The sequence below is a fragment of the Parambassis ranga genome, chromosome 24 (assembly GCF_900634625.1).
Source record: "Parambassis ranga chromosome 24, fParRan2.1, whole genome shotgun sequence".
Classification (NCBI taxonomy): domain Eukaryota; kingdom Metazoa; phylum Chordata; class Actinopteri; family Ambassidae; genus Parambassis; species Parambassis ranga.
Genome location: NC_041043.1, coordinates 5,050,588 through 5,194,766, shown reverse-complemented (window position 1 = coordinate 5,194,766; position 144,179 = coordinate 5,050,588). Strand labels below are relative to the sequence as shown.

Sequence of the window (144,179 nt, the reverse complement as noted above, 5' to 3'; positions counted from 1 at the left end):
CAATTTCTTAAAACGGATCTGCAATGCCTGGAATTTCTACCATTTTTTGTGTTTAAATATTATATTTATGCTGTGACTTTAAGAATGTAATATCTTCATAGTCTACTGTTTGAATCTAATGTAGTTATGTCACATTGTTTTCCCTCATTTCAGGAAAAAAACATGTCAAAACAAAACATGAGCTACTCCTCAAGCGCCTATAACAACGGGCCGGACAACACCCGTGATAAAAAAAGAGAGGCAGAGGGTGATATTGCAGATTCTGGACCCAAAAGAAGAAAAAGTTGCGACCCCAACACCACCACCAAACAAAGTCAGGAACGCAGCCCAGAATCAGACCAAAACAAGTGTCAGCAATTTGAAAAAAGGAAGGCTGAAAGCCACAAAGAGGAGAGACCGGCAAAAAAAAGAAGAAGTAGAAGCCCTGAACGACCTGTCATACCTGCACAAGAGATTATTGTTACCAGCAGCAGAGTCAGTTCAAATTCCGGCTTTATATTTTCAAATGCTGTGAAGTCTGAGGAGGTGGAGGACAACAACGAATTAGATTGCGTCGATAATCTGTCGCCAGAGGAGGAGAAAATTTACCAGATGTCTTCTACAGCAAACACAAAGCGAGGTAAGTGTGAAACAATAACACAGGGACGTGTTTTCACATGTTGCCTAATTGAAAGATCTGAAAAACAAAAAAAGCATTTCTGTAATGAGCAGTAGTAGAGACATCTTAACAAAACACATCTCTCTGTGTGTATTTTCAGATCATTTTAAGAACACTTATAGTCGGCTTAGAGTAATCGGCAGAGGAGGATTTGGTTCTGTGTTTGCAGGCATCCGTAAAGAAGACAACCGAGAGGTAAGTCTTCAAAACACATCTTCACACACATTGCAATATACACTGATGTACAGTGGGAACAACAAAGCATTTTTTTTGTCTTGAGCAGGTGGCAATCAAGTACATTCCCCGGGATATGATTAGATTTGGAAAAGTGGTGAGGAAAAAGTTTCTTCCCTGACAACCATTCCTCAGCTGTGTGTGTAGGAGCTCATTTATAAGGTGTGTTTATTTTCTGTAGCACTGCAACGGAGAAACCTACTTTATCGCCTTGGAAGTGGCCTACATGTTAAAAACAGGAGGTTTACCAGGAGAAGTCAGGAAGTCAGCCACAGTGTCCCTTCTAGACTGGTACTATCTGGATGATAGCCTAATTCTTGTGATGGAACGACCGCCGTGTGCCATGAACTTCTATAGATACTGCACAATTGAAAAAGGTGGATACCTGCAGGAACACGAAGCAATGGTATGAAACATACTGTGTATGATTCTGTGTTGATATGACGAGAAATATTCAGCTTCAACCTTTTACCGCATCACTTCATGACATTAGTCCTTTATAAATGATGTGTTTACAAGAGAAGATGAGAAAGGTCACTACTACTGCAGTAAAGCTGTTAGAATGGTGCTGTGGTGAAATCATGTTCATTTTTTGCTTTATGTTGCCTGTTGTTTAAAATGCTGGTTTGATTTTTTTAATGAGTCCAGATTCATTTTTTCAACACAAGACATACTGAGTCACTGTAGGATATATATAACACATTCTCCTGTCACACCTAATCAGACAGTGCCTTTATACTTTATCTGTGTTTCAGTCGGTCCTGAAGCAGCTGGTGGACGCATCCATCGACATACACTCAAAAGGGATCTTTCACCGGGACCTCAAGCCTGAAAACCTGCTAATGGACATTGAGCGTAATGAACATACAGTGCTCGTCATCGATTTTGGCTGTGCAACGTTCTCAACTGAAAAAACCTTCAAGAGCTTCATTGGTTTGTTACCCGTCTGCTATCCATTGCTCATTTGTGAACTCTAAAAGTAAGGGTCTTCACATGTAATCAAAACTCCACCTGATCTTTGTTCTTTCTTTTATCTCTTTTTTTCTCTGCTACTACTGTGTGTAACAGGAACCCTAGAATACGCACCTCCAGAATGGTTTAAAAAAGGAGAGTATCGGGCCCTTCCCACCACAGTCTGGCAGATAGGAGCCATTTTCTACTCAATGTTAAAAGGACATCGAGTCTTCAAAACGCAGAAATTCACCAGTGGCAGGATCAAGATCAATCCCGAACTGTCAAAACGTATGAAACAGTTCTCCATTTAAATGATTATTTTCCTGAAAGGTAGCAAATCTGTTTAGGAAGCTGATTCCTTAAACATTGGGTCTCCTCTTTCTCTCTCTTATTTTACAGACTGCAAACAGCTGTTACAAATGTGTCTGGTTAAAAGGCCAAAGAAACGTGCAACTCTGGAAGAACTAAAGCTCTGCCTCAATAATCTGCAACCCCAGCCATCTGTGTAGAGGGGCGACTAAAGTTGTCGTATTGTTTTAAATTGTGCTGTATAATTGTGAATTGCGTGTAAAAACTGTAAATATGTGTATATATCGTTAATGCTGTCTGAGCAGTGTGTTAAAATAAACTGTTCATTTTTCTACTATAAAAAAGTAGCAATGTAATTCTTTTGTGTTTTGTTCTTCTGTGTTTTTAAAATAAAACAGTATTTATGATCCCACCTGGGCATTTCTTTTTTCCTTACAATGTAAATTTGCATTAAGGTGACTAACGTGCTATAACAGAAGTACAGTATGTCTTGCTTATCTGCACATGTGAGGCTGAATTTTTAACTCAACTTTATTATAATCCCAAAGGCAATATGATCTGCAGCAGACATTAGCTATCAGGGTCCATCAAGATAGAAAAGACAAACAAAAATTCCACAACACTGAGAAAACAAAGGTGCTCCCAACACATTGGATCAGAAACTAAGATGTTAAAAAACAGCGAAGTAAGTGTCAAGTCAAGCCAAAAAGTGCTATGTACTAGCAACAGATCAATTTAAAAAGACACATAGCCAAAATATGCTACATCTGAAAACACATCTTGCAAGTAAATACATAAAAAACACATTAGCTGAGTAAACTGAGCTACTCAATGCCCAAAGAAATAAAAGTCCTATTAGCTGTTTATGAGGTAGACATTTTATACTGGGAACAATTTCAATATCCTTCCCCTGGATGACTTGTATGCATAGCGCTGGACTGTAATGCACAAAAATCAATTATCATGTCTTTAGTCTTGGACATTTATCAATAGAAATCTTTGCACTAAACAGACTGTGATCAACCTCATCATTTTTAGAAGCCACATCACTTTAATGAGAAGCCTCTGATCATAAGTACTCCTACAGTCACTAGTGTTTATAAATAAAAATTAAAGGTAAGAGGACACAGCTCTGTGGTAAACCAGTTAACATGCTGAGACCTGTCTGATGTGAAATCCACAATCCAGCCAATCAGATTTGACTTCAAAATAAAAATGAAGATTCTCAGTTAATTTGTAGGGCTCATGGTAGGACAGAAGCCTACCATGAGTTTTTGAGGCCTCTAGATTAGAGGTCGACCGATGAATCAAACCAGTTATTGGTCATTTTTAAAAATAATTTGCATTGGTCAACGCCAAAGAATATTCAACTGATTAATATACAGACTCATCTGCAGGCAGTACAGCATTCTTGCTGTGGAACCTGTGTGACACAGCCCCTTATGTCAATCAACCATTCTACAGGCAGACTCAAAATCATGTTAACAAGTGTCACTAATTCAGAAGAATGAGAATGAGTAATACATTACTTCTTAGGAGACAACTGTAAATTCTTATATTTCAAAGCCCTGTTTTGAAGCCCATATGAAGTGTTACTAGCACTATAAGACAGCGAGCATTCAACCAGCTGTGCTCACAGGTGAGGTAGCTACTGAAACCCAGTCACAAGTCCCATTAAATCCTTAAAGGCCGCAGTATTGTTTGGCTTTGACTTTATTGATAGCAGAGAATTTGCTCTCCTATGAAGGCTGTGTGTGGCATGGAGCAGCTCTGTCTCTCTCTCACACACACACACACACACACACACACACACACGCTGAAGCAGGAGCGAGTGTGTGATGAAAGGCAGATGTTAGCGAAAATTAAATGTACAAAAGTATAAATTACACGGAGTTGGAGCCAACAATGCTCGTCATCAGTGCAACACGTCGTCTGCATGTGAACAAGTAATATATCAAAATATCAAACCATGTAGCAGTAAAGTCTACATGGCCTCCTCTATGTGCACATGTTTAAGTCACCAATGCCTGTGTAGTCCTCAGTGCAGCAACAATGACAAGCAGACAACGTAAAGGATTTATTTTTGTGATCACAAAGATTCTGACCACTTGGCTTGTAAAAAAAACACGCTTCAGAGTTCGAGAAGTTGTGCATAAGGTTTTGAGTCCTGGAGGAGGCCTCTTACATTACATACATAGAGTTGAACCATCGTGTGATTACGCCAATTAAAATAGTTTTTTTTTCAAAATGTATGTGTACTGAATAACTGCATTACATACACGAGTGATAATAAAAAGCTAAAAATAAAGTACTAACCTGATCTGTTAATAACAGTAGTGCAGTGTGATGACTAGAAACATAATGCTTTTGACAGCATTTTACTGAGATGACACCAGGAAAGGTCAAGTACAGTGGAATGCCACCAGCAAGTGTCACCACCTCCAGACATAGTGCAAACCAAATGCAGATTGGAGACACATATGTTTGATATAATCTGTGTCGGATTTGTAATTATTAGACTGTTATATTTGATCATATGCAGATCAAAATGAGACAAAAACATAGGAAAACCCGTATTAGTTGACCTCCAATCTGTAGTGAAATATCTCGCGGTATGACACATGTAACTGTATACAGTTCATGCATATGTGATATAAATCCCAGTTTCCATATTAAAAGATACTCTGTAGATCAAAGGAGCAGGAATGACTAACGCTGTAAGAGAAGAAAAGAAATCGAGCATATTTGCCTACCTCATCGTAAGTGTAGCGATAGTCTGCCTTCTTTGATTTCAGATCCCACAGGACCACGATCCCAGACTCAAATCCAATTATAAGCTGGAAAGGAAGAGCGACAGGCAGTCAGTGAGATAGGTAAGAGAGATGGCAGACAGGGGGAGAGAATAGACCCCATGATGGGCAGAAGAAGTAGTAATACATTTGACATTCAGACACAGCATGAAAGGAAGTCAGGTGTAAGCTGACTACAGTGGCTTAGGGAGAAACCTGCCCACCCCGGTTCACAAGAGATGATAATGGGAAATGCAAAAGGAGAAGCTTTATTTTCTTTTTAACTCTGACGACTTATTTATAGTAACAATACCACTCAGCCTGAGTACTTTCAAATTCAAACGTGTGTCACATTCGTGTACAGAAATAAACAAATCTTTACAGATGAGGCTGCATTTAAGCACGGTTCTAATCACACACTGTCAAAGTCAAAATGTTCTCATCTTGGCCAACAGTCTGATAAGTCTACACAACACGAGTGATGGAGAAAGCAATCAAGATTTGTAATTTGTACCAATTTTGTTTGGTATTTTGTTTATATTTGCCAACAGAATCCTCTAATCTTCAAGAGACATTTTACTAAATAGACCTGGCTGTCACCACAATACCAACATCTTGCATTTGAGCTCAGAGTTCACACAACAAGAGTCTGTGCAACAAACCTGTGCTACAGCTGTGCCTAACATCTAAGATAAAAACACACTAACCTTGTTTGAATTTAAAAAAATTACTGGGTTGTTCTGTTGTAATTGTTGATAAGCAGATTACAGGCAGTCTGGGAAGTAAAGAAGTAAGTAAGTAAGTGCAGTGGTATGCTTCTTTACTCCCTTAGTTGGTTTGTTGCTGCCACTAGTGGAGAAGCATGAGAATGATGCAGGAATGCGTTTCACCCTTGTAATGCATAGTAGTACTGCAGATAAATGTGCTGCTCATGGTTAAAATTGGCTGATGTAGATATTCTTATCTCAGAACAGCAAATGCTCTAAAATGTGTTTCATTTGCATGTTTTTGTGTGTGTATCTGCAGTAAAAAATGTTGTTCTTTACCTTTCCCTCGTCCATGGGGTTATCACTTATGTGGACAACTGGTCCGGGGTGAGCCTTGGAGGACCTTGTGAGAGAGACAAAGAAAAAGACAAAGTGTTTTCTCTTGCAGTACTTGAACACCACACAATGTCATAGTATAGCTCACTAACATCACACACAGTGATGTATGGAGAAGGTTACAGTTGGGAGCAAGTTTGTGTGAACCTGTGAACCTGCCAATCATTTCAAGGCTCCAAAAGGCTGCTGAAAGACACAAACTCAGAGAAGGTTGTGATTGATGGCTCTGTCAGGCTAGGCAGACCCGGTGTGTATGTGCATACATGTGTGTTCATTTGCATGTCAGTATAGAAGATGGCACAAAATGCCCCATTCCACACTCCCTCCTCCTCTTCCTCTCGTTCCTGCCTGTGCTCTACCCTCCAGACAGCCTTATGTCAAATCTCTCCCTGCGTGCCATGTGGCAGCAAAATTTACCTAACCTACCCTGCCTTAAAGAGACAACGTGGGCCAATGAATTGCCAGGGAAGGTCAGTGCTGCCAAAGAGTGACTGTTAGACCCTGAAACATAACCAATGGAACCATGGAGCAAGGGCAGGGATGCCTGACAAGGAGAGGAGGAGGAGGAAAGAAATGCAACCGAATGTAAGTAATGCAAAAATGAGGCGAGGCAAATTCCTTGTTTTGCGCCTTAGCAGCACAAGGTTTTTATATTCATCCTATAGTCTGACAGTGAAGGGCAGGACAATATTCAATTATAAAACAATGCACATATTCCAGTGAGATCACATTTTGGATGGTAACCAATTTAAAAGGGATAAATTTACTACTGTAAATCCATGGATCTATCAGTGCAAAGGAAGGGAAGAATAGAAAACAATGTGTATGAGTTTGTGTGTGTGTGTTAGAAGGTGGCAGTTAGTGGGCAGGCAGGCAGTCAGTCAGTTGTCTCTATATTTAGCCTGTTAGTGCTGGAGCCTTATTACCTAAGCTCTGCTGCAGCCCGAGCTGTTGATTTATCTAATCCCCCCTTCGCTGCCTGTCTCTCAACGAACAGCCGTCCACACCAGCAGACGTATACTCACATTTGCATGTCAGCACAATTACAACACATCTTCACACTTGTAAACAATACCCCACATACCACAACAAACTATTAATCTCTTGCTCGTTGTTTTCGGACACACCTGCCTTACAAGTTTTATTTGATCTTGTTTTATGGATTTATGTTGTCCACTTATGTTCACTCCCTCCTGTGAGACTTGGTAAGATATCTGTTTTGTTAAAAACCTGTTGTTATATGGTAAATAAATCAGACGAGAACATATTTATAAAGTCCACAAATACACATTCAGGTTTTGAGATAAAGGAATCACCATGGCAACAGAGGCAGGATGGGCAGAGCACAGACAGGCTCCCAAAAATCATCCATACTCCGCCACAAACCTATCCACACAACAGACACACACAGTTTATTGTGCACACATTTTACAGTTTGTTACCTTGTTTTAGTGTGAACATCCCATCCTTGTCTTTCAGATTGAAGGTCTTTTATGACATGACTTAGCTCTAAACACCTCATGTCAAACATAGCCCTGGTTCAGAACATCATAAAATCCTGAAATTCTTCACCCCTTGGTAACTTCAGTTCAAACACTCATCAACAGTTATAAACCTTTACTGCACCAAACCCTTCTTCTTCCGTCAACTATCATGTGACCACTGATGCTTTCAGAACATTAAAGCAATTATCAACACCATAAAGCAATTATCTTCGAGTGTAGACCAACAATCACCTCTTCAGCACACACAGATTTCTTCTGATTGCAAATATCTTCGTTCAGTTAGATGCCTTATCTACAAATGCAGACAAACCTAACACAGAAACACATGCAGTCAAGTCCTGAACATCTGGTGTCATCATGGGTGACAATCTCTGAGGCAGCAGACGTGCAGTCACCGTGACAGTGTTTCCGCGGCAACATGGCTCAAACAGCCTGTCTGCTGCCCACCCATACCGTATGCGGCCTCATCTCACCTCAATAGACTATGTCAGTGTGTGTCATAATCATTATTGCGTATGCTGTATCTTCATGTAATCGTACATGATTTGCTTTGTGTAATACACTCAACAAAAATATAAACGCAACACTTTTGTTTTTGCTCCCATGTTTCATGAGATGGACTTGAAGATCTAAACTTCATTCCAGATACACAATATTACCATTCCTCTCAAACATTGTTCACAAGTCTGTCTAAATGTGTGATAGTGAGCACTTCTGCTTTGCTGAGATAATCCATCCCACCTCACAGGTGTGCCACATCAAGATGCTGATCTGACATCATGATTAGTGCACAGGTGTACCTTAAACTGCCCACAATAAAAGGCCACCCTGAAATGTGCATTTTGTTTCTGCTTTATTGGTGGTCTGGGGACTCAGAACCAGTCAGTATCTGGTGTGACCACCATTTGCCTCATGCAGTGCAACACATCTTCTTCGCATAGAGTTTATCAGATTGTCTATTGTGGCCTGTGGAATGTTGGTCCACTCCTCTTCAATGGCTGTGCGAAGTTGCTGGATATTAGTGGGAACTGGTGCACGCTGTCGTATACGCCGGTCAAGCACATCCCAAACATGTTCAATGGGTGACATGTCCGGTGAGTATGCTGGCCATGCAAGAACTGGGACATTTTCAGCTTCCAAGAATTGTGTACAGATCCTTGCAACATGGGGCCGTGCATTATCTTGCTGAAACATGAGGTGATGTTCATGGAAGTATGGCACAACAATGGGCCTCAGGATCTCATCACGATCTCTGTGCATTCAAAATGCCATCAATAAAATGCACCTGTGTTCTTCGTCCATAACAGATGCCTGCCCATACCATGACCCCACCACCACCATGGGCCACTCGATCCACAACATTGACATCAGCAAAGCGCTCACCCACACGACGCCACACACGCTGTCTGCCATCTGCCCTAACAATGTAAACCGAGATTCATCCGTGAAGAGAACACCTCTCCAACATGCTAGACGCCATCGAATGTGAGCATTTGCCCACTCAAGTCTGTTACGGCGACGATCTGGATCAGGTTAAGACCCCGATGAGGACGACGAGCATGCAGTTGAGCTTCCCTGAGACGGTTTCTGACAGTTTGTGCAGAAATTGTTTGGTTATGCAAACCAATTGTTTCAGCAGCTGTCTGAGTGGCTGGTCTCAGACGATCTCGGAGGTGAACCTGCTGGATGTGGAGGTCCTGGGCTGTTGTGGTTACTCGTGGTCTGCAGTTGTGAGGCCGGTTGGATGTACTGCCATATTCTCTGAAACGCCTTTGGAGACGGCTTATGGTGGAGAAATGAACATTCAATGCACGAGCAACAGATCTGGTTGACATTCCTGCTGTCAGCATGCCAATTGCACGCTCCCTCAATGCTTGTGGCATCTGTGGCATTTTGCTGTGAGACAAAACTGCACATTTCAGGGTGGCCTTTTATTGTGGGCAGTTTGAGGTACACCTGTGCACTAATCATGATGTCAGATCAGCATCTTGATGTGGCACACCTGTGAGGTGGGATGGATTATCTCAGCAAAGCAGAAGTGCTCACTATCACACATTTAGACAGATTTGTGAACAATGTTTGAGAGGAATGGTAATATTGTGTATCTGGAATGAAGTTTAGATCTTCAAGTCCATCTCATGAAACATGGGAGCAAAAACAAAAGTGTTGCGTTTATATTTTTGTTGAGTGTATTTCCAGACGACGGTGCAGGCCTAGCCACACTAAACCGGCACACTGTGAGAACAGGCAGATGGAAGGTTAGATGTTATGATTTTTATATATCAGGAACATTCAACGCAAGCCACCAATATGGATTGTGAATATCATCAGAGTGAATATGCCACATTTCAACTCCATTTTTAAGACTAAGGCTGCAGTCTAACTGTAAACAATGGCCAGCCCATAGAACAGGCAGTCCTCACACAAATATCTGCTATCCAGATATCCACAGGCTACACAGGAAGCCCTGAATTATTGGCTGCTGCCCTTGAAGGCTGAGTCATTAGATGATAGCCCATGGGTACCCAACTGGCTCTGCAATAACTTGCCCAGAATTTAACTGTGTATGCTCTGTTTTTTTAGAACAGAGTGTCGTGTAGTAGTACTACAAGCAGGTGAATTTTTTTTCCTTTGCCTTTGAATTTTTCCATGTATGAACTCTGCCACCTATGTTGGGCTATCATGAAGCTAACTTCATTACCATTAGCGATGCTAACATTAGGATTACTCACCAAACGCGTGCACCGTTGTCAGGCTTTTACATTTGTGTTGCAGATTTTTGCATTCATTTTGTGGATTTTACATTTGTCTTGCGTCTGCTTGCATTATTGTTGTGGATATTGCATTAAAGAGAATGCTGGGTCCCACAGGTATGAGGCCTACACGTGGGTTCCCGGAGTCTGTGATGCTTCCTTAGTACCAGCTGAGCTGACCTCACACGTGTATAAAACACAGCATGCAGGAAGGAGATGCATAAAAAATTCAACCCCGTCTTTACAATAGCTGCAGGGTCCTGAGTGGAGGAGCGGGAGAAAATGAAAGTGGACGGAACAGGAGACGCCTCAGGTCAACATGTTCATGTGAACTATGTGTCATAGTAAGCTGTTAACATTTGCCACTCCTGTCCCACTTCTGCTTGGCTTTCTGTGACCATTTATCCGAACATAATGAAACACATACACACACACGGACACACAAAGACACTGCCACATACATATATGAAAATATTCTTTCATATTCTGCACAGCACATTAATGCAGAAAAGAATGAGCATCACAAGAACAAACACAGATTCCCATGAGGTCTTAAAGCAAAGGCCTCCATGCCTTTAGCACTGACTGAACTCTAGTGCCAAGCAGTTGGTGCAGCATAGGTGTTTGTATAATAGTCCAGTACAGTAGCTTAGGAACAGAGGTGTGAGTCATACAAATATACAGAGCACTGGGCCAGGCCATGCCTGAGGCTACTGGCGCAGCAAGCTACAGCTTGTCTGCAAATAGCAGGGCCCAGGGGATAATGACCCCAGTACATACTACATCCTAGCCTCATTACAGTAGTCACAGTACAGCAGAGGTGTACTCTGCAGAGCTTGAAATAAAATGTACGAGTAAGTCTTTTAACAATAACAGTTTAAAACCTGAAAAACACAAAAAAGCCGCAAATTCTCTCATCTTCTCAGTACGGCAGTCATAAAAATAAATCTGTTCCTCATAACTCAACTGACACCATCACAGGAGATGTACAGAAGCTTTTGTATCTGGACGACAACCTTATTGACATCACAGCTGGCTGAGAGACACAGAACAAGAGAGTCGCCCCACACCTCTTATCTGCATCAAACAGACTAAGCACAGACCCACACTCAAACAGCTATGCAAATGCAGTGCGTCTGTAAGATGTCCCAGAAGCAATTCCCTGCACTACTGTTTTCTTGTAAGACATAACATTACCCAGAATGGCTGTGTGAAATAAAAGGTCTCTTCGTTTGATCAAACTCATTCAGTTTTGAGGATGTTGGGATTGGCAGGACCTTGGCATGCAGATGCCAAGGTCATATTTTGACATGACAAGTTTTGGGCTGGCTTTATTTTGCAGCACACAGAGCCGGTCAGACACTAATCACAGGTTTAATCCCTGCTGCCTCCTGTCTATATGTCAGAGTGTCCTTGAAGCCACTGCTCCCGCCCTCCTTTCATTAATGGTTCTGCCCACTGGTAACTTACTGCAAACTAGGAATAAGACATGCTTTGGATGATGGCACAATTCCAATGCAGTCCAATCATATATATTAATCCATCAAAGCAGATGCATTTTACAAAGAAACAGTTTTTTTACACAGCTTTTAAAGGTGGGGAGGAAAGTTACTGCTTGTCCTTTAGGTGAGAGACACCACAGTACTCACCTCGCTATCATCTACATCTACGTCCTATCTCATCATTATCACGTCTTACCTTCCTTTTTGCCCTTTTATCTTTAATTGGAAACCTTTCCCATCTCCCTCTATATTCCCAGTTATCTGTTCTGCTTCCTTTTTGTGCTCAGCCCTCCTTTACCTGCATTTATCCCTCTGTCACCACTCCATCCCTCTCCTCCGCATGTCCTTTCTCCCCCCCTCAGGCAAAAACCCTGTCTCATCCATTCCACTCCTCTCCCCTCTCTGTCATACGCTCTCCTCTCTCCCACCACTCACTCTAGCCTTTTCTTCCCTGCAGCCCTGTCGACGAGACGAGACGTCTGTGTGTACCATACACTGATCTCTGCAGACACCTGTTCCACCCCCACCCTTCCCTCCATCTCCACACACACACACATGCACAGAAGGGGATGAGGGGAAAGCGTGAAGCAAAACGCTCCAGTGAATAATTTAAGTCTCTACAGCAGGGAACCAAAATGGAGTCTGTCAAGCTGACAGATCCATTGAAACAGCAAAGAGACAGGTTGCTCACTACCTGGAATCCGATACTGCGTCTGGCAATGATATACTGACTGATGACTCTTTCTTATCTTATTACATTTAAACTAAAATAACCTTTTCAAAGGTGAAATGCTGACTGCAGAGGATTCCTCAAGTGTGTGTCAATAGACCCTGAGATCAGCAGTGCTGGATATATGAATTCAGCAGGGTTCAAATATTGATTTACTTATCAGTGATCCACTTTGGATAAGAAACTTCTTAGTATGGCACAAAACCTGTATAGCAGCACACTAAATTATGCAGCATTTGAAGAATCAGATTCGAGACGAAGAACTTTGGAGACAAAAAGTGGGCGGAAGCATCAGAGGGTGAAAAAGCAGGCAGGGCCACTCACAGTTCAATGGCTTTGTTCCACATGATGACGTAGCCTGAGAGCATGAAGGACTCCACGTTGACAATGTGGATGTTCCCTCGTTCTGTGCCGATGTACAACCATTTACTCTGGAAGGGCAGGTGGCAGAAAGTTATCCTGCAAAGAGAAAGAAAGTATTAGAAGAGCAGAAAATTAAAAAGAGAGAGAGGAAAAGAATGACGGACAAGCCAAGGAGAAAGACAGAGGCTTCTTGAAAATCACTCAACATCCTATTATAACCACAGACAAATTATGCAAAACTTTGAGAAGATTATTTACCACTCCACCAGGTCGAAGCAGTCAAGATGAGAGTGGCAAACCAGAGAGACTTTTGAGTCGTTCAATCAGCCCTTTTCTTTACACCCAGAGGATACAAGGGGACAAGGAGGCACCCGTAATTCTCCTGTTTTTATTATCACCCCTTCATCTCCTCCTTTCATCCATCCATCAGGCTTAAGTTTAATGAGAGGTGATAAACCCTTCCCTCCTTAACTGTGTCTATCCATTCATCTTCTCATCCATTTTTCATCATTTTCTTCTTTCATCCATCCTCCAACTTCAACCTCCAATCTGTCAGTGGAATAATAATGTACAACCTTGGTAATCTGGCTTGCTAATATTTCAAGGTCGTTCGGCTCCTCCAGTGATCCTTTTTGATTCTGTATGGTGGCCACACCTGTGGACCTGAGTGGCATTTGACTACTAAGCCCACAAGATTCAGCAGCCAGTGTGAAAATAGAAATTAGCATGTCCGCACATATAGCAATAGTTTAGTCATATTATGGCGTAATACTTATGACTTTATTGTGAGCGCGTACGAACAAAAACTGCGAGCAGCCAAAAACATATTGCTTTAGCTCAATTAAAGTGTTATCTACACGCAAAATAACATATTTCCCTCAGTTTCAGGTTTTTCTCCTCACCTTGCACTCTCTCTCTGCACGCTCAGTTCAGCCTTCCTGCTCGCACAAGTTGGCACAGCGTTACAAATACACCAGAATTCTGATTGGCTACTTATTGCCCAATTAAATCGCACCCCACCAGACTATCTGGCGCGCACGATGATGACATATTTTGTTTTAGTGCCAGCTCCAGCTGCTACCGAAGTTAGCGTTTTAGCAAGTGTTCTTTTTAAATCCTGGATATTTCGGTGAGTATTTTGTTTATAATTACTACATGGCATTAGAGAAATAACATTTTTCGTTTAGTGTGCTATTTGGCTGTCACCATATTTTAAAGCTAGCGTATAGCTCCACCAAACACAAAAGCAGAATGCATTTAGCCTACCTATCGCTCTCTGGCTCTGTAGCATGTACACTTCGTTTATCACGTACAGACTACTTCTTCTCTATTGGTGCCAGCTTCTGAGGGTTTCAGTCTAGTGTCAAGTTTAGAGCGCCCTCTACTGACAAGAATGGGTTGGTAACTACAATGACGTTGCTAACTTAAAACACAGTCTTTCAGAATATCATTGGCGGGCTTTTGTTTTAATCACATAGCACCACATAAGCAGATGGATATAATGTCGGTGTCCATCTGCACATATGAGGCTTTGGGCATCATGTTAGCATGCGTTGATTCCCAGATGAGAAAATCAAACTCTGTGTGTGCAATGGTTAATTGTCTCTGTACTTATGTGCCTGTGCGTGCTTTTCTGTCTCCAAGTTAAGTGGATATGAATTATGTCATGTACATATGTTCTATATGTTGTGTACCTGATCTGTGTGCATACATCTAAGCAAAGCGTTCTGAGAGCAAGTACAAGAGGGCCAACTGAGCGGCGGTGTCAGAAGCATAATTATACAAATTTGCTCCTCGTTTGTTCGTGTGTGTGTGTTCATCTGTGTGTGTGTGTGCAAATACAGTATGCATTGTTTTGCGTAATATGCGTGCGTCATTGTGTTCACACTTGTTGTGCGTGCACGTGTCTCCTGGTGAAATCTCCAGCTTCAAGTGGTCACGACACACAAAGGCAGCTGCCAGCTTGCAGGCTCAGGGCCAAACACATTGCCTCAGAAAAGACAGACGCATGCAACGCAGCACAACTCCGAGCCCAGGGTATGAGTGCACAGTTCACTGCAGATAAACGTGTAACAGACAGATTTATGTGATGTTCCTATCAATGAGGATCAAACTTACAAAGGGAGTAATCTGTTCCTGCCTGTAATTAGAAATCACCAGCATGAATACTTTGATCTAAACTTCTTGATCTAGCCTTCCTTTTGATCAAACTACCTTTAAGCGCTGACCACTACCTGCTGAAGGGCAAACAGATGTGAGTTAGGACGAGGACGCATACTTTTTACAATTTCTGCAAACACGTTAAAAAAGAAGACTAATGATGATTTGCCCTGTAATATAAACACACAGAAAATGAGGCAACATCAGAACTTTGTGTGGATCAGTTTAGTATTGGAGAATTGGAGAGTTCTCATATTATTAATGCACTTTTCTTTTTTTTGGAGGGTTCAGATCTTTCCTGTGACCCTGTACTACAGGACAAGCAGGTTCAGATGATGGATGGATGGATGGATGGTTAGGATCTTGTCTTGGATGCTTTTTTAGTTTCTTTTTTATTTTTGGCTACCATATCCTCGGTTGCTGTAGCCTACCTCGCTAAAGCTGCTCCCATCTTTAGATCTGACACACCAGTAACACTGATAAACAGTGAAATATAGGGAGATGTACCTCACACAAACATGGCCGTGTTGTTCACATATTTATCATCAGACACTCTAATAAAGACGATGCAGGTAGGCCGGTGCAGCCAGTGACAGCTGATTAACTATGAATATCGGCTTTGAGATTCCAAAGACCTCGGTCTACTCCAGGGTCTCCATTAGGAGGAAACTAATCTAGATTCCAGCCTGCAAACACATGCAGTACACTTAAAGCTTCTACAGTTTATCACAACTGAGGCAAGACCTTAATGAAATATCTCTGCTGTATAGAATCATTTCATTTGTTAGCAGTCATTTAATTGAAACTACAAAATAAGGCTTTATAGGTTTTTTTCTCATTTAAACCTGAAGTCAGGGCTATCTGACAGAAAATGTCCTTAATCTTACCAAAGAGCAAATCTAGTTCATGTTTGAAGCACACAGCCTTCCCATCACCCACTGTTATCTCCCATCATATTTTTTTTTTTGACGGCAGCATCCACAGCTGCAGTGCATTCCTGCGAGGCCATGAGGTGACGAGAGCATCCTACGCCAGAATGACTCGGCAGGATTTCTTCTGCTCTCCCTCCATCCCCACACTCCTTCCCACAGACTGACTCACTGCTCTCTGGCTGTGGCCCAGTCTGTCTCAACTCCTCCCCCTCTCCACTCCTTTCTCTCCTCTCCTCTCTCCTATAGTGCCTGTGATCTGATGTGAATGGATGCTGATGCTAGAAGGCTTTCTGCAACACTGCTTTCACCCATCAACCTAAATTCTGATCAGAGGAAGGAGGCAGAGAATGAAACAAGGTGGAATAGGAGGAGCAGGTGATGGTTGAGAGCTTGCAGAATTTAAAAGTTAATCAGAAAAGAGGAAAAACACACCTAGATTATCATCTGAAATCAACAGTGTATAGTTTATTACAGTACAGTGGTACAGTTTTTTGTAGCTGTGATGTCTGGATCCAGCGTGGCTGACAGTCAGCAGGCACACCACACCAGCACACCAGCTCCTGGATATCACCTGTTTAGTAGCCCCCAGTGAGTGTTTGTGTATTGTTTTTAATATAGCTTTGGTGCTCTCCCCTGACTCTCCTTCTCCTCTCCTTTATCCTTCTCCTCCAGCTGTCACTCACCATTAGCCCGGCCAGTCCCATTTACTGTGTGAAAATGACCTTAGTAAAATGGGTCTTAAGTTCGCCCTCACAGCTAGTTCCACTTGGCATAAACCCCTATCGTACCGACCATAACCGCCGCTGCTCGCCTTGTTCAAAAATATTGGTGCTAATAACAGCAAAACTGAACAATAAATGACAATAACTTACTAGTTGCATGTTATTTGAGTGTCTTGGGTTGATACTGGTCTGGTTGTGGCTCTGTCTATGTGACATGCTTTGTGTCTCTGATTGTTTGTATGTCTATCTAATTGCATCCAGAGGCATCCATTGCTACTGCCCCCTGAATTATCCCACTCCAATCCACAGAGACCAGACAGGATTAGGACAGCAAGCCAGACAAACTCACCACCAGCAACCAGCCATTCACTCCCACTGCAAGTGTCACCACAACCTTACACTCCTTCCTCTCTAGTTTGCAAGCATTGGTCTCTACATACTTTTAAGAAACTGCACTTCTTTGTTAACTTTATTTTTCAGGCCTGCAGTTCACCACTTGGTCTATTCACATTACCAGTAAAACAATGTAAAAATGTTGATGGTATAAAGTTGTTTGGACCCACTAGAAGCCACCCAAAGAACATTAAACATGTTTTTTTGTCCACAGGAAACTGTTTGTGCCATCTGCATCAATTTACTCATGATCCAACATTAAAGAGTTATAATAATCAATATTTGAAAACAAGCTCTGGAAATTAGGTCACAGGCAAAAAACATCTCATTAATTAACACATTGTACCTTATTCTATCACTTTTTAGTACACAGTGTCTAATCTGATGACTCATCGCCTGATGCACATGAAAGTAAAATTAGGAGTGTCCTGAAAATAAAGCCTTCCCTGTGATCAGCGATAAACCTTGACATATGTGGAGGAGTTAACACAATGTTTTTCTGATTCTGCTGCCGCGGATCGTTTTTGTTTGGGTGACTGTGCTTTTTGTTGATGGAGGAAATGGCTGCATCGTCCTCTCCACGCTGATGAGCTAAAGTCAAGCATCGAACAAACAACTCAGAGAGGTGAAAAAGACAAAGCAAAGGTAAAAGGATGGGACACAGAGGCTGTGGGTGACCAAGACTTTTACAGATCTGTCTGCTCCAATCCTGCAACGTGTGACCTTAAAATCTGCAGACATTGTTTTCGTGGCTTCAGTTTAACAAGCAGCCTCGACTTGAGGTGACACTTCTAACTGTGATCATTTTATTTCCTTTGACACTTTTTATATATATATATCTTAGTAAATATGGGGTGCACACCACATTTCCATAAAAATAAACAAAGCATAGATGTTTGCAGGCTTGAGTGCCAGACGAGAGCAACGTCAGGAAAGAAGAAACAAAATGGATCCAACAAAATACTAATGGTCCCATTAACTCTGGAAACTGCTATTGTAGTGGAGGACTGCAGAGTTCTATGTCAGTGTGCAGAGCGGGAGAATGGAGATCTGCAAACACTTGACCATAATTTGATACAAATGTAAGAAGCAATTACCTGTCACATAAAACCTTTCATGTAGGTTACTGCTTGAATAAAGATGTGAAGACTAAAAAAAATGTGTTCTTGGCTGCATTAAATCTGCACTCACAGAAGCTGTTATAGCACAAATAACTGCTTTAAAAGGACGACGCACATCTTGTTTTAAACCAAGTAAAAGATGAGCAGTCAAAGACGACACAGCAGTGTTTATATTTCCTTTCATCAACATCTCTGGATGACTTCATTCAGTACCTGAATGCATCATATCCTCTGTGTATGGGTGTCAGCTGATGCACATTAAATGATGCGATATAATGCAGCTGGTGCTTGTTGAAGCTAACACATCACTGACACGTACAGGCAATTATCATTCTAGTTCACCTGAGTGGTGTAAAAAATCAAAAACACAACCTGAGAAATATCTCATGTGTTTCTACTGTTAAACTCTGTGAGACATTGAAGGACAGCCAGTCTGATCGTCCATCACTCAGATCAACTATTAAGAGTTAAGTCCACTACTTTAGTTTGACTTCCTTCTCTCCTCTTCCTTTTCTAAATGTGTCAAGTGACTTTACAGCTTTGCCATCCTGACATCTCTCAAGATGCAGTAACGCGCTCCTTCCTGATGGTGTGTCTCGAGGTCATTGCGTCGGACGGCAATGCTTACTAAATGTCAGAGGCGGTCAAGCGCCTCCGCGAGAACACAACCCGCCCTAAAACCCGCTGCTGGCCACCTGTCCATCACATCAGCGCTGCCTCAGATCACCGGTTCTGACATTTAACCCGTTCACCATTTTTCACAGTGACAGATCAGCGACTAATGATATGATTGGCTGTGATGGGTAATCACTGCGTTTGTGATTGGAGCAGACAGTGGACAACAACTAACCTTCAGGTGAGGTGAATCTGCACTTGTACCTCATACAAAAAATCATGTGATTTTTTTCTGTTTCATTTAATGGTAGAAGGAATAGGGATGGTGGCCCGGGCTGTAGCCATAATGCTCTATTATCATATGTTAATAATTGACAGTACTTTTTAAAAATGAACAAAAAATACAAAGCTTTGTCCAGTGAAAAAAGCTGCATTTGTGCATTTGACTGCCAGTGTGTGTGTGTATTTACTGTCTGTTTATGTGTGCTTGTGTAAACCTTCAGGTGTTTGGGTACTTTCACACCTGTGCCCCAGTGAAGGGAAATCCTCAAAGGCAGAGTAAGTGACCCAAATAAAGAGTGTTTAGTTAGAGACCAGCAGAGAGAGAGAGAGAGAGAGAGAGCATCAGCCTCTCTGTCACCTCCTTTGCCCTGTGCACAGTTTTGCAGACACATTTGCTAAATGAAATGCTGCCTGTTTGCATACAGTGTGACAGCAAAACCTAACAGTTGACACAGGCAGCAAACTGTGGCTCCGAATGCCACAGTTCATGTTGCACCAGATCAAGTGTTGGAGGGGGGTCTAATTGAGCGTGGATAACTGAGAGGAAAAGAAGGTCGGACACATTGGCTTGGCCTTGCTTACCTCTCTCTGTTGAACTTGAGGGAGTGGAGGATGGCTGGTCTCTTCTGCCTCAGGTTCCACAGGTGGACACTGTCATCAGACAAAGCACTCACCAGCGCCCCCTGTTAGAACAGAGAGCTTACATGTCATTCATTTGGGGCACACCAGCAGAGGTTTCCATCCACATTCACAGAAAGCATAGACTGTCCCTGTGACATGTGCTGGTCAGACTGTATTCTCCAGAGACTGGGGCTGAATTTAAATCAGGCAGCTTTCTCCCAGGTAACCACGATGATTCATAAGATGTATAAGAGTGCATGTGTGCGTGTAGGAGGCACTAAAATCATCTCCAGCTCCCTAAGGGTTTGTTTGAGCTGCTGAGTCACAGTCACAGACGCTAACACAAACACTAAGTATGAAGTACTGAAGGAGACGAACATTCTTTCAATTTAATTGAATCAGAAAGGCTGCATGTATTCTATGATGCTAGCACGTCTATCAAGTAATTTAGTGTTTTCAGTGAGGCCTTAAGCCTGTCATGACAGCGGAGCAATTAGTTAATAGGGTGCATTGTGTCCAGACACAATACATCATTGATGCTGTTTAATCTCTGATCAAAAAATACTCACTGATTTGGTTAGAAAGCAGAGGGGAGGATGGGATATGAGGAGCAGAATTATGACAGCCAGAAGTGACACATGACAAGCATTCATATTTTAACGCCTAAGTTTGCTTGTTATACTATATTACTGACTAAAGCTGGATGTCTCACATATCCTGTGTGAATTTAGAGTGTTGACTGTCCACATCCTCACTACATATATATAAGCAATAGGTGCAGTATGATGGTATAGAGAGACTGTTATAGTGACCCACATCTGTGCCTCTTTGTCACCATAGTAACATGCAAGCATAACTGGAAACAAGCCTGACTTTAGCTGGGTCAGTGCAAGTGATGGGTTCTACCAGTCATTAGGCATACAAGCAGCAATTTTCTCTCTCGCAAGTCTGTCTCTACACAAGTTCTGTATGGTCTGAGTTCTACCAGAGGGGCACCGAAGGTCACACTGTGTAGGGATTAGTCTGCTCTGAGGTTGTATAAATTAGATTTGCACATGTATTCTCTTCATAATCTTTAGCTTAATTCAAAGTAGCTGAACTTAGAAAAACGGAAAAATAAAAAGCTACATTTACAGTTTAGTGTGATGTTTAAACAAACACCTGATTAAAGTGAGTACATCTCTGTCTCTGCTTCATACTGCAGCGCTGGTCTCTGTTGTTGTTACTCACCTCATTGATAAGAAACTGTAGCTGGATGACGGCTGCTCCACTCTCATGCTGGCAGTAACACTCCACCCCGGGACGACCAAACCTGAAAGGTTCTCAGTCAAGGAACATTACACCAGGAGTGTGTGTTTATAAAGGAAGTGTGCAGTGTGTCTGCATCAGACAAGAAGGTCACTACACCTTATGTTACATTCACTTTTCTGATTCATCGTTAAATGCCTTACAGCTTTAACAGTTTAAACAGGTTACATTTATTTTCACAGAATAATCGCACTTAGGTGCCGGTTAACCAAATAATAAATGTATTTCAGGTGTTCATTATGACCTGAAACACACAGATGGCTGCGGCTGCACGGAAATAGATAGGTTTGGACGAGGCTGCTTGGGAGGAATAAATACTGAATATAGAAATGTAACAAGCAATGAGAAGGAGAAAAAGGAAAGGCTGAGGTCAGATATTCAAATATATATCAAATGAATCAGCAGAGAGGAGGTGGATGTTATGTGAGCAGACCAGAGAATAATAGCAGAGAAGGAAAAGGAGGGAGAGCATACAGTTAAACAGAGATAAACCGCCCTTGTAAGAGATGCAGGAGGAGGAGGAGAGAGAAGAGAGGAAAAAGAGAGAGAAGGAAGGAAAAGGTGGCGGCTGACAGAGAGTAACGAGTTTCCCTTCTTGAGGAGAGTGAATGGGTGAGCTTACTGATTATATCCATTCATTGCTCCCATGAGCATTGGGGCTCAAGGGGGGGTTGCAATTTGTCATACCGGGGGCACATGGAGGTGTAACACCCAGGGGACGACACTATTGCTCATCATTAATGTGTAAAGGTGCATGTGGCCAGCTACTGTAAAGTACCTGCAGAGGGATCCAGCTAAAACAGTCTGACACATAAATACACATTTACCATCAATTATAGGAGAATACGTCCTGCATCTACAGCACACACACAAAACAGCACAAGTGACGCTAAGAAAGATGCTGATTTAAGTCGAAAAACATCACAATCCCTCAGTGCGCATTCAGCCCCCCAGTCAGGCGTCAGTGTAATTTATTAAGCTGTAATACATGTTATCATTCCTGCAGTGTGTTGTGACCTTCCCACTTAATAAACCCACCAACACATACAGCCAAAGCCATCCCTTTGATTCAACCTATACAGTCACTGTTTTACCTTTGTATCAATATTTTTTATATATTTCATATGTGTAGTTCATAAGCTTGCAGGAAAATTCTTTGTTTTTGTGGCCTTTTGTTTTCAGACACAGCAGGCATTTCTACGTGTAAAAAGCATATATTACATTACATCTGTGTGAGTTATATTTTACATATACAAATAGGTTTAGATGGCAGACTACAAATAGATATATATATATATATATCCAAAGACTGTCCCTGATCAGAAAGAAATCCATCAGTTCCACTAGATTTTAGCCAATAAGCCCCCAGGGGGATTGAGCAGTCTTGTACACGGCTTAGCCTCAAAACCTTGAAACTTGTTATGGCCACCAGCCACTCTTAACTCCATGAGAGCTTAAAATCTGCCAGTGTTAGACGGAACCTGTAAATAAATCAGGAAGCAGAGCTGGCAGCTTGATGTTGTTGAATCTTGAATATTAGATGTTTTTAACCACATCGCTACAACAGAGATGTGAAAATCTCAATAAAAGTGAAAGATGCAGAGTGACAGAAGGTCACTGCTGCACTGAGCATTCAAAAGTTTAAAACTTCTAGAAATTTAAAAACAAAAAACAAACACCATTAGAGAAAGGGAAAAAGCTCATCAGCACGCACCAAATCACCGTCACACTCACTGGACGGGGACACACAACCCCAGTGCGTTCTCCACTTGACCTAGTATGCCCGCCTTCCTCCAGAAAACTGCTGGCTAATGGTCACAGGCTCTGAGAAGGGCATGTGAGCCAAATGTGCAAGTAAGGCAGAGCAAGTTTAAATCAACTTATCTAACAAGGATCATCATGCATTATATGCTAAAGGCATGTTATTAGTAAGGTTTCTGAGACCACACAGGATGGATTAAGGTGCTTGTTGGAACACACACACACACAAAAACGAACAAATTGATACAATCAATACAAGAATTGATTAAGCTAGGACACAATCATCGTCCTTTATTAGCCTCGTCCCAACTCTATCCAGCAGATCAGACTCTCCACACTGCTTATCTTCTCTGCACAGAAACCTGCTGAGCTTACATGCAGCGGGGCCAGTTAGGCGTTAGTCAGGATGGTTTGGATCCAGCAGCAGCACAGACCATCTAACTCAAAGTAACTTAATTGAAAACTCTGTCCTAATGTTGCCTGGCAACCAAACCTTCCAGGGCCAAGTGAAGGAGGAAGAGGACAGAATTTAAGGTGGTCATTTTAAACTGCTCATGTTGCCTCCTCTTTGAGTCGAGGCGGTGATCCCACGTGCACATAAACATGAGGTGTGCACACACACAGAGGGAAGTGCCAGCTTTTGTTCTGAATTTCAAGTGAATATCGCCATAATTAATAATAATAATAATAATTAAAATGCAGCGGTCCACCACAAGGCTAAGCTTCAATGTGGGTCCCCCACACATAATTAGTATAGTACAAGTAAAGCAAATATTTAGATGTATAAAAACACCAAGGTTACTTTTTGCCATATGCTGACATTTCCAATACATAAAGGAATTCATCATAAAAGATCACTCCATCCTGAAAGTCTGTCTGTGTTATGTATTTGAATGGCTTCCTCTTGCTCTCTGTATCTGATGGTAATTCAATCTTTATCCAGCACATGAAAGCTTTTACATTTGTTTTTTGTAAAAACCTCGGGCACTGGGCTGCTGTTTACTTATGCTGTGTCAAACTGCGTTTCCTATAAAATACATGTTTTCCTCTGGCAGTGTGTTTCTTGCCTCGATTTCACGCCAGGGTAGGGAAATAACATAATTTCAATTTCTGTGGGCTGTTTTCACATCGCTGGCTTGTGACACGGTTTAACAACGTTTAGAAAATATTTCACTGGATTATAGGAAAAAAAAGATAGTAGACCACTTAGAGTCCCTACTGTATAATGAACAGGATCATCCTTTTTGCAGTGATTCTTTAAGAAAAATGAAGGTGCGTTATTTTATTGTCATTCTCCGAGTGCATTTTACTGACACAACTTGCCAGAAGGGAAAACACTCAGCACTTAAAGAACAAATAATAATAATAATAACAGCAAAATGGCAAAAAAATGTCCTTAACATCTCAGTTGGCCATTTTATTTCTAGTATTTTAACAAACTTGACTCCAAAATGCTTCGTCTCCATCCACATGGGACAGGCTCAGTAGAAGACGTGTCACAGTTGACATGACACGTCTGACATGAGCATTCCTCATATCTTTTTTAGCCAAGAGAGGACTCTATCTCAGCCTGCATCCCTCTCAACCACACTGCACCAACTCCAAAAGTGGACGGACTGACCGCAGGCAGCGATAGCAGCAAGACAAGACGACAGGAAGACAGAGAGCCCAAGCAGAAAGTGGGTCAGCGTCACGTCTTGTCAAGTCCGATGAAATTTTCCCCAGCTATTCTAGAAGTCAAAGTTGAATGATAATTCCCTTTTTATACTGCTCTTCTTATATTTATTTTTGTCAAAGCCACGGGCAACTTTCCTGACAGATAAAGGTGAGTCACCAGGCATCTGGAAAAGCAGAGATGTCACAGAGAGAACTGGCTACTGGAAGCATGCTGCAGGTTTTTTTTTTTTTTATGAGAGCATCCAGGAATAGGGTTGATCTTGATAAGTGTAACTGAATAAAGATGAGCCTATGTGCAGGAGAGAAGATTTAGCTTTCTGCTTGTCTGCTTGTAAGAGGAATAGAAATAAGGAAGGAGAGAACGCAGCGTTTGCCGCGAAAGTTCTCAAAGAGAGGCAAGATTATGTTTTAGCATGAGTGATAAAGAGAAGGAGAAACAGGCAAGCGGACCAGACATCACAGACAGGGGAAGAGGCGGTTAATGGAGGATGCAACGACGGAGGAATAAGGGAGAGGCTGTGTGAGAAAGCAACAGAAAAAAAAGCAAGCCTGGGAGCACTGAGCCGTTATGACGTTGTGCCTCAAGTGACGTCAAAGCTAGCCACTCATACATCACCCTGCCAAGGAAGGGGGGGGCGGGGCCACAGGGTGCAGCCTGCTCTGCACTGGACCGATAGACAGGGATGAGGATAGAGGTTGGAAGGCAGAAAAGAGAAACAGAAGAGGTGGAGCTGCAAAAACATGAAAGAACTGAAGGTGATAAAAGGGGATGTTAGAATAGCTCTGCAACAATAAACTGTGCAAACAACGAGGGAATAATAATGTCACAAAGACCCTCGCCACAGAGGATTCAGCTCTCATTAGGAGGCTAAACCTGACAAATTATCCATGATGCTGCAGCAGACCTTGACCTAAGCCTGCACGAAGGACCTCATCACCTTCCTCCTGCTCCCCCCCTGGCTGCCTGTGGCTGTTTACATCAAATTCAAAGGCTGCTTTGGGAGCTTTGTCTCCATTTCTCCAGGCCATGATCCGACCCCGCACTGTGCCCAACGATCCACTAAACTCTCCAGCCCCAACCTGCCGAATGACAACTGATGATATTTTTATAACAGCTAAAGGTTGCCACAAAGCCTAAGTTTGCAAATATACACTATTCTTATATCTTTGTAGCCTATTTTGTGTGTCAGCACCTTACAGCGCTGGCACGGTTGTGTTACCTGTGTAAAGCGGTCAGTAAAAATTGTCTCAACTTGAGCAAAAAACATGCTCAAAACAGGTTTTTAACCGTCGCTTAGCAACAGCAGGAACAATAACTAGCATCCGACCAAGGTGCTGCAACACACCGCAAGCTAAATTTAGCTCTCTAGACGCAGGTCTTCACCCCTTAGAGCTTTAGAGGCTCGTACATCGTAGCACTCGTAACCCTGCTATGAGACTTACTCGTGCTCATTTGTTTTCCTTCCACTCTTCCTCTGTTGGAGCATTCAGGCAGCACTTGATACATCAATGACAGAGAGTGCGCAAAAGAATGGCGCTCCCTCGTGGATTCCATCAAAAAAAAAGGTGTTGTCATGGAATCACAGGGAAACACACATAAAAATAAACACACAAATACAATCCTCAGGCACCATCACACACACACAGCAAGAAAAACCGTCGAGTTGAGCAAACTGGTGATTCATTTGTTTAACACAGTCCTTGTATAAATAATCCCCTCCTGACACATTTGATTTATTATGCAGGCAAACAATTAAACTGCGTTGGGGCCACTGAGTGTTTGTCGCTGCCTCAGCTTCCACACACTGCAGTGCAATACACACACAGAAACACACACATAGTATAGGGCCCCCTGCCCCGATAAGATTCATCCAGATGACATCCTTGACAATGGCCATTTGCTGAGGTGCACAGTTCAACATTGCAGTAATCACCATCGGGGTAAAAAATGGGGCTCGTTCCAAGAGTCTGCAGGTAGAAGCCCTGATGAGGGCCAGAGAGATGCAGCAGAATAAGTCCTGTACAGGCAGGGAGAGCTTAGATGCTTGAACATGTGGTTGGGTAGATTTACCAAAACTAACCAAACTAATGAAACCCCACATTGCTCTATAAAGAGAGGTAAAAACAATACAAAAATAAGAGAACATTTGGGAGTAGTGCATTGCAGGAAAAAAAAAATTACATACAACCACAGCCCTCGCTGTGTCCCTTGCTGACCTATTAAGATTACACTGAAGCACAATGCCGAGACAAAAACGGAAACATTAGTATGGGTTTGGGCCAGCGAGCACAGCAGCCACAGGGGTGGTACACAGTAAAAACTGCAACCTCCCCATGCTGCAGGGATAATGTGAATTGTTAGTTGTTGGAGCACGGCCAGTTCTACCCAATAGCAGGGTGTTAATAACCCAGGACATCATTTAATTTTAGCAAGACGACTCAACACAGAGGAAATATCTGTGAAGGGATGAGACAGAGGGAGGTGAAGGAAGCTTTTTGGAAATGTACTGGTTGTAGAGATCGAAGGCTGGAAAGAGTAAAGGAGGGTGGGAGACAGAACGGAGGAGGGATTAAAGGGGGGAAAACTATATGAGAATAAATGTTGAGTCAGCAAAACAGCTTCGGCCGCAAAGAAAATGAGAGATGCGGAAGAAACGGGAGGAAGAGGTGAGAGTGAAAGAGACAGGAGAAACGCTGAGGGAGAAAAAAGTGTGAAAGAAGAAAGAGAATGAAGTCAGCAGTGCCGCATGTCAGAGAGCTGGAAGGACAAAACCGGACCTTTATATAGTCAGAACATTTTTAATAGGATAGACAGTTATTTTTTAGATATGCTCTACCAATTGCCAAACTGTTTAATAGTCTCATTTACATGAGTGTGACAGTCAGCAGCTTAACAGAAATCATGAGTTCTGCTGTTGTGATAGCAATGCAAAGCCAGTTAAGGGATTATGTTCCAACAGGCAACGGGGCCAAACACAACAGGGAGCAGAGCTGGGTGCTGGCACTGATCTGGCACTCATTCCCAAAAAGAAAAAAACAAAGGGGGAGGGTGGGTGTTATTGGAGTTTTTTTTTTGGGTGGTGATTTTGAGCAGCTGCACATCTGTGAAGTGCGAAGGCTTTACTCCCTCCTTAATCTGGATCATAAATAAGGTGAGAATCACCAAACGTTCTCACATTTTAATAGAAGAGGTTGCAAACTTTTCTTTCGTGTTTCACGTTCTCACCAGAACCAAACTGAGTCTGGATCCACCAAGAATGAGATAGAAGCTTCCAATCACTGCAACTGGAGCCACACTGGTCCTGTGCTGGAAACCCCTAACAGATACCATCTATCATGTAACAAAGGGGAGCAAATTGGTCTAATCTGTCACTACTGAAAGCACCTGTTCACCTGTTGGCCTCGGATTAAATATCACCTGAACTTTCTCATCTTTTATTTCCCTCAGCTTTCTGTACATCATCCATCATCTGTCATGAAAAGAAGTGCAAAGTCAAAGGAAAAGTGAGCAAAGACTAAATATCCTCTGGAAGTCGGATGTTGAAGTAACTCAGGTAACGTGGTCACGCTGTAAGGTTAAAGCTCTTCCACACACACAGACAGTGTGTGTGTTCATTGTGTATCATACGTCTCATTTCCAGTGCAACAAAACACTCTATATAAATGTGACAAGACCACATCACTCCCACAGAGGCATATACAGTTCCTTCACTCACAGATTGCTTCCCTGCCTCATGCATTCACTGTTGTCATTGGATTGTACATACAGTACTAAACATGCTCACTATGAAAGCAGAGCGTTCAATCCATCAAAGCAGGTAGTCCAAACAATGGGGTATCTAATGCCAGCAGGAGAAGGACGAGGAGGCGCAGGTCTGATCAATTCTGCCATGTAAACATAATGCTTTACAATCATACACGCTCATTATTGAATGAGAGTGAGGCGGCATTTAAAGTGCAGATCCAGACAAAACTGTATAAAATATAAGAGCGATAATTTCCTCAGACCTGTAAGGCTTCCATCCTCCAACCAGTTCCGATCAATGTCTGCCTGACACAACTGAAAGGACCTAGAGGAGAGACACAGTCTGCAGGGAGGAGTGGTATAACAGTGTCACAGACTGAAAAAAACAAGCAGACATTTAAAAGAGACAAGAGTGAGAATAATGTAAGGAGAAACATGGTTTGGCTATATACAGAGAGAACAGAAGGGGGCAGGGAGGAAGACACGGGTCTAAAAGTCTAGTTTTCCTCCGGTCTGTGAATAATGGATGTGGAGAGTGGAAGCCAGCATATGCATTTAGATGGCTCTGTGCATTAGCCTTTCAGTGTAGCATGGAGGAGACTCTTTTATTAGAATGTAACTTAATGCCAAGTTAACCTTTAACAGATTCACAGCGCAAAACAATGAGCCCCTGTTTTAATACAGCTTCAAACAGCAATATAAGCCAGACGCCTCTGTTAATGGCAGGTAGTATGTGGTTTTGGTCTGTGTATTAGCTGCTGAGTGGTTCCTCTTCAGAACCATCCCAAATGAAATGAGTGTGTTCCTCCTCCCTCTTAACACACACACACAGTGTGTGTGTGTGTGTGTGTGTGTGTGTGTGTGTGTGTGTGTGCGTGTGTGTGTGTGTGTGTGTGTGCACCCTCTGGCACTGATATCAAACACATCTTTTCAAAGGGTAGAGCTGTGGGAGATTAGCCACTGTTGGCCGCTAATATGTTTGAATGTGCCAACCAACCCAGAGCCAGGTCAGCTACCTGAGGAAGCACAAATATCAGTGTATTATTGTATTATTATTTTCAGCACCTGACTTACACTTCAGAAACTGACCGGCTGTGGACACCATGGACAACTCCTCTCCATGTCTCTGCACATTTGGTTGTCTTCATTCACCATTCCCAACCCACCTCCCGACAGGGACTTTTGCGGCTATTCCAGTCAAATAACTAGATGATGTCAGGCAACATGTCCATATGCTCTGTTAGCATAAAGCTAACCGTGAGCACCACACACAGTCCCAAACAGTCCTTATTCTTGACTTCTACTGGACAAGTTCAAAATCAGTTTATCAATAAGTCAAATTGAATGTTTAGACCTGGTTTGATGATTTGATGACAGGTGCCTTAAGTGTTACTTAAGTGCACAAAAAACTAAAGAATAAAATAAGAAACGACAGCATCACATTGACACCGAGGTGACTACACAGGCTCACAGCACTTCATATAGATTTATTCAGGCTGATGGATGGAGTTATCTATACAGCACTCCCTGCTGGCCTGAGTTCTGTTGTGTCTGCTTTAGGACTAATTAGGCACCGTTGGTACATTGTATGGTTGTCACTATGCCAATAGCACCGTGGAGGAAGGCATCTTGCCAAGTGTCACGCAGCATATAAAATATTAATCTGAGTGCTGTCCTTTGGTCTTTTGATTAATGCCAAACAGAAGGATAAGTATTCACAGCAAACTATCATGCACACAAACATAAAGAGTTTGAAGCACTGCTGTGTTGTAAAGCACAGACGCACACCAAGGGCAGCATGGTGGCGTATTCACACGGGAAGATGTCCTTCACCTGGAGGACAAAGGTTTAGAGTGTCTAACTGTCTGTCACACAGACGCTTCATAGCAGGACCGCTGTGCCTTTATTCTGATTCGCTGTGCTGTGTGAAACGTATAGAGACAGAGCAGCATGGTAACACTGTTGCACCTTTAATCCTGCAGCGATGGTGGTCGCAGTGCTGATTATGGGATGCCGGCATACCTGCCTTTGTTCATGGTGCACAAGTAAGACTGGCAGGGATGACTCTAAATTTAGCCCTGCAGTAGACTGGCAACCTGTCCAGGCTGCACCCTGTGCTTCTCACACAGGCGATAAAGAGGTAAAATCCAGTGGGTGGACGGGCAACAGCTGACCAAAAAAACCTCCACTAAAAATATTAAAATCCGACCAGGACACGCCTTACAATGTATTGCAGGATTGGTTTAATACCTGGAAGCAGCAAAACAGAACAGCTGTGGATTAATTTAGGTGAAGCATTCAATTGGATTTAGCAATTCAGGACACCATAAGAGAGTAATTTTGTCTGAAAGACAGGATTAATAAAAAAAAAAAAACAAGAATGCACATAATGCACTTAATTAAAAAAACACTTTGATGACTCATGTATCCGTCGCTGCATTATAAAACCTACAACAGTGTATTACCTGTAGTGCCTGAGAAAGAGAAGAGGGGGTAGAGAAGAGACAGACCAACACATAATCACATCACACACTACACACAGGCTGTGGGGGAGGGGGTCTACAGTGAGTGCATACAGCAACAAAGACAGTTACATAAGTCAAAGAGGATTGTCCCTGTGTGTGTGTGTTTGTAGACATGTGTCATGCAGTGTGTGGTGGGTGCATTCTGTTCCATCACGCACTGTGTGTAAGGCAAAGTGTTATATAGTGTGCGGAGGACAGAAAAAAAGAGGAAAGGAGTGAGAGCACAGAAAAGAAAAGCGTGTCTTCCTCGCTCTGCTGCTAATCCCCTCTGTCACCTCTCTGCCTCTCCTGCTCGTACCATCTCTGTCATTTTTATCTCCATCGCCTCTCTGTCTGATCTGTCTCTCTTCTTATTCCCTCCCAGACGCCTGCTCGGATGCCTGACTGTGACATGCAAGTGTGTGCTGTGCCGATATTCAGCACATGCACACACACACATACAAACAGGCTGCATCCAGCGTGTGTGCTGTGTTGCTGGCCCATCATGTCTTTGACATTGTTCACTGTATGTAGGACAATACATGTGTACATGAGTGTGTTTGTTAGTGTAGGCTTTTCACTATACAGAGGCACCAGAGTGCAGATGGCATGAAACACACTTCACACACATATCACACAGTCATGCTGTATTTATTTTATTAAAGGTACATTTTATATTTCTATCAATCAAACCACAGTTTTTTTAATCTGAGTGCACTTTTAATAAAAATGTAATTTTATACTAACTCTTAAGCTAGCTTGTTCAAGTTTTCCTCCTGAATTGCACAAGCTGATGAGGTGAAGCTGAACCTACCCCTTTGTTTTTGATGGGTTTGCAATCCTCATCTGCACCCTGAAGAACAATCTGTGTTGTCATAAAGAGTCAGGAGTCTTGTGAAATTTGCAGGTTTCTGGGGGCTAATGCTGGTTTTGGCTCTTATCATACTCTATTTAAAAAAGGGGCCGCACACAGTTATCTGAAATCACTACTTTCAAGTCTTGCAAATCTATTTCTGAATTTGTTTCAAAAGTGTATTCAGCTGAGCTTTGTTTTCCATTCTGTCTTGGATATTTCACAGTTTTATTTTCAGGCTTTGGCAAAGCCTGAAAATAATTTTGCAGAGATGTGCAGAAGCATTAATAGAGAGACCTCTGGGAATGTGAGCCCCACAGGTCTTATTCAAAATGATTTAGGGAGTGTGTCTGAAGCCCAAAGCTGTCACATCACATTAGTGTCCAAATCACTGTTAGCAAACAGAACGGTGTACAAACACAAATGGAAGCAGACGCTTATGTACAAGTGGGTACATATGCTGACAGATGCACACACACACACACACACACTTTGCACAACTCTACCTCTACTGCAGTAAAAGCGGCTCATACATACTGAGCACACACAATATATACTCTTGCAAAGGACATAAGAACACACAGACACACACACACAGCCTGCTACAATGGCCTTACCCATTAAAAATGCATAGCACTGCAGCAACAGTTTCTAAAAATGAGCACCAGGGCCAGCTGCTGATCGGCACTCTGAGACTTGCCTTCTAAGAGTGAAACAAAAACCAATCTTCCTGGAAAGTAAACGATACAATTCAATTACATTAAATCAGTTCTTCTAATACTATCTGTCATTTTAACAGTCAGAGAAATGGTTAACAGGATGCTTTATCTCTCTGGATGCTAATATTGTCAGGTCCGAAGCAGTGCCAGCACAGTTAATGTGCTCACTATTGTCCTCCCTCATAGTGTTATCAGCAATCATCAACACCACGCTTCTAATGTGAAAGCAAAAGTGCTGCCAAGCGGCAGACAGGAAGAGAAATCAGGCCAATAGACCCCGATTGAGGCTAAATGAGGGGCCTGGTGGCACCAGCTAGCTGAGACCTTTCCACTGCCTGTTCATCATTCATTCCAGCTGCTGTCTGGGAGGCGGATTCTAACATAGCGGAAATAAAAGTGGTGATGCATGTGTTAACCATAGACAGGACGCTCTGTCTGGTGAAGACAGGGGAGGGGGGGGCTGAGAAAGGACGGGCATGTCCCGCCCACCTCCTCTCTGGGGTTTGACACTTTGTCCGGGTCTTACAGCGGACATGTGGTTGCTTCTGCTCCGACAGCACTCCGATTATAGTTGGGTCAGGAGCCAATTGTTGCCCTTCTTGTTGCTGCAAACCCCGCCCACACAGCACTGAGTCACAGAGATGAATGGCTGCAACCACCATGGCGCTGATCCATATGTAGACACTCCTACAGCACACTTATCTCCCTCTAATTTCTCTTCCTCCTCTTCACTTTTCTAAACTTAGACGCGACTTCGTCAGTCTGCAGTGATTTCATCCCTTCGCGCTTCCTGTTGATCGTCATCCTGTCTCCTATAGCTGCAGGAATTCAGGCCCGCATTGAATGACAAACCAAGGACACATCTGCAGCTTTTAGGTATTCGTATTTTTTTATATAGCTTTGCATCATGTTGATATGCTATTCTAGAAGTGTTCCAGGCTTCACAGCATCATCACAATCTGCATGATGCTAAAGCAAACAGACACAACACACCGCAGCACCTTGTCTCTGGACAACCACAAGTAGATAAACCCCCTCTGTGCCACCTCCTCACCACACATCGCCTCCAGTCCTGAGATGTCTTGCTTTGCCCCTCCCCCACCATTCTGTTCACATTGTGCTTCAATCAGACAGAAAAGCACAACAGCCCCGCGGCCAGTCACGTTTCACACACATGCTAGAATCATAAATACAGGCCTATAGATGAGAGCTAAGGTGGCGAGGGGGAGGGCTGTGCGCATGTGACAGCCATGTGGCAGGGCATTAAAGCCTGAGTCATCATGTCATGCGACACATGTGTGTGCATCCCTGCAGGCGCACAGCATGACATGCTAAAAGGAAGCCTACAGAGGAGCAACAGGGGGATAAATATCACTGCAGCTACCAGCAGAGGAAGGCAAACGGCAAGATTTGCGTAGCTTTTATATTGACAAAGTCTCTGCCAAGTCCACCAGACATGGTGTCTGAAGTTTAGGACATTGGCTTTACTCAAGCAAAGTCCATTATAAAATGACATCTATTTAGGCTGGCAGCAGCGAGGCTTAAGTCACCGAGCGAATATTTGGAGTCCTGTCTCCGGAGCTGAGGAAAATTTTAAACATTTGCTTACAATGTTGCTGTCACTGAGGGGAGAAAGTGCAAAACCTCTGCAAGAGTATGATGGAGTCAAAAGAAATGAAGCATCCCAGTGACCGAACAAAGTTCAGCCAGCAGCTTCTTATGAGGATGTTTTTTTAACCATTTACCTTTGAGGCAAAGCATCCAGGGTCTACAGATGGATGCTGGAGTGGAGCTGGGACCTTTGAAATGTTGTCATTGCAATGTGCATGAGTACAGCAAAAAAATGAGCAGAGCACCACAGAAACACCGGCATGGATGTGCTGCAGTGAGAGGACTGAATACAACTAGCTTTCAGGGTTTGCTATCATTCAGCTTTATTCATCTCTCAATGATCAATATGGCTGCAGCTACTTTATGCACTGAGATGTACCATTTTGTTTGAAATCACAACTTTATACCAAAGATTATTTAGGTAGTTTGACCAGATTGTCTGGACCAGCATCACCCACTAATATCTGGCTTTTGTGCTCAGTGGGAAAGGGTACAATCAGCATCTCTTTTGACTTTTGTTTCCTGATACTAATATTTTAGTTGTGTCTTTCTCTGGTAAGAGATATTTTGTTGAATGGATCAAATGACTGAATAATCTCAGAAGCTACATACCATATATAGCTGAACACGGACGAGTATGAGCTGCAGGTAGAGATGCTTTGGGGGAATCAATTGCAGAGAAAGAGTAACAAGTTAATTATCTGGTTATAGTGTGTATTCCATAATACGCCTATAAGCAACATTACCCACGAGGCCACTCCAGAAATCTAGTGTAGGCTTGTTAGCTGCAGCTGACAGAGACACTAATATTCTCCAGCTGGAGTTGGTTTAGTTGAGTATGTAGAAATTAGCCTTTAGCAAAGAAGGTAAAAAGCATGAAATAAAACACTCAGAATCAAATTGTGTAATAAACGTAACAGATGCTTTACCTGAATGCACGTTCCTGCTCCATGTTAAGGCCTTGCCGAGATTAACTACACATACATATAAAAACTACAGGCAAGGACACACACCTACAGTATGTATGAAGCTGCACACAGCTCTGTCACTGTCTTCCATTATCACACAGACACACACACACACATCTCAGCGCACACAAACACTGCTGGTGACAGGCAATTCCTCAAGGTCTGCTACCTTGGGAACCGCTCTGTCTTTCCTCTTCTGTGTGCGCCTACGTTCCAAGTGTAGTGTGTACATGTGTCGAGGTCGCCACAGACACACACGCGAAGTATCGCGTCTAGATTTTAGTAAGGTCAAAACCAACCATTTACACAGCCTGCAGACATACGGTGCTCGCCGTTTGTCACCTGTACGCCATCTCACAACACACCTGTCAGACTGCAAACATACACCTGCTCAGAGATGGGTTGATACATTCGTGCACTAGTGAGTTGTACCTGAACAACACAATATCAAGTAGCGCACCAACATCACAACATTAACTAAGAGTTTAAGCACCATCAAGCATCTGTTCATTCAAACAGTAAATCTTATGTGATCTCATTAGACCTGTCAGTGCGCAAACATGTACATTAAAAACACAAGAGTTGACAATATAATGCATTGCATGATAGGTAAGAGGGGAATGAGTGCTAATTAATGGAACAAAATGCATGTGGTCAAAACATTAGAACACACACAGGATGTCTGTGAAAGGGCTGAAGCACATGTACATCCACAGATGAAACACTGAAAGGAGGAGTCACAGAAGCTAAACAGAAATAATGAGGTGCAGAGAATCAGCAGAAAAAAGAATAAAACACAGTCTTATAGTGAAAAACAGAATGATGTATAGGAAGTGAAAGGATGCAGGAGAGAGAGAGAGAAAAACTTCCACTTTTCAAAGTTGCATTCCCATGGCGAGCCAGAGGTCAAATGAAAGCCAGGGAGCAAAGCTAGATGACAAAATCTTTGTGCTTGACAGGATTTGGTAAGCCAGCCCCCCTACAAGCACCACAGGGACTGTGCCAACCTGACAGCATGAATTTGACTCAACTCCACCACACCTCAACAACAAGCAAAACCACCCAGACTCAACCTCTGACATCCAAACTGCATTTTTATTCCAAGAATAAAGCCAAGGCAGAAATGCATTTCTTCAAGCAGCCGTCTAAAACCCAATGAAAAAGTGATTCGATCCATAATAATCTCATTTTAAAGAAGAAGAAAACACATTTACAGCCAATATCAACCAACAGGGGGCGTAAAAAATGGGTTGGTGCCATCAAAGAGTGCTAGCTGTCAGCTCACACTCCACCTTTTAGCCCATTTATGACTAACTTTGAGTTAAAGAAAGGCGCTGCCAAGATGGCCACAGCCTCTACAGTCAGCTTGAAAACTGCCTCCCCTTTGAGTAACATCATGGAGGGTTTATTCATCTATATGTATGATTAAAAGCCTCTGATCAGACATTCATTCTGTTTCAGCTCATGCAGCGTTTTACAGGAAGCCTTTGATTCAGTTAGTTAACTTTGAAAATGCTTGAATCAAATTCATCCCCCCCCCCTCTGCCCAGCACCCAGAAATCTTCTGCGGCTAAGCACGTGGTCACATCATTTCTAAACAAGCCTCCGGCTGGCCCACACTATGAATAACCAAGGTAACTGGAAGACATTCTGCTTCGACCTTAAAAGTGCATTTAAATTGATCCCATACGGCTCCTTCTCTGTGGAAGTCATGTATGATTTGTGAAATGACAGTGACATTTCAGTTAGACGCTGGATCTAAGACGCCTACAATGAAGTGATATTTATGTCACAGGACAGCTATGAGCACAAGGAGTAATCTGCTCCGGGCGAGTCACAAACAACAGCTGCAAACGCTGGTAATTTATAAAGGACAGCGTGGATTATTTGAATTTTGACAGTAAAGAAATCGTTGCTAATATAAGTGCTAATTTCAGCAGTGGAGTGAAGTACCACAACTCCTGCATCAGAGGCTGGGCAGAGTGTATTTACTTTAAAAACCTGATTCACGATGGGACTTCTGTGGTGCAGGGACTCGACAGCGGTCGTCAGAGTGCTGTTACATTACACAGGCATACTGCCCACCAGCAATATGAGTTCAAATCAATAGAGTAGGAACCAAGTCTTCACAGGTGGCCCAGGCATTGCTGAACATACAGTTGTGTGAAATAAATCCAGTTATAAATCACAGTGCTGTGTGACCCTGATTGCCCCCTTCACAGCAGTTTCTGCACACGTGGTAAAAAAAAACAGTGCTCATATCTGAGGCTATAGATCATCAAAATTTTTCAACATTGGACATTTATTTTTTATAGCTTGCGCCACTGGTTGGGATAAGGTGACACTGCACTAGTGAAAATGTCCAGTTCATCTGTTATGTAAAGGTAAAATCAGAATGTATTTTGCACACATTCAGGGACGTCAGCCATATTTTAGTGGGCATCATATGATTAATGTGTGTGTTCTAAAGCACCAATCCCTTTAACATTTTGATTTTTTTCAATCATCCTGTCTGCTGATTGGCTCACCTAGAGGGTTCATTTAAATCCTTTATGATTGTTTGTTTCCTGCAGATCTCTACAGTATTTAGCCATGCCACTGTGGTCTTTTATTGTTATTTAATGTGTTGTCATTTTATTGCACTTCAATCATTCCTTTAAAGCAACAAATTCTATTATCTTTAGCCTAAACAAACCAACATGTACCTGCTCCAGCTAAACAGTTGAAACTTTTACAAACTAAGCACTTGTGTCTGTGCATCTAGGGCATAATATACAGAATAACTAATGATTCAGTTTAGTCTTTTACTTCTACATCACAGTCTGTCCACAAGCAGTCAGCCAATCACCATCCAGTGCAGTAAATTTATGCATCTCTCTGTGTACAAATATGAAGCCATCTATTCCACATGACACTGTGATTACAACGAGCCACTCATGTTCTACCTCCCACCTACTGGGAATAACTTGGCTCAAACACCTGTGCATGTGCACATATACACACAACTCACAGCTTAGATTATGTATTTACAGTATACATCCCATTTTTACTGCTGCATGAAATGTCCATATGTTTCTATTGATAATCAAAAATGGAGAGCAGGTCAGAAAAAATGCACTCTGTTGAAGCTCTCCTCAACATATCTTGTTTTCAAGTGAACCGAAACATGACAAGGCTTTCCGAACTGTGATGAGTCACTGTGTGTGTGTCAGTGCATGGATGAGTTCATGTGCACTTTTGCATTCGTTAACCAGGCATAACATAACTAACCTTCAAATTATCTGTCTTGTTTGAACACACACACACACACACACACACACACACACACACATTCCTGAAAAGACAGGGACAGGAAGCAAGGGCAGCAAAAGCTGGAGTTAAATGTACACTAAATTATTGAAGAGAAGCAACATGGCAGCACAGCTTTAATCACCCTATAGCCCCAGATCCCATTTGGTGCTTGTCAAGTCTGACGGACTTAAGCCAAACACGCTGTCAGGATACTGGACAGAGAGGAGCAGCCGCCTGCACTGGTGTGGTACTGATGCAGCAAAATTAGTTTTCCATTTCTAAGAACTGATAGAAGAGAAGGTGCTGAGTGCTTCTGGAGAGCACGAAATATGAAGCCTGGTGCACAAGGGGTCTTTGATTAAGAGCATACTTCACTATGGAGCACAGACACAAACACACACATCCTTTGTTCCTGCAATAGTGTGAAGTTGATGTGCAGTGAACTGACATGAGCACCACATCTTGGAAGCTCTCCGGTGACCTCACACAGGGACTTTTAAATATTTTTTTTAACAACACCATCTGGCAGACAAAAAGCTCTTAACACATACACACACACACACAACATTAAACTGCCTCTTCTTATGCAACAAGATGACTTAATTTCTAGCTATTCTCTCTCGTTTCTCTTCCCCAATCCTTGATCCACTTGTGAGAAAAGTAAAATGAGGTCAGCTGGGATGAGATACTAATCCCTTTTGATTTTGTGTGATACCGCTCCTCGTTCACAATCATTTATCCCCCATATGCTACCCCTCTAACCACAGAAATGGCACATGGATAAACTGTAGCCAAAAGATTTCACAATAATAACATTATTATCATAATATGTATAGAGAATTCTGTCAAATTTCATCTTTGGCTCAGCCTAAGCTGCCCTGGCTTCCATCTGTGCAACACCACGATAACTTAGCTTTAACAACACCTCATGCTTCAGGGTTAATAAACGACAATGTGATCTTTCTGCTAGTAAGTATAGAAAAAAAGGGAATGATGCCGCACTCTTTATTATTTTCATTTCCAAATGTGACATCTGCAAAGCACACAGTATACTGTATATGAAAAGAGACGCAAGCACCGATCACACATGCGCTTAAGTCACCCAAGATACTCCCAACACAGCAAAGGCAGCAGCAGTTTAACTCCTTTGATGAGACTGCTGCTGTCTCAGTCAGCCTCGTCTCTGGCACATTGCATAACTAAACACAGACACACAAACCTGAACCCAGTCAGCACTATCGAGTCCCATCTAAGAAGGGCTGGCTTACAAAAGAGAATCCAAATGAGGAGAAAGCACAAAGAAGGAATGGAAATAAAGTTGTAACGAAATAGAGGGGAGAATAAATGAATAAACAAATGATCTGTGACCTGAGAGGAAGCTTCGACTCTCGCTCCGTTTGTGAAGATTCTGCAGATATGCAGAGAAAAGCAGCCCGAGAGCCACTGTAATCACTCATTAAAATCCAAATCTGTTATCATTACGGCAGAAATAAATGGGATCTGCATGGCACTGGTCATGCTGAAAATGCAACTCAAAGCACAAAAGCAAAGACTCGAATGAAATATAACTCTGTATTGTGTCAGTGTGCTGTTAGAGGCATCTGTGAGCTGCTCTATGAAACATGAGCTCATTTCACTTTACAGTTCTACAGAAAAGTCTCAAATGCACTGAATACATTGAAATTCCAATCAAACACACACACACACATAAACTGTGAAGCTCTCTGGAGACTGCAAGCTTACAACTTTCTTTTGTGCGAACTAAACTACTGAAACTCCAGCATCTATTGCTGTGCTACTGTTTCTGTTTTAACACTTCAAATTGTTCCCGTTCGGTAGTCCGGGCAGAGAAGTGGTGGCTCAGTAGGGTCTCCCTGTGAGTGCACACAAAGCTTGAAGGGTAGCAGGGTAGTCACTGAGTGAATCAGATGGGAGATTAATGCTGAAGATATGTCATAGTCAATTGTGCACCACCCAAAAGCTGCACAGGGCTACTGCCAGTCACTACAAAGTGTGTGTGTGTGTGTGTGTGTGTGTGTGTTTGCAAGCATGTGTGCAGCAGTGTCTGCTTCACACAAAAACCCTCGATTGTGTATGTCAGCACACATACGATATTTGCATGTGTATCTTTTAACATTACCTCATCCACCGTTGTGTGAATGCATGAATGTGTGTTTGTTCTGCAGAATCCTGAAATAATCACTGTGTGTTTGCAACCCCATTCGTTTCCGTGAGTCTTATGATGTCTTGCGTCTGTCGATGAGATAATCTGGTCGAGCACGGACTGACAATTTGATCTATTGATATGCGTCTTGCTGGCTCACAGGGAGTCTCTGAGTTATAGTGCTGCCATTTCTCATGGCCACCAACCAGTACAGAGCCATCTCTATGCAGAGGTGAGCCACCACCACCAAGAAAATACACACATGTCACTATGAAATGGTAAAAAACAACACAACACTAAATTGTTAACTGCTAGAACAGTGTCTGTGAGAAGAGGAGAGGAGATGACAGACCAGAGCCAGACACTGTGCCCACCCGCAAAAAAATGTAAGCTTACCAGTGTGGGAGTTTTGTTGGACGGTGTGTTTATAGTCTGCAGGAAATGTCGATCAAGAGTGTGCGCAAAACGGAGCAATAACACCATCCTGTTGTGTTCAGCCTCCTCTTCATCATCTTGCCAACAGTAACCTGGGTAAACTAAAGGCCAGAGAGTCTCTGAAGTGGCATCAGTGAAAAAAAAAAAACAAAGAACAAACATGACTGAATCAGAAAGCTAGATAGACTTATACCAACTTCTTATCAGAAACATTGTCTCATCCCTAAAAATGTGTGTGTTTTAACACAATTCTGCACTCACACTTACATTTGAAATTACACAGCTAATCCAAGGATAGCTAATGCAGGGTGATTGCTTGCACAGCAAAACCTGTTTTCACAACTTATTTTTTGCTGCTGAGGTATTGTGCAGAAAACAACCGAGTGTGTGTGTGTGTGTGTGTGTGTGTGTGTGTGTGTGTGTGTGTGTGTGTGTGTGTGTGTGTGTGCACTCTGGCATATCTGCCTCGGTGCATTACCACACACAGATCAATAAGGATTCTATTCTTGCCCATTAGATCTCAAAAAAGGGGGTAGCCTGCCTCTCTCACTTTCTGTCCGCTCTCTCTGCTCTCCTTTGTCCGTCGGCCTGTCCTCTCCACAGGCTTTCCTGCCAACCTCTCTCTCTATTCCCCTCTTTCTCTCCTCCAGACAACACCAAAGGCACATTGTCATCTTCCCAGCTGGAGCAGCAGAGTCAGTGGCGAGCATCAAACATGGGACAGTTTTGAGGGGGATCACAGAAGTGATTGGCTTTATGGCTAAAGGGATCAGACATCTCCTCAGAGGGTATGCGTGCGCGCACACACACACACTGACACATAGGCACATATTCCCTCACACGCACGCACACACTCTCCTGGTTCTGCTGTAATTCTCCGTCCTCTGCCACACTGCCAGGCTGAGGCCCTTGATCTGCCACTTCCTGTAATCCTCCATGGGAGAAGGGTGCAGCCACATGTCCTGGCAGGACAAACACGCAAACAAACAAACACACACAAACACACAGATATCCAGGAGAACTATAACTGCGATAATAATGACCTCCAGGACACAGATACGTATCAGGTGCAGGACTCCCGGGATGCAACTGGCAAAAAACCTTAACCAAAATACATCCTTTAACAGCACAAAAAATATGACTCATGAAACCTCCATTATACCTCCTCATCTGCACCACGATTATATCACCATAAATCAGATAAAGAAACGGGGCTGACAAAACAGCAAAATAACAAGAGAGGGGAAGCAGCACCAAAGAACAGATAGATGACTCCCAATTCACCTTCCCTCGACTCTGATAAGACTATCTGATCCACATCACTCCAACACAAGAGAGATTCCTGTGTTCATTCAATTTCAAAGTGACCAGCTTCTGCTAGCAGGAAACAAACGGAGGGAGAATTCATTTTGATCTTTAAGCTGACTGGTTACAGCTGGAGTAATATTCCATCAAGCCAAGACATAAGCTCCATTAAGCTCATTCGCCAGTTCCTGCAAAAGCCTGAACAGAGTGTATCTACCAGAGGAAGGATTCCAGCTCCTGTCTGCTAATACATGTGTACCACAGCACAATCTGCACTGGAAAATGTGGTAGATTGCTATGTCTTCATCAGAAACATGATTCTAGAGACTCTCAGGCTCACCAAGCATCTCTGTTTTTTTATCCTCCCTCTTCCAGCACAGGTGAAGGAGACTGAGTCAGAACCGTGGCTGCCAGCAGGTGGGGATGAGGGACAGCCAGGCAAGCAGCTCTTCATCACACTGTAATGAGCTGGCAAAGGTTGTCGGACAGGCAAGAGAACACATGGAGGACCTGTAAAAGCAGCCTCACACAGGCGAGCTCGCGGGCGTTCTCTGAAGCTATATGACTCCCTGTGGTGCCATTCCTTCGCAAGCTGTTGTCCCTGCTTGTGTAAATGTCCTCATATTGCCAAAAAAAAGCCGACACAAGCTACCACTTGTGCTGAACTGCAGCACATTCTTCAACATGTGGTCTAATGAGGACCTCTTAGTGGATGTCTTAGGGTTTAAAACTACGTGAGCAATGTGGCAGTGCCAGTAAAGGCAGCTAAAATGTCTGCCGCTTATGTGATAACATCTGGAACGTGGACTATAAGGAGAAAGCTTACAAACACACACAGAGCTGAAGGGGACTTGTGCTATCACAAACACTAAAAGTACACTGAAACCCAACCAACATGCATCAGCAGCTCAGACATCTGTTCACTTACCTGCTTCTGCCTCACAGGGATGCAGCTACACCCTATAGGAGCTGCCGCAGGCCACACGTAGCAACAAAAAGGATACAATCTGAGAGCTCCGCTCTGGGTGCCGATGGCCAGTATCTTCTGCACAGGGTCAAAGGCCATGGCTGACGGCTGATAGGGGAAGCCATGACGGACGGTCTGGTTTGATGGACAGAAGGATGGGGAAAAACAAAGAGGAGAGAAAATCAATTTGCATTTCACAGCAGGAGTGTTGTTTTGTCAGAGGATGTCACACACCTGATTTTGGTAAACAAACGGCACAGATGGATGTGGAAAGTGTTGTGAAATATAAAGCCTGGGAATTGTGCAGACAAGAGAATATGAACGAGAAGAACAAATGTTCCTTCTATATGCATGGCTACCCTGTTCTTCATGATAGGGTGATACTTGGCCTCGCTACTTAGAATCCTTTTATAACCATGGGCCTATTTTGAGACTTCTTCTCTCTTATTTCCCTCTTTTTATGTCGTTTTTCTTTCCCTCACTGCCTCCCACGTGAAGTCGTGATTACACTGAAGTCTGGAAATAAAAATACATGGCAAAGAAATCATTTGGTTCTGATGTGTCACAGAGACCTCCTATGGTCTACCTGCTTCTCTCTCTCTCTCTCTGTGTATTTGTGTGACTGTAGTTTTATGGCATCAGTCAGCCGGTTGGTGGGCTTTTGGATTTGTTTGCTTAGTGGCAGAAGGCTAAAGCACATTACATAAGAAGCACTCAGTGCAGCAGAGACACCTGCCTTACTTGCACAGAAACATCACAGCCAGTTCCTGCTCAGACAGACAGTGAAGGTGAAGGAGTGAGTCTTGTTCACAGACACTTCAATCAGATGTCTGGCTGTTGATAGACACATTTAGGCCACTGTGGCTAACAAAGCTGCAGGCTCAGTTGATCCATCCAAACCAAAATATCCCTCAAGGTGAGTGGATGTGACCTCTCAGATTTGAGAAGAATCTATTAATAATTATACAGCTCTACAAACAAGTCCATTACAGCTATGCGGGCCTAAAGATGTGTATGAAATCAATAGCAAGCACACAGTGGGGTATATAAAAAGGCAGCACCAACCCATTAGAGCATGAGTGGGGAAACCCTGATTTAACATTACAGTGGGGGAAGATGTAGCATGTGCAGCATGGAAATTTCACCACTGTTTAAATGATCCCATCCATTGCTGTGGCCAATTCAGGCAGAAGAGGGAAAGGCCATTGTTTTGAAACGGGCCCCCACTCTCTTCAGGCGCCATCAGTCCCCACTGGACCAATGATCTGGGGATAAAGTGGTGTGTGTGTATGGGAGATATGGAGCTGTGTGAGAAGTGTGTGACAGAGAGAGAAGGTGGGGAAGGAAAGGAATGGAAATGCACAGTGAGGAAAAACACACAGCCACACACTCTTTTACACACACACACACACACACACACATCAACCACAAACCATCGTTTTGCTAATCCAAACCCAGCAGATTACGCAAGAGAGGATCAAGTCAGCCCAACCCCTCGATATGACACTTCATGCCATGCGCACATACAGAAAACTCCAATATTGTCTTACGCACATTACACAATCCATACAACTGAATGACTTTTAAATATTGGCAGTGCATTACGCAATAAAAAGATGCAGTCATGTAGGAACTTATGTGTTTATTTATTTATTTGTCCTATCGCCATACAGTAGTCTATGCGCATTGTAGGCAGGATGTGTCATATCTTCATTTCTTGGAAAATCCTCAATCCAAACTGCCCTATCCCTGACAGTAAATACGCATTTAATCAGAATGTGATGAGGACTGTGCTGCTGCATCATAATTAAATAATTCTGCAGAGCCCCCCTGCACCTTCTGTATCCTGAAATGGGATAAGCGCAACGCAAACTATCAATAATAATGATACATGACTACACAGAGAAGGGTTGACTGTAATGAATACAGCAGGAGGCTATAATAAAATCATCAGTCTCGCCCACCTTGCAGAGCTGGAAATGCTCGGACTGGAGGGTCTCCTGGATCAGATGGTTCTCCTGTGGCACCACTTGGACAGATGGTGTGGAGGAGGACACCTCTTTCAAACCGTCCAACACCTTCCTGATGTTAAACTTCTTCATTTTCACACTGCAGAGCACAGAATTTCAATCGCCGTCAAAGGATACAGAGGATGGCCACTTTCTTTCTCTCTCTCACACACACACGCTCTCTCGCTTCTGGTTTCCCGTGTGAATCTCACATTTTAGTGCTTATTTTTTTTTTAGCGCAGTCTCCATGCTGGAAAGCTCCGGCGCGCACCGCACAGGTCGCTTTGTTTGACGTGGAATTGTGGAGACGCAGGCGGCTGGGATGTTTTGTGCGTCGGAGTAAATCGCTCGGAGTACGTCCTGTGCTCCCACTGCGTGTTGGTTGCTCAGCTCTTCCTCTCGGCTTCCCTCGCCCTCCCCTCTCGGGGTATGTGCGCCGCTCAGCCAAGGCGGAAACGCAGCGCAGCGGTGGTGTTGCTGCTGCTGCTGCTGCTGCTGACGCTGACGCTCCTGCGCATGTCTGACAGAACACAGGCTTCAACACAAATCCCGCCGCCTTGCCAGCCCTCTCTCTCTCTCTCTCTCTCCCTCTCTCTCCCTCTTCCTCGTTTCATCTGCCCCCAGCGACAACGCCCCCCCCTCCTCCCTGCCTCTCTCACGCACACATAGTAGGTTTTGCTCCACTGCACCTGGCGATGCTGGTGATGTTAGGATGCTGCAGCGTTGAGAGTGTGTGCGTGGAGACAGACAAGCAAACAAACCTGAGCTCAGACCCGTTCTTTCCACTGCACCCTCGCCCTGTCCACTCTCACCTCGGCGTGTGTGTGTTTGCGTGGAAGATTCGCCATATTAAGAACTATGATAATGTAAAGTAAAACATAAAACGCTGCTGTGCCAGTCATCAAAGAAACATCCCATTAATAGCAACATTTTAGTCGGTTAATCCATTTTGCATGTAACTTATAAATCATTAGCACACAGCATTGCTGATTTGATCCGTGAATGGTATAGGGGGCAGCACAATAAATAACACAACAGCTGAGTAAGCAATGCCTGTGTCAGTATCCATGGCAATGGTTGTTTTCACTTCTGGCGCAGCCCAGCAGTTTACCTGCTATTTATTCTCTCCCTCTGAACAAGGAGACCTCTGAGAGGGTGTGGGAAAGTCCACTGTGTGTGACATTCAGGTCCCCTGCTACAGACACTTCCTGACATACTGAAATAAATACTTTTTTTAAACAGCAAAACATTACATTTATGAAAAATCTCATGATTACTTAACAATTATTCAGATCATAAATCAACAAAAAAGTGATGTATACAGCTGAGCTGTGACATCCATATCACTATTCTATGAGCTGCAGGCTGTAGTTTCCTCCCACAGTTCAGAAGACAAGCAGATTCAGTGACACTAAACTGCCATAGATGTGATCGCGGGTGTGAATTCCTTCCGTATGTGTACCATCCTTGTGATATACTTGTCCAGAAGCCTTCATTCTTGCACAGCATTTAGAGACTGAGATGTTTTTAGTGTATTTGGTCATGTCTGTTTGCTCTGTGCAAACACTCACACCCACAAACACTCCTACAAGTCAAGTCAGTTAGTCTCCTGCAGTCAGCTCAGTTGCCACCATTATTCAGTATCTATGTGTCTATACAAGGAGCAGCTGCTGGACAACTTCAGCAGCAGTTTTGTTGCCCCTCAGAGATTAGCTGAGTGACTTGAGTTCAGAACCCCAGCTGTATGAGTTTGTAAGGTCACAGATGAAAGAACCAGCCTTGACAAGCTCGATGCCTGAGTGACACTGACGTTGCCACCTGTTTGGGATGCTTGGTAACATGGTCGTCTTCGACAGGTGCCCGCTGGCACCAGGGGCAGGAGTGCAGCGGCGGAAGTAATAGCTGTTTGTGCTCCTGCTAGCAACACCTGATGCCGATTTTGTTTTTAATCTGGAAAAAAAAACTCCAAAAATAGGAGCATTTCTATGTCCACTGTGACGTCATATTGCAATAATCAATGCTTATATTATTTGTCTCCATGTAAGCTGTCCTTTGAGGAGACACAACTGATGTTAAAAAGATGCATCAAGGAAATGAAGATGCTATTGAATAAAAAAGGTTCAAAAAGATATGAAGAGGAGCAGGGAGCAAATTATTAATTCAGTAATCATACCAGGGTAGCTTGAGAACAATTGTTGCTATACTGATTTGCATAATGAACTGAAATTGACCATGCACACCTTCCAACCCGCACTGATACCACCTGATCCAGAATACATTACAGAGGCAAACAAAGCGGCTCTTATTAGACCTTGTGTGTGAGTGTGTGTTGTAGGAGGGGAGGTTTTCTTTTTTCTTTTTTTTGGTGACACTGACATCAGTGATTTAATTTAGCACCATTGTGTTGTGACCGGGCCATTCATCTGTCTGACTGCGGTGTTTGATAAGGTTTTCCACTGTTGGTGTTTCTTTTCTTGTCTTTTTTTTGTGTATGTCTTTGTTTAATCAATGTTGTTTAGGGTTTTTCTTTGTTAAAGGCCAGAGTGTAAATAGGGGGAATGTAAAAATCACTAAATTGTCATGTCAAGGAGATGTGGTTATCCTAACACAAAACTGTGATACTGTTAGGTTTCACTCAAAAGAGGGAGATCCAGGTGCAGGTAAACTTAGGCTCTTTAATAATCAAATAGCAAAAAACAACCTCTAGGGCGAATAATGATGAGTCCAGAATAAAACAACAAAACACAACCACGTGGGCGAAAAAACGAGTCCAGGTCCAAGCCGAGGAAAGTCTGGGCAGCGTGGCAGGTGGGCTAAATAAGAAATGAAAGTCAAGTCAAGGAACTACTAGGAATAGCAAAGTCAAGGCTGGTTGCTTACTACTGAAGAACTGGCGCTGAGGAGAGGGAAGGAGGCGCTTAAATGTCAGATGGGATGGCAGGTGATTGTACACAGGTGAGTATGACCCATGACTCCACCCAGCAGAACCTGCGCACCTGGAGGGAGCAAAAGGAAGATGAGCAAGGCAGCGAAAAACACACAGGAAGATCGCAGGAGGAGTGTAGACTCTCACCACATTACAGATACAGCAGGGATGATTTTTTTCCTGTTTATTCTGGCCTTTAAAGTTCCCTTTAGAGGTATACATTTAGCTTAAAAAATATTTCAAAATAAAAACTACAACATTATATCAAAGATGCCTGAGCTACAGAAATATAAACAACTCTGCAATTTCAGTAGGTCTATTGTTGTAATTGTTGTAAGCCTATTGCGGACCCCTTGTTACATTTACCTACCCTAGGTCCCCGGTAAACCAGGCTTTTGTCGCTTATACAGCCAATTACATAAAAAGTAAAAAAAAAAAAATGCATTTATCCTTTCTTGAGAATGCTCCTGTGCTTGAATGTAACATGTGGCAATAAGTCCATAATAGTTTTGCAATGACTGACAATTGAATTTCGTCCACTATTGGGTGCATATATTAATAGTTGTTTTTTTTTAATATGATATTATGTTATTTAATATGATAATATGACCACTCATAAAGTTGTTACTAAGAAGACAGCTGTACAGTATGTGGACCAATCACATCTGCACACTCCCCTGCCTCTGGAGCCCTTCCATTATCTGCCTATAATCATTCAACACAACACAGCAGAAATATATGCAAATCGACCTGTCATGCTCATGATGAGCTAATCCAGTGCTAACCCCCGGGGTCAGAGGTGAGATACATGAGCCAGAAACATCTATATCAACATCGCATGTCTATGACTGACTGTATCAAACAGACAGTGCACCAGCAGTGGCAGACGTGAGCAAAACTAGCAGACGACACAGTCACACCACAGAACAGAGACCTTTTATACATTTTTTACTTCCACTGTTTGAAGACACACTAGGAAAGCAGAGGGTGAAGTGTATTGTTGGACGGCAGATTGCACAGTGAATTGAAAACGCCTACCTAAACACACTCATTTGCATATATTACACAGATGTTTGCATAGAGATAATGAATATGCATCAACACCTCGTATACATACTGTGCATCCACATGCCATCTAACAGCACAGGATTGAATGTTCTTTGATTATATAAGCGTCTTGTTGAATTGCAATATAATCACATTTTTATCAGCTGTTTTAATATTAAACAAATCAAGGCAGATTAAACAGGTAACGCACAATTGCACTGAAGACCTCCAGTGGATTGGAACAACTAAAATCTTTACAGATGACCTAACAGGGATGAACCTTGTCACACTCTCAAGACTGATCCATCCACATTACCTCAGTGTGCAGCACCAGAGCACAGCATCACAGTAGGGGGCTCTTTGACCCCTATTGCAAACAAAGGCCCTGTGCTGTTTGTAGGAAAAGTGAAAGTGAAAAACCCAGGGGGACACATGGGACAACGTCAGGTCGCACAGTTTGGTCGTCTGCCTGTCATGCAGAAGGACTGAAGGGACAGGACCTTCCGCCCTCACTGACAGCTGCAGTAAATCAAGCGAATCATAGCACACCTGAATTTAGTGCTCAATGCCTCCCTGCTGCGTTCAGCCACTGTGTCCTTAAACCAGTTTAGCACCTTAACAAATGGGACATGTATCATTATATACACTTATACTGCAGGGGGCTTTGTGATAAAAAGCAACAAGAGATCAAAAAAAACTTCACAAACAGTGACGAAACATATCAAACCAACATGTTACACAGAAACATACAGCACACTGCACTCACAGCAGTCCCAGGCTGATCAAAGTTACTGAGCTAAAGCCCTTGAGGGAACACCTGATTGTCTCTGCCTGGTTAAATAGGAGGATGTTTTCAATGTCAAACATGCCCCCTACAAATACACGTGTAGATGACACATGTGCAAATGTCCCCTCCATCCCGCACCCCCTACCCACCCACTCACCCACCCTCCACCAACCCTTATGGTTACAGAGGGGCTTATAAATATTGATGGAAGGATAAAAGAGATGAGGAGATGGAGGGGGGCGGAGAAATTGAAAAAGACCATAAAGCCTTCATTATGTCCACGACTGTCCTAATCGAGAAGAGAAGAGAAGAGAAGAGAAGAGAAGAGAAGAGATCGGAAGAGAAGAGAAGAGAAGAGAAGAGAAGAGATCGGAAGAGCGAGGAAGAGAAGGAAGAGAAGAGAAGAGAAGAGAAGAGAAGAGAAGAGAAGAGAAGAGAAGAGAAGAGAAGAGAAGAGAAGAGAAGAGAAGAGAAGAGTGACAGCCATGTTGTCTCCCCAAGGTAAACATTTAGATGTGTTGTTTTATGATGTCTCCAAGGTCATAAGGTCATGCTGTATGTCCTCAACAAGCTAGAAATGTCTGCAATTGCAGATTCTGGCATCTGTGTGTGTGCAGGCATGTTTAGCAAACAGCTGAGGGGATGGACGTGACACATCAGCTTGTCCCACTCGGGGCTGCACAGCTGGTATCAATTCCAATAATCAGGCAAGGCGATAAACTGACCATCAACACACACACACACAAACACACACACACACAAATATAGCTGAGCACTATTAAGGGAAAGGGCATTGCCAATGTTACCACTGTAGGGGCACAGGGAGGACAGTTTCTAAGAAAGAAGCTGTCACCATGTAGCCACAATTATGTTTACTGGAATCAGTCATCTGGAGATTTTTCAGACATGGGAAATAAAGGGTTCTTCTTCCTCAATTCAGAATCACTGACTTTGTGAGTTAACAATACTACAACAGTTGGAACAGAGGGGAGACTTCAATTAAGGTTACCATGAATTATGGGGCATCAGGTTGGACAGGTGTCGCTATACTATTCCCTGATACACACGGACACAAACAAACCCAAGGCATCTCTTGGACACACAGATACAGGGATGTCTGTCTGTGTCCGAGGGGGGGGGGGTCTCCTGCCCTGTTATCTAAGATGGCAATAATCAATGCTAAGCACCGGGCAGCTTATCAACGATTGTCTTGCAGATCCAGTCCCTGTAGGTTTTAGCTCTAATCAATTCACACTTTATCAAATGAGCACTTCACCATGACCATGCCTGTGTCACTGAACTGCTGTACGACATGTTGAGCATCCTCTTTACTCACAGACTAGAAATTAAAGTGTGCCAGGAAGGAATCTTGACCTGATGTGTTAACATGAATAAGAAAATCCGATGCTAAACACAAGGATGCTGTGAAATCCAGCTCAGAAAGTTAATTTCTTTCTCCTCAAGGGCTACATTTGTGTGATGGTGAGCCGTCTTATGAGGACTCCTCTCATCCTGTAGCCTCTGATGGTAAATTAAGCCGCACAGTTATCCCCTGTGATTGGCAAAGGCTACTGCACAATCCAATAAAGTGGGATGAAACTTAGACTCCTGTTTTATTGGCAACCTGACACCTCACGGCTCTGCTGTGTAAACCGAGTGTGCATTGCTGAATTAATGCAATCATCTCTAACACGAAGCAATTAGGTAGCGATTCAAGCAGGCGGCACGATGCTATTTAAGGAAATTGCGTGTATCCTTCCATTCAGCTGTCTATAGATTTATGCTTCATTCACATATCAGCTGAGCCAGAGTGCTGAAAGTGTGACATCAATTGATGCATGTATCTCAACACCATGATGCACACAGGCAATAAATTATCTGTGCTTACAAACAAAGCACCACATCTGGCATGATCTATTCAAAGATATTTTGAAATAAACAATTTGGACAGACTGTGGCACAACAGGAAGTTACATCAGTTAAATCGGCCTGACAATCATGAGGACTTCTCTATAATAGCTATGGACGTGCAACTTTAAAACCAGCAAAAGTGCTGTAGCTGCCTCTGAAATATCCAAAAGGGGCTTCAGGAGAAGAGCAGAGTACAGTACACACATATAGAGACGTGCCCTCACATGCAAATACTCTTACCCGGCTCACACTTTATCTAGATCAACCTCAACATGAGCTTCTTCAGCCTTGCTTAAATATTGACTCGGTTTGACCTTCAAAGAGGAACAGGCTACAAAGTATTAACTGGCAGGTTAGGGAGGGTCTTTCAGACATTGATAAGTGATGGCCACAGGGAAATAAAGAAGATGCAATTACAAAGTTCATCAGTTAAAGGTACAATAGCACACATCTTATGGATGATTTGGTCTCCTGTCACCTAAAGACAGCTTCTGATTTTGGCCAAGATGACCTTGTGCTCAGCACTTGATTCTTTCTACACCTACAAATCTGAAATGTTGCAGATTTTGTGGACATCTACGAACTCATATTGGATAAAAAGAGAGTGAAGCCAAATCAAGGTAAAGTAGGGGAGAGATTACAAAATAAAGCTGCAACTACAGCTCTACATTTCTATGTCTGCAAGTCTGTAGCACGTTGGCTACAGTCAGTGTGTGTGTCAGTGTGTGTGCATTAGAGAGAGCGTTACAAGGGGGCTTAGATTACTGCAGTAAAGCCTTGGCATTAATCTGTGAGCCCTCACCTTTTCCCCCTCACTGCTATCATTCTGTCAACATAAAGGCTTGGCCCTTTGCTCCTTGTCGTCTGAGCTAAGTCTTAGCCTTGACACCGCAGGCTTCTCTCTGTCTTTTATCAGCACAGCAGCCTCTGAGGATGGACCTCTAGAGGCGTCTGGTCCCAGAAGGAGGAAGCAACAACAATGCAACAATGCTGTAGCAGGAGGAGTCAAAAAGCCAAACAGCTCTGTATCCACCCAGCTGCTTGTGTGTCTGCATGTGTGCTTTTTGTATGTATGGAGAAACACATATGCATGGAGGAGCTAGGTAAAAGTGAGGGTAAGGTACATAAAGAACTGAAGGACATTGCATATTCTATGCACAAAGGACTTTTATTTAGACAAGATAAAGCTGTGGGTGTATAATTAAAGAAGTAAAGGCCCATGTAGTTACCGAAGCCTAATAACTGCATTATTATGCTGTTCCTATATCTAGCGATGGTGTATCACATAAACTATATATACAGATAGACGGCATTTTATTTTTTACTTTGGTCCACGTCCATCTATTAATATGAGGGAGGCAGCCAGCCACTAGGGGGCAATTGAGATGTTTAAGCATCAATCGTGGGTCATGTTGTCTATCTAATTTACAGTCAATGGTGGGTCACATAGGTAAAAACCATAAGTAATATAACATAATCATAAGTAAAAACCTTTAAAAAAGTTCCTAAATCTGCAGCTGAAGGTTTGGCTATGCCAGAGGATGAAGTACTACTAGCTTTAGAGGTGCAGACATTATCCTACTGTTTTTTTAAGACCTTGTTTTTGAAATCTAGCACCAGCAGGTTAACAAGATGTGAGGTGTGATCAAAGTAATATTCTGTTGTTCTAAGCTGTGCAGTTTTTATCATCAATACTGAAGCTCCCAGTGTTGCTGCTACCCCCCGCTTGCATTACACAAATGGCTCGCTTACTGGTTTGCTTTTTTTCCTTCTTTGAGCCTAAAATAACTCCACACTGCTGACTTGATGTCAGCAATGTTGACAGGTCTCACTCAAGTTCTAGTTCTGGTCTTCATGTGACACGTGCGGCTGATCTTTGTTACTCGTGAGTGATTTTACAGCATGTATTTAAGCATTTCCATGATTGACAATTAATGTCAGTGTATCCCTTAAGATTTTCTTTATTCACTTCAGCAGCCAGTGATCTCACCAGTGTGAGACTGATATGATGAAAAACTTAGCATGTAGCAGGATAATAAAGGGACAAAAAGGAAGGAACTGCATATAAGTAATTGATACAAATATTATTCTGGAAAAAGAAGGAAATAAAAGACAAGAAGTTCCCATGACTAAGAATGCCCTTTTGTCATTCAGGAAAGCCACAGCAAAGAAATTGATCAAGGCATTCTTGAATTATTACCTCCAGGACGGAAAGTGAATTAAAGATCCACCGCAGTCTCCACACCACTCGGGGAATGTGTATCTAATTTCAGTTAATTTCATCATCCCTCTATGTGGGTCCATTTAAGAATCAAATATTTTCTTATTACTTGTGGGAAGTCACAGGCGCAATCACACCCCACACACACTCTAGACACACAATGGCTGACTGTTCCCTTGTTTTCAAGGTTATATGCGAGCTTCTCTGTCGTTCACAACAAATTTGCATCAAACCACAGGCCAACAGCTGCCAATTAACAAAAAGCCTTTCCGTTAATACACACACGTCACTGTCAATTAGAATGCTGGGGGATCGCTCTCTCCCTCCCTCTGTTTCACTGACAACAAAATAGTGCAACACACGTATAAACAGACACAAATCATTAAACCACACACACACACACATTGGAGGAGGAGACAGAAGATTTAGGTGTATGTGGAAAACATCAAACTACAGCTAATGTTTTAGGGAAAGGAGGGAAGAACTGAGCAAGAGGGAACACTGGTGAGACAAGAGGGAATGATCTGTGCCAGGAACAAGGCTTTCAGGTATTGGCTCGCTCATGCAGTTACATGGCAGAAATAGCAGTTGGCTAGATGAGGCCTGACAGACATACAGACACACACTGTGCTCCAAGGATGTGTGTAGACTGAAGCATTCATGTTAGGCACTCTGGCCAAATATTCAAATGCATTTATTGCTGTTAAGGTTTGTGTCTTTACAGCATCATTGTATGGGTTCAGCTTGTGCGTATCTACCTACTATAGGTTCCATAATAATGTACAATTTCTTACAAAGAAGGATTGCAATCGATGACTTCCTTGCAGCACAGCTTTAGAGTAGGAGCAGATTACTGCTGGATGCACACACAAGCAGGCACAAATAATTCTTCTGATCCTTCTATCTGGTGCACATATGCTCACACTTACAACAACACACAGCATCATTCCTTTTATGCTGCTGCACAACATTTAACTATTTATTATTTTCATTCTTAAAAGCATAGTGCAGGCATGGCAATGAGAATTTATTAATGCCAACAGCCACTAGATGGCACCCTCTTCCCTTTCATTTTAAATTTAAGCTGTGGGAAGGAGAACCATTAGATGCACTGTAAATGCTAAGTTGAGTTAAAGGGCACCATATCAGTGCACCAAGTTCATTCAAAAAACACAAATATTTATAACCTGTTTATAGAAACTTCCATTGTGAAATGCACTTGATTAAACCTTGAGGGTTGCATTAATCGATAACTGCAATGTTTCTGTAAAGAGCCACCTCCTACCTGTGTCTACTTTGTCTTGGTCTTGCAGAATGTGACTCTTGCGGGCTTCTATCAGCAGGCATATATCCATCAAGCAATCAATCAGAACCACTGGGAGATTGGCTGTATGCAGGATGCCTCGAGTCACACAGTCAATACAGTGACCTTCAAGAAAACAAAAGCTTTGCAGAACACAATCAGCCATATTGGACATCAAAAAGTCACAGCCATTCATTGCCAATTGAGATGTCTTGACATTCAAAGTGGAAGAGGAGGCTGTTTTACATGTCTGGAACCAGAAACAACCATTTTGTCCTTTTACTTTTATTTATTTCTTTTATTTGTTCTCTTTAAACAATGAAGTTTAAAAAGATGCCACACTGACCTATTAATTCCAGCACCTACTACATCAATTGAACAGTTTATATACTGGAGATGTGTCCCTGAAGTTTTAAAGGGAAAGTTCGCCAATAGGAGTTGAGGAAATTTGCTATAAGCACAGTATTAAATATTTAGTATGAACATTGAACAATTAAATAACATGATTAGATAACAGCTCTGAATCAGGTGCAGTCAATCTTCTGGTCAATTGTTGCTTCATGGAGTGCAGGCAACATTGCTGTGATTAAATGAACACACTTCAGTGTTCAAACAGACTTGGAAAGAGGTGTCTGCTGAGGAGAGCTCAGACTGGATGCTGGTGCCAGTGACTATCATTTCTTTGTGTGACCATCATTTCACAAACGCAGAGGCAACACACAAGAAGGGACAGAGTCGCCTGTATCTCCTATGAGACTCAGGTCCTTTAACGTCTGCCAGACCATGCTGCACATGTTTTACCACTTGGTGGTCTCCAGCGTCATCTTCTACGCTGTAGTGTGCTGGGGCAGCAGGATGAAGACGGCCGACACCAACAGACTCAACAAGCTCATTAGGAAGGCTGGCTCGGTGCTGGGAGTGGAGCTGGAGGTGAGGGAGAGGAGGATACTGAGGAAACTCCTCAGTATTCGTAACAACATGTCTCACCCCCTGCATGACACACTGCTACAGGAGCACATTCAGGGTTAGACTGAGACTACCGAGGAGCATCACAGAACGCCACAGGAGGTCCTTCCTGCCAGTGGCCATCAGACTGTATAACTCCTCCCCTTTCTGTAGGGAGAGGAGCTAGATCAGGGGTGGGCAATTATTTTTTTGTGAGGGCCACATAGACTTCCATAAGAAAAACATTTTTTCCATATATAATAATAAAAATTGGAGACCATTGGCACAGTATCTACCTTTATAAATATGCTCCTGTTACATTTTCATCATTGTACAAATCGTTTGCTGTCATTTACTGCTCACTCCTCTGTCCTCTCTGTGTGTGTCCATGTCTGCTTTGAGTGTGTGCTGGTTGTATGTTGAAACACACACACAGTGCAGAGCAGCACAGATGATGTAAAGATAGTTTTACAGAAGAAAACCATTAGAGTTAAAGTAAAAGTTAAAAGTAGCAAATCCCAGAGTTTTGAAAGTCAGGCAAGATCTGTGCTTTTTTAAGAGCAGATGGCTGGCAGCACCACGGTAACAACATAGAGTTTCTGTGTGCTTTACTGTACATTTCAGCATAGTTGCACAGCATTTTTAAAGTGTACACAGTGCGACCGTGTCTCTCCAGAGAGTAGATGGGATGACGCAGTACAGCAGCGTGGAAGAGACAAGGAGGGTTGGAAAGACGTTGCCGGTAATGCCGTGCTCAACAGCTGACTTTTGCTGTCTTTGTTTAATATTGTGTGCATGGTCCGTGGGCCGCATTGAAGATGCAAGCGGGCCGGGTGTGGCCACGCGGGCCGTGCTTTGCCCAGGTCTGAGCTAGATGATCATGTCATGCATCACTGTCATTCCCTCCACTGGTCTATATCCATGCATCATATATTGTGCTCATACTGTGTACTGTACTCTGATTTGGATTTTAGTGACACTCACATACTCTTATACTCTGTACTGCATTTAATGTAACTTGATACCTCTGACACAAGAATTTCCTTCGGGATTAATAAAGTTTTATCTTATCTTATCTTATTTTATCTTCTTCTTGCCAGCAGTCTTGGCAGGTTGTTTGGGCTGCTGATCGGCAGCAGGGGTGGGGGTTGTTTTTTCTTGAGGTGCCGGCTGGGCGTCTTCCAGAGCTGGTTCCTCTTCTTGTTCCTTTTTCATGAGTGCCTTCTGACGACTATTAAATTCTTTGCAAAATGCATGTAGTTTCTCATATCTCTGCCTCATGGTAGCCTGGAGACAAGACAAATGCAGAGTGACAGAGAAGCCACAGAGTGTTGTTTTTTAACAAGTACGCATGGTCGTCATTGCTTCTGTCTACAGCTAGAACATTTCAGTCTGACCTGCATGTTCTCATGCATCTCCAGCTGACATCTCATCAGCTCTTTCCTTTGTAGTGTCAGCTCTTCACGCTGCTTCAGGAGATTCTCTCGGACCAACTGGTAGGACTGGACCTTTTCTATGCGCTCTGTCTCCCGGGCCTCCTCAATCTCAGAGTCCATAAGCACTGGACAATCCTTTTGGCGTCTGCATGCACACAAAAGAATATATACAATCGACAGCATATATAGACTACAGACTTTTTCTAAGTGACACAGTATTCTGCTGTTGAATATGTTCCATTCAGCTGTACAATGAATATTTTCAGAATCAGATAAACACATGGCATTACACTATAGTTTGCTGTTGTGTCCCATCTATAAAATGACAAAAATGTATTTTTGTCATTTTATATTTATTTTATATTACTGTTTACTGACAGGGCAGTGCCCCACATATTGGCAAATCTCAGCATAAATACTGACAACCAGACACAGGCAGGACAAATAAAAATGGAAATGTGGGAGATGATTGCAGAGATATGGAGGAAATGATGGGCACACAGGCCCACGGCATATCTTATATTCCAAGTCATGTACTCAGATGGGTATCAGAGAAATCTATTTTGGTTTTGGTTGTAAGCATTATATTCCAGCGTTCCCCTGTTAGGAACTGATTTTGTAAACCATTTACTTTTGTAGGCACAGTAAATAAACAGTCAGGCAGACTAGGGGTACCTCTAAAGCACACTGCACAGGGAAGCCAAAGAGCAAACGCAAGTGCTAAATACTTTCTGCTGTCTATAATGAAGAGGGAGGGCAGTAGGGGTGATGATGAAGTTAATTTGGATAATGAAGAGTGCCCTGGTCAGGCTTGTTTCACTGCATGTGCAAAACCTGGCGTTTGTGTGTCTGTGTGTTGGTTCATGAGTGTGAATCTATGACGTGCCCTGTGGTGTGCCTTTGTGAGAGAGATGTGTGTTGCAGACTAATCAGACACCTCTAATAGACTACTCCTTGAGATCTCTCTCTTAGCTCAGATTGCAGGCCACAGTGTCAGCAGCCATTAGCAGCTGGACACTGACACACACACACAGGCTGCACGCACATACACACCCACAGCAGGAGAGGATAGAGAGGTGACGAGAGAGGGGCACATCTCATTGGAGCAATGAGCTCGTTGGGGTCCTGAAATAGCTCTCTAATTAACAGACCCAAATATCATCTCATTTATCCTGGAGAGGTATGGACAGAGGAAGACAGAGAGGAGGAATGAGGGGAAGCAATAGGAGACTTAGGTGGGAGAGTGAAAAAGGGGCTCTTCCCTTTAAACCTGTCAAAAAGTTGAAACGGATAAATAAACTATATATTTATACACAGAAACAATCAGGCAACCCCGAGGATTGGCAATATTGCCCTGCATGTCTTCACTAATGGAACTGTTGTACTTTCATCTTGAAGTTGAGGAACTTTTAATTTTGCAGAGGTTAGAGGTCTGATCAGTCATGCAGACATGCAAGGTAGGTAAGACTGTGTGTAAACTAATTCTGTACAAATACATGCACTGTATATGTAAAAATAGGTAACTAAATAAAGTGTACCGAGTCACTGCTGCACCAATGGAAGCAAAGGTCATAAACAGAGCTGCAATGTCCCACGTGGGCCAATCTGCTGCTGTTTACATGTATAGCAACATGCATACTGAAGAGACACATTAAAACATCCCCTAATGCTGTCAAGCCTTGAAGCAAAGGCCTAATTCAGGCCCACAAAGCTTGAAAAAAAAGAAAAAGAACTACATTAGGCAACTGGACCGCATAAAGGACATTACCCAGTGGACTTTAACAAGAAACAATACTAAGTCAGAAAAATACAATTAGGCTTTGTTTACTTTTTATGTATCATTCTCAATCTCTGCCCTCTCATAATAAATATAATTTTGTCTGTTATACAGCTGGATGTGGGTCTGTTGGAGCGGCACACTGCCTTCAGTCAAAAAGACTGAAAGGAAAATAAGTACTGAAAATAACAGTGAAGAACCTGGTGATGTGACTGAAGTCCGTACGAGGTTTGAAGCAGGAGGTATCACTCAACGTCTGACTGGATAGAAAGATAGGCGAATCCAGTTCAGATATGGCTGCTGACAAACAACATTGAGAAACTGTATTAATAGTCTTTGTGACTAAATACGTTGTATGTGTATATAGCTGTAGTTTATACCTCCGCCTTCAACTGTAGTAGCTTCCTCTTTTATTTTTTGTTGGGTTTGGTTAAGAAACCGAAGACGAGACTGGAAGGCCTAAATTGAAAGCAAAGCGTTTCATCTGTAGTGTTCAAGTTTAAGAGGCCAAAAAACAAAATGTATATACTGTCATATTGCAATGTGGATTACGAGGACTTATGTGGGTTACCTTAGCATGGCGCCCTGGCTCAGCAGTTTCCCAGGACTGTATTATGGCTTTAATCTGGTCAGCGCTCTCTGTGTCCTTCTTCACCTCAGTAACCTCTGATTTGCTCTTGTTAATGACAATGCGTAACGTCCAGTTTGCCTTTGTGAGATCAAGGCTCTTTTACACACACACATACACACACACACACAGTATGTCACAGACACAAAATAACATAAATGCTTACACGTAAACATCCAACTTCATGATTTACAATCAGCCAAGTAAGGATTACACATCCTGTTCAAATATCATGTCTTTCTTTGTAACTAATAGATCCCTTTTGCTTCATTTATTTGGAGGTTTTTGCGCTTGCCTCCTGCCAACACAGGAAAACATACTTAAAATGGAAATTGAAGGTAACCAGTACTATAAAAGCCCGGCTTTCAAATATAATTGTGTTTTGATGTGTAGCACAGCTGAGGACAACAGGCAGTCATTACGTGGATCAGAGATTTATCAGGCAGCTGTGGTCCTGACTACCAAAGATCAGACCATTATTCTGACAATTACAGACTACGAGATTATACAGTATGACAAGACAATGACACGTCTCCTATACAGTCTGAATACACACAGGTCATCCTGATTGATGCTGGTCCCTCTTTACTTGCTGACAGCAGAGACATAGATATGTAATTACTAACTTCCTTGATAAATCAAATACTGCTATGTGAATAGCGGTTCAACAACAATCACATAAAACGTTGTTAGGATGGGCCTCTGTGAAGAGGAGTCAAGTGTGCACTCAACTCAAAAGCCTGTAACTCCTGTAATTCCCAATTTTTGATTAATCTTAAATGATGTCATTGGACATGCATACAGTACCATTACTGGAGTTCTTAAACAACAACTTAACAAAAATAATGCAATAATAAATAAATATGCAGCATTATTATGTCATTAAAACGCAAAGACAAACAATAATAATTATAATAATAATAATATGGATTACCGTTTCCTTTGTAGAGTCAGAGTTAGGGATGGCAGCTGGCTCCCCCTTTGTCACCTTTGTCCCCTTTGTGGTTTTTGTTGTGTCAGCCTCAGACATATTGGAGGTTGCTGTGTTGGATACACACATCGAATCTTCTGGCTTGTATACTAGATTAATACAGAGTATTAGTAGATTAACCTTTTGTTGTTGTGTCAAATGCAATGTTAAAATAAATAAATAAAATATTCATTCAGAAGAGGTAAAGATAATATAATATTTGTGTTTAATATAATTATGTCAGGCTAATACATTTTTCTAAAGCTCAGTGTGACTTTTGGGCCAACATTGCGGTGGTGTGGTACAGTTACAAGTATGCTAGATGGCACTATTGCACTTTAGAGCTAAAACAAACACAGTCTTCCAGCTCGGATGAAGTATTATGTATGAATATCCCTTCCTCTGATAGAGAGGCGTAATAATCCATCATTTAGCTGACACCCTGCCATTCTGCCCGAAGAGCTTTGTTGCATGCTTATTGGGTTTACCCTTATTTCAAGTTGTATTGAAATTCAGTGCTCAAACTGGATCTAGACATCAATCTGTGTTGTAATTTGAAGCTGAGACATGAATTGAAAACAGATTTTGAGATAGACAAATGGGAGAAAAAAACATATGAAAAGAAGCCTATACACCAAAATGTTGCCATAGTAGTACAATAAAAAAAAGTCATAATGGCTTGGCATGGGAATGAAAATTGCTGGCACAACTGCAGCTAGTGCTGACAGATCACTGCTTTAACCGGATGTACTGGGATTTAAAGCAGAGATGTGCAAATGTGCATGCATTAAACATGTTCAGTACAATATTTTGACAGCAGCTTGTTAAACAGCTTGTTAAAGAGGTTTCAAAGCTTGGCGTGGCAAGCAGTGCGTGTGTATCCATGTAGCATGTAGAGAGCATGATCAAGGGCGCAGCCTCACCACTGAGACGGAGTTAAACTGGGTGAAATTAATTCACTTTCCTGCTGAGATATTTCCCAGGGCACCAGGGGGCAAGAGCCAACTTCATTTGACATCCCATTGACCCATTTTCACAATCTTATTGCAGAACACAGAAAGTCTGTGTGGACACTGGCCTATACATAGAGTACGTGGACACTAGCATTGGCATGTGCTGTCAAAAATCCCTTTTCATCTATAAGGAGTGAACACGTGAATGACTGCAGAAGCATGCAGGGTCAGGGTTGCATCACAGCAACAACGCAACAAATCATTTTGCACATAGCACATCCATATCTGTACAGGGACAACAAAAAAGAGAATGAGAATTTAATGAATGCAGCACCTTTGTCCCATCAGCTTCCACCCATACTGCGACCAATTCTTCCCGTGCTAAATTTTACAAGGCTTAAACAAATTGCAAAGCCGTGATTTTTCTATTGATCCACTTTGTGCAGAGGGATTAAAGGCAGACAAGCAGCGCTTGTGGCAAAGGACAGAATTACTGCCTCAGCCAAACCAGTGACCACAAGAAATCATACTCTATGATCTGCACAGGCAGCTGTGTTCATTTGGCTTTCATTAGGCTTGTAATTACAGGCCCCTGGCTTGTAGAAGCAAAGAATAAAGTGCATCTGCCTTGGCCCCTGACACTGCCCGCTGAGCATCAGCCACATTTGCCGCTGGACACAAAAAAATAAGCAGTGCAAAAAATATACAGGAAAAGTATGTTGGAAAAGCAACTCAAGGACCCAAGGAATTAATGAAGACTAGCATTAGATGCAATACTATAAATCACAATGTTTCATGACCTTTTGCTGACATATTTAGGAATATCTAAATAATGAGTAATGCACATTGGGTGTGAATATTATTGGCTGAATCTCTGACGTGGTATTTGTGATTTTCTTGCATACATACCTCTCATTTCATTCTTCTCCACGTCTTTTAACATGTGAACAAAAGCCAACTGAGATTCATCTAAATCCCAGCTTTTATAAAGCACTTCTGCCTGCACCACGTACTTGTGACTCTGAAACACAGACAGGCAACATAAAGCGTCCTCATTATAGTATAAACACAATGTTAGACTAATAAAAGACATAAAAGACAGATGCATGCAGTATAAAGTGTGTAACCAACAGCACTAAACTGTACTAGTGCTGATGAGAGGTTACGTTAAAGCAGAGCAAAATATTTTGTTTCAGCTGTTTAGCTGCACATGCTTAGCACACAGACAGAGGACAGAGAAGAGAGTGGGCATGTGAGCCAAGTTTATATCACAGGTGATGACTTTCACGCTCTCTACAGAGCAAGACACACAAAACTATGTTGTAAAGAGCCAATTAATCACATATTGTTTTATTTTGTCTGTTTATCTTGGCTGTTGTCTTTACCAATAATCCATCTTTACTAAGCACCAATATGTCTGGTGTGTGTCCCTGTGGCACAGAACAACAATCACTGACCCTTTACTTTAACTTCCAGTCAATTCTAACTCCTGATCAATAGCTACTGATTCTGGCTGGCTGCTAACTTATAGCATGAGACATGACATCTGTCTCAATACTACTGCATTCCTTTGTTGATTAGAGCAATGTGGTTTTACAATGGATTTGGAATGCATACACAGTGTAACCAAAACCCACCCAGTGACAGTAATACTGTTGCAAATGTGTGCATTCATCATTAATAGCCAATTGTACTGCCAGCCTGACTGTACTTATTTATGAGCAAAGCTATAGAAAAATTAAAACGATATGCTACGATGAGATACATCACTGGTAGTACTGACAGTAGTCACAGCAACTCAAATCTTTGTTGCATGACATGCAAATGTGTGACGGCACACTTATAGACGTACCACAAGCTTTGGCAATCATTAAACTATGACAATGGGTTTGTTAAAGTGGTGGTATTGGTGCGCTTTCAGACAATACAATGAGTCATAAATCATGGCCAAATCGCTGCTTCCTGACAAGCGCTGATAAGTCAGACAGTAACAACAAAACCACCCCCTCTGGTTTCTGCTGCTCTCTTCTTTTTGTCAAAATTTGTCTATGAGTGTGTGTGTGTGTGGGGGTGATTGTAAATTCATGTCTGGGTGCGTGTGTGCAGGCTTCAAGTAAGGCATTATCTGGCAGAAAAAAAACTGATATGAACAGGCAAGCAAGCAAGTGGGTGAGAAAGACAGAGAGAGAGAAAGTGAGATGCACATGCAAGTGAGATCAGTTAAGTGTTTGAGCCACAGCAGATACCACGCAGACAGTTGTCAGTGATACCATAGTCTCTGTGGGAGGCTGTTGCTGGTCAGAAGAGGAGAATGGCATTCCGACTGCATCGTCCTCTCCACCTCTTTGTTGGGAAGTGTCTTGGGTGGGGGGATCCTCCGGGTCCTTCTCATCTGTGTCTGTAGGTAACAGACACACAATTATTTAACTTGAGCAGGCTGCTGCTTTCAACCCATATGGAAAAATTGTACTGGACCCTTAAGTTGAAAATGGAAATTCTATTGTCTATAAAAAAAAAAAACAAGACTGTGATGTAAAGCAGAAAGTGTTTTGAGAATGGTACAATAGGAAATGTTCAGTGTTAAGAAAACGTATCCATTTGCAGGACATCAGAGATGGTTCAAAAAATAAATAAATAAATAAATTTAAAAAAAGAAGATTTGGCAGTCAAAAGGCAGTACAAGGTTGCAGTGCAGATCGTAGCTAACAACTGTAGTAAGCAAGCAAAGGCATGAAATAGACAGGGGGAAGTCCAAAAATGCCAACTAATGCAAAAAGGCAACATTAAGAAACAGGATAAGCAAAAAATGTGAACAAGGCAAACTTATTAGAAAACAGGTTAAGGCACAAAAGATGGAAGAAGTCATATGAGAAATCTGAATAACATAACATGAGCAAAGCAAACTGGAAACAGGAATGGCTTGAGAAAAGAACACACACTAAGACTGGCATAGCTAGTCTGTTCTTTGTTACATCACTTTGCTGTCAAAGACAAAGCACGGTGTCTTTCGCCATGATCATGAGCCATCAGGTACTTTACATATTGCACCTAAAGACAGCTCACCTTTGTCGGCCAGGAAGAAAAAGACTGGAATTGTTACATGGCCCTTCCCAGTATTTGTAGCCACTTCCTTCTCCTGGTCCAGAATGGACAGGCGTATGAACACATTTCGTTTTGAAGTTTGAAACTGAATCGTTCCGAGGGTGTCTGCTGTCACCTGCACACAGTAACTGTAGAAAAGTTTACTATCGATAAATAAATGACAATTGACCTGAATAAATGGCTTTTCAAATTACTCAGGATTCTCTCACCGACAGATGACATCGTTATCCCTTGGAATGTAATAATCATGGAATTCATTCACTAAGACAGTATCGGTTGAAGTCCCATTGGACAATGATGGAAGGGGTCCCTTTGGGCTAACCAGACACATCCTCCACTTGGCTCCAGCAGGGGGAACTTCAGGTATTAAAGCCTCGGCTACAAAGGTATAACCAAGCTGAAAGAACAGAGATACTGAATGATTATGATATAAACTACATAAGGAAAAAGTTTGTCCGCATGTATAATATATATTAAGTAAACAAGGTAAAGGATTATTTTCCAATCACTGACCTTATTGGGTTGATAAACATGGGGTCCTACTCTGTTCAAGAGCCTTTCTATCTCCTCTCCTGTGTCATTATTGACAACATGTAGCAGACATTGAGAGATTGGAGAGTAGACCACTGGCAACAGCAGAATCTCTTTAGGAACCAGGAAGACTTCTCTACAAACAAGAGTAGACCATATGATACAAGATTTTTCAAGATACAACCCCATATTAGCTTGTGAATTAAACAAAAGCCAGGTTTTCAAAGCCAGGTTAGGAACGGTTTCAATGACTAGTTCAACATGCTCTCACCTAAAGACTAAGACCCAGGAGCTAGATTGAAGAGTGTCTTGAAGAGAGACAGAGTAATCAGCAAAGGTGATTCTGGTCAATTCATCAGGGTAGAGCTCCACTTTCTTCTCAGAATTGTCAATGATAAACCTGTGCAGGAACATAGGAGGGCAATGCACACTTAGAAACTTCAGTTTCAAAATCTGAATAATAATCTAAATCTAATCTAAATAAAAATCTAAATGAATATAGTGAATCCATTCTCACAATACACCCCACAAAAATCACTTTGAACATTAACATCCAGCAAAAAACACTGGAAGAGTGGAGATGCACTTTGCTTCCCAGCATGGTCTTTGACTGAAGTGGATATTTCTGTCTGTTGAGAAAAACACATGCTCAAAGGGTTGACGACACCCAACAAACCCCCCTTTGCCCTCTATACACACACTCACTGAGCTTTCAATGCTCATCCACACAAATACTTCCCCAGGCAGCGGGTCATTCGGCAGACGCTGCTAGTCGATTGGAACGAGGAGAATATAAACAGCAGATGGTACCACTGGGAAAAGATGGAACACAATGTGGAAAATGCTCCCTGCATGGCCCCCACAGGCTGCCACGACTAGGAGAGGGAGCAGATTCTGGGCATGCAGTGCAACAGAGAGGCTAAATGCATGCCACACAATGTACATACACACAGGACTGTGGTAGGGGCACTCTCAAATTCTCCCAGAAAATGAAATTAGTGTGAAATGTATCTGCTCTGGCAACAGTGTACATGCAGTAGGGTTTATAAATATATATGTTTACAAAGTTTAATTTACCGTAACAAGAGGGCAGCATGTTTGTCTGCATCTGATTGAATCTTCGTCCACATATCCGACAGGATCTTAGATGCACAAAGGTTCTCTTCCGTTCCTTTTGACACAAGCACACGCACACACAGAAAAGTAGCCACCATTAAAGATGAAAGACAATCCATGTTGCTGTCAAACACATTAAAAAATAATTGGATCTGACCTACTTTATGGTAAGACACAGAAATTGCGAAATGCACTGTATGGTGAATGCACTTTTTTCCACACTGTGAGAGCTGATGGGTGGCGGACATTGTTCTCACCTTGACATTAACTTTCACACTGATCTCACCAGACAGGTGAGATGAGTACAGAAAGAACAGAATGTTTGAAAAGAATATATCTCCCTGTGTTTATGAGTCTGTGTGTCGGTAACTGTGAGAAAAGTGTCTCCAGACACTTAACTTTTCCACATCTCACATCTAGCAAAGGCGTTCTCCTGAAACACATCCCTCTTTTACTTTAGCTCTGTCTTTTGAAAACATCACCTTTTGAAATTGCTTCGAAAGACCGATCATCTTTTTAACCAGATTCAAGGAGGTAATAAGGACAGCGTGGTAGGAAAACACAGAAGAGCAGAAATGTGGGGTGAGAATGGAGCTCTGGGTGGTAGGTAGAGAAAGTAAATAAGAACATCACAGTTCTCACTTGCCCACATTTTGCATGCACGCAACAATAAAATCCATATAACACTGTACTAACCATGTAAAAAAATAATGATATTGCATATCAAATGAAACAGGAGACACTCTACTACAAGCAAATATAAGTCATATTTACACACATGGTTATTGCTAGCTCTCTGATACTTCAAGTCACACAAACAAACAAGGTGTCATATGAAAGCTCAGACTTACTGTCTTTTAGAGTGTTTTAGACTGTCAGTGTTTCTTAAGCATGATTGGTGTTCTGCCATTACACACTGAAAGCTGCGTTTTGACTGGTCAATCAATTCAATTTAATAGAACTTCACTGTGACAGGCTGTGTGTGTCTGTTTTGGGTGCACATGTTAATTCCCTACAACCACCATTAATATGTTTTTAGCACTGATAGCAGATGGCCCTGATGAATTTGGCAAAATGTAACTGAATATAATGCTGTTTATAGCATTCTCTGTATTAATGAGACTGTCCATACCTCAATGTCCAAGTTATTCAGGAAGTGACATGTGTCATGTTCTGTGCAAGAATGATCATGCAGTTAGCTCCCGGCCATGAAAAAAAAATGTCTGGGCTCAATTAGGTCTGTGCCACCTTCAGTGTTTCCTCGAATACATCTTCACAGTGAGACAATGACTTTTTTAACATTGCCTTTGAAGAATTATTAAAAAAATATTAACATTTTAAACATGACATGTTTAAACCTCCTGTAAAAAAGCATAACTGGCACTAACATGGAAACATTAAACTAAAGAAGCAGCTGCTCATCAGCTCTATTTACTCACTCATTCCTTCCAAAAAACTGTCAGCCTCTCCCTTGTCTCCTCTTCACCCATCTTCCTTTCGCTGTCAGTAATGAGCAGTTTGGTTTTTGACACACAAGTGTTGTGTGCACATGTGTGTGTGTTTTCTTTATGTGTGTGTGTATATATCCCCTCTGTGGCCACCCTTCATCTGTCAGGGTGTATTAGTAAGAGTGGCAGACTCATCAATACATATTTGTGCTTCTTGCTCAGAGCCTCGATAAGCGCCATCAGGCTAACTCAAACAGTGAATGCAAGAAGCAGGAGCGTTATGTGTTTTCAGACACTTAATAATAACCTACAAATAAAATACATGCATTCTTCTGTTCTTGTATTTACTTCCCATTTTCGCTTATTATTGTCACTCAGACATTTGTCTACAGCAACAAATCTGTATTTACTTAATGACATCACATCTGAAGTCTGATTATGTTACTTTAATTAATGGCTTCTCTTTGTGTACAAGTACATGCTTACCAGGTTTTGAAGCTTTAAGGACCTCTTGTGCAAGGTGCCCTTTGAATCCAGCCTCCAGAGTGGTGTCTAAACGGACATCTTTGCCCGTTGACTCTGCATCAACTTAACAGAGTAGAGACATGATGTTATACATACACTCAACAAAAATATAAACGCAACACTTTTGTTTTTGCTCCCATGTTTCATGAGATGGACTTGAAGATCTAAACTTCATTCCAGATACACAATATTACCATTCCTCTCAAACATTGTTCACAAATCTGTCTAAATGTGTGATAGTGAGCACTTCTGCTTTGCTGAGATAATCCATCCCACCTCACAGGAGTGCCACATCAAGATGCTGATCTGACATCATGATTAGTGCACAGGTGTACCTTAAACTGCCCACAATAAAAGGCCACCCTGAAATGTGCAGTTTTGTTTCTGCTTTATTGGCGGTCTGGGGACTCAGAACCAGTCAGTATCTGGTGTGACCACCATTTGCCTCATGCAGTGCAACACATCTTCTTCGCATAGAGTTTATCAGATTGTCTATTGTGGCCTGTTGAATGTTGGTCCACTCCTCTTCAATGGCTGTGCGAAGTTGCTGGATATTAGTGGGAACTGGTGCACGCTGTCGTATACGCCGGTCAAGCACATCCCAAACATGTTCAATGGGTGACATGTCCGGTGAGTATGCTGGCCATGCAAGAACTGGGACATTTTCAGCTTCCAAGAATTGTGTACAGATCCTTGCAACATGGGGCCGTGCATTATCTTGCTGAAACATGAGGTGATGTTCATGTATGTATGGCACAACAATGGGCCTCAGGATCTCATCACGGTATCTCTGTGCATTCAAAATGCCATCAATAAAATGCACCTGTGTTCTTCGTCCATAACAGATGCCTGCCCATACCATGACCCCACCACCACCATGGGCCACTCGATCCACAACATTGACATCAGCAAAGCGCTCACCCACACGACGCCACACACGCTGTCTGCCATCTGCCCTGAACAATGTAAACCGAGATTCATCCGTGAAGAGAACACCTCTCCAACGTGCTAGACGCCATCGAATGTGAGCATTTGCCCACTCAAGTCTGTTACGGCGACGATCTGGAGTCAGGTTAAGACCCCGATGAGGACGACGAGCATGCAGTTGAGCTTCCCTGAAACGGTTTCTGACAGCAGAAATTGTTTGGTTATGCAAACCAATTGTTTCAGCAGCTGTCTGAGTGGCTGGTCTCAGACGATCTCGGAGGTGAACCTGCTGGATGTGGAGGTCCTGGGCTGGTGTGGTTACTCGTGGTCTGCGGTTGTGAGGCCGGTTGGATGTACTGCCATATTCTCTGAAATGCCTTTGGAGACGGCTTATGGTGGAGAAATGAACATTCAATGCACGAGCAACAGATCTGGTTGACATTCCTGCTGTCAGCATGCCAATTGCACGCTCCCTCAATGCTTGTGGCATCTGTGGCATTTTGCTGTGAGACAAAACTGCACATTTCAGGGTGGCCTTTTATTGTGGGCAGTTTGAGGTACACCTGTGCACTAATCATGATGTCAGATCAGCATCTTGATGTGGCACACCTGTGAGGTGGGATGGATTATCTCAGCAAAGCAGAAGTGCTCACTATCACACATTTAGACAGATTTGTGAACAATGTTTGAGAGGAATGGTAATATTGTGTATCTGGAATGAAGTTTAGATCTTCAAGTCCATCTCATGAAACATGGGAGCAAAAACAAAAGTGTTGCGTTTATATTTTTGTTGAGTGTACTTTATTTGGGAAGACTAGATGATTGTGTTTTATTGCATTAACCCATAATCCTTAGCAGTTCCATAAAAAGGCAGATAAAGTGACATACACAGGGTACTTACATGTAGAGTCTTCATTTTCCAAGAGTGAAGGGAGAGCAGTGAGGGCCTGAACAGCAAACTGCTCCTCCGATGACAGCTCCCTGCCCAGAGCCTCACACAACATGTGGTCAACTGCTGAGTTCAACACCTACAAACCCCAACAAAAGAATTTATTTTACACCAGTGTGTATATAAGCAAAACTTTGTCTTCTGCTTGTCATGATCCTGTTTTCTGTTATTCTTGTTTTCTATTAAATCCTTTGTTTACCTTATTTTGGTATATTTGTATTTTGATTTTGTTTGTTTTCATTTCTGTTCTTGGGTTCCCCCGTGTGCTCTGTGTTTCCTTTGGTTTGGTCTTATTTCCTGTTTTATTTTGAAAGTCTTGTTTTTCTTGTGTATTCCCACGTGTTTTACTTCCTCCTGTGTTTCCTGCTTTTTGTAATTACCTGCGCCGCCCTGATTGTGTTTACCTGTGTCTTGGTACCCTTGTCTATTTAAGTCCTGGTCATCTGTTTTACCTCATGTGATTCTACCTGTGTTGCTACCCCCATGTTTCTAGTGTCAATGTGTCTCTGGTTGGTTTGCATTTTTGTTCTTTGGGTCTTTTGTTTGAACTCTGGTTTTTGATTGTTAGGGTTAGGGTTGTGTTTACTTTTTTGTGGGATTTTGTCAGCTTTATTTATTAAAGCTCGTTTTTTGTTTAACTCATCTGTGCTTTGAGTTTGCCTGTATTTGGGTCTTTCAAAAACTGAACTGAAACCTGACACTGCTTGTATATTTGACTCTATGAGGTAGCCATAGCAAAACTCAACAACTTCGCTTTAGTACTCTGACAGAGTTTGACCCAACAACTCAAGATCCAACAGGTTGCATGGCTGCCAACGGTCAGAGCTGCTTCATAGCCTACAAAACATCTCCATAAACAGCACTACAAACAATATGGCACATCTGTATTTCAATGCAATTTCGAGTTGTTGAGCCAATTACCTTGTAGTGTTGGCATTTCTCCAAGTTTGTGTTGATGTTTTGGGGACAGTAAGCCTCTTCTAGAGCCTTTCTGAGGGTTGGTTGGTCCTGCTCATCATTAAAAGAAGCCACCAGTCTGGAGAGGGCGCTAAAGATGGTTGAGGCCTGATGAGTGAAACGGGCACTGTCCTGTTGAAACAAGTTATTTAAAATATGCAAGGCTGTAGTATTTTATGTTTCTATTTTTCCTATTCACACACACACAAACACACACACACACACACACAGGCTTACAATTTTTTCACATAAAATTATTTAAAAAATTAGTGTTTAGCAAAGTAAGATGTCATAAGAACTATCGTACAACAGGTTCTGTGATTTTCTAAATTGAAGGCTGGAATGGTGTTGTGTATTTTGACAAAGACAAAACACAAAGTACAAATAATGTGATATTTCCTTTAACAAAACAGGCTGATGTTTGACTGATTACTATAAGAGTCGACTACAGGCTTCTTCACCTTTGTAAGTTGTGACATGATGGTTTCCTTATCATCAAAGTGGAATGGTGTCTTACTGCACAAGTGGATGTGGTATCCAAGTGCAGCACTTGCATGGATGCACAGCACATGGCGCCTGCGTGGGAGAGACGACAAAGCATTTTTAAAACAAGCACATGTAATCCAGTTTCAATGGACCAGTTTAAATACTCTGTAGCTCCCAGTCTGCTTGTTGTGGCCTATTAAGAGACGCCAGGTCTGTACAGAACAGATCATATTTGTTGCATTCAGACTCCACTAAAGAGTGATTTCTTACTTTCACCTGATTTTTAAAGACTTTGCAAACATAATATCACAAAAACAAGCTAACTATCCTTCTACACACACCACTCTGTGCCTCGATCATTTTAGGGTAATAAAACCCAATAATCAGAGCGGGAAAAAAAACAACAACAACATGCATCCCACTGAATAAAATCCTCATAATAGCAGAACTACACTGTTCTATCATGCAACCTTGAGTGGGTCAGTCAGGAGCAATGTAGCCTAATGTCCTTTCTACCAAGGGCCAAGCTAAGTTCACAGAGCCTGGTCAGGCACGGCAGAATGGAACCCTACTTCTCTGGCTCCTTTAGCTTTACATAATTCAGCCATCATGGCCTATATGGACGAGCAGAGGCAGGGCTGGGTTAGTGCTGTGGAGGCATACAATAGGGGATGAATGGAAGAGAGAGAAATGAAGAAATAAAGAAACAAATAGTGTAAGGATGTAACATGAGATAACAAAAGGAGTCAAAACTAGATTTGATCAATATGTTAAAAAACAGTGAACAGTGTCAGTGGAAGTAAAAAGTAAAAAAGAACGGTATAAAATATTTTAAAACATGCGATCCAAAGACATCAACTTTTATAATAAAATACTATGGGGTGTATGGGTATGGTAAATTAAGTGCTATGTGTGTGATTATGGCTCAGTGGTAATTGCACTGCTGCATACCTGCACCTGACCCCAGAAACTAGGCCCTCTGCTTCTAGGCCAAGTCGCACCCATTAATAGAGACTAGATCCGACACTTTTAGTGCTTTTCAGAGCATCTGACGTACAGTAGGAAGATATCCCTTGCTCACTTTATGATAGCTCTGCAAAGCTAAAATAAATCACAAAGAGAGCAAAACACATTTCCATCTCTTCATCAAAAGATCCTAAGGGGGGGCTGTGCAAAAAAAATGCACACATTTTTAGAACGGTGCCTCATGGTGCCAATTATGTAAAGAAATGTGAGAAGGGGGTGATATTTTGTGTGAAGACATAACTTGACGATGTAAAGCGGCTTCAGAGAATTTCACATGATAAAGTATGTATTAAGTAAGCAAATCTCTATTGAGTGCATGGTCACACGTGTTTACCTTTTGCCTTACATGGGGTACAACATTTCAAACAACATACTCTTACCATACTTAAGGACATAAAATAATGCTAACACACTTAACTAAAGTGTTCAGCTCTAAACAATACACAGATCTCTATACTCAGTTGTGTCCTACCCTGGGGGTAAGTTAAGGGCAGCTGCCTTTGAGAAGTTGGTCTTGATGAGTAACACTGGGAGATGAGACTCCAGGCTTGTAAACGAGTACGGCAAGGCAGCGAGAAATGCAGAGCTTTTTGCTGACGTTTCCTTTTCTATAAGGTGTTGTCCAAAGAGGAAACAAAAATATTGATTAGAATGTGTCACATTCAAAACATGTTGCAAGTCTCCATAATTACTGATACATACTCTACATGCCAAACATTATTATGATGTATGATTTGTAAGATCTGGGCAAAGCAAGAACCGCCACTAATCAGTCAAATACCATGCATTACTTGCACATCATACAATCCTTGTGTGTGTGTGTGTGTGTGTTTGCACATCATACTGTGTTCATCTCCCCGAAGTGGAAGAGCAGAGAAACTGAAGAGGATCTGGGAAGACTGCACACTGTCCACACACAGGTAGTAAATGCCGTTCACCTCAAGACACTGAGGGGAAGAAACCCACATACATAGTTATCAGTATAAGGCAGAAAAGGAGAAGAACAAGTGAAAGAGAAAAAGAGCAGAAAGCCGTAGGGAGGGATGATGGATACACTGATAGAGGGGTGGCTTAGTGGAAGAGAAGCTGGAGGAAACTACAGGAAAGGAAGGCAAAGAAGGGGGGAGGTGTGCCAGTGCAGGGATAAGAAGAGATAGAAACGGTCAAGTACTTTTTATGGTGGTACCTGAATAGCAGAGGCCAAAAGTGAATTATTTCGAAAAAGCAAGCGATAAAGAGAAGGGAGGAGAGATGGACGTACTTTCCTGAATGTCAACATAATCAAGCACTCTAAACATGCAGACACATAAAACATATAACATATATATCAGGTGATGCACTTTACAAAGAATCCAAATAATCCAAGTACGGCTTACTTTCTATTGCTCTGTCCTCAGTAAAGGAGGTTGTAGTTAAATTTAGAATTTCTTCTACAAAATCCATCTCATTAGTAGTTAAACTTTCCACAGCTTATAATCATTGCTTCAAGCGAATCATTTTTTTCCTCTTAATATCTGAGTGTGAAGGTTCACACAAAAGTTATTGGGTCACAATCTAGGGTAGATTGTTGTGTGTAAAAAAGATGAGTTCATGCAGAAATTCTTGTGTGCATGCATGCGTGTTTGTGTGTACCTCAGGGCTCGCTGTAGCTGTGGTTAAAAAAGGTATAGATGATCCAGAGCTGCTGGTGACTCCTGTACTTCTGGACAAGACAGTGGTCTGCAGAAAACAATAGCACATTTAATGCGATATATTCTTTAGTGAGGACATAATAAAGCTTAGAAATAACTATGAAGACTAAAGCTGGAACTTACCTTGAAATGTGATTTATGGACATGATGCTGGTAAATGTGTGGTTTATGAAACACCAGGAGATTCCTGGCAAAAAAAATAAAAATGAATGCAAATTATTTTTGTACTATTTTTGACAATTAAGTCAAGTTAATCACATCTGTGTACGTGTTTGTGTTATTCTTTGCGTGCATGTGATTCTCACTGAAAGCATTTAGCAAACTCGTCCAGTTCCACCCAGGTATTCTGCAGAATGAGTGTCTCCTCAGCTGATGATTCCTCAGTTTCTGGCTCTGTATTTGCAGTTGTGGGGCGACCTGGAAGGAAATGTGACATAGTTCTTTAATAACTTTCACAAGTACTCTTGATTGGCTCGACATTTGATGTGAAGGAGCAGGTTTGTAGTATACAGCTGCCGAGCTGGGAGATGGATGATGAGGCAAGGTGCAGTATTTTGTTTATCATTCATTAATGCTAATGGACATCTGCAGCTTATTAATAAAGATAAAATATGTCCTCATCGAGCAGAATATTATCACAATGGACTAGTGTTTTTATGCCACACTTAAAGCCAAATGGATACAGAATAGACTGTAAAATCTTCTATTTCAAAATGCTGCGGGTAACAAAATGCCTTTCCTTTTGTGACTCATAGCAAGTGATCCTAGACTCAAATTATTATCTTAAACACACTGAGCTGAATTGGCCAAACTCCCACATAATGGCATAGTGTAAGCACACATGCACATCCCTACTCCCACTTGTGGACTCCCACTATCTCAATGCATGTAGTGCAAAATCATAGACATATGCACACAGACACACTACCTACCCTAAAAAAAACACACACACATGCACAGGCTGCCCCCGAGCTCTACTTGGAGTGAGTGTCTGATCAGAAAACTGAGGTGATGAGGGACAGTGTCTCTGCTGCTGAGCAATGGTGGTCCGCTAACTCAAACTGCAGGTGTTACTAAGCAACTAAACGGGGGCAGAAAGAAGGCAGGGAATTGGCTGGCTGTCACAAGGCATAATTTCAGTCCTATCTTCTTCTAAGTGTCTCAGCCAAGCAATAAAGACATTGAGAGAAAAATGCAAATACTTCTCATCACATTAATTGAGCTACACGTCACAGATGCTGTCCCAGTCAAACAATAATGTAGAGCTTCACTACATTCATCATTTCCAGCTAAACTGCATTATTGGGCATTTGCTCATTCTAATATTTGACCTTGAGTAAGGCGCTCTTCTGATACAGAGACAGAGCATTTTTTTTCGACATGAATGAAGGACGCAGCACTGCAAATAACAGCTTTTACCATTGGAGATGTCATCGCTGTCCTTATTCTCGTCCTCTGCAATAACCTAAAGGGACAATGAGAGAAAAAAAAAATTGGAGTGAGAGAGGCATGAAATGTGAGTTGGTGACAGAGTAACACTGCCAGAGATACGCCTCCACCCTCTAGTGATTCCATGCCAGCTGTGGTGTTGCGCCATTCTCGCCCAACACAGAAACAGTTTAATGTGACAAGGGCTACTCCTCCCCTGCTAAAAACACCACTAGGGAATACCAGCTCTAATTTACTTCGACTATTAGTGACAGATGAGGAGTTATTATGTTGTTTAACATGCTATTTCTCTTAGAGGAGAACAGCTCTGGCTACAGAAATACAGTTAATGAGTCATAATCATATTATTCAAATACCGTATTCTCCTGTCACATGAGACAGATGGGTCTGGAAAAGGGCATTTTTGATACCACAGCAGACAGTAAGGAGTAGTACACCTGTATCAAGTTTTCCAATTTTCCTCCAGGGCTCTTCACTTGATGTTTTTTTCTTCAAACAATGCTCCCTTAAGGGAAATTTCTGGTGACTGCCAAACAGTTTACTCAGCTCTGAATAAGAATGATGTCTTTGTGTCGTGTAACTTCAAAGCATCTCCTGCCAAGACTTTCTGATGAGTCAGTGTGGATGTGTGTCTCTGTGCGTGACTCACCACTTATTTGAATAAGTACCCAGAGGCCCAGACAGACGGAAAGAGGCATTGTGATTGGGACCAACGCTTGACCTCCTCTCCACCGCTGTGGCAACGCTTTCCCGCTATGAAAATGTCAATGTGTATGCATTTCTGTGTGTGTCCATGAGACTGCATTAAACTTTTGAGACAAGCTCTGCAGAGTCATGTGTCCTGTCCTCCCACTCAACACCATCTTACTAGACTGCATGTGTTGCACAGATGTGTTGCACAATGAGACTGATGGTCTATATCTAATACACAGTGAAATTTTTGAACTAACACTTCCAAGATTTTTAATCTTGGTTAAACCAGCACACTTATACCAGGATCTAATGCTTTAACCCACACCCTTCAGTGAGTAGGTCCTTGAAAGTATAGGGGACATCAACTGACAGCACCTTTACCTAATTTGGGAGTAAGGGTCCCAAGTGAAAGGGGGAGGGGTCCCACTGCACATGACCCCCCCCCCCCATGTGCTTGTGAAGAGCGGGAACACACACTCTGTATAAATATGACACACATGTGACACATACACAAGCCACTGTGCATGTGTGTGCACACATCAAACGACACATCAGTTCAACATGTCTGCACTGCCCTAACCTAACCGCTCTATAACTGGTCACAGTTACACAAGAGGGCGATTAATATGAACTCTATTTTTTCTCTGTATGCTAGGACTGAAGTGTAATAATGAAGCCCCCAAGAGACGCAGACACTGATGGCTCATCCTCTAATTGCACTGCTTTTTTCATCAGCACAGTACACGACCTCTCCCTGGATGAAACCCACACGCCCTGTTCACTACCACTAGACACCACAGATTTTTCATTTGTGATCTCCTTCTGTTTTTTTTGTTTTTGTTTTTTGGTCGAGTTTTATTCCTTCCTGTCCTTCCTGTCCAACAGACATACATGGCTTTCAGTGTTTTTGTTTCCTTTCCTATCGTACCAGTACAGTTGAATCCCCTCTTTATTGCCAACTATCTGGTGTTCTGTACTTATCTCTGTTCCTGTATGTGTTTCCTTAGTGCTGCTGCTCTGAACCCCACCCCCCATTATTTCCCTTTTCTAGCTGGTTCCCTCTTTAGTGCAGATGTGCCCCTGGTCAGAAGTGGCCTGGCTGGGAGACAACAGAAGTGACTTTGAGACTGGGGGATGGCAGCCTTGTTGTCACTGACACACAGAGCTACCCCGATGAGCCTGTAACTGCATACTTCCAGGGTAGACAGAAGAGTTAGGGAACATAGAGGAGGCAGTGAACTATAGAAATATCAAGAAGCAAAATACATTTTGCACCTGCTACTATCTAGTTCTTGCATTGGACTAATGGCATTAACTAGGGTTCCCAGACGCTAAAAGCTTTTTAACACAATTGACCTGAACTTCTCTTTCATACAACAATGCTCTGTTAACGATTGGAGAATGTCGGATCTACAAATGAATACTGAGCTCGAACAGACATGTCAATGTACCTCTATTTTTTCAGTGCCGTTTGTTGAGCCAGTGGTGCATTCAGCTGCATCAGTCTCGAGGCCTTTTTGACATTCAGTCTCGTCTCTTTCAGTAATGGACTCCAGGAGGCATCTGTAGAAAAGCTTCCTTAGGGCCTTGTGCTTGGTCGCTCTGACACACAAAGACACATATTCACGCAACATGGTATGTGCAGACACAGTGAATGCATCATATCATAACCATGACATACACAGATCTCTTCTCATGCCAAAAAAAGAATGATGTAATAACATTGTGTTTGCAAAAAGCGGTTTTCTTTCTTTTCACCACAGAGACATCAAGGAACAAATTACCTATAGAATACTTAATACCCTGCAGGACAGAATAACAGATAAATAGCCTAGTTTCTCTGTTTAAGATCATTTCAGTGTACGCACAGCTCTTGGTCTGAGTCACTGCTGCTCTTGACGTGGTAGAGAAAAGGGCTGCCAACCTCAATGAACTGCTCAGGCTTTGGCAAAGGGATCTCTGCAAAGGAAGAGAAAAGACAAAAATCTTCAACAAATCATGCCAGCTGCTTTTTATCATACTCTGTTTCACTGCATTTTCTGTTTTTTTACTCAGAGATCAGCTGATGTCAGATATGCCTGAGCCAGCAGCTATTTTCATAACTGAAATATTGTAGCTGCTCCCTTCCTCTTTTCATTTCAGCATTCGGTACTGTATGCCCTCTGTACAGCAGCCTCTAAAGCTACAATATTAAAATGAACGTTTCGTTCTAGTCATATTTATTTATGACATTCACCTACACACCATCCCATAATTTGCACTTCACTATTTGTTTGATATCCACCCTTGCCTCCTCCTCCTGGTTCCCCCTTACCACCTTTTATATTTTTGTTAAACTTTATTTCAGCATTTCATCGTTTCCTGTATCCCTCTCCATCTCTTACTCTTCGGTTCGGAAGTGACCTCAGTTTTCTTTTTCTGACGGATGAGTTTCCACTGGGGCACAGGTGGAGGTTTGGTTGGAGTCTCCAGCAGGCATGCACGGGTTCTGGTCACCAGGACAACATGGGTGCGCAGCAAGTTGAGGATGTAACGACGAAGAGCTTCTGAAGAGTCAGCCTGCATGAAATGAACATTAAAAACATTAAATTAATGCTGAGAACTGCTCCAACTACAACGCGTTTTAGCTGTGCTTTATCACCAAATTTTAAAACAAAAGCAGTAACAGAAAAAAATGGTTTGATATCAGGAAAATTAGATTTTAGTTTTTTAAACAAAAGTTTAAGGTTAAATATTTTTATACATATTACAAACAGGCTTTCCCGTAGTATTTGCATCAGAATTTGCATCCAATTCTGTATTCAGTGTTAGACCAGTCTATAGAAGATGCAATTTCATTAATGCAACATGTCTCTTAATGGTATGGCTGAAATGCAAAACCTGAACTGAGTGAATTCAGTGCATGAAGTGCAACAAGTGCATATATGCAGATGATTAATGCCAACACATACCATTTTGCTAAAGGAGTTGTAATGCGGTTGAAAAGGGTAGCAGCTGGCACATACCACCACCTCAGAGACACCTGAGAAACACAAACACACAAATAGAAGAAAAACAAATACATGGAAACTCAATGGCTATATGCAAAAATACTCCAGTCCTTGCACAACATAAGAACACAATAGGTGAACTGTATACGGACACAAACATTATGCAAATTATAGTTGACAAAGTTTTCAGCTGATTGAAGATGAAAACCCTGTCCAGCGTCCACAGGTATCAATAAGACAACAGTGCTATATCTAGGCTGTGTAGAGGGATCTCTCTATAGTGCACCTTGGAGGATATTGTATAAGCGCATGAGGGCTAGGAGACATGGAAAATCAATTTAAAAGGCCATGGTGACGACAGATGGGAGCACTGCTTGGCTAATATAAAGGCTACACATTAAAAATTGAACAGAGAAGTGGTTCTCACACTGCAGTGATTTACCCGTTTCAATTTATGCATTTCAAAGGAATATAAGCAAGTGCGAGAAACTGTGTTGGGTTTTGTTTTGTGTGTGTGTGTGTGTGTGTGCAACAACAATGCAATATATTTCATTATTTTACTGTTTGAATTGTTCTGTCGAAGCTTAGCTACTACAATGACCTGAAACAGGTACAAGCTTTATGCTTTTCCAGAGGACGCGCTTCAATCCTGCCTTCATCAGACAAGCACACTTGAAGTTGGGAGGCTCTTTTGCCCTGCGGGAACCCCACATAATTTACCCTTCTACTGCTCCCTCTGCTGGTTTATTTATAATCCACCATACACAGATTAACCCTCCGTGCACTCCATTATACATGGGGTCAGGAAAACAGGAAGTGATGCTTGAAACAACAGGAAATAAGTGGTAAGGCAATGATTGACAAGAGGGTTAAAAAGTGTGTTTTTGCAGTATTGCACTACAGTACGTAGTGTCCTATCCTATTCTTAAGATATTCAAGTATCTTGAAGTAAAGCCCCACATCAACAATGTGATTGATGCCAAGGTTATTTCTGCAATTGGTAAAAAGTGCAAGTTTCTGCAGGTTAATGAAATATTTATTGTAATGCTCCATACTTGAATTATAGATGTGGATGGAGGAAAACATACACTACATATAAGACTGACACATAACACATACAGTGCATCCAGAAAGTATTCACCCTTATTCAGCCCTTATTCCAAATTGTATTCAATTCATTTCTTACCTCAAAATTCTACACACAATACCCCATTAGGACAATGTTACAAACGTTTTTTTGACATTTTTTGAATTTATTAAAAATAGAAAACTCAGAAATCACGTTTACATAAGTATTCACAGCCTTTGCTTAATACTTTGTTGATCCACCTTTGGCACAAATTACAGCCTCAAATCTTTTTGAATATGATGCCACAAGCTTAGCACACCTATCTTTAGGCAGTTTTGCCCATTCTTCTTTGCAGTAATTCTCAAGCTCCATCAGGTTGGATGGGAGATGTCTGTGCACAGCCATTTTCAGGTCTCTCCAGAGATGTTCAATGTTCAATTCTGGACTCTGGCTGGGCCACTCCAGGACATTCACAGAGTGGTTCTGAAGCCAATCCTTTCAGATCTTGGCTGTGTGCTTCGGGTCGTTGTCCTGCTGAAAAATGAACCTTCGCCCTAGTCTGAGGTCATGAGCGCTCTGGAGCAGGTTTTCATCCAGGATATCTCTGTATATTGCTGAATTAATCTTTCCTTCTATCCTGACTAGTCTGCCAGTTCCTGCTGCTGAAAAACATCCACATAGCATGATGCTGCCACCACCATGCTTCACTGTAGGGATGGTATTGGCCTGGTGATGAGCGGTGCCTGGTTTCCTCCAAACATGATGCCTGGCATTCACACCATAGAGTTCAATCTTTGTCTCATCAGACCAGAGAATTTTGTTTCTCATGGTCTGAGAGTCATTCAGGTGCCTTTTGGCAAATTCCAGACGGGCTGCCATGTTTCTTTTACTAAGGAGTGGCTATTGTCTGGCCACTCTACCATACAGGCCTGATTGATGGATTGCTGCAGAGATGGTTGTCCTTATGGAAGGCTGTCCTCTCTCCACAGAGCAATACTTGATCTCTGACAGAGTGACCATCGGGTTCTTGGTCACCTCCCTGAATAGGGCCCTTCTCCCCCGATAGCTCCGTTTACACGGCCAGCCAGCTCTAGGAAGAGTCCTGGTGGTTCCAAACTTCTTCCATTTATGAATAATGGAGGCCACTGTGCTCATTGGGACCTTCAAAGCAGCAGACATTTTTATGTTTCCTTCCCCAGATTTGTGCCTCAAGACAATCCTGTCTCGCAGGTCTACAGACAATTCCTTTGACTTCATGCTTGGCGTTTGTGCTCTGACATGCACAGTCAACTGTGGGACCTTATATAGACAGATGTGTGCCTTTCCAAATCATGTCCAATCAACTGAATTTACCACAGGTGGACTCCAATTAAGCTGTAGAAACATCTCAAGGATGATCATTGGAAAAAATAATGCAACTGAGCTCAATTCTGAGCTTCATTGCAAAGGCTGTAAATACTTATGTAAATGTGATTTCCTAGTTTTCTATTTTTACGCTGTGAATACTTTCCGGATGCACTGTAAATCTGATTGTAAAACCACATGCGGGTACATCCATTTATTAGGCATCGTATTTTGCACATACATCACAATAATGCCTGATTTATTCAATTGACACACTCAATTAAATGCATAAGTGGAGTGTGTAATTGAGATGTATGTTTGCAAGAATACATGCATGCATAATTGTGTGTCTTTCTGTGAGTGTGTGCATAATGCGTGAGGCTATGACTATGGCATACGTTTACCTTTCTCTGGCTTTGGCTTCAGGTTCTTGTCATCATGGAGGATGGGATCGCTTCCTGTATCTGGCTGTGCAGTCTCAGACTTTGAACCTTGAAAACTCTCATCTGGCTGTGTAAATGTAGGAACGATGTCTTGTAATAAATCCCAGATTTTTCCCTTTTGCCATGTCCTGAAAGTGCATAAAATGAACATAATGAACATGATGGTTCCAGGAGATGACATTTTGGTTGTTTACTGTAAAAAGACTTTTACTTTGTGACTACATGCATTTTTAAGTAGAATGTATTCAATACGCATACAAGCCCTAGCGTGTGGTTTATGGGGACTGTGTTTGATTTTAGAACAAACACATTTATTGGTTTCTTAAAAGGATCAAATGTACGATTGGCTTCTGCTGGCATAATTTATTTTTTCCAGGGGTTTTTCTTTACTTTCACAGATTTAAAATATTAGGTTTGACAGCTTCATTTTGAATAAATTATTGAGACAATCACCTTCTCTGTAGATGTACGTAGATGCTATTTTGTAACAAACTTCACAAACTATAGCATTAGACACTGGGACTATAGCGTCATATGGCTCATTCCTACTTGTCCAGATTTGTGAATCACTTCTACACATTGAGGCTAACGGTGTGAGCTGCAGCAACTTCTATCTTAGGTTAGTACAGCAAAAACAGTGTAATGAGCGAGACTCATGCCAAAAGCTCAATAAACATGTTTCTCCATCATCCTGTCAGCTTTTAAGTTGTGAATACAGGCAGCAATAGATTTTAGCAATAATATTGACATTTTAACAATGTCTGCTGTACGCTGATTTAAGGTGTCAATCAGAACAACACCCTGCCAGGTTCCTTATGCTGACCAGCTACCATTTATAACAATTAGTACAAAACTAGAAGGATAGTAGGTATCAACTATATCAACAATTAAAAGAATTTGGAGAAACTCCTATTACACTAAAAAAACAACATGTAGACATACAAAAAAAAAAATAAAGGTGTGAAAAAATGAGGGGCTTACTTGACATGACAGATTTCTGGGATCCAGCTAGTGAGGTTGTGGATAAAGGTGAATTCACCCATATTCCCTGCAGATACCAGACTGAAAAGCAAACGCACAAAAACTGTTTAGATATATAGAGACAAATGTGCAACAAATCAGACAGTCCATTCAACCGTCTCACAGAGACACTGCTCTCGAATAGAAATGATAAGATCATGGTTCCAATCAGGGAATCAGGATTATCTGTCTTCATAAATGGTGAATGACATGGTTTAAATGAATGTTTATTTGACTCTTAGACACAGCAACCTCCAGAATACTAAGGTATAGAAAATGCCAATTTTGAAAACTGTGTCAGTGTACATGTATCCCTCACACATGGGTTTCACTTGCAACAGATGGCTACAGCTGCTCTAATTGATGCTCCTGGGATCCTGTGGCCAACTGTCTGGCCCACAATCCGTAAAGTGCTGGTCCATATCCAGCACCAAGTGGAGGAACCCTCAAGATTTTTTTTGATTTTTGTTTTTTATTATAAATAATAACAGACAGTAGCTATTTCTGAAACTCCACCACTGACACCTGGGCAAAGTTAGGTTTTTGTTCAGCACAAAAGAACTTTCACTATGGCTTATGAATGTTTAACCAGGAGAGAGGCTCCTTTGTTTCCTGTCCTGGATGAAACATTTATGTGTTGACGTTCTATGGACACTGGAACAGACACTTTTACACACGCTATGTTGCCCCATCACAGACATGAACACCGTCTGTCTGTCATCAGATTAAACACAGCGCATGGTAGACATTAGGTCAAGTGAAGGTCTGGCTGATTTAGCAAGTGTCACTCAGTGGGGTGCTCTTGTGCATAGTTCTTGTGCCTAGTTTAGTCCACTCTGCTCCCAGTTGTAAGTGTATATGACTTATTGAGCCCGACTTCATTTAAATTATTAACATTTTTTCACATGCCAGTGAATGTTCAGTTATCCTTACTAGTTTTAAAAGTACCTCTTTGGATCCCTGATCCGATAAGGTCAAAGCATTTCTTAAAAATCTGATTTAATGACCTGCTTTTATTTTTCTTCATGCAGATGTATTGGCCTTAAATGCTAATAGCAAAATCACATAAGCCATTAAAAATTGGACAACAGAGAATTTGTTTTCCTGCTCCTTGGTGGAATATGAAGATGCTCATACAGCAAGAATATATATACAACTCACTGTTTGTTGGCTACTTTAATTAGAGCTTTAGCCAACAGCATAGGCCACAGCTCTGAATGACAGGTGGTAGCTGGGAGAAGCAGGTTATTTTCCTCATCATATGGCATGGAATCATCTACCGTGATCTTCCTCCAACAACCCTAAAAACAAGAAACAAGGAGGGGAGAGACAGGTAGGGAAGATGATTGTTCAGAGAAATTAGGAATCTCATATTAATTTTCAAACTCTATTAACGAATAAGCTATTCAATAAAACCTTACAATGACATTTTGAGATGATGTTCATAGTCTGATTATGAAGCCTGAATAAACTGGCCTAATAAAGACTGGAAACAGGAGGAGAAGCTGAATGTGACACAGTGTAACACCGACAGCCTTTCTGAGAGCTTTACAAATTAATACTACATATCTCACAATTAGTACAAAAGCCAGAGTCTACAAATGACAAACCAGGATTTGTAGGTAGGTAATTTGCCAGAATATTTTCTACTTTTTAGACCAGAAACTTCCTGAATTAGTACTGTTGGGTGCATGAAAGCTCAGTGTATGTTTAAACAGCAGTTGTTCTGTAATATGGATCCTAACTCTGACACTCATTTTACTTAAATTTTGTAAAATGATTCAGGCAGCATTCAGAGAAGACACATTCAGATGCATATCTCACAATCTCACAATCCACAAAACACAACTTTGCTATCAGCTAACTGCAATAACCTGGCAATGAGTAGATATTTCCTACACTATGTGCTGCTGTTCTTAATTGAGCTGTATCATCACACTTGCAATTTTCCAGCAGCTGACTGCTTGCAGATGGATCCTCCTCTCCCATGTTTCTGTACATTAACCGGTTTGTGTGAATCAGTACTTTTGTGTAGTTCAATATGCTCCTGCTGCACAGATTCCCTAAGAATGTAACCACTATATATAAAATGTGATAGCAATAAGCAATGCAATTCCTTTGACTTGAATGTTACTCACACATTTAGAGATAATAAAAGAGACTTGATTAACTGCACATACTCCCAACACATTTACTGCTATAGTACATTATTAAATTTCTCCTTTCAATTCCAACAGGGCCACTTAATCATTATAAAATACTGATCACTAATTCGGCTATCTGTGCCTGTGGATTTTATGTTTTAACACTTCTCCTAGCATTTCATCCTGTCTATTACATTTCTGCATTTCAGCATGCCGACTGGTGTCAGAGCTGTTACATGTAGTCTGTGGTGTGTGGTCTCTCTGCTGGCTGTCTGGGGGAGCTGCTTGTAAGCACAAACGTTTCTTGCTGTTCTTCTATTTTCTTGTCAAATCACTGCTCCGAGGCGAAGCTTCATGTGTCCGTGCATGAAGGGAAGGGGTGGGTTATAAGAGGAAAGCTGAGAACAGATGCATGTGTTATAGGACTCAGAGCAAGGAAATGATGCAGGCAGAGACATGAGACATGAGACGTGTGAAAGAAAAACATGGAAAAGATGGAACCAAAAGAGAATCAAATGAGAAAGAGAAAAGGAATGGCCTGTGAGCCAAAGCATACAAGGAAATAGAAAAGGGGGTGGGGACTGGGTGCCTAATGCCATCTTAACAACCATCTGCTAGCGTGCAATGGTTGGCACGGGGACTGCTGCCTACAACCGTGTCATGCTTGTTTGTCAATGCAAGAGTCACTGTGTTACAGAAAACCATTCTTTCTTCACTCTCCTGCTGACCCAAATTGTTGTGCAGGAAGAAGTTCCATTGATTTTTTTTTTTAGAAAAGTGAAGATCTGAGTGCAATGATGACCTTTAATATGCAGCAATAACCTGCACAAACCTTTAACATTGTCAATATGAATGCGCATAAACCCCTTCCATGGCTGTGCCTGCTCTCAGGGCTTTCTAACTGTAGATATCCAACTTGAGCCTTGCTCTCCGAGAAGCAGCTGACTCCTGTTAAGCCTTTATCTATTCATCAGGCAATATATGAAGCCCAGCCACTTTTGGCACTGCAGTGAGACTGATTGATTTTAGCTCTGAGAGGATAAGGCTCCCTCATCCCCTCCCTCCTTTTCCATCGCTCAGTCCATCCCTACCCCCCCCCCCCCCCTTATCTGCTGCATCCTATGCGTCTCCTTAACAATCTAATGCATCTGACTGTGCCTCTAAAATGTGTGATTAACAAAGACACAATGTGAAGCAGTGACTTCAAGCTACACTGATGACAGAATTGTTGTATTCCTGCCATTACAGCCAAAATGAGCCAAAATGTCTCCTGATAAATATGCGCCTGCATTTATGTGTGCATGTGTGTCCGGCTTACCATCCAGTAAAGTTTGACCACGTATTTCCCATAGTTGTTGTAGACTGGCACATGACCTTTCACCGCCTCACACAGCGAGTAGATGTGCTCCCAAGGCCTCCAGTCATCTCTCTCCAACAGCATCCAAACAATATAGATCTCACTGATGATCCATCTCATCAGCTTGATGGAAGGGTCAAAAAAGGCAGAGAAAAACAAATTAAACCTATTGGCCAAAACATCAATTATCTGATCTTTAATTCAATAACATCGATATGGTATTGGATTTTCTTTGTCTTTGTCTTCTTTCCTCAAATATCAAGATCAATACTTTCTAACAAACAAAAAGTCAGCGCAAAATCTGAAAATAAACAGTGAAGCTCACCTCACTACCAAGCAGATGGCCGTTGGAGGACAGCAGGTCAAAGGTCTTTAGATTTTCAACAACAGTGGGACTCTAAAATAAAGCACAGCATTATTTTTAATGTAAGCACACTCTGTCCCCTGGATAAATAAAGACAAACTAGCTGGTTAACTGCACTGCAGCATGCAGACATGATATAACCAGTATCAGCGGTTCTTTTGTTTTAGAATATGACTGTCACAGGTCACATATATAAATAGACATAAGTACATGGTGCTTCTCTAGTCATCCTACAGCCTAAACTGGTCTTACCTCATACTGACACTGACACTTTGGCAGAAGAAGGGAGTATTCTGCAAAATTGTTGTGTTTTTCAATAACTTCCTCTCTAAATATACAGATGGCTGAGGACAGAACACTACAGAGGAGCTGCTGCCTGCATCTGCATGGCTGATTGCCTTTGTGATTAGCCCATGCATGCTCCTCTTGTGTGAAATTAATTAAATGATTCTGACATCTTGAGCGAAAAGGCAGCATGTGACCTGACAAGGGCTAATTCAAAAAAAAAAAACAGGAAGCTTCCAGTGATTGCTCAATACAAGCACTGAGAAGGGGTAATAGAAAAGTGGAGTGATGCAATTAAAGCTACACTGGAGGTGGCTAGAGGGCATGTTTCCTTAACTAAAATTTATACTGTGGCAGAGCAATACACTGTTCTCAAACATGCAACTTAATTAAAATGTGTCTCGGAGGTTAACGTTGAGTCTACAAAATATTAGAAAAAAACTAAATAAGCTTCAGATATTATAACAAAATCAGCCTCTTTAGCCCAATCCAAATATGCACAATTATTATATTTAACCGACAGTGCCAGAATCATCACTCAAATCACAATCATTTTATTTTTTTTTTTTTTACAGAAGTCAGAAGGTTACCTTGTCAACAATAAACTCTGCGGGTCGCTTCCAGGAGTGCACTTTCAAAGTTGGTGGCAGAGAAAGTTTCCCCCCAGGATCTTCAAAAAATGGCTGCAGAAATAAAGTGGAACATGTGACGCACAGAAACAATAACATTTATTGTTACCGAAGGCAAATAAATCAATTCAATTTAAACATCTTCTAAACCATATTTACAGCATTAGAAGCGCTGGTCCTCCCTCCATCTTCATCTGCTCCTTTACTCGAGTCCCACTTCTCCTTGTTGATTTCTGCATCACTCCACTCAGGCCAAACAGGGAAACTGAACCTCGGCACATCTACCAGGCTGTCACAGGAAGCTGCAGCCTGAGACGTGGTTGCTCTGAAACGTTGACATCCAACTCATGTTTACTAGCGTTTTGGCTTCACAGTAGCAAAACTAGCTCACACCAAACACAAATCACCAATTCGTGGTCAGTAAAGATAAGATAATCATTTATTAGTGCCTCACAGGAAATCCACAAATGATATTAACTAGTGCTGCTGGTTCACACACTTATTTACACTCTCCATCCACATAGTGGTTCAGAATACCTTCAACATTTAGTTTAGTGGCTAACGCTAGCGCTAGCAACAGCTGGCCATCATTAACGCTAACTGCTAACATTAACTCACTTTGTCTGCCGGCTGGATAAAGACTTTTCACTGGAGGAGGCCTTGCTTTTCTTGGACATTGCAGTTGGTGTAAAACAAAACAATAAGTTTTAAAGAAAAAAAAGTGAAGAAGCCGAGCCTGTCGCGGATCGTTTGTTTAGTAATGTCTCTGCTCTTTTAAGTTTATGCGTTGCTAAGCAACCGAGGGCAGCAGGCAGTGGGGTCTCGAGCTCGTACATCCCTCGTTACTATAGAGAAGGGGAGGATGCGTCACGCTGTGCTGTGTTGTTGGGTTACAGTGAGGGATGAACCGATATTCTGCAGCTCCTGTTAAACAGCTGTACCCTGGATGTAAACCGACAGCAGACCCAGAAGACATTAAAACACCTCTCAATAGACTTTCACTACTTAAAGACACTTTAAAGTGGTTAGAGAAAAAAATTCTCACATGATTTTCAAAGTGTGTTTATTCATAAGAAAAAAATAGCCTGAGTGTATGAGATGAGTTTACTTGCTGCACTGGAGTTGTAGTAATGTTAGCATGCCAAGCTGCATTCCTGTAACAATGAGCTAGGTGTGTGTGTGTGGAGGAGCACTGGAGAACAGCATGTCTGATGACTGTCATACACTGCTTCCTTAATGGAGTCACATGTCTGGTCTGTCTCACACACAGAGATGGTGGACTTTTCACATATGCCTTATGGATACAGTGCTTTACTGTTGTCCCACTGAGGCATGATGACAACAACTTCCTCCAGCAAACCTTCACTAGGCATTATAACTTGTATGGTGTGCTAACAAGACAAGTTTTAAAATGAGAATATTGTCCGACCAAAGAGGTGCCAGTAAAATAATATAATCAGAAACATTCAGCTGTAAAATACAAACAAACTTTTTTTAACCTTACTCAAGCTCAATACAAATTAGGACAAACATATTTTATTAATTAGATAGAGACACATATCTGTTAAAAGGTTTTATTCTATTTTGGTCTTTTAGATTTAAAAGTATTTTCACATGTAAACATGTTAAAAGTATTTTTCATACGTCATCAAAACACTTTAACAGTCATCAACATCCCAATGTACAAGAGTGCGGTCCGATTTTCTTCATGTGATTCCTCACCGGTTACATATTGCAACATATTTCAAAATACATGCTGTAAATATGATCTATCATAACTGTGAAGAGACAATCAAAGGCTTCTCACATAGTACCATCATTAGAGTTCTTCTTTTGTTTTTAACTGAAATACTGTAATGTCCATCTGTGTGTTTATAAATGTTTGTGATAAGAAGAGTGACCCGGTTCATTATATTATATATATGTATAAAAAAAACACAAAAAAAAACACAGTATTGTGTACATTATTTTAGAGAAAACATAGCACAAAACATGACCGCTGTCAGATATTTCAATACTTGATCCTTTTGCTTGCTTTACACAGTGGTCTAATATGAGAACATATATGCTTGTGAGAGGGAACAGGAACCGAGGGAAAATGCACCAAAGTGAAGAGTAGTTTTTAGTTTGTTGGACCCCTTCTAAAGGTGTGTCTGTGCAGAGGTTGTCCGGGCAACACAGGGAGTAGCAGGGTTTTCAAGTGAGTGGTGGTGGTGGTGGTGGTATACACAATCAAAGACAACAAAGATCCAGAAACAGCATGTAAGAAGCAGTAAAAAATAAAAATATGAGTGGTGTGTGTATGTATGAGAAACTTGGACATGCAGGACAAATGGACATCAGCGCAGAGAGACGTTCCTGGAGCTTTGAAGATCCCACCCTCCTGTTCATTTTCCTCTCCGAGGCTGCAGACACAGGCTGGGAACACTCCCTGGACCCTGCCAAAGGGAGGCGGATGGCTAATGTGAATGGATTGAGTGTTAGCAGCAGCCTGACTTGCTCTCAGCAGCCACAGTCCCCTGGTCCAGTTTAATCCGGTCTCCATTGCTCTCCTCATACGGCAAACCTTTGTCGTTAGCCAAGATGTTCTCTACCAGGAAACGTGCCGCCTCGTCCACATTGATGTTGTCCTGTGAAAACATCAGAACAGTATATATCAGAGAAGCACATTAACACATTCTTCTTTTCTTCCTGTCTGCCCAGACATGCTTGTAGTGCTTCTCTCCAGAGCTGCCTAGTCTATTAAAACCCTCATGCATGCAGCAGTCCACAGTATTAAAGCAACAGAGAGACATCTGAGGACAGCACAGATGACCTAAAAACCACTGTTTGCTTTTGTCCTTCACACTGTGGCCAAACGCTGTCATCCCATGGGTTGAAGTGGTAATGAATATTAATGGCTCTACAGTGGCAGAGATGTTTACAGAGAGGCCCGGCCATCTTGGATGATTCCAAACAGAAAACACACATGCACAGTGCTTTCAAAATGTAGATGGATTATTACAAAAGCACCAATATCAACATCTTACACAAAGCACAAAGTAATCACAACCAGACTACCGTTCTAATTAGACTTAACAGTTGAGTGGCAAAGTCGGAAAAATCTTCCCCTACTCATCATGACCTAGCATGATACTCCTGAATGACCTGTGTGCTGCGTCATTTCCAAACAGAACGAAAGCTTGGCACTCCTCGTCAGAATTCCACTCACAAGTTGTTGCGGCTTTAGCACGAGCACAACAGCCACAATAAACACTAACACTTGACTGCACTTCACAGGGAGGAAATTGCTCATCACACACACACACACCCACACACTCCACATGACACAGCACGTGACACTGCTCTGACACCTAGAGTTATCTGGAATGAGATAGTAAAAGTAAGCTCATTCCAAAGTGTACCCAAACTTGGAGGATTAATAAAAAAGGGTTATTGTTGAAAATGTGCTTGTGAGCTTCTTGGAAGGATTGAGTGTGTGACCGTGATACAGGGGAGGACGTGAGGAGAAATAATGGAGGGCTCTTTCCCTGGAGTGTCAAAATTAAAGAGGATGAACACTATGGTTTAAAAACTAGTGCGTTTTGCCAACTTTGTGGTCTCATACAGACAATCAGCTGCTGATGAAGTCACACGTACACACATGATGCTATCAGGTTTGAGTTCCATCAGAGAGAACACAATACAAACCACCCTTTCACTGTGAAATCTGTGCATAGTTTCTGTTTTAACCCTGCTGGTAGTTCGTCTTTCTGTTTTTGGGGCATCAGCCAAGAGCTTTAAATTTTTTTATTTTTTTTTTACTGCAGCCTCTTAAAGCTCAATGCACAAGGTTGGACCGCCTGGTGGAAGATTTGCAGCAGGGATGGTGAGGACAAAGGTGTGTTTACATCACTGCTGTGCTGGCAAAGGTGGGTGTTTATGGGTATTTTGTCCTGTGTGAAACAGGCTAATGGCTACAAAGAGATATGTGACTTTATTGTATAAAATATGATTTTGTATTTTCATCAATTATTCAACCCAACAGCATATCAACGTGACAACAAGCACCACCATGAGGAACAGTTAATATGTGAATGCTTATGCATATATTAATATAATGACCGCAGTCATTCTGTGTGTCGTTCCTTTTACATCTGTGGAAGTGAGAGGCTGACACACACGGATTTTAAATGTCTGTTTTCCTGCCCCAAGTCGAGCCCTTAAAAAAACACCTCCACCAAACACACCACCACGGAGCCCCATCCATCTAATCCTCGCCGCTCTGGGCTGCGACATCAATCAATGTCGTGTGATACCGTATCACAGCAGCTGTCCGACAGATCGTCTGCTGGATGTACGGCAAAGACAGCAAGACAGTTCTCAGCAACCTCCCATCATCCAATGTGAACTGCATCATCTGTATGACCTAAAACATTGCTGCTGAATGGGTGTCTGATAAAACGAATACAACTATTACACAACTGCCACAGTGTAAGCAGTGTGATTGCAGCATTCAGAAGAAGCTGGCTGCTCCGCAGGATCACTTCCTGTTTGTGAGGTGAAGCAGCTATTCAAATGGTAAAAAGACAAAATGTCCTATGACTCCTTTTGTATTTTCTCACTCAGCTCTGTGGGCATCTCAAGGCTCTTATCACATCTGATATGCCACAAACACAAGTCACATTCATGTGCAAAATAAGATCTGTATCCAGTCTGATGATGACTCAAGCTACTAGGAAATAATTACCTTCATGACACACACATATTTCAGCCAGCATTAAAATGAGCCTTTTGCTAATTTCATACTGCAGTAGCTCGGTTTAAAGCACAGAAACTACATCATAAAAGACATCAAAGAGAGACGCCTATTAAACAGATACAGCAAGGAATGTGTGTGTGTGTCTAGGCGTGATTTCTCACCTTAGCTGAGGTTTCAAACCAGCCCAGGAAGCCGGTCTCTTTGCAGAAATTGTCCATTAGGGCTGTGTTGTTGGAGCTCTCTTTCTTCTGGTCACATTTATTGGCGAGCAGCACTGAGGGGATGGGGTTGCCATTAGCCAGCTTCACCTTACTGTCCAGGTCATGCTTCCACTTAGAGACGGCTTCGAACGTGGAGCCCCTTGTCACGTCGAACACCACGAACGCCCCCACGGCCTCTTTGTAGTACACCCGCGTCATGTTCCCAAATCGTTCCTGCCCTGGAGCACAGGAAAAGAAGTCAGCGAACTAATTGAGTGTTTACAAAGAGCCAGATGAGTAATACAGAACTGTGTTTGTGAATGAAAACTAAAGTATCACACATGTTGTTTTGTAAGTATTTTACAGTTTCCTAGTCAACAGCGTTGATGACTAATGCTGAACTTGGGGGCATGTACTAACTTTGCAATTAATTAAATGCTCTGAATTTTCATGTCCCTCCCTCCCTTCCTCCCTCCACCTTTCTGCACTGCACTGGCAGGTTTGATGCTGAATGCTAATTGGTTGGCTCCAATGGCCAAGCAGACTGGCCAACAGCTTCTACAAATAGCACACTGCTAGCCATGTCCTGAAAACTTTAAGGCATCAATCTCACTTTATTAGATATAGTGTGAATAACTGATGGATCAATCAACATCGACTCCCATCACCGCTGACTGGACAGCCACAGAGGAAGTGGGACATCCCCCCCTTTAAAACTGAAAGTGAATTAGATCAGTTTTAATAACTGTAGAAACATTTGCCTCTCAGTGCTTCACCCCAGCTCAGTGAGAACTGAATAATTTCCCTTCCAAATGTGGCCAAAATAACGATGAGGATAGAGATGGTTCATATTCGTCCTACTTTCCCTTAATTTGCCACGGGCCTAATCCTCACACAGTGAATGGCAGAAGTAATCTGCCATATTAATAAGCCCATTCTCTGTAGCCACTCTGAATTTGAGGTGATATTTGACAAAGGCAAAGCAAGGGGAATTACCAGCAGTATACGGTGTGTCACGATCAATTTGAAAAACAATAGTCCAAAAAAATAAAAAAGGAACAGAATTATAACACGTCACATCATCTTATTTTGAATTGTGAACATTACAGGAAGTGAATCTACTGGCTTAAGTTTCCTTGGCTGATCATGCCATCTTTTAAAAAGGTTCCTTTACTAGTGAAACATTCCTCTTTATACTGCACACATGTGGCTTACAATGGGTCAGCTATGAGCCATTCTCTCAGCCAGATGACACCAGTCAGCACTATGACTGACTCTAAATGTACATCAATACTCACGATTGAAGGGATTTTTTTAAATGATTCATCTTTTTTTTTTATCCCAAAAGCTTACAGTACGTCTGTGTGTCATACATGAACTCTGCTGCTGAGGACATTTTATCCCATGCGTCCCCCAAGTATTCATCCACGCGGCTCTCTGATCACACATTGTGCCTCCACCTGCTCATTTATTGTTATTTTTAGATTGAGCGTCTGCAATTATAGCAGGCCTCCCATGATTCCAGGTAGCACATGACGGCTTTAGCACATATTTATGCTCCAATTTAAGAAAGCCTACAGGGCAAGGGTAATTCTACAGAGTATTAGACAGCTAACAGCTTTCACTGGTGCTCCGTCATAAAATAGAAAGCGAACTGAAAAAAATAAGGATTGAGGAACTGTGAGCACAGCTTCTCCCAACATACTTTCACTTTCACCGAATCCAACAATGCAAGAAGTGGAGTGGCGTGGCGCAGTGCGGGTGTGAGCGAGAGAGTGAATACACTGTGGGGCCCACAGGCCTGACGGTAATTGCTCATAATTGAGAGTCTAATTTTAGCTGATATAACCCCAGGTGAATTCACCAGAGACACGACACAGTGGGATAAGGAGCCAATAGACTGAAATAAGGCTTTCGTTTCCAGGCCTTGTGAAGCTCATACGTCCAGTGGAGTGGAGACAAGGGCAGAGTGTGGAGAGAAATAATGGATTCATCATTTTCAAGGCACTTTTTTTTTAAATTCTATCACAAGGTCTGACTGAGCCAAACATAATGACCACAGAGGCACAGGAAGATTGATTTAAAAGAAGTCTCCTGAAGTGTGAGGTCATTTGTTCAATAAAATGAAAGAATAATCAGAGCAACAAGGACACTATGAGAAAAAAAACAAACATGGCTGCTCGCCTCGGCCTCTCATACAGTCTGCCAGAACCAGACACCTCTGCAAACCTATAGGACAGGGTTTGGTCCATCTTTATTTACAGTCATGCAGATAATATCTTATGGTCATCACCCTGGCAACCTAGAAAATAAATTTTTCAACTCAAACCATGATCTTTGTGTAGTATTTTGGTTATATAAATAAATATAATAAAGATAACTGTAACTAAAAGAAGTCAGCTCAAACCCTGGAGTCCTGTGTGAAGGTTCTCCTTGTTTATTATCATTAATTTGTATCTTCTGATTTCTATTTGAAATACAGCCTGAATCAGATCAATGTATGAATGAACACAATGGTTCATTTATCCTGCTAAGCAAGGTCAAACCTTTCATAACAAGCATGTCACGGTCTGCTTTCACACGTGATTTCCTGACGCTCGTTACTGCTGCTTGGATATGTTAGCAGAGCCGGCCTGCTGGTTTAACATCACTCCTCCTGGGAGAAAACTAGCTGGATGAAAAACACTCGATATCAATCAATGTCACCGACGTGATTGTGAACCTACACTCACACAGCATCTACCTGACTGTTGTACGGGGTAATGAGTTATTTGTGGTATTGATAAGGAGCTGTGGTTTCCCACACAGGTCACTATCAATGACAGCCAATCCCTCCATGTCTGACCTTTGACAAAATCTTTCTGCTCTAACTCCTCATCCATCTTCACTGCTGATGAGATGTGTTGAGTATTACAGTATATTATAACACCCCTGCTACCAATGATACTCAGAGTCAATAAAGTCTGCTTGTTTTGTTTCTGTCTTTTTTAAATAACTGGGATCGGATAGGTTGGCTCATTAGTTTGCCAGGATCTTGCATAAAGAGTTAATTCTACATTATTAAGCGAGTCACAGTTCTCATGCAACATAGGGGAGAGAGAAGGACTGAAAAAACATGAATTCCTGTCTTCCACAAGGCATGAAAACGATTGATACCGCACAAAAACAGAGGGGAGCTCATCGAGCTGTGAAAAGACTGCTGGTGATTCAGAGCACCGGAGAATTCAGCCTGATAAAGGCTTAGTAAGGAAAGTTTCTGCCAGGCAAGTTTAGAGGGTTAAAAGGCAGCTATTAAGGAGCCACTGAGATATTTGAAGATGCTGCTGCTGTTTCATGAGAACCCATTCAATGCAGGATCCTGCAGAGGCTTCTATAATTGGCAAAAACAGAAGCAGTAACTGATCAATTCAACAGAAACAGGGGTATGGAATGAGCTGTATGACTATTTACTCTGAGTGAGGGCCATGAGACTGCATAAGAACAAAGATGTGTGCTGCTGCTGCTTCGTCAATTGCACAACACAAGCTGGTTTGAAAAGTGTGGAACGTTAACTACGGTGGAATGTGACACATGATGAATACATGTAGGTATGAACACGTGAGATCTTCCCTTACACAACTACTTGATGAAAGTTGCAGCCACTGTATCATCGCAGTTTGTTGTGTGGGAGAAAACAGAAAAGAAAGCAAAGTCTCATCATTATCCATAGCCCTAGCAACCCTGGTTTCCTCTACGGTCGTACATACTGCTATCCTGTGGGTGGGTTACCATAGAAACTGTCCAAGCCAGACATGGCAGTAGCAACAGCAGCAGCAGTCTCCGTCTGTTGTTAGGAGGCAACTGGCTGTGAAACTCCCCCAACTCCCTCCCCACTATCTCCATCACCACACACACACACACACACTGAAAATAACAAAGACAACACAAGGCCCAGTCATTAAGGTAGTCTTCAGCATGTCTCAAACGAGAGACTGTGAACAACACATGACCGGCACGTTCAAATTCCTCAGAGTAGCATGTGAGAAATGACTTACTACAGCTTACTACGGCCTTTAGCACTGAACAGAGTCTGGATTGAGAGAAAATCCCCAACCTTTAAGTGTATTACCATGTCCCACCCCCCCCCCCCCCCACCTACTGTAGAGGCTGCTCAGCATAAAGCCTTGGCACAAGGTTGGAGGAATTCAGCTCAAAATGATAATGTTTGTTGTAGATTACGCACACAACGTCTTTGTCCTAATCTTGTGTCTCACCTGCTGGTATGCTGCACTTTCCACTTCTTGGCAGGTATACCCTCTAATCCACCTCCCCTGCACAGTTTGCGCTGTCTGTCACAGCGCTAGCTCGAAGTCGTCTCCGTGTCACATTTAGTATGCACAGTCATAATTGGCAAACGGAGCTAAATTGCTCGGAAGTGATTTGGTTTCACTCAGTGGTTCACAAGTTGAACACAAACAATTAGCAGGTTAATCTAACAGTCCATCCGCAGAAAGTGAATGTGCAGCTGTTGTGATTGTCAATTAATCAGCAAGATGATGGTTACGTTGCTTATCTTATTTATAAAGATATGATGTCTGTCAAATAAAACCTCACTTTAGGACCAGGGAAACTGCAGCTTTTAGTCTATTCATACATGTTGCCTGTAGAAGTAAACTCCTCCCTTCAAATAAATGAATATAATCTTGTGACCCCGCCTGCTTTTATTACAGCCCACACAGTACACCATGCACAGACAGACAGTGTTGACCCCCACTGGAAGATGTTACCACTAGGAGAGTTAAAGGGGCGTTCAGCGTGAGGACCCCGAGGTTCCTAATGGGCCTGAGAGTCACTGAGTTAATGTGCCACCTTATGTCCCACCAACAACATTCGATCCTGAGGTGTAGGCTTTTGCTTTAATGCTAATCATCCTGTCCACTGGTTTAGATAAATCCAGGAGAGAGTAGCAATTGTGGGTGAAAAGGGGTGTGAGACCTGCAGAAGCACCCCCCTCCCCTCCCCCTCCACATCTTGTACAAGCCTCTGATTACTATCATTCCTCTCAGACTGTAATCACTATTCAGGTTAGGAAAGGACAACCGAAGACGCTCAGTGTTGCCACAATGATAATTCCTTCTCCCTTTCTGCACGATTAAATGGCTTAATGGCCATTCATTAATGGTCTTAATGACTCGGCAAATATACCTCCAGCTTTCACGCCCACGCCATGTTACTTATTTTATCCACAAAGTGTCCTCAGGCCAGGCCGCAGTGTAGGTGTGAATGATGAAGTTTAGCATCTGTGTCAGCTAACTTGAAACACCGTGATGAGACGAAGGCTCTGTCGACAAGCACGTTCCCTAAATGAGATGAAAGATAAGACTATATAACATTACGTGTGTGTGTCAGTGTTTTATTTACCCCCACAGCTCCTCTGATCACGTGTTGTCTCGCTGTGACAGGCAGACCGCCCTTCCCGGCGCTCAGTCACTCAGTCGTTGTTGTCACGACCACTCCCTCCAACACCACACACTAAATGTTCGCCCCCTTTCTTTCACTGCTGTGAGCCATGGAATAAATATAAAAAACAGCAGGCTTCTAACCATCTGCCCTGACCTGTCTCAGCATATGAGGCTGCTTTGATTGAGGGAGAGCGTGGACCTGCTCAGCCATGTCCAAAAGTAAGAATAGAATGTATCTACAGGCAGCCAGGGCTGCTTCCCCTTTACAAAGAAAAAAACATCCTAAAGCATTACAAACATGCGACGATGTAGATCGAAATACTTGTTTTGTTAGTACGGAGACAAAGGAATGTATAGAAACAGAAAGCATCAAGATGTGAGTTCTTTTTTATGCCTCTGAAAGTAGACCACAATGGCATCTGACTCAGGATGGATTCCAACAACCACAGGGCCAGATGAGAAGTTACAGCGAGCTTCGTTCTCTGAATACATGCATGGGCCGCTGTAATCTGATGCATCACATCCACTATCATCAGTGTTTTGGAAAGAAAAATAGCCTCCCGCATAGTTTTTCTATGCATTGTTGTGTGCTGCCGGTCACGTAGTCAATCATCATATCAAGCTGAAACAGGTTTCACACTGACAGACAGCCACTTCTAACCTGTGTGGAAATATATACACAACTGAGGCATATACACAGTTCTATTGTGACTAAATGTAGTTAAAAAGAAATGCCAAAGGTCAAAGGTCAGCAGAAAAAGCCCCCTACCAGCTCATTTGATTTTGAGACCCCTGAAATAAAATAAAAAACCCTGTTAGGTAGATAAAATAATTACATAAACACCGTCGCTAAGCTAAGCTAGCTTGGACATAGGAGAGTGTAACTCCAATCGTCTGTCCACTGTGAGCGCCCAGCAGTCCAGGGGTTAAGCTCACACAGAGTCCCTGCTGGTTCCTGAGCACTGAAAGAAGAAACGTGACAGATACAGTTTTCTTTCTGCTCTTGGACAGGTTGTAAAAAAAAAAACGTGGAGTTCCATTTACTGTGTGTAAATAATGGATGATTGTCTGGTAGCTGTGGGAAATTCTCTGTTTTTTTTTTTTCTGAAGACGAGGCAGGGACTTTCCAGAGTGAGTAGTGTTATGAGGCATTATTCCTTGCTTACTGTTTTTCTTTCATCTGGATCACCACCAACTTTCATTTTGTTCCCCTCCATCAGAGGCTAAGTGGGAATTACCTAAACATACGTAGTAAGACATTAAAGAATGCTGTGTGAATGGTACGGGGGTTTTACTACCTGATCCCATGAGGAAAATAAATGGTTAAAAACAATGAGCTACAGGCCCACGTCCTCCATTTTCTCTGACATCCTATAAACAGAAAGGTAAATCCTCCAGTCACATGCCGCTCTGTGAACACCACATTCTTCCAGAATGATTAACTCCTTCAATTACCCTGACCTGCATGTGATGTCATGACCCCCTATTGTCACTTTACCTGCCATCTATTCATACAAACCACAATGGGGTCTCAGGACCAGGCCGGCCTGGTACAAACAGAGGGCCACATGATCTCATGTCAGGTTTTTTTCTTAAGCTGTATAAGAGATCAAACATGAAAAGATGAAGGCTAATAGGACGCCCCCCCCCCCCCCCCCCCCCCCCCCCCCCCCACACACACACACACACACAAACACCTCACTTCCTTCTTCTCTCCTGTCCTTTCAAGCATGTCAGTCACACTGCTGCTGTTTACAGTGTGATATCTTAGCGCCTGTGTGTGTGTGAGCAGGGTTTTCCTGCATGTGGGTGAAAACCTGCAGTATTTGCCTTTGCTCTGGTTGCTTACTCAAGCTGCTGGTATGCTTTAAATTCTGCAAGTTTATCAGAGAGAGAGAGAGAGAGAGAGAGTTTTGCTGGAATCATTCAGAAGCAGAGGTTTCAGAGCTGTCACATTAGAATCCCTGCAGAAAGTAACACAGGAGTGGACTGATGGGAGGCGGTGCTCAGAAAACGTGACCTACATTCCTCTGACAATTATGAGCTGCCGTGATCATAAAGTGGAAACAAGCAGACATGATTAACCCATCCGTTTCCTCTGGAGCTTCCTACATGTCCATACTGTAGTTTTTTGTTTTGTTTTGAAAAGTTAAAAAGCAGTCTGAAGAGACTAAAAGTGAATCTTACCTGCGATGTCCCACAGCTGTAGCCTGACCAGCGTTTTGCTGTCCCAGTTGATAACTTTCAGTGCAAAGTCGACCCCGATCGTCGCCCTGTAGTGCTGCGAGAAAAGCTGGTGGACGTAGCGCTTGATGATGCTGGTTTTACCGACACCCAGCTCCCCGATCACCAGCACTTTGAACAAGTACTCCTTGCACTCTGACACCGAGCCCCCGGCCATGCTGACAGCTTGTCGTAACTCAGCAGACTTTCTTGCTCATACAGTTGTCCGATCAGGAGCTGAGGAGGACTGAGGGGTTGTGTGTGTGTGTCTGTGTTTGTGTGTGCCTCCACCTCCTCCTCCTGCTTACTTTCTAATTCTCCTTCCCCCCCCTCCTCCTCCTCCTGCCCTCAGAAACCACCTGATAAGTCATAGGACCCGGAAATGTCACAAAACTTGATGTACTGTATGCCTCTCTTCCTCCTCCTCCTCCTCCTCCTGCTGTGTGAATACAGTCAGATTTTCACAATTAGATTGTTAATCTGTAAATTCGCCCACAAAAAACTTATATCCACCAAGTTGTTTTTCTTCGACAACTTTTCATTGTTTAATAAGTTTTTAAAACTCATTAATGTGATGCCCTCAAAAAAGGATTTAAGGCAAAAACGTGTATAAATGAAATGTTCCACAGATAAAATGACTATATTGTTATGAAATAAAGTATTTTTACACATTTTATTTTAAATGTTCTAAAGCAGAAACTCCTGACAACAGTGACCCCTGTGGCCATTATGAGAACTGCAGGTAGCTCACCTTGGGAGATTGATATCATATTTTACCATTTACTGTTGACCTGCTCTGTGCATTAATGCTTTGTATGCATTGTGGACATTTCATATCAAATTTTATATATACACAGATTCAGCAATGTTAAAGCTAGCTGGATACAATTATGATATCCTGTCATTTCCAAATGATAAGCTAACACTAAGAAACACTGACAGATCAATAATAAGCAGGATGACTAACAAACGTTGAATGCAGAGCTAGTGGACACTGTGTAGTGCAGCATCACGTCTTCTGTGTTCTTACTACAAAGTGTCAGCCTGAGACCTTCATACACAGACTGGTGCCCAAAAACTTTAAAATAAATATGTATAAAACTGCAAGTTGAAAAACATTGGTCTACACTAATCAGTAATCAGTCTTCTTAATATAAATAAGTTTTTATTTTACAGCGTTGTTCATGTTCAGCTCACCCAAAACATAAAGGCCTATTTCAGTCTAGATCTGACAGTGTTAAACAGGTGGCACCTGGTATATGTTACATTGGTTCAAATCATTGTACAACTTACACTATAATAGACTAAAAACATTTGGAAATACAATACAATTTGCACTATGTGTAGTCTCTGAAAATGATTTTGCATTCTTATAGAGAAAGAACTAAGAAACTTAACCCCAAGTAAAACTACTTAACTTTATAATGCAAGATTTAAGCAAAAAATTGAAACATGTATAATCTCATTACAAGAAGCAACTAATCATTGGTTACTTTTACAACCAAATATTTCTGAAAGGATACAGTTGACTCAGCTTAAAAGTTACCCAAAAACCAAACACCCACACTGCTCTTTGACAAGAATCTGAGGACAGTTTTCAAAATGTATAAACTCTTTTTTTCCTCTGTTGACATTCTAAATATAGAAACATTTATCAGTATTACAAACATACCACCTGTGTGAAAAAACAAGAGATGGCTTACCAGTATTACAAACTTTGAGAACTTGTACAACTGTGTTTTCCATTACAGTGACACAGCGTGAGAAATACCAACACGGCATGGAAAAAAGCAAAAAGCGTTTCTCTTCGACACGTCCCATGCACATCAAGGTTGTTTTTCAGGGTTCTTATGATTGAGTGTAAACTGAAGAAACAACATTTCCATCATCTACAATCACACTATTACCTGTATCAGCTACATCATTTAAAAAAAATAGATATAATAAAGCAGGGATGTAGATCAATAACGACTTTTGATTGGCACATTACATCCGTATCATACAGCGCGGTACGTTAATAATATTCCTGTGATGAGCACAGTACTGCACTTTGTCTGGTAAATGTCAGTGAGGTCTGATGAGAGAAAACTGCACTTAATTTACTAATTAATGCAAAAGGCTGAAAGCAAATAGTTTTTCTGTTAGCAGAGAGCTAATCCAAACAGGCGTGAAATGCACTTGAGCTGTCTTTAGCAGTCTTTAGAGAAAGCCAGCGCTCTGCATGTAGAGTTTCTTCCTCCGTTTAAAACCACAGCTACATGTTTTATTGTGATTCTCTGTGTTCCTTCATTCATATAAATTTGGCATGAGAGCTGACTGGTTTTGGCACTGTTCCTAGTTTTACATTTTACCTGAAAGACTCTGTGCATTGACAGCCCTTCAGAAATGTAACAAACCCAGATGTGTGTCTACTCTTCGTTAACCACTTATTAATAAAAGCAGAGTCATAAATACAAGCAAGCAGAAACAATGAGGAAAAGAAGTTTGCCTGTGTGTGTGTACCTGTGTGTGGAGAGTGTGCCCGTTTTGCTCTCACAGTGTTGAGGAGCTGTGTGCGAAGTCATGGAGGATGTTTGAGGTGTACACTGAGCTTGGAGGGCTACCGAGCATCGACTCGATGACAGGGGAGCCGGTGATCGACTCCCCCGAATACACAGAGTCTCTGAAGGGGGAGGGGGGCGATAGAGCGAGGGAATCCTCCAGAGTTGCCTTGTTATCAGTCAATTCCTCACTTTCCTCCTCCTCCCCCTCCTCCTTGGCTTCATAAATGTAGCTGTGTAAGAGGTCCAGTTCCTCGTCCTCAGGCCCCTCCTCTTCCAACACCCCAACTTGTGGGGTCAAGGGAAGCTGAGAGGGAGTCAAGCTCAACGGCTGGTTGGCAGGGATTGCCTCCTTGGCAGTGTGGTCATTCAGTGCAGGGACGTGGGAGCTGTGTGTGTCCACAGCAGCTCCCTGCAAGCGCTCTGCGGTGTGGTGCGAGGGCAGATAAGAAGCCGGTTCATCTAAATCAGACTCCGGCCCTTGCATCTGTTCAGAGCAGGTCCAGAGGGGGCGCTGTGAATCGCCCTCGTCATCTTCCTCCACCAGGTTGTACAGAGGCTTAGTGCCAGGCGGTTCTTGGGGGAGTCGGGGGTCTGTGCCAAGGTTGCAGGTGGAGGGCTCACAACTGTGGGGGTCGGGGGTGTTAGTTAGGGGCCTGATGACCGCCGTCTGATTCAAGCCGGCTTCCTGTTTCCTCACATGCACAGACAGTCTGTGCCACACATTCCCCCCCCTCGGAGGGTGTCTTGCACCTGATTCAGACCATGACACAGACTTGCCATTAGAACTATGAACGAGATAAAGACCCAAGTTACTATCACAGGAAACCGGGAGGTGGAGGCAGCAAATAACAAACACCAACATGGCAGCAACATAACACAGAACAGAGCAGCAGCATTTCAACATTTCTGATGTTAAAATACTAGACATTAACAGCTTTGCCTGGGGTTTCACCCAGGAGCTCTGTGATTCATAATGTGCTGCAGACAGCATTATGATCCTTCTATTGCTTCAGACATTGAGTATATCTAAGAGCCATCCAGCTCATTTCTGTTTTTCCTTTCTCTTCGCTCATACAGTTAAAATGGGACGCATGCTTGCTGGCGCCTGAGCTGGCCTGAAGACGACACACAGTTTAGTGCAGAATGAGCTAGGGCTGGCTCTAATGTGATTAGTTAGGGAGGTGGGGAGGGTGTTCATGCTGAGAAAAAGTTAAACGTGAGGTTAATTCAGGATAAACCAAAAAGCAGCAGGGTGGCAGATCTCCTTCTCGGAGAGCTGCAGTGTCAAAAACATTTTTTGCCATTGCTCAGCTCTGGAGTGAAGGCACCATAGAGGCAAATGACACTTACGGTTCGTCAGATACTTTAACCAGCCAGGTTATTTAAAATGGTTACTGGCTGAATGTGACAGATTTCACTTTTTGAGCCATCTCATAGCTGTCGTTGACCTTCTGGCTGGTGAGTGTCTGATTTTCTCTCCTGTCTGTGCGTGACACTAAAAGAAGCCAGCAGCTCCACAGACAGTGCAGCTCTCTGGGAAAGCATCACGCCTGAACACTTGCCAGCTTGACACTACTACACTTCTGAGTGTGGAAGGGGTTAGAAGATTAGGCTGCATAGCAAGGGTAAGAGACAACACTTAAACATATTGGGATGACTCTCTGCCCCACTCCTTACTTTAGTCACCTGTCCATGTGCCACTGCTGTGGATCTCAAAAAAGTTACAGTATATGCAAGTCTTATAACTAGTTTGTGAACTCTACACTTGAGTAGACATGTTAGCATGGCCTGTTAGCTTAAAATCATTGATGACAAAATGTCCCATCTTACGTTTTCTACTAAATAAAGCTTCATTTCATTCATAATATTTCAATCTCAGGGGGAGGGGGATGTGCCGTACAACCATTGACATTCATGTATCTCTTTACCTAGATTTGGGAACTGAAATGTTAAAAAATAGACGACTGACATAATGCATAAACACCCAAATATCAGAAGAAAGATTAGCACCATAAGTTTGAGTGTTTAGACACCATGTGATCTCCAGCCAGTCACTCCAAGAAACAACATCAAACAACATGAAAGGTCACTCACTTGGCATTGCCAGACACAGGCTTCTTCCGCCGGAACATGTTGAGGAAACTGTTGCTCCCACACTGTGCCGCAGACTTCCCGTCTCCAACGTGCATTCGCACCACGTCCGATGTGGTGAAGGCGCTTCGGACATTCCTCTCCGGTTTGGCAATGATAATGTACATCTTGGGTGTGAACATGCACCCCAGTGCCACTGTTACACTCAGGCTGACAGAGAAGGATGTGGTTATGATCTTATAGTTGGAGCCGAAATAGATCGGCACAAAGGCTAACCAGATGATGCAGGTAGTGTACATTGTAAAAGCAATGTATTTAGCCTCGTTGAAATTGGCAGGGACGTTTCGCGTCTTGAAGGCATAGTAGGTGCAGCTCATGATTAGCAGGCCATTGTAGCCCAGTGGTGCCACCATGCCTACGTTGCTGGTGTTACAGATGAGGTAGACCTCACGTATGCTGGGGTACGATTTGATTGGCTCAGGAGGCTCCAGAATGATGAGTGTAATCTCCAGAGTCAGCTGCACACTGATCAGCATAAAGGCAATGATCACCTGGGCCCAGGCACTCATGAATCGGGGCTTCCTGGTGCAGATCTTCTTCTTGCTGCCGGCCAGAATTCGGGCAATGCGATTGGTTTTAGTGACAAGGGCGGAGTAGCACATGGCAGATGAAAGGCCTACCAGTAGTCGCTGCAAACAGCAGGAAGCCACTGTAGGTCGGGCAATTAAGGTGAACGGACAGATGTAACCCAGGAAGATACCTGCCAAGATGATGTAACAGAGTTCTCTGCTGGAGGACTTGACCACAGGTGTGTCACGGTACTGGATGAACACAAAGGTGACAAAGGAGGTGATCAGGATGCCCACACAGGAGAAAACCACAGCCACTATGGATTCCACATCTGCCCAGTCAAGATATTTTAACGGTAGGGGCTGGCATCCTGGAAAGAGAAGCGGTAGAGATATTGGTACCAAAGATCTTCTAACATAAAGATGGCATATTACAAGCTGCGTTAATGAAATGAAATGAAATGGATTTGGTATACACTGTTCTACTTGGTTAGGTCTTCTTAGCAAGAGGCTGACAACATCTCTCTATGTTTTTATCACTCATTCAAATAGATGAGAACAAACCTGCTGGCCTACTAGAAGCAAGTACAGGCAGCATTCTGTAAGGTTCCCAGATTTTCATTGTGCCCTACTATCACAGACCGTTTTGCATGTGTTGTCATACACACTCATGAGCGTTACTTCTGTCAGCTGTCTCTCCCTTCCTAGCACGTGTGTTAGCTCTGTCACTAGTTGCGTACTCGTCATCCATCATGGAGAAATGTGAGTTTGTAGAGCTTAATGGGGGGAAACTGACATCCCTAGACTTCCCCAGCTTAACACTCCATAAATTTCATGCTTCTGCTAATAGCATTACAGAGACTTCACGGAGAAACCCACTTCTGGTCTGCATGTTGAGTGCTAAATTTAAAATAACCCAGCTTCGTGTATCACAGGAAGATGGGGTATTTTTAAAGCAAAATGTGAGAGGTGTAAACTCATTGTCTGAAAGAGTTTGAAGCTCATAAGAGGCATCTCTTGCCTACCCCTTTTTTCCACCACCCACCCAGCTTAGCATGCAAACAGAAAAGGTGGGGAAAGCTGAAATACCCTCGTACATACCCTCAATCCCTCTTATTCTTTCAAACTGAATGTAAACTTTCTTCTGCTGTAAATGTTCAAAAATGAAATCTTGTTAAATGTCCAAAATGAACAAAGTGGTAAACATACTGTAATGACAGTGTAACCTAACCCTGCGTATAGCATATCAATGCTCTCCATCAGCATCCTCTAAATGCAATAAGAGTGAAGGAAGAATTTCTGCCTCGACAGACTGCTGAAATTGTATCCCCAAGCCTCTCATGGCAGTAATAGGATTTTACACCTGGGAACTCAGAGCTCCTCTCAACTTTATAAATCGCTGTCAAAACAACCACTGGGTCACAACAAGGCGAAAAGCAGAGAGGAAGGAGGAGAGCTATTGTGGGAGATAGTGTGGAGGTTGAGCAGAGGACCTGGCTGATGAAAAATAAAACAGGTGACATGAAATAATGAGGGTGGATTAGCTCAGGTGATCTGAATAGGGAGGATGGATGGAACACTGCTCTGAAAAATACAAAAGCAGATTAGCGTGCTCAGAGTGTGTGGTTTTATTTCTCCTACCTGCCAGGTCATCGTCGGGCCACCATCCCAGCTCACATGCCTTGCAGGTAAATTCATCCTGGACGTACTCGTTGTCCTTGCAGGTAGTGCAGATCCAACAGCAGCTCACCTCGCCCTTCCTAATCACCTGCACGCAGAGAGGCCAGACATCAACAGTGAGGGGGTCAAAGACATCCAAGTAACTGGTCTCAACATGGATAAGCACATCACACCTGAAGCAACCTAAATAAGTAATCAGCATCAAGGGGATATGAAAGACGAGGATGTGTTTGTGCAGTTTTTTTCCCCTTCTTCTTGAGCCCCAGACAGAGTGTTTAGAAAACAAGGCCAGCTGCTTTTACATTCTGCTCCCAAAGAAGCTGTTACCAGCGCTGTGATATGTAAAGCAGGGTGATAAGTGGGGCAGGAAACAAAGCAGATAGAAGGGGAAGCATGAGCAGCCATGAGAGAGGATACACCGTCCCTCTGGGCAACTCGGTGTAGAGCCAGACTGAAAACAATCGGCCCCAGATGAAGCAAATGAGGGCATTTCTTCTAACTGGGCTCAGCACCAGTTTTTGTTACTTACTGTGCCAAACTGGCCTCTTCCAGAGTGACAGTCATATGAATTAATTTATACACCTTTTGAAAATTTAAAACAAAAAACCTAGGACTCACTGTTCAACAGAGTGAACTGTTTATACCATTTAAATGGCTAGTGGCTGCTTTGACTGTCAGGTGTCATCACAGACTGTTGGATCATCAGTATAAATACATATGCAGAGTCACAGAGACATTTACATGGTGTAGACATTGAAAACTGTCTATAAGGATGCATCTGTGGCAGACTGATTAAAACACTGAAGCAATCTCTGTGAGGAGAATCTGAGTGCCTACCTTTATCTGTCCTTTGGAACAGGGGTCACTGCAGACTGAGCGCACCATGTCGCTGCTGTTCATCCAGAGCTTGTTGTCATCGATGCTCAACATGCCCTCATGCCAGGATCCCACATTAATGTAGTCGTAGCGATCCTCACCCACGCTCTGTAGATTCATGATGTCATACCTGGATGTGCAGAGGCACAGATGGAGAGCCATTATGAGTATGAATAAGACAAGAAAAAATAAGACTAGACAGTAGAACAGAGGAACGATCGCAGACAGGGAGAGTGACAGGTAATTTAATGATACAATTCCACAGCTTAGCGACATTTTTTTTCCCCTTATCACCCAGTCACTCAACCATCCCACGAAGCTGTTAGTGCGACATCAAGAGCTCATGCCAGTGCACACTGTGGCCTCATTTTCACACTGAACCAAGATGTGCTCCACCTAACCTCCAGCTGACGGAGGAATGACACGGCTGTGTTTTCTGACTGTCAAACGCTGTCTGCTGGACTGAAGAGAGATGAGAGTGGCTGCCACAGCGGACAATCCACTGAATCTGTTCCAGTCCAAACTAATTACATCTTTTCGTGCTAGAGAGTGGTGCGCACGTGTGTGCACATGCACACATACTAATGAGCAGAAGAGAGGGAGATCAGAGAAATTCACAGATAAGGATCAAATGAGATGAAATCTCTTCCATGATAACACTTTTTGTGTTATCAAGTGCAATTAAGTATGGGGCCTGTCAAATGTTGCTCTTTGTTATTTCTGGTGAGAGGACAACTTGTTTGAAACGGTTTCCTATTAAATTCTATGCAATTTTCTGCACTTTATTCTATATGCACATGTACCTACAGATCTGAAATGACACACAGCTCACAGCTCCACTGAACCATTTCTCTTCTGTCTTCCACCCCCCCTCGTCCTCTTACCTGCCCGGGGTGTCTCCGTTTTCATCAAAGTAAATCTCCTCCCCTGACACTCCTCTGAAGGACGTCTTCAGCAGGTAGTCCAGCAGTTTGCTGCCGTCAATGGGGTCCATGGCCTCACAGAGTCCCGTCTGCCCTGGACACAACTCCTTGTGCATATCATGGAGACCATGAGCCATGGCATAGATGGCATTGATGACAAAGCCCATCTTACTATCCTGAATATAGTTTTCATGCAGACTCTCATTTCCTGTTAGGGGGCAAAGAAGAGGTCAACAATTAGTTGGTGGAAATAAAAAGTGAATACATCTTATGTGTCTTGCATTTAGAGTGCGGTTACGCTGTGTGGATGATGAAATTTGAGTCATCAGCATACAAATCAGAAGATGATGTGCAAAAGCTCAGTAGAAAACAGATGTGGAGCAACAGCCACGCCCCTCAGCCTGTGTATACATTGTACTTCAGTCATCTAAAGGCACTGTCTACAGTCAAACCTCAGTGATTTAAAGAATAAAAAGAAACATCACTTCCAATTTATATCTCCTTAGACAGTGCATTTAAAATACTGTGATATTAGCATGCACATAAAACAAAGGGTGTGTTTTATTTCCATTTTAAAAGGTAGTTTAAGCAGTGTGTGTCAACAGTGTGTGCTGGGTGAGCCATTCCTTTGTGCAGGTTTATGACAATTCTTGTTTTTTAAGTCCCCATACAGTACAAACAAGCCCAGTGCTTCACACCAGAGTTTGACTGATGCAATCCTCACTCCAACTGAGAGCCTCAGACTGCCATAAGGAAGACTCGATCACAGACATTACGAAGAGCGCTGTGGTTACAGAAAGCATCGGTCAAACTCTTCCTGCCTTGAAGGAGTCAAATGCGTACAAAGTGCAGGTGAAATTCAGACAGAGATTCACTGACATTGTACTTACCACCACCTTGAAGATCTTTGGAATGTAAGAAGTATGTCAGAGTGTGATACAGACAAAGTAGAGAAGCCACTATGACTGCGCTGCTCATGGATGGTAACAGTCATCACAAGCCACTAATTGATTTTCACTATCGTTTGATTAAAAGCATGCTGAGTGATTTGTTTTAATGTCGATTTCTCTGCAGTGCTGATTGGATTTGTTGTGAGTGATTTTGTTTCTGACATTAATAAGTCAAGAGCACAATTTACCGTGGTCACCTTTTGCGAGCAAATGTAGAGGGTGAAAATAGAGAAAAGAGCAACAGTTTTTGTTATTATTCATGAGTTTTTCCACTCTGTTTAACCCTCTCACCTTTACCGGAAAGGTAAAGTAAGAGAGGGCAATTCACCAACAAACATTTCTCTCTTACCGGAGCAGGCTTTTTTGTAGTTCTTGTTCTCCTGTGGGTGGCCTTGGAGGCGACACTGGAACCGATACTGCCAGAACTCAGCGAACCAGGGGTTCCTGGTGTTGGTGTCCAGACGCAGCTTTAGGTAGTAATCATCAAAGGACTTGACCACCGCTGACTGCAACTTCATGGTGATTCCTCCCTCTGCTTCCAGCTCATAGCCCTCCACAACCTCATATCTGTCTGCCCATCCATCACTGCAAGAGAGAAGGAAGAAGCTTTAATATACTGATCACAGGGAAAGCCGTAAACCAGGATGAAAAGGTTTGAAGAATAATGAGAGGCACTGCTAGACAGTGATGGTACTCTGTGCCTGTCACTGTCATGGGTCTTTTCTATTGGATTTTTATATATTATAATTTGTTCTTAACTGTTAATTAAGATTGTCAAGCCAATAAAGCTGCTCAAAAGCGCTGCATTATTTATTCAGTCATTTAAAACAACGTCAAATAAACGGGTAATACATCTTTACTTAACACAAAAGATCCTCTGTTTTTTTTGTAATTGTTTCTGGCTAGATGTGTTTAGCACTCTAAATCACCATTATTATTGTCCAAATCAGAAGCTTTTAGCAGTGAAGCTGCTCTCTGTGATGATCAAAATTCAATATTTACAGAGTTTATTCAAGGACAACAAAAGTCATGGTAAAACTGAGGGGTATAGAAAAAAAACAATCCAGTGCTAGGAGTTAGACTGGATAGGATGACATTGAAGTCCATCCATAAATCCATTTTCTGAACCCACTTTGTCCTGTACTACAAGGTCACAGGAAGGTTGGAGCCTATCCCAATGTCAATGAGTGAGAACCTGGACAGGTTGAAAGTCTATCACAGGAGACCATAGAGAGAAAAATAACGAGTCACACCTACACCTACAGCCACTTTAGAGTGCCCTGTTAACATAAGATGCATATCTTTGGAATGTAGGAGGAAGATGGAGTATCCATGCAGGCACAGAGGGAACAAGCAAACTCCACACAGAAAAAACTCCAGCCTGATTCATACCAGGAACCTTCCTGTTAACCTCTTTTTGAGGTGGCGTGGTGGTACAGTGGTTAGCACTGCAAACAAAAGTCAGCTGCAAGTAAAATGTATAACTGTAACACCACAACATCACCTGCACATCCACATGCATTGCCTTTGTGTGTGTGTTTTCAACCTCCTTATGTATGCTGTAGGTCTCAATGTTCTTAGCAAAGTTAAGAACATCCTCTGTCCAGACATCTGTGTTCCTATAAAACAGCCATTGAACCCGAGGAGAAGCAGTGTGAGCAGGTCGGTTGTTACCTGCAGTTACATATACTGAAATATAGCAGGGCTCAGCTAAACCTTATGTTTATGTATGCTTGTGTAACCCTCTGTGAAACAATGTCTACCCTACCAAGCTAATTTGGACAGAGCTGACCAATGGGCTCGAAGAGAAATGGAAAACATCAGTGAAGGGGACACCGAAAAACAAATTAACAGATAACCAGCACCGCTCTGAGCTCGCCCTCTCAATCTGAGCCAGTGAGTTTGCAGCTCCTCTCTGAGTCTCTTTCTCTCTTTAATGCAGGCTCCAGGCTGCTGCCTAGAAATACCTGTGCTATTGACAGCTACACACCAATTAGGTATGACTCACCATGGAACCAATTACCTCACACACACGGGATGTTCTGGGTGATGGATAAGGGCTTGCAGGTGTGTGTGTGTGTGTGCAGGTCAAAGTCTCTGACCTTTTTGTCCACAATTAGAGCAAGTCAAGAAAAAAGACACATTCAACCTCATTTGTGAGAGTGTATGGGAGATGGTATAAACCCAGTATGCTTGAGCAGGCATGGCCTTTCTCCGCAGATTCCTACAGATACTAAGCAACAGGAGACAGACTGCATATATAAATTATCTTGAAATGACATCACCCTGGTGTCTGACAACCCTTTATGATCGTACACCAAAAACCTCGGGCCACACAAGGACAGGGGAGCGCTCAATACAAAATTTATGATTCCAAAAACGAGACAGAAGAAACAAAGAAAAAAAGGAACCAAATGAAAATTCCTCAAACACAGCCTTGTGGTGTTTCAGTCTAGCCTCACTTTGATGCCTCTGCCTCTTCTAGCAGAAACAAGAGTAGTTAAGTAGAGTTTACAGCAATCTGTTTCTCTGTTTCATCCTGAAACCCTGATGTAATGTTTTCACCTTTATATTCTACAGCCAAGATGAGTCTGGCTTCACAGCAGTAAAACATCCCTTTATATTACTTCCTTTCAAATCAATTCATGCATAAGTTCAAATGAATGTTTGAGCAAATTTGAAGAAATTACATCCAATGTGTTCCTGTTCTTTCCACTTCACACCTCATTAAAATACAGCATATATCTTTCTCTGTGGGTGCCTGCTATATATCTGCCTGTCATGGCCCAAAAGCAGCTTTTTATTTCATAAGATTGCAGCAAGTCATCCCTCTCCTAATGAAGTTAAGGGTCAGAGACACGTGAACCTCATTGGTCCTAGTCACATTTCCTTCATTCACTCCATGTGAATACTGTCTTTGTCTGTCCTCCTTTCCAGTACAGATAAAGACACACACAGACACACTGACAGTAAATATTTGTGTATGTTTCATAAACCTGACAGCATTTAAAGTGGTCTGTTCAGAACTATAGTGTTTAAAATATTTGTTCTAACAGAAGGGTGGAAAAGCAGACTGTGTTCAGATAAAGAGAAAGAGAGAGAGACAGAGAGGAGGAGGAGGAGTGCTGTTCAACTCTCTTTATGAATAATGCACGACGCATTGAAGACATGCTTGACTGTTTCTCACAGTGGAGTTTGTGATGAAGTAAAATGACATTCTCTCTTCTCGCTCTCCTCTCTCAGGATAGTGCTGTCTGGCAGAACTCCAAACAGCTCATCAAAGCTCGGGGGGCCACCCCGAGGGACTCCTAATGGGACAAAATCTGATTTAATGTCACCTCAATGTTCCACGGCTTCACACTGCATATTAGACAGTCCATTATTACATCACCTGAGTCAGATATACCAGAGGAACACCTGTTTAAGCAGATTAAGGAGTCACGGCACTCCAGGTGTAGTATTAGTTTTGCAGTAAAGGTTCAATATCAAATGGCCCATGAGTGTAATTTAAATATAATATGAAGATAATAAAACACTTTACACTACTGTATGAATATGTCATTGTGAGACCATATACGCTTATCTGACTGCTACAAAAACTTAATAATCAGGGTTTGGGTTTCCAAATCACAATATTTAAATCACAAAAACACACTAATTGTTCAGAGGTAGGTATAGACGCATCATTAAAATGGATTTCGAATAAAGCTGTAGTTCTTTGCTTCGTTGCTGCCTTGACTCCCCGAGACAGACTTATAATATACAAGCCAAGAAAACAGGATCCAGCCTATACAGGTGTTGAACTCAGAGTGCTGAGTCCATTTTGTGTAGAGATTCTGGCATTTATATGTACTTTAAGCAGTTTTGACTGTGTGACATCCTTTAGACACTACGGTATTACAGACAACCTGCTTCAGGTGGACCCTCTGTGGGCTAAACACATCCCTGATGGCCTCCTGCAGCCAGACAACAGCAAACAGTACAAATAAAGTACAAATAAAATCCACATTCTGGAGCCAGACACCAGAATCTGGAGGTCCTCAGCCTGATGGATATGTAAAAGACAAATACAATGAATTTAATCCTAACATACACAGCAAACCATATTTTCTATTTCTTCTTTATGCAAACACAATCTTCTCCTCAAACACTAACACAATTAAACAAATGTATTTAGGCCACAGTGGAATCAGCCCACAATACAGAGGGAATTGTGACAGTAAGAGCTATATATAATGTCCCTTTTATGCTAAACCTTCAACACACATTTAAAAAAATGACTCAAATTAGTGTTTATCTCTGTAAGTAAACCATTCCAGCAACATATGCTTAGTAATAGGAGGTTTGATATTTTACTGAGACTTGTGGTGTGCGGCATTGTTTAGAGGAGCACAGCATGTCAACAGCTGGATAATTTATAGAAGTGTATACAACAGTGAATAGACTGAGAGCTCCCCCGACTCTGTCGGGTGATCCAGTTCCAGTTTGATAGCACATTTGTATATTTATGAAGCCATGAATTAATTGGCAGGGCAGAGATTTAATCACATGCGGTGTTTCCCCTGGAGGATGAATGAGAAGAGTTACTTTAAAAAAAGGAAGGGGAGGATTAGAATAGAGGGGAGTCAAGAGTCTCCTAATTGCTCTGTGTGAATGGTAAAATAAAAGTTCAGGTAGTTAATGGAAAAACTTTTAATCTGGGTTTCATTACATGAAATAAAATATTGTAACAAATACAAATCAGGTTCTTGATCTTGACAGTAAAACAAACACACAGAATGGGTTTTATGTGGCTATTTTTGTGAAAGCTCTATTTCAAAAGAATTCTCTTCTCATCTTGAGCCTGAAATGCCTTAAAGCTTTCATTTTATCTATTTTAATACAGTTGAAAATGCAGTAAGCTTCATGGTAAGTTCATGTATCTAATTCTTATTAGCCCAAAGTAAAGGTTTGACCTAAATTTGTGGTAAAAATTGGACTGTGTGAACTACAGCAGTGTTGTGACATGTAACAGGTGGTGCCAATAGCAATAAATAGAAAAAGAATAACCCATAACTGGCTAGCTCCCTGCTGCTGAGCAAAAATCATGTTGATACCACAGGAACTGTTAAGATACAAATATTAGGTCTTGTGAGCATTCATGTCTCATCTTAACAACAAACAATAGTTCTTTTCTGTTGGCTATTCTACAGTAGCTCAGATAAACAGCATTGAAATGCAGTGAAGTAAACAATGCAGCATTTCAACACTTTACTTTCACACAACACGGCCCCCCCTGGGAGTGTTCATGTTTTCATCTCTACATGTATTTCCATGCAACAATCTGCAGTGATTAATTCAGTGCTGTTCTGGTGCTGGATAAGCGTTTCATACAGGCGTCTCTCCTCAGCTGCACACCAGTGCTCCATCTCTCTCCTCTCTGTTTATCTGTCTCCTCCTCTCGTCTTATTTCTGTGAGACTGTGGAGTTAAAACAGGAGTAGCAGTGGTGGTGGTGGCTTGTTAGCTACATGGCGGCAGCATCAACAGCAGCAGCAAGTCTCTCTCTCTCCTCTCTAGGTGACACAGAGGCCCTGGGTGTGCTGTGGAGCCTTTAAAAGCCTATCCAGGCTGCTTTTATTTATTCATCGTGCCCCAGTTTGAGTTGGGAGATCGGTGTCCTCTACATTGACAGAGAACACTGCTGGGAAAAAATCCTTTTTGCTTCTTACTACCAGGGGAATGTCAGTTCACTACTAAACCCCACGACAAAGTCTCATACATGGAATATCAGCAGTAGCAGTGGTTTATGGACGACGAGATCTTATTGGCTGATTTAAAGCTGTTATGTAAATCTAAGGAGGGCATTGCTGCTTAAATAATCCTTTTTTTCATTTTTCATTTTGCTTCCTTATTATTACAATATTAACACCCTCAAGATGAATTTTTCAGTGTGATGAAAAAATAACATCCAGTCTTTATGGAAACTGCAGTTATTGCCATTATTGATAATTCTGTGTTTTATTCCTTATTCTAAAAGCAGTGATGCATGTCATGGTGGTATTATCCAGACGCACTGTTGCTTCCACAATTAAACCAAGACATATACAGTGGGTTAGATGGGAGGTCACATGGTAAAAACCATTTGTACTTAGAAAAATACACACAGTCCTAAAAGAGACCACAGAGAAGCATGGCTGAGGTTCAGAAAACATGAGTTTTCATCTTATTGTTGAGTATAGTTACAGGGTCAATAACCTGTAATGTTGTGAATACGGATGAAAGAGCACCATAACACGGGCTGCCAGACAGTTTACCTATAGCCAGGGGTTCGGTACACGAAAGATCAGTCCAGTAACAGGCAACAGTACAAAGGTGATCAGACGAAGACAGAGGTCGAAAAAAGTACCAGGCTGGGTCAAAACACAAAGGCAGTCCAGAGAAGCAGAGGTACAAAAACCCAGAAACAGTTACAGGCATACACAGGGTTCAGTCCGGATCAATATGATGCGGGAACACTAGACAAACTAGATCTGGCAAAGACACACACATTAAATACACAAGGGAAGGGAAGACAATCAGACACAGGTGGAACACTTTCAAAAATAAAACTCAGACTAGTACTGGGATCCTGACCATTTCAACCCATACTGCAATCTTTTCCTGAAGAGGAACAAGCCTTGTCTGAAAACTCACACTGGACAAAAAACCTACAAAGACCCACAAACACTTGGTGTAATGTGAATGTGAATTCACCACCAGGCCGACTGACTCACACAAGACTAATAACAGTGTAGCCTCCATAGCGCTTTTACTTGAGATTCTGTGGTGAGACTGTAAAGATACATACATACATGACAAGTCTGTATAAAGACAGCATTTTGGCTTCTGCTAATCAGGATGTGACGGCTATGTCCAGATGCAAAGGCAGTGTGCTATTTCTGATCACTCCAATGTCATTCACCCATCCCCTCAGCACAGGGGAACACAAGGCATCAAATAGAAAAAGAGAGATGTCCTTGACAATGTGTGGCTGCTTTCAATTAACATCAGAGGCGTGTTATAAATATTCAGATGCAGCTCATTGTGCTCTCTTGCTCATCAGAACACAAACAGATGTAATCATGAATTCTGACTCAACTTGAATATACTTTGTAGAGCCACATGTGTGCAAGCAAGCCGGGCTCCATTACAGGAGGAAGCGCTGCGTCCTTGTCTTATAATTACAATCTCAGTTACTGTTGTTACGGGGAGGAATTTTTTCAGATGTCAGCCATATTTTTTGAGAAGGGACCATTGTGTTGTGGAGACTATGCTCTGACAGACTGAATGACAGTCTGCAGTGTGACGATCACACCAAACAAGATCTCCATGGTGACCGTAGTGCAAACAGCAGACTTTTACTGCAGTAAATCCTGCTCCGGTGCCTAAAACAAAGCCTGCATGACATGCCCTTACTAAACTTCCATGTAGATTAAAGACAAAAGGTTTTTTTTTTTCATTCCTTCCAGCTCAGATATCAGTCACCATTATGCTCTAACAGGGATGTTTCTGGAAAGTAAGCATAGCAACAGCATGCACAGCACTGCCGGCTGTGTGGATAACGCTGAAAGAATACACAGGAGAATTACAGATTATCTGTGGTTTTATGTAAAGCAGGAGGCCTCTTATCACCTCTTCTCTTCTGATGGATAAAAAATAAAAACAATTTACTGCCATCTGAGATTTTCTATTCAAAGAGTTTTTTCACAAATCTGAATATATTTTTTTTTTAAAAAGATTCGATTTATGAAATATGCCTGGAAACAAAATAAAAATCAGCCTTAACCTGTGTAACAATTCAGCATGGCTACAATTTATTTTGGCATTGTTTTCAGCTCTGTTGCCAGGGATAAGGTCTCTCTCTTTTTGCTCATGCCCCTCTATTTGCCAAATTGCTCGCGAGAAGAAGTCAATAGGCAGAATTCCACATCCTCCGCGCTCTTCTTCTACGAGATGGGGAGGAGATGAAAGCCTCAGCGATGACAGGAAAAAGGCAGCTAAGTGTGTCGCGCCACAACTCATCTCTCTCTCTCCCTCCTTTTGCCCTAAACATTTCATTTATTCAAGCTCAGAGCGAAACCCGAGTCCCCTTTCTGAAAGAAAATTGAATAGGACAGCCAAATGGAGAAATACACACACACACACAATATGGCTTCACAGCTTTCTTTGCACCTTGACTGCAGAGTCTCAAAAGACACAGTCACACCCTGTTAACGGCCGGTGTCAGAACATCCACATTCTTGTCACTGTGTCCGTTTTGACAAGGATAAAATAAAACATTTAAAATGGAACAGGGCTCCAAAGTGTGTGTATATATGTGTGTGAGAGACAGGGACAGAAATGAGCGTTACATGTGGAAAAGCAGCTTATGCAAATGATGTTTAGTAATAACAGCATTCCAGCAGCATTAGAGGAGGAGAGAAAACCAATGCTGCTAATTGCAAGAGAGCAAGAAGGCAGGCAAATGAGTAGGTGGATTCACTCCATGCTGCCATTCAGAAACTAGGCTTGGTACCGGGGAAGAGGCAGCGGGGGGAACGATAACAAAGGACAATGTACATCTAGCTTTCAAAGCTTTCAAAGCAAAAACTACAGCTTGGCAGACAGATTTGAATTTAAGGGCAATTTCTTTATATAAATGTGTAGGTGGAAATTAGCATACAGGATTCAGAGCTCACTTGTAACAGTTTATCTGCAAGAGGAGTGTAATGGTGTTAGCCCAAGGGCAAACTTATTTAATCGCACACACATTTTTATGATGTAATCCAGCTAGCTCACAGACATGTTCACGCACTGACGACTAAACGTTTAAAAACAAGAAAAAGTCTGCTTCTTAAATTATTAAAAAATGTTGTTGTTTTTTTAAATCCAAACATTTTTGCTGCATTTTAAAGGTCACAGCTGCAAAAACAGCGGATATGTGCAGCTGAGTCTGGTGTAATTCACAGAAAAAAACAATAATATAATAATAATTCAACAGCAATTTTCTAAAGCTAAATAACATGTACATGAATCAAAGTTTAATCTCAAAAATGGATTTACTGCTTCAACAAGAAGCCACACTGTGGAACTACTGACGGGAACACGGTGATCCTGACTTGTAATAACTCAGGCAGCAATCTCCTGACAGTCGTCATGTGTATTGGTCTCCATTGTCAAGTAACATCAAGCTATTTGTGGTCAATTTACAGCATCAAGTACACTCATACGTAGCACATGCTGTTCTCTTATGATGTTCGCAAAGAGGACATCGCTGCTTCTAAATTCAAGAATGCTTTTAAAAACTGCAAAAAATAAAAAATGATTTATAGGAATATTTTTCACTTTTGTCCACAGCACATTTTCTTTCTATCTCTAATAAACATTAAATAGTATCTCTACACAGTGAGGCTCATTTCTGAAATATGCTCTAAACTCTGTGGATTAAGTCGAAAAACTTCAAGAAGCTTCGAGCAAAATGGTCCAAGCTTGATGTGCTAATTCATTTTTCACAAGGTCACGGACCTGTCAGCTGATGAATGTAATCTCTGATAGTTGACAAAATGTAAAGGAAGATTTGCTTCATGTTATGTTAAAATCGGACATACCTGTCAGCACTTATGAAAGAGGACGGTTAAACTGATGAAATGATAAGTTATCTTTTAAATAAGCTGCAAAAAAGGCACATTAACTTGGACCTTTGGATAATGAGTGTAGTTCAAGGATGCTTTCAAATCAAAAGACTTCATTTAACTTGTATAAATTAAATGTGTTGTCTGCTAAAACTATGTTTAGGCATTATCAGTGTGGCACCTCTTTTGCCAGAGGGACATAGTTTGTTTGTGTGAAAATTGACTCATACATCTTTTACATCTGTTAATTGGTATTAATTGATTTTCAGCAACCTCAGGACAACACGACAAGCTGACAACTCTGATATCACATTGTATTGCACCAGCAGATGAGACGGAGATAAATGTCACTATTCCCCATTTGTTGCTGCATTTCTGGATTCTGGTTCTTTTTAGGTGTAAAACAGTTTTGTCTCTCTGCTGTTTACTGCTGGGTGTGTGTCCGAGATAAGTGGTGAAAGTGGACTACAATCAAGCGGCAACCCGTGGGGCTGAGAAATGCAGTGTTGATAGAATAAGATACATTTGAAAAGAACACAACAACAAGACAACGTATCAGTGTCTTTTGATTGGAGAGGAATCCACAGGACGTTATACATCTGCCTGCCTGTATCAGTATCATCACATACATGAGCTAGGCCTCATTTCTTTAGGCATGTGCATATACCTGCAGTCACAGAGTAACATGGAGGCTGCAACACAGAGAGAAAGAGACAAGAGGCCCTCCGACTGACAACACGCAGGCAGAGTGGATGTAAAGTGTTGAAGTATTGAAGAGTAGAGTCGGCAGATAAGGGATAAAGTGGGTCGAGCGCACTGCCACACCTGGCCCTTGTCTGAAGAGCAGGTTAGCTGAACAGAAAAACAAAGGCTCTCAGATTCACACCTCTCTGAATGCCTACTTGTGTTTCATGTAGCCACTGCTGCGTGGTGTTTTTGTCTGCCTGTGTGCTGTTCTCTGATCATCTCAACAAATGGCTGACAAACAAAAAATCTTTTAGATTGTGCTTGATATGACTTATATAAGATGCAGATTCACTTAATACCGTCAGATGCAATCTAGACATTAAACTAGATTGCGATGTAGTTCACTATGGTGTCACATTCATGCCACATGCACAGTATGTGATAACGTTGATAAGTTAAGTTGATATTTGCACAACCATGCAGCAACCATCCATTCACAGAGCAACATAAGCACACACACACACACACACAGACTCATGCTGCCATGATATTCCATGATACATATCCCCATATTAGATCAAAAAGCATGGACTTATTTTTTTTGTCCCCACATGCCCCCATAAACCCAGCTGTGAAATTTAGGTCTACACACACACACACACACACACAAATAAAAACAGGCACACGTCCACAGTTGCATGCAAGAGACTTCTTCAGAGGTGAAAACATAAATTAAGAAAACAAGCTCCCCTTTGATGAGCTAATACCTGTCTGCCAGCTTCATTCAGACACACACACTCACACACACACGGCTTGGCATCTGTGTTGGCACTGTTGCTCTGTCATTTTTACACACTCTGTCTTCCTCTCTCTCTCTCTCTCTCTCTCTCTCTCTCTCTCTCTCTCTCCCTCTCTCTGACCCAGAAGCATTTCTTCTGCCCATGGAGACTTCCATAAAAAGTTATAAAAAGACCCACTTTTCCTCCTATGGTTGAAAGAAAAAAGGAGAGATATGGAAAGGAATCCTAAAGTGTCATTATAATAGATTTATAAGGCATCTGAAAGTGCCATCCCCTGCTTACAAATAAATATGCATGTATGCACTGAATATAACACATTCAACGCAGAGGTTGCTGCTAAAAGTGGTCTTCATTTCTATCATTGAGCGATAATACAGGAGAAGTGAAACACCTCTACAAGGATGATGGTAAAACAATTCCCTCAGGCAACGTTAGTGGTGTTAAACACAGAAAATCCTTCTGATGTGCAGCTGCAAGCAGTACAGGCCTATTTCATATACTAAAGACAACCTTTAGTTTTAAAAGCAGAAGACTGGTGTTCTGTTTGTAATCTTCCATGTTAGCAGTTGGATGGATGGTTGTGTATTTAAAGCAGCATTCTCATCCCCTGGTTCATTGCTTCTGCCATGAACCAGCCACCTCAGCCTACACAACAAGATGATTTTGATTGGTTTAAAACCACCTCCCCGTTCCTCATCTCTCCTCATCGGATATGATACATAGGGAGAAGATTTTGCATGAAAGAACTGAAAAGTAGCATCAACTATACTGTGAGTTTTATTGACAACTGTGAATGTTCCTCGGGGACGATTTCATGGTGTAATGTGACAGTGTGTGAGTGTGTGAGACGACTCTACTTGCCCTTTTCTAATGACTAAGATTATGGCTACAGTCAGTCACTGTCACTCTGTCTCACTGAGTAACGGACAAGAAAAGGCGAGGAAGAGGAGGATTATTGTGAAGAGGAAGAAATGTGAGAGAAAGAGGGGAAGCAATTTCAAAAAGGATTTGAGTTGATCACACTAAATGCAAGCTACCTTTAAAGAATACACTATGGAATAGATGGACTTGAGGCATTGTTTCTCTCTGTAGCTCTGTATCTGTGACAGAAATACCAATTATTCATTGCTGGAGCACATTCCTATTCAGTGCTATTGGTATGTGGTCTAATTCTTCTTGGTTGCCTTGGTGACATGCACATCAGGAAGACAACGCAGCATCTCACAGCCTTCCAGCCTGTTAACTGAGACCTTGCCGTGCAGACAGATGCTCCCATTTGTGGCTTACAAGGTTAAAAAACACACACACAAACCCATACCTGCCAACAAGGAGGAACTCCCCATGCACTCCCAGTCGCCTCATGGCCATCAGGAGACCTCGGACAGTCATGCCTTCGCAGAAACACACCACTACACGAGCTTTGGGCAGACGTTCCCGTAATTTCCTCAAAAGGCGATCGAAGTGTTTCTCCCCGGCGTTGCTGTAGATTTTGTCCGAGTGGGCGATGCATAAGCCTTCTTGAGAGGCCAGCTCCTTGAAGGCCTCCATGCCGCTCTCCCCATAGTTTCCTACAGGTGGTGAAGAAGAAAACACAGTAAGGATTTAGAAAGAAAACACTCTGGGATACACATGACAAGGCATTATACGTCGGACGTTATTAAAGAGCATGTAATTGCTTTCAACCATACATCTCTAATTAATTCAATACAGATGGACAATCAATGTCCTACTTAAAGCAAACCCCTTCATGCCCCCCCCCAGCAGTTGTTCACTGCATCGCGCCCTGACTGATCTGAGCCTCTGATCCGCTGATAATGAGTGCTGGAGAGTTTGCAGGCTACTGATTGCAATCAAAGCCAAAACGGGTGAAGATAGCTATCCTCGTTTAACTGCACACTGTCCCAATCAAGAGCCCCGCAAAGCTCTTTGAGTCTAAATCATCCTGTTTCCATGTAGACCGCAGTGCTTGACTAATGTGTCACAGTCTGGATTGTTGATGAAGCCCGCAGCTCTTTAGCATGAGAGCTGGATTACACAGACAATCCAATCGCTTGTGCGAGCTGGAACATGTGTCTGAATGCGGATGCTGTCAGAAGGACATTAAAAGCACCTTTGCATGTGAAACACTTGTGGTGGAATTGCTTTGATAAGGAGCCAGGCTCCTGAGAGGCCTTCATGACGCTCTCATATTTATGTATACATCTGTGCATTGCATTGCTTTATGGAGCAGCTGAATAAGGGTTTCACAGTAATGCACTGGCACACAATGGACACACATGTTGATTTTCCAATAGTGCTTTGATGATATTTTCAATTGCCTCGTTTCATTCTCACACTGTTAAAAGTAAATAATGATATCCAATTATTTCACTCTTTCCATCCAGGCTGTGAGACAGGTGGGTGGCAGTACATTAGTTGACAGCCCATTTGACAATGACCATATAAAAAAAATGCTATGAGCATTCCTACCAGATAGATGATAATCAGGACAGGTAATTTATGCAATTTCACAGCACTAGCTGTTGCTATGGGTAACAAGCTGCATTTATAACTTATCTAAGGTGCTGCAGAGTGAGCTTGAGCCAGTCGTGACCACAGTTTCAGAGAAAACTAAAGATAGAACAAAACAGACCAGTGAATTTACATATGACTCTTCAAAGGTCAGAGGAAGAGCTGCATAAAGAACATTAGGATGTTAATCTTTATAAACATCTGAATCTATACTCAGTGTAGGGAGACGTTTATGCATTGAACTTCATCTTAAATAATGACTCCAGTCCCTGAGGATCCTCCTGCAGGTGTACGTTGAAGGTCAGACAACTGACGCCACCTAGTTATGCCCCCTAGTACTGCACCTCCCCAACTCCCTTTCTTCATCTATCTGATTGCAGCCTGTGTCAAAGCTCATCTGAAACACCTGAATATAATAAGACTTTCCAAAGATGTTTTACAGTCCCCGTGAGCCAGCAGCTCCTCGGGGGGGATCCTGGCTAATGTAGCCTGTCAGTCATAATTTGGGTGGCTGTGTGTTCACCAGGACTTTAATGAAAAGGCATGAACATAATTCATTACACAGTAATTACTCTGTCTGCCCAGCCCTGTCCCTTCCTCCACCACATAGTTTTGGGCTGAAGTGAAAGAATTCTCAAAAACAAAGTGAGGCTATTGTGGTATGAAAGGCTGAAACACTCTGATTTATAAACATAAACAGTAATGTACTTTCCCATTTGCGCCTTTCTCCTCCTCACTTGACCATGGAGTTAATTAAACATTTTTAATTCTAACATGGCCCCTCTATGTGAAACATAGCTAAAACAAAAACCTGTGACAATGTAGAGGAAATTATATTGCTCAACAAAACAACACCAGAGACCACCCAATGCTCAGTCCACATACAACACTGCCATGTGGTAGGCCTAGATATAATTTGACAGTTGGCTAATTTATCAAATATATTTTATTATCTGACCCGTCCAGGGTGCACCCCGCCTCTCACCATAGATAGCTGGAGTAGGCTCCAGCCACCAGTGACCCTGTACTACAGGACAAAGCGGGTTCAGAAGATGGATGGATGGATGGTTGTTATTATCTTTCCAAGACCAACAGTAGAGCTTTATGTTATTCCTGCAGCAGCGTTGTTGTGACACCATTGTTAATAATACAGTTAATAATACAGAGTGACTGGCTCTTACCCTCAGTGTGCACTGCTGACACATAGGTCCAGTTGTACCGCTTCACGATGTCCAGCATGGCTCGGGCCTGCAGGGTGTCAGAAGGAACGACCCTCAGGAAGTACTTGAACAAAGTCTTGTCACTCAGGTCGATGCTGGTGGCGGAGTATGCAATTTGTGGGATGTTGAAGAGCTGCAGCAGATTCTGCACCTGAATTGCCACAGAGCTGGATCCGGGTCCGATCACTCCTGCGATGGGTTTCTTTGAGGGCGGTGGTTGGTTGGATGGGGTTCCGTCAATACACCATTTGGACCCGTCTTTGTCGTCCCGGATTGAGATAAGGGAGTCCCGGATAAACTCGATGCTCTGCTCCAGTGCCACAGAGGAGTGCCAGCAGGAGTCCCGGATCTCGCAGCCGAGGCTGATGTTAGGGAGCAGGTTGGGGTCCGCGTTGATCCGGTCCAGAGTGTGGAACATGGCCTCCACCCTTTGGATGCCATACTGCTCGCGGACGTCCCCACACTTCCGTTCGGCCACTTTCTCAGCAGACGGTTGGTGGTGGACGGAAAAGAGCGCGCCGATGATCACGTCTCCATCCATACGGGCCACGGAGCGGGACACGGCGCGGGGCACCACGGACCGCTCATAGATGCTGCTGCTGCTGTGGGAGAGCACGAGAACGTGGAAGAAACACGCGGGGAGACACAGGAGAGCGAAGAGACCCATCTTTACGCGTGCCATGTTGTGCCACCTCGCGTGAGCCGTGCCAACTGTGCAGGCATATTATCTGCTGTCTGTCGGTACCTCCACGCTTATCCCAACCATGACCTGTGAGCACGACACCTGGGACGTATCCACGCACACCTGCGGAGGGACGAGAGAGAGAGGTGTGAGCCAGATGTGCAACACGTTCATGCAGGAGGAACAAGCACGCATGCTCCTGTCTATCAACGCCCTGTTTCACATTTCCACAGCAGGCACAGCAGTCCTCATTCCCCCCTGCGCTAAGCCTTGGAGCAAGGCATTCGGCCCGCATCCAGCTGATAAGTGGACTGAACCGGACTGCTTTCATACATGTTTTAAGACAGGTGAAGTTAAACTCAGGTAAATTGCGTGTTTTTTACATAATTGTCACGACTGTGTATCCTTCAGAAGAAGGTGAGGGTGATGTGCCTGCTGCCCATTCAGAAAAACAGACAGAAACAGATTTCAGCACCGCGGACAGCGCGCTTTCCAAACACGTTTACAAGGACGTCCGTGGGACTGTTGCCTGGACCCGTCATCCTCTCACAGACTCAGCTGCTTTCTAACAAAGACCGAAAAACAAACAAACAGAGGCATAAAAAAAACAACAGCCATACCAACAGTCGACATGTATTTGAATTCTAACGGAGGACAAGACACACAAAGCCGGATACATCTTTACATCTTATCGTGCAGCCTGAGGTGCCACTCGGTTAATAGATAAGAATAATGATCATCAAGAATAAAACACGAACTCACAGGAAGCTGAACATGTCAACTTAAATCCACCCTCACTCCACACAAAGGATCTAATAAGCTGTATTTGTGTGTCTGTTACATTCAAACTTACCTGAATCCTTGAGACATTTCGCGTGCCTTCATCCGTCTTCTGTAGCGCGTGGTCTTAGGCTGTGTTACTTGAATTGCCCCCCCACCCTCTCTCTCTCTCTCTCTCTCACTCACACACACACACACAAACTCTCTCTCCCTCTCTCTCTCTCGCGCTCATTTCGTTCATCGTGCAAATAAAAATCCCCCTCCGTCACTCACAATTTACCCCATCATCAATACATCTGTATCTCCTGGAGCTATAATAATAATAATGATAATAATAATAATAATAATAATAATAATGATAAAAATAATAATAAATAGATTTGCTGGGTTCCAGCTTATCGGGTCAGTGAAGCACAATCAGAAACGTAACAGTGTGAGTCCACATGTTTCCAACATTTTAAATCATCTATATTCAGTGATATCTGTAAGGGTGGCAGAGAGTGACGCTTCACATGTAGTGAGTGACATTATCCGGTGTTAGTAAACAGCTTACTGTGGTAGGGATGTTGGGCCGTCCAGTGTTGACAACCAGCAAACACAGAGAAGTCTCTCTGAGTTTTACTTGTGGCCTGACATGAAACGGAGACCATGGACTCTTTCAGCACCAGGGACAGCAGCCAGGCGGTGTCCACTGCGCCATCTAGCGTTTGGTTGAGTCTGATTGATGTCATGTCAGTCATCAGATGGTTTTCCTATAGGTCCCCCAAATAATCATATTTTATTCCAATACACTGGAACAAAAGCTCACACTATAAACCATAAATAAACCACACAGGACCAGAACTGAACATTTGATTGTAGGTGAACTGTCCCTTTATATGAGGTAAGTAAAGGTTTGTTTTCATCATCTACTCCATGAATCTATATCACTGAATGAAACTGCCATGTGTTGACACCCGTCTGGGAGTGATAGGGATTAACTTCACATTATCATAGCAAAGCTATGGTGCTCTCCCGGGGGGCATGTACTTTACATGGCAGGGTCCTGTCGTGACTCACGCCAGGCGGTATAAATCACAAATAAAGTTAGAAAGGAGTCGCTATGACACTGCCAGTGCTTGTGCCCGGGGCTTCAGGGGCGAGCGACTGATATTGAACCTGAATGAAAGTGACATGTTTGAGGAGGAGAGACTACTTGGAGGCTGCAGCCACACTTCAGGGCAACAGTCTATTCGAGGACTGCAGCTTGTGTGGGTGGACTGCAAGGCTTTCTAGAAAGGCAGTATTATTATTATGATATTGATCATGCAAGATTGGTAGAGACACCTGTTATTCTATCTGTCAACTAAAGGAATTGATTATCTTTAGGCCCTTTAAATGCTTTTTTTACAATATTGAAGTCAGCCAAAGGTTGACTTGGATCCCTGTTTACTTTCTTCACAAACATAAACTGCATCAATAAATATCATGATGGATTTATTTTTTCCCACCCTTCTCATCAGCTCACACTACACGCACTCTTACATTAAAGCTTGTTTTGTCACATTAAATCACTCACTCAACAACTTCTTTATAGCTGATGTGGGCAGTGACGTTGAGCCAATGTCAAATCAAATTTGACCTAATTATAAATGGAATGACAGTGAATAAATAAATAAATACACACAAAACACAAAGACAGACAGAGGGGGAAATTAAAAACACTGGGTTGCATGAAACCCTTTTTTTATAATATCAGCAATTCCCATTAAAAATAGCCTGAGAATAAATCCAGGCAGCTGCCATGATTGTATTTTTATTCTCATGCAACAGAATGCATCATACATTACATAAGTTATGTTTTAGATCAATCTGTGTGTACCTAAAAATGTTTGAACAATAGTTGGTGCAGAGATTTGAATATTTCCACAGGAAAAATTATTTGATGGTCTCACCGCATGGCTTCGTTTCAACACCTCATGACAAGTGTATCCAGTACTGCCATACCCTGTCCTGTTGATGTGTCCATGAGTCAGCTCCCGCAGCTCCTGGGGTGCTGTAATGTAGGTGACCCAGACCTCCAAATGCAGCCTCACCCTCTGTTAACTAAAATGATTCGAGGCATATAACCCCCTGTCTGTCTGGCAAAACAAATCTGTACAACAGCGACATCTCCTGCATGTTACCGGTTACTGCATGTTACTTTATGCCATGTACCGACTGCTTCTCAATTATAAAACAGGAGAAGCCTTAATCACAGTTTAAATTGTATTATGTTACATAAATCATGTATTTAGCCTACATATTTTTGTGCATTAGCATACGTTTTGCCGAACGTTTTGGAGTTATATCTAAATCTTTATATCTTTTCCAACAGAAAGAAAATTATCGTGGATTTTGTCAATAAAGTTTGAAAAAAAGAAGAAAAATATGGCGGAGACGAGCTGAATTAGTTTACGCTCCAATCCACCTGGTGGCGGTAATGCTCCTCTATGTTGGTCTGCTAATAAACACTAAAGAAGAACAAGAGGAAGGCGAAGAAGAGGAGGAGGAGGAAGAGGAAGAAGAAAGAGGAGGTACCAGTAGCAGCTTCTCTACAAAGGTAACTCTTATTATCTGCCAAATTATATGTAATAGTTTATATATCTTGTCAGAGTTTGCCTTTGCCAACACGGTGATGAAATGAGAATACCCTTGTATGGTATTCAAAAAATATTTAACTAAGCTGTAAACCGCAAAACTTCCGAGCTAGCTATATGTTGTTAGCATTAGCCCCTGTTAGTATAAGCAAGACTAACAAGTTGGTTTAATCGGAAAACAACAGATGACAACAGACGGGCTTGCACCGTGGGGCTGAATGCAGATTTGTACACACAGCAGCAAAAGCTTTCGGTCGTTGGATCATTTGTTACAGTGTTGTTTTAAGTCAGGACAATCAGTCAGACTGTGTTATTACTGGAACATCATCTGTTCATATAGACTACACTTCGTCCAAACTTACAGCCAAGCAGTTGGAAGAGTCAGTGCAGTTTACTATCGACATAAAGCGCTAATGTTTGTGCTACAATTGGCAGACCGGTGCCTGTGCTTCATGACAAGGCAATAGCACTATAGTGGGGCATGATGAGGATACAGCTAGAAATACATGCAACCATGTTTTATATATTAAAAGAAATACAAACTAAGTATGATTTATGATTTACTCATCATTTTATGGTTATAATAACATCACCTTTTAAGAATAAATACATCATTTTTAACGAAATGATGTCACTTTTGAACAAGAAATGATCATGTGTTCATGAAAAATAAAATCAATTTTACAATAATAAGAAACTCCAGTCACTTTAATTCCACTGTGGCAGTTCACTGATTACTCATTGTAACACTATCCATGCATTTATCTTTGTTTTATAGAATGCTCTGGTTGCTGTATTTTGTATTGATGGAAAAGCTTAAGTGTCTTTTGGGATGCTTGCTGACTGTTAGTAGTAACACAATACAGACTCCAAAGTGAAACAGGACACTGTTGTATGGGTTAACAAAAGGGATTTGTTTCAATCATCTCCTTATTGAGGTGGGAAGCTTCCTAAGAAGGAACTTTCATGAGTATCATTACATAAGTGCAAGAGACTTTGACACTGGGTGGAGTGCTGGCACTGTTTCACAATTGTGCAGACTCAAGACATGGCAATGAAAAGAACACCGGCACCTCACACAGTTTGTCACAGCTGAGTTATTGATTATTGAGCTTATACCTTATACCGAAAATACTATTAAAGTTAGTTGCATACTTTTACTGTTTTAATTTAAACCTTAATTACAGTTCAGTGTAATGTATTTTATGCAGTTCATCCAAGATTTCATAAGATAATATGAAACAGTAAAATGATCAAGTCTAGTAATTTTGTCATTTTAAATAAATATTTTAGTGTAAATTAAATTCTTCCCAACATAGATATATGTGTGCTGCTGTGCTGAATAGTGTCCTTGGCTGCAATATAGTTAGCAATTTGGTAAGAACAGTGACATCTGGTGGCTTGCTGTGTGTATAGCAATTACCAAGAGAAGCAGATTAAAATTAACTGGTACTTTAAGCTTTTTTGTAATTATGCTATATTTTTTTGTACTTAAACAGTAGGTTTTCTTGTATCCATAAGTCACTGTTAAGTCTTGTCTACATACACTTCAATGATCACTGTTTCTGCTTGTTTCTTCTCAGTTACCTTCCAAACCTTAGCGTTGTCTCTGAAGATGGAGGAGGACCATGTTCACTGTATGTCCTGTGTTAACCAGAGATGTATGGTTAGACCTGAACCAGGAATTTCTTGTGATCTTATCAGCTGTCCTCTGGTGTGTGGGGCTGTATTTCACTCCTGCAAAGCTGATGAGCACCAAATTATGTGTCCACTTGTGAGAATTCCCTGCTTAAACAGTGGCTTTGGTTGCCCTGCCACTCTGATACGCAACCAAATGTACTCACACTTGGAGGTATGTCCTGCTGGAGTGGTGTGCTGCACGATGGAGTGGAACCGTTGGCCTGTTAGCTGTCTGGACTATACTTCTTATGAGAGCTTGAGCCGGGTAGTGGAGGAGGTGGAGCAGCTGGACATGGCACTTGCACTTCAGGACCAGCGTGCACTACTGGAGTCCTTAAAGGTGATTGCTATGGCACCCACTACACAAGGACAGACACTTGTCCCTGTCGATAAGGAGAACAGAACAACACCTTTACAGTCAGCCTCACATCAATCACAAGTGCCCACGCCAAGCTCAGCAAATGAGAAAATTTTGAGTGGGATTAATGGCTTAAATGAGGAGCACTATAGTAAACTGTATGAGGCCACAGTTGAGACTGCGAGGACCTTAGCTGCTGCTTTAGACTTTGTTAGCAGTGCCAGCTCTGGTGAAAGCTGCACAGAGTGTTGCAACAGAGATGTTCAGAATGGACAAGAAGATAACTCACCTATAGCTGCTGATGGTTTGCATAAAAAGGATGTTAGTGAGCAAAGTGTTTGCACAAGTTGTTTGAGTGGAAATGGGGCTCCAAAAGCAGATCTAAAGATGATCACCACAACCGATGGACTTCTGTCAGGTGCAACGGAGGCCTGCCTGGAGACAGCCTGTCCTGTTGGGGTGCAAGACAACATGAAGCCTGGCGTTTGTGAAGAGCCACTCACTCCTCGAATGACATCTGTGCAGTTCAGCCATGCTGTGGCACAGAGGGCTGGTCATGTGGTTCTGGAAGATAGAGGGCTAGTTCTTTCAGAAAACCATGGGTCTGAGAGAAAGTTCTATAACTACCAGTTTTTCAGGGGCCAGAGTTACTGTTCAGTATCCAGTGGACGAATAGGAATCCTGCCAGAGAGGATGCGGTATAAAATACGACCCAAAATGGAGGACAAGGCAGTGGATACTGCGGACCTGGAGCAGGATGACGACCCCATGGGGTTAGGAGAGATTGATCTGATCACAGCAGCCCTGCTTTTCTGTTTGGAGGAGTCCAGAGAATGTAGAAGGATCTCTGATACCGTCTATGTTGATGGATACCATGTCGACTTTGGCACACAGACTTTTACTTTTCCTGCAGCAATCTTAGTAACTAATACGAGAGTAGGTGACATGGCCTCTGCATCCGCCTGTGACCACGCAGCCCCACAGATCACCTACCCTAGCCCTTTCCGTACACTCCGTCTTGGCTTAGTTCTGGAAGCTCTGGAGGTGGAGGCAGTCCCACATAACCGGTACCTCCCTCCTAACCCCCGCTACCAGCATATGTTCCCTTTTGTCTGTGGTCAGTCATTCCGACGGGACCAGTTTTCTTCCCATTTTACAAATGTCCATGGTGACATTCATGCGGGTCTCAATGGTTGGATGGAACACCGATGCCCCCTGGCATATTATGGATGTACATATTCCCAGCGGAGGTTTTACCCATCCACCCATGGGTCCAAGGTGGTCCATGACAGGCACCTCAGGTCCTTCGGGGTTCAGCCTTGCCCAAGTGTGAAACTTCCATCTGAGTCCCAGTCTGACCAGTTTAGTGGGCTGCCCATTGAGATACTCTGGCACATAGCTGGATTCCTGGACAGTTTCAGCTTGTGCCAGCTGTCACTGGTATCTAAAACTATGAGGGAGGTGTGTGCCAGTCTTCTACAGACCAGAGGCATAGTGGAGCTGCAGTGGGAACAAAGACAACGCTCTGGTGCTCATGGCACTGTGTCATGGCAGATCAAAAATAGAGTAAGTAGAAGACTATTTTTCTCCAATATTTTATGATAAATATTGCAACGTTGTATGTACAGTAAAAATATGTTCTATTTGTGGTCGCAGGTGTGGAGATTCAGCACTGCCTTCAGCCCAGTGATGTCATGGGGTTTCACTAATGTTCCCAGTATGTCTGACCATCTTAAGAATTGCCACTTTAACACAGTGGAGCACAAGACAGAGCCTATACCCCTTCCTGCCATGTGCAATGCACGAGATGGGCTCTCACTCCGTCAAGTACTGCGCCATGTCAACACTTGAGATGTCTTACTCCTGCACTAGATTCACGGTGGTATTATTATGTGGATGTTGTAATTCAATGCTTTCAGTTTTGAAATGAATTCACTCACTCTGTAATACACTACATTATAAAGAAGCCTTAATGAAATAACACTTGCCAGGTTTGTTGTTGTCAGTAGTCCCTGTGTTGATGGGGAAAAAATAGATTTGCATGGATTTGTGCTAAAAACGCACCCTTATTCTGGTAAAATAAAGTATATTTTCTTGAGGACAAATATGCACATTAAGTTTATATTCAATATGATATATAAAGAAAATGGAGTTTACTGTTTTCACTATCTTGCCTTTTAAGTCGTAGCCATGGGAAAAAGCAGATTGTTGGTTAAATTGCATTATTTCTGTGTCAGAAGTTTTGCCAGCACTTTACACAATAATTGCTAATCCCTTTTATGTTAAACTCTTTCTGATATATACAGTAGGCCTGTCTGGGTGTATAGAATGACAGGATGTGACTTTGATGCACGTGATTTGCAACCATTTAATAAAGTCTTTACACCCTTTTGTATATTTGTCGTCGTGGATGATCTCTCATCTCATGTGTGAACTTCCTCACTTTGCCCACAGTGGCTGGTTGTCAGGTGACAGCTATGGGCCAGTGAGGAGGTGGCTGCAGTCTCTGACACTCTGAGCTCTGAATTGTGTTGTAATTAGGGAATGTCCTGCACCTGCGTAGCTGCTCCACATCAACAATTAGGAGTTGTGCCGCCTCTGCATCTGTAAACCAAGAATAAAAACGTCATGATGTGTGTGCATGTCTGATGCCATCACATTTGACATTTCTAGGCTGTAAATTAGTTTCAGGGTTTATTTTTGTATGTCTCAGTTGCTGCAGCTACCCAGGCGTCATGGCAGACTTCACTCTTGAAGTAACTACAGGAAGCATGTCCTATGCAGGCACATTTGATCATTTGTATGTTACCCTGATTGGTACTAAAAGGTCTTCTGAGCACACTCAACTAACCAGTGAGGTAGAAAGTGAAAAGGTAAGTCTAAAACTAAATCCTTTTTTGCTTGATTTGATTTATTTACAACTTAATATAGATTTTGTGGGATGTGAGAAATTGGTAATTATCGCTGGAAAGTCTATGATAATTCATGATGGTCACCCTCTCAATTGCAGATGGGAACATACTCTGTGACAACACTTCTCTCATTGGGATGTCTTCTTCTGCTGAAGTTAGAAAAAGATCCTTTCCATGAATCTCCGGAACAGAGTTGGTATTGCTCAAAGATAGTGGTGAGGACACCGGAAGGGGATGAAATTCTTTTCCCCTGTCACACATGGCTGACCAGAGGGGGAGTTGTGTTTCTGAGAGGAGGAAGAGGTGTGGCAAATCACCTTTTTTTATCATGTTTGTTTTCACAACACTGGTTTAAAATGTAAATGTATCTCTGGGCCATAATCCACTCAGCTACAAAGGTTTTTGAAGATGGAGATCCTCGATTAGTCAATCAACGGAAAAAAGAAAGGGTCCAACAAAAATTAACTTTTAAGTAAGTGCTCCATGAATGTCATTTTATAGTTTAGCAACATGAACAAATTAAGAGTTAATCCTGATTTTTCTCTGCAGATGGGATGAGTATGAAGAAGGACTGGCATATGTCTTGTATATCAAGGATCCAAGATCTATTCCTGCAGATATCCGTTACTCATACGAAAAAGCCTTTCAAGTTGCATACTTTAAGGAGGCAGCGTGAGTGCCACAACCCAATATTTGAAATACTTATTGTCCCAAAACATTACACGCAAATAACCGGTGCGGTAAAAGTTAAATGTATTCCAGATCAGCTGTGGTCAGAAAGCATGGTCTAAATAATTCCACTGACCGGTGGGAAAGCTTCGAGGCCATAAAGGCAGTCTCTTGGTTCAAACAGTCACCCATCGCAGGTAGGATGTTTGATACAGCATCATTTTGTTCAACCTGATAAACATCTGTCTATAAACAACCGACCTTTCTTACCACAGAGTATGTGTCAGAGCACTGGAAGGACGATGACTTCTTCGGATACCAGCTTCTTAATGGAGTCAACCCCTTTGTGATCCAGCGCTGCTCCAAGCTTCCCTCCAACTTTCCTGTCACAGAGGACATGGTGAGGCCCTTTCTCACTAGTGGAAACTCTCTAGCTGCTGAGATGGAGGTACATATGTTGTTGTGTCTTTTCCCTCATCCCCCCTATTTATCCTTTTACAAAGCCTTTCAATAAAAATATATGCTCCACAGATGGGCAGTATCTTTATTAACGATTACAAGATCATGGAAGGTCTACCTACAAGAGTCATTGATGGCAATCCAGTTGCCTTTCCTGCCCCTTTATGCCTGCTGTACCTAAATCCTGAAAAGAAACTAAAGCCAATCGCAATTCAGGTTTGTCATCTTTCTATGAGTCGCTTTTATTCAAAGTATTTTTAATCACCTTTAAAACAAATCTTCCTCCTCCATCTTTAGATCTTTCAGCAGCCCTCTGAAGAGAATCCGATTTTTCTGCCAAGTGACTCAGAGACCGACTGGCTTTTGGCCAAGATATTTGTGAGGAATGCAGATGCCATCCATCATCAGCTTATAAGTCACATACAGAACACTCATCTACTGGCAGAGATTTTCACCATAGCGACACTTCGTAACCTTCCAAAAGTTCATCCATTGCACAAGGTAGACTATAAATCAGAAGTAAACAGAGAGATGTGGATTGTGTCAATGTCTAAAACGTAAGTCTTTACTTCCTCCACCTTACAGCTGCTGATTCCCCACCATCGATACACCGTCAGTACAAATATCCTGGCACGTAGTCAAGTGTATGGGAAGGCTGGAGTTGTAGTTAATGTAGGACTTACACAATCATTTTCATTTTTTAATGTAAATAAAATTTAATGTTGTAACATCCTTGAATGTATGTGTATACACAGTTACTTTTTATACATTTAATAGAGACTTTTGGAACGTAAACTGTACCTCCTTACTTTGCAGACTTCAGTCGGATATGATGGAGGGATAGAACTGATGAGAAGGGGCCTCTCAAAGCTGACGTACGCCTCCCTTTGCGTGCCCGAAGACATTGCAGCAAGAGGACTGGAGTCCATCCCCAACTTTTATTACAGAGATGATGCACTCAGACTGTGGAACATCATCAGCAGGTGACCTTTAGCTTGGTGCCACTGAAACGTGTTTTAATCAATGGAAAAATATGTAGACCATTAGACAAAGAGAAGAGCCAATGCTGAACTTCATCTTAACGTTACATTTTAAGATTCTGATCAAATGATTTTTGTTCTCATGGTGTAATTCTGTCACTGTAGACATCATTTCCCCCAAATATAGCAGACATCAAATGTTAGGAAATACTGAATTAATAACTGAATTGAAAATACATTTTTCTACTGTGTCCCCAGTTTTGTCAAGACAGTAGTAGCATACTATTATCCATCTGACAGTGAAGTGTCTGCAGATCCTGAGCTCCAAGAGTGGGCAAATGAGATATTCTACTATGGATTTCTGGGGAACCATAACTCTGGTATGGCACCCTGCCACAGTTTTTCTGGCCCTTACACTTTCAGAGATAAAAAGTTAGGACTGTGCATTGTGTTTGAAGCTGTCTTATTAAACAATGACTTTCCTGACAGGCATCCCTTCCAACTTTCAAAGTGTGGAAGAAGTTATCAAGTTCATCACTATGGTCATCTTCACCTCATCATGCCAGCATGCTGCAGTCAACCTCGGACAGGTGAACATTTGCTAATTCTGAGTATGGAATGAAAAGGTTTTTCTTCAACTTTGAAGTGGGTGATCTGTCTGTCTGAGATAAACTGCAAAACATATGGTGCAGGGCATGCTGTAAGCATTACATGAACGTAGGAAACCTGTCTGTATTACTGTGTTGTATGAGGACCCTCATTTTACTGCAGGTTTGAAAAAACTCCAAAAAGGCTAGCAATTAGCTAACAGCACCCTGATAATCCAGCTTTGGAAACTAAATTGACTGTTTTTTGTTTTGTTTTGCAGTTTGATTTTCAGGGTTGGGTTCCTAATGCTCCATTTTTGCTCCTGCAACCTCCACCCAAAACTAAGGGACAGTCAAACATGGAGACGATCTTGGAAACCCTGCCTGACAAATTATTTTCAGGAAGGCTCATGGCGATTGTGTGGCAGGTCTCCCGAAAATATGATGACTTTGTAAGTCAGACTTCAATTTCAGAATGGCTACATGTGTTTTGTGATTGTGGTCATCACTTCTCCAACATGACATTTCGGTCTTGTCTTTCTCAGGTACCTCTTGGCACTTACCCTGATCAACATTTCGATGAGCCTGCAGTCTTGCAGATGATCCAGGATTTTCAAGCACAGCTCTCCTCCCTGAGTGTGGCTATTACCAAGAGGAACTCAGAGCTTGAGCTGCCTTATAATTACTTGAACCCTACAGAAATAGAAAACAGTGTGACAAGTTAACCAGGGTCAAGCTTTCAGGAGCAAACAAGCTGTTAAAACATGTTGTGAATATCAGCTGAAACTGTAGTCTTGTTGAAGGATTAACACATATGTATGCATTATGCCTTTTTCATTGTCTTCTCTGAGTAAAGCAGGTAAATGCTACATCTCCCTGGAAAATTGGTATTTGCTTGGGGTGTGATGTAAAGTCTTAAAGATAAGATAAGATAAAACTTTATTAATCCCGAAGGAAATTCTTGTGCCAGAGGTATCAAGTTACATTAAATGCAGTTAAGTACAGAGTATAAGAGTATAAGTGTCACTATAATCCAAAATAAGAGTACAGTACGCAGTATGAGCACAATATATGATACATGGATACAAATATGGAGATATAAGGTGCTAAATAAACATAAATATAGACCAGTGGAGGGAATGACAGTGATGCCTGACATGACCTCCTGTGGCGTTCTGTGCTGCTCCTCGGTAGTCTCAGTCTACCGCTGAATGTGCTCCTGTAGCAGTGTGTCATGCAGGGGGTGAGACGTGTTGTTACGAATACTGAGGAGTTTCCTCAGTATCCTCCTCTCCGTCACCTCCACCACAGACTCCAACTCCACTCCCAGCACCGAGCCAGCCTTCCTAATGAGCTTGTTGAGTCTGTTGGTGTCGGCCGTCTTCATCCTGCTGCCCCAGCACACTACAGCGTAGAAGATGACGCTGGAGACCACCGAGTGGTAAAACATCTGCAGTATGGTCTGGCAGACGTTAAAGGACCTGAGTCTCCTCAGTAGATACAGGCGACTCTGTCCCTTCCTGTATATTGCCTCTGCGTTTGTGGACCAGTCCAGTTTGTGGTCAATGTGGTACCCTTGATGCTGACCGGGTTTGGGAGTGTCTGGTGCTTCCTGAAGTCCACCACCAGCTCTCTTGTCTTTGTGACATTCAGCTGCAGGTGGTTCTGTCCGCACCACTCCACAAAGCTGTCCACCACACTCATATACTCCGCCTCCCGACCTCTGCTGGTACAGCCCACAATGGCAGAGTCATCCGAGAACTTCTGCAGGTGGCAGGACTGTGAGCAGTGTCTGAAGTCCGATTTATAGAGTGTGAACAGGAATGGAGACAGTACTGTGCCCTGGGGTGCCCCCGTGCTGCTCACTATCGTGTCCGAGACGGTGTTCCTCAGCCTCACAAATTGTGGTCGACCTGTAAGATAGTTAGTGATCCAGGTGACCAGTGGGGTCTCTACCTGCATGTCCAGGAGCTTCCTCTTCAAAAGTGTTAAACGCACTGGAAAAATCAAAGAACATGATTCTAACAGTGTTGCCTGCCTCCTCCAAGTAGGTGTGTGCTCTGTGCAGCAGGTAGATGATCAACTCAACAGCACTCCTGCACAAAAGATCACATCCTCTCCCACTGACCAGGTATTTTCCCTGTCCCGAGCCAGCGTGAAGACATCTCTCAGCCAGATCAACGCACGCAAAGCTCCCGGTCCTGACAACATACCTGGCCGTGTGCTCAGAGACTGTGCTGAGGAGCTCGCTGAGGTGTTTACAGACATCTTCAACATCTCACTGAGCCAGGCTGTTGTCCCCACCTGCTTCAAAGCCACCACGATCATCCCTGTGCCGAAGAAGTCCACCCCCGCCTGCTTCAATGACTACCGTCCAGTAGCACTCACACCCATCATCATGAAGTGCTTTGAACGGTTAGTCATGAATCACATCAAGACGGCCCTTCCTCCCTCTCTGGAGTTTGCATATCGGCCCAACCGGTCAACCAGTGATGCTGTTTCCACAGCACTCCACACAGCTCTCACCCACCTGGAAAATAAAGACTCATACGTTCGAATGCTGTTCATAGACTTCAGCTCAGCATTCAACACCATCATCCCACAGCAGCTCATCAACAAACTGGACCAGCTGGGGCTGAACTCCTTGCTGTGCAACTGGCTGCTGGACTTCCTCACCGGGAGACCTCAGACAGTGCGGGTCGGCAGAAACACATCCAGCACCATCATAATGAACACCGGGGCTCCCCAAGGATGTGTGCTGAGCCCCCTCCTCTTCACTCTGCTGACCCATGACTGCACGCCAACACACAACACCAACATCTTTGTGAAGTTTGCGGACGACACAACTGTGGTGGGTCTCATCTCCGGTGGAGATGAAACATACTACAGGAATGAGGTGCACCTTCTGGCCGGGTGGTGCAGAGACCACAACCTCTCCCTGAATGTGGAGAAGACAAAGGAGATGGTTGTGGACTACAGGAGAGCACACAGTCAGCACACCCCTCTGACCATCGACGGTGCTGCTGTGGAGCAGGTGAGCAGCACCAAGTTCCTGGGTGTGCACATCACTGAGGACCTCTCCTGGACTAACAACACTGCATCCCTGACCAAGAAGGCACAGCAGCGCCTCTACTTCCTCTGCAAGCTCAAAAGAGCCAGAGCCCCTCCCTCCATCCTGTGCACCTTCTACAGAGGGGCTGTTGAGAGCATCCTGTCCAGCTGCATCACTGTGTGGTACGGAGCCTGCACCGCCACCTGCAGGAAGACGCTTCATCGCATAGTGAGAGCAGCTGAGAGGATCACCGGCGTCCCTCTCCCCTCCCTCCAAGACCTCTACGACAGCCGTCTCACCTGAAAGGCCCTCCGCATCACAGGAGACCCCACCCACCCTTCACACCGCTTCTTCAGTCTGCTGCCATCAGGAAAGAGACTGCGCAGCCTCCGGGCCAGGACCAGCAGACTGAGGGACAGCTTCATCCACCAGGCTGTCAGGAAGCTGAACTCTCTCCCTGCTGTGCCCCACTTTCTCCCCCTTCCCTGACACCACCCCCCACCCCTACCACCATCCCCTCACCCCTACCACCACCCAAGATAGGAACTCTTTGTACCAGCCACTTTACCAAAGGAACTCTGTGCACCAGTCACTTTTTACCCTGTCATGTCACACCAGTCTCATAAAAGCTGCTATAACTTAAACTATTCCTGGACTGTTACATTATGCCAACTGCACTGACTTGCACCATTGCATCTTTTGCACTCTCATACCAGTCTCAATAAGCTGTTATAAGTTAAACCATTCCTGTTTATATTATGCCAACTGCACTGACTTGCACTATACATCTTTTGCACTCTTACTGCATTGTGCCTTCATTATGTGCCTTGTATTTTGTGTGTGCCTCATTGTAGGTACATTTTTTTACACTTTATATTTATCTTTAGTTTTTAGTTACATGTTACATGTTGCGGAGTGAAGAGTAACGCAATTTCGATTCTCTGTATGTTCAGCACATATAGCAGAGTTGACAATAAAGCTGACTTGACTTGACTTGACATGATGGCGTCCTCCACTCCAATACGGGGCTGGTAAGCAAACTGCAGGGGGTCCAGCGATGGTTCCACAACAGCACGCAGGTGTTTCAGGACCAGCCTCTCCAGAGACTTCATCACATGTGAAGTCAGAGCAACTGGTCTGTAGTCGCTGTGTGTGCTTGGATGTTTGGTCTTGGGCACAGGAACAAGGCATGTTGTCTTCCACAGGGCAGGGATGGTCATCAGGCTCAGACTCAGGGCGAAGATGTGCTGGAAGACCCCACACAGCTGTGTGGCACAGTCCCTGAGTACTCTGGGGCTGAGTCCATCCGGTCCTGCAGCTTTTCCCGGTCGTAGGCGACTGAACTCCCTCCTCACATCTTCTGTGGTGATGGTAACTGTGGACACAGAAGAGCAGAGAGAGAGATCTGATGGGGGAGGGGGGCAGGGAGGCTGGGGGGTTGTTAATGGAAGGTGGGGTAAGGGGGGCAGGGTGATGTTATTGATGGGGAGGTGAGACTGGTTAGTATGGTTAGGGGGAGGAGGAGGAGGTACATTGTTGTTATAGACAGGTGTTAATGGTGCATCACAGGGAGGGGGAGGGTGGTCAGGGAGTGGACTATCAAACCTGTCAAACCTGTTGAAGAACAGGTTCAGCTGGTTGGCCTCCTGCATATCTCCATCCATCAGCTGGTTAGAGATCCTATTGTGGCCGGTGATGGTTCTCATGCCACTCCAAACCTCCCTCAAGTTGTTCCGGGGAAGTTGGCTCTCCAGCTTCCTCCTGTAGCTCTCCTTGCCCTCTCCAATCTTCTCCTTCACCTCTGCCTGGGCCCTCCTCATCTCCTCTCTGTCTCCACTGAAGAAGGCTGTCTTCTTTCTGTTGAGTGATGCCTTGATGTCCTTTGTCACCCATGGTTTATTGTTTGGAAAGCAGCGTATTGGCCTGGTGGGGATTAGAGAATCTGTACAAAAATTAACATATTCTGTGATACAGTCTGTGAGTGTGTCTACATCCTCACCGTGGGTGTCACAGAACACATCCCAGTCAGTCACCTCAAAACATCCCTGCAGGGTCTCCAGGGCTTCCGGTATCATACGCCGTATGAGCACAATATATGATACATGGATACAAATATGGAGAGATAAGGTGCTAAGTAAACATAAATATAGACCAGTGGAGGGAATGACAGTGATGCCTGACATGATTATCTAACTCTTCTCCCTACAGAAAGGGGAGGATTATACAGTCTGATGGCCACTGGCAGGAAGGACCTCCTGTGGCGTTCTGTGCTGCTCCTCCTGAATGTGCTTCTGTAGGACAGCAGTGTGTCATGCAGGGGGTGAGACGTGTTGTTACGAATACTGAAGAGTTTCCTCAGTATCCTCCTCTCCGTCACCTCCACCACAGACTCCAGCTCCACACCCAGTACCGAGCCAGCCTTCCTAATGAGCTTGTTGAGTCTGTTGGTGTCGGCCGTCTTCATCCTGCTGCCCCAGCACACTACAGCGTAGGACCTGAGTCTCCTCAGGAGATACAGTTGTATCAACAAAAACTCCACATACACCTTATACAAAACCTGTATGCTTGGAAGCTGCCGGACCAGTCTGTCTTGATGCTCTGGCAGTTTCACATATGTGGCCACTGCTTTGTTTTTGCTGTTGTTGTCTGTAATGTCAGTACACTACACATGCCCTTTTATGGTGGTTAGTGGGTGTCACATATGCTAATTACAAACAATTGGTAACATGCATTGCTGTTTAAAATCAAGTGAGATTGAACATTCAACACATCTGGGTAGGAGCAGATTTGGACGGTAAGAACATTTGGTGTTGATTCAAAGAAAAAATATACTGGTTTGTTATTATGTAACAAACCACATGTTCACGCTAGTAGGCTGGATATTTGTCTTTTTTAATGATACTGTGACTGGAAAAGTTCAAATGTGCAGAGTAGCTTATGGGGGTAAATTATCACATGCTGCAGACATTAATGTTTATACTAGAAGAAGATGAAACTAACTGAAGATTTGTTGTATTAAATCTAAAACTTCCGTAATTGTTTTTATTGTGACGAGAGGTGACAAGGGGGATCCACTTCACATGCTGAAACAGGCAGAACAAGAATTGTAGAAGCATACCTGAGAAAAACAGGCGCTGCAGCTTCAGTGCAGACAGATAGTCTTCCCAAAGGTGCATGTCATAGCTTTTACTTTCCTTTTGTTATAACAACTTCATTTAAAGTAACTTTAGACCAAATATTGATTTTTCAATGACAAAAATAAGTAAAAGATAAATATACAACAACATATCTGAAATCAGTTTTGTTTGTTTTTCTGGACAGCTTTCCCAGAGGGAAATATGGCTGAGTACAAGCTAGCGGTGACAACAGGTAACATGAAGCATGCAGGGACAATGGACCGCATTTACGCCACCCTGTTTGGAACTGAAGGGCAGAGTGAGCAAACTGAATTGGACAACTCTGGTATTGACTTTAAATCTGGATCGGTGAGTTGAATTTATATAGTGATAATCAAACTGGGTCTAGGCTCTTTCTGTATGATATGCTTCTATTTGTGATGGTATATTAACTAATGGAACTACCACACTACGTACCGTTTATTTAATAAACCAGGTCAGGATTAACAAATCTGAGCCACACTTTAAAAATATGTCATTACATATATCTAATGAGCTTTAAGTTTACAACACATGCTGTAACACACGTCGTTCTGAGTGCATATAACTTTTGCTGTTTTTTCAAATTTGATGAAAGTATATGTAAAAAAAATATTTCTATTGACTCCTATTTCTAGACAAGGACCTA

General features: G+C 42.5%; 7 protein-coding genes across 12 annotated transcripts in view; 3 read left to right on the top strand and 4 right to left on the bottom strand.

Annotated features, from left to right (window-relative positions):
• stxbp5a (syntaxin binding protein 5a (tomosyn)) overlaps positions 1-45,493 on the bottom strand; it is an 80,771-nt gene extending 35,278 nt beyond the window's left edge. For 2 of the 3 annotated variants that reach the window (XM_028397804.1, XM_028397805.1), the window contains exons 1-7: positions 45,019-45,493; positions 43,092-43,189; positions 20,977-21,058; positions 19,708-19,808; positions 12,862-12,996; positions 5,991-6,054; positions 4,909-4,992 (exon numbers count right to left, since the gene is read on the bottom strand). In XM_028397804.1, coding sequence (XP_028253605.1) covers positions 4,909-4,992; positions 5,991-6,054; positions 12,862-12,996; positions 19,708-19,808; positions 20,977-21,058; positions 43,092-43,189; positions 45,019-45,156 — 702 coding nt within the window. In that variant the 5' untranslated portion in view covers positions 45,157-45,493. The remainder of the gene's footprint in view (positions 1-4,908; positions 4,993-5,990; positions 6,055-12,861; positions 12,997-19,707; positions 19,809-20,976; positions 21,059-43,091; positions 43,190-45,018) is intronic. The other variant, XM_028397802.1, reaches the window with a different exon arrangement.
• Positions 45,494-57,280: 11,787 nt separating this feature from the next.
• Positions 57,281-89,191, bottom strand: adgb (androglobin). Its single transcript, XM_028397896.1, has 35 exons — positions 89,131-89,191; positions 88,672-88,837; positions 88,474-88,566; positions 87,560-87,631; positions 87,196-87,357; positions 84,895-85,034; positions 83,695-83,775; positions 82,675-82,841; positions 79,819-79,889; positions 79,252-79,426; positions 78,736-78,826; positions 78,319-78,469; positions 76,145-76,190; positions 75,031-75,142; positions 74,849-74,912; positions 74,667-74,753; positions 73,879-73,981; positions 73,507-73,642; positions 71,984-72,098; positions 71,487-71,654; positions 70,518-70,644; positions 68,651-68,752; positions 66,678-66,771; positions 65,872-66,000; positions 65,583-65,736; positions 65,279-65,466; positions 65,031-65,197; positions 64,214-64,365; positions 62,877-62,988; positions 60,979-61,124; positions 59,988-60,143; positions 59,797-59,875; positions 59,617-59,716; positions 57,601-57,784; positions 57,281-57,490 (listed from the first exon to the last, which is right to left on the bottom strand). Exons 1-35 carry the CDS (start codon positions 89,187-89,189, stop codon positions 57,281-57,283), a joined length of 4,359 nt encoding a protein of 1,452 aa, XP_028253697.1. The 5' UTR covers positions 89,190-89,191.
• Positions 89,192-90,072: 881 nt separating this feature from the next.
• On the bottom strand, positions 90,073-101,438 carry rab32a (RAB32a, member RAS oncogene family). Its single transcript, XM_028397956.1, has 3 exons — positions 101,082-101,438; positions 93,415-93,692; positions 90,073-91,142 (listed from the first exon to the last, which is right to left on the bottom strand). The coding sequence occupies exons 1-3, from the start codon at positions 101,293-101,295 to the stop codon at positions 90,993-90,995; spliced, it is 642 nt and encodes a 213-aa protein (XP_028253757.1). The 5' UTR covers positions 101,296-101,438; the 3' UTR covers positions 90,073-90,992.
• A 2,193-nt stretch (positions 101,439-103,631) lies between these two features.
• On the bottom strand, positions 103,632-126,324 carry grm1a (glutamate receptor, metabotropic 1a). Of its 2 annotated transcripts, none has more exons than XM_028397203.1 (8): positions 125,560-126,324; positions 123,186-123,435; positions 111,099-111,334; positions 109,761-110,007; positions 108,838-109,006; positions 107,962-108,088; positions 105,755-106,691; positions 103,632-104,445 (listed from the first exon to the last, which is right to left on the bottom strand). In XM_028397203.1, the coding sequence occupies exons 1-8, from the start codon at positions 126,278-126,280 to the stop codon at positions 103,650-103,652; spliced, it is 3,483 nt and encodes a 1,160-aa protein (XP_028253004.1). In that variant the 5' UTR covers positions 126,281-126,324; the 3' UTR covers positions 103,632-103,649. The 2 variants fall into 2 exon arrangements, with proteins under 2 accessions (XP_028253004.1, XP_028253005.1); XM_028397204.1 differs by having other exon boundaries at positions 104,236-104,410.
• Positions 126,325-129,567: 3,243 nt separating this feature from the next.
• LOC114429227 (F-box only protein 30-like) lies at positions 129,568-134,088 on the top strand. The gene is made up of 3 exons (XM_028398144.1): positions 129,568-129,641; positions 131,262-133,282; positions 133,373-134,088. Exons 2-3 carry the CDS (start codon positions 131,294-131,296, stop codon positions 133,565-133,567), a joined length of 2,184 nt encoding a protein of 727 aa, XP_028253945.1. The 5' UTR covers positions 129,568-129,641; positions 131,262-131,293; the 3' UTR covers positions 133,568-134,088.
• Positions 134,089-134,287: 199 nt separating this feature from the next.
• Positions 134,288-138,049, top strand: LOC114428749 (hydroperoxide isomerase ALOXE3-like). Of its 2 annotated transcripts, none has more exons than XM_028397422.1 (14): positions 134,288-134,589; positions 134,727-134,931; positions 135,019-135,100; positions 135,178-135,300; positions 135,391-135,494; positions 135,573-135,697; positions 135,829-135,972; positions 136,054-136,257; positions 136,342-136,428; positions 136,573-136,739; positions 136,995-137,116; positions 137,226-137,326; positions 137,605-137,775; positions 137,869-138,049. In XM_028397422.1, exons 1-14 carry the CDS (start codon positions 134,365-134,367, stop codon positions 138,046-138,048), a joined length of 2,040 nt encoding a protein of 679 aa, XP_028253223.1. In that variant the 5' UTR covers positions 134,288-134,364; the 3' UTR covers position 138,049. The 2 variants fall into 2 exon arrangements, with proteins under 2 accessions (XP_028253223.1, XP_028253222.1); XM_028397421.1 differs by having other exon boundaries at positions 135,573-135,745.
• Positions 138,050-143,138: 5,089 nt separating this feature from the next.
• Positions 143,139-144,179, top strand: part of LOC114428558 (hydroperoxide isomerase ALOXE3-like) — a 5,061-nt gene continuing 4,020 nt past the window's right edge. The window contains exons 1-3 of one of the 2 annotated variants that reach the window (XM_028397084.1): positions 143,139-143,169; positions 143,706-143,860; positions 144,169-144,179. The exon at positions 144,169-144,179 is cut by the window's right edge and continues 194 nt beyond it. In XM_028397084.1, the coding sequence (XP_028252885.1) occupies positions 143,714-143,860; positions 144,169-144,179 (158 nt within the window). In that variant the 5' untranslated portion in view covers positions 143,139-143,169; positions 143,706-143,713. Of the gene's footprint in view, positions 143,170-143,445; positions 143,546-143,705; positions 143,861-144,168 lie in introns of those variants that run through there. The other variant, XM_028397083.1, reaches the window with a different exon arrangement.

What these genes read in the sequence shown, in the direction of transcription:
- adgb (XM_028397896.1), bottom strand. Translation starts at nt 89,189, where the DNA reads ATGTCCAAGAAAAGCAAGGCCTCCTCCAGTGAAAAGTCTTTATCCAGC. An exon ending in GAAGCCAAAGCCAGAGAAAG is followed by an intron (nt 79,890 to 82,674) that starts GTAAACGTATGC and finishes TGTGTTTCTCAG; the next exon opens with GTGTCTCTGAGGTGGTGGTA. An exon ending in CACTGACAACTGTCTGCGTG is followed by an intron (nt 62,989 to 64,213) that starts GTATCTGCTGTG and finishes TCTGTGTTTCAG; the next exon opens with AGTCACAAGTACGTGGTGCA.
- LOC114428749 (XM_028397421.1), top strand. Translation starts at nt 134,365, where the DNA reads ATGCCATCACATTTGACATTTCTAGGCTGTAAATTAGTTTCAGGGTTT. An exon ending in CAAACAGTCACCCATCGCAG is followed by an intron (nt 135,495 to 135,572) that starts GTAGGATGTTTG and finishes TTCTTACCACAG; the next exon opens with AGTATGTGTCAGAGCACTGG. An exon ending in TAAAGCCAATCGCAATTCAG is followed by an intron (nt 135,973 to 136,053) that starts GTTTGTCATCTT and finishes CTCCATCTTTAG; the next exon opens with ATCTTTCAGCAGCCCTCTGA.
- rab32a (XM_028397956.1), bottom strand. Translation starts at nt 101,295, where the DNA reads ATGGCCGGGGGCTCGGTGTCAGAGTGCAAGGAGTACTTGTTCAAAGTG. An exon ending in ACAGCTGTGGGACATCGCAG is followed by an intron (nt 93,693 to 101,081) that starts GTAAGATTCACT and finishes CCTGTGCTCCAG; the next exon opens with GGCAGGAACGATTTGGGAAC. An exon ending in GGTTTGAAACCTCAGCTAAG is followed by an intron (nt 91,143 to 93,414) that starts GTGAGAAATCAC and finishes ATGTTTTCACAG; the next exon opens with GACAACATCAATGTGGACGA.
- LOC114429227 (XM_028398144.1), top strand. Translation starts at nt 131,294, where the DNA reads ATGGAGGAGGACCATGTTCACTGTATGTCCTGTGTTAACCAGAGATGT. An exon ending in CATGGCAGATCAAAAATAGA is followed by an intron (nt 133,283 to 133,372) that starts GTAAGTAGAAGA and finishes TTGTGGTCGCAG; the next exon opens with GTGTGGAGATTCAGCACTGC.
- grm1a (XM_028397203.1), bottom strand. Translation starts at nt 126,280, where the DNA reads ATGGCACGCGTAAAGATGGGTCTCTTCGCTCTCCTGTGTCTCCCCGCG. An exon ending in GTCAGCAGTGCACACTGAGG is followed by an intron (nt 123,436 to 125,559) that starts GTAAGAGCCAGT and finishes CACCACCTGTAG; the next exon opens with GAAACTATGGGGAGAGCGGC. An exon ending in CTACAAAAAAGCCTGCTCCG is followed by an intron (nt 110,008 to 111,098) that starts GTAAGAGAGAAA and finishes GCCCCCTAACAG; the next exon opens with GAAATGAGAGTCTGCATGAA.